This window comes from Chelonia mydas, chromosome 1 (assembly GCF_015237465.2).
Source record: "Chelonia mydas isolate rCheMyd1 chromosome 1, rCheMyd1.pri.v2, whole genome shotgun sequence".
NCBI classification, from domain to species: domain Eukaryota; kingdom Metazoa; phylum Chordata; order Testudines; family Cheloniidae; genus Chelonia; species Chelonia mydas.
In genome coordinates this window covers 173,443,594-173,587,772 of record NC_057849.1, presented here as the reverse complement: position 1 = coordinate 173,587,772, position 144,179 = coordinate 173,443,594, and the positions used below count along the sequence as shown (strand labels likewise).

Here is a 144,179-nt window from a genome sequence, read left to right as displayed (position 1 = left end):
ATTATGCAAGCCTATAATTAGTAGAGAGCTAAATAATAAACACTAATGAAGCCAGAACACTCTGAGAGGAAATAACAAAATAAATATTAAAACAGGGAACCAAATAAATACTCAGCCATCTGCATGCTGAAAAATATCATGAATTCAAAGAGTGATGTGCACAACTAGATACCTGAAAGATTACTTATCTCAGATTAGAAAAACTCCGAGTCCCTCTGACTGTGAAGAAATTCATTGTACAAACATTTCATGGTGAACAGGGCACTCCACAAAAGAAACAGCATCTGGGACAAATGTGGGCAAGAGCATTCCATGCACACAGATAGCCAGTTGTTTAAAATTAAAAGTCTAGTTTAGCTCACTGCCTTGCTATAATCTGAACATTTTAAATAGCGAGTGTCTGCGTAAGGCTACATCTACACTATGGACTTTACAGCGGCATAGCTGTCCTGCCACAGCTGTGCTGCTATAAGGTCTCCTGTGTAGCTGCTCTATGCCAGGGGGAGAGATCTCTCCCGCTGGCATAATTAAACCACCCCCAATGAGTGGCGATAGATAGGTCAGCGGGAGAAGCTCTTCCATCGCTATAGCCAGAGGTGAAAGTAAGCCGGTACGCCCCGGTACGGCGTACCGGTAAGAGCAGGTGCGCCATACCAGGACCAGCTTTCAGAGAGGGCAATTTAAAGCCCTGTGGTAGCGGTGGTGGGGCTCTGGCGGGGATTTAAAGGGCCCCGGAGCTCCAGCCGCTGCTACCCCCAAGGGGGCCCTTTAAATCCCCACCTGAGCCCTGCTGCCCGAGCCCTGGGGTAGCGGCGGTGGGGCTCCGGAGGGGATTTAAAGGGCCGAGGCGGTAGCGGCGGCTGGAGCCCCGAGCCCTTTAAATCCCCGCCTGAGCCTTGCTGCCCGAGCCCTGGGGTAGGGGTGGGGGGGCTCTGGCGGGGATTTAAAGAGCCCCGGAGCTCCAGCCACCGCTACTGCCCCGGCCCTTTAAGTCCCTGATGGAGCCCTGCTGCCAAAGCCCTGGGGTAGCGGCAGTGGGGCTCCAGCGGGCATTTAAAGGGCCGGGGCGGTAGCGGCGGCTGGAGCCCCAGGGCCCTTTAAATCCCCGATGGAGCCCAGCCACCGCTACCCCAGGGCTCAGGCAGCAGGGCTCAGGCGGGGATTTAAAAGGCTTGGGGCTCTGGCAGCCGCTACCACAGTGGAACCCCAGGCCCTTTAAAGCTCTGCCAGAGCCCAGAGCCCTGGGGTAGCGGTGGCAGCCGGGAGCCCCCAGGGCTCCTCAGTGATTTAAAGGGCCCGGGGCTCCGCTGTGGTAGCAGCAGCTGGAGCCCTGGGCCCTTTAAATCGCCCCCGAGCCTCGGGACTCCCAGCAGCCTCTGCAGCTGGTAGCTCGGGGGTGATTTAAAGGGCCCCGGGCTCCCAGCCGCCACTACCGCAGCTGGAGCCCTGGCCCTTTAAATCAAGATTTAAAGGGCCCGGGGATATAAGGCCCTGCCTCTTCTGGTTGAGGCCATGCCCCTTCTCAGGACTCCAGCGTACCGGTAAGTCCTCTAACTTACTTTCACCCCTGGCTATAGTGCTGTCCGCACTGGCACCTTTGTCAATGAAACTTATATCAGTCAAGAGGGTGTTATTTTCACACCCCTGGCCAACAAAAGTTTTGCCAACAAAAGTGCTAGTGTAGGCAAAGCCAAAGAGAGGGATCTGCAACTTACATTTGCCTTAGACGCACTTTGTTGAGTCTTGTTCACCATGGCATGCCTGTTTGCTAACACACATATACATGATAAATGTTTATCATGAACCTTTGATGAACCAATCTTCCACCCACTAATCTGTCATCCCCAGATTTTATTCTAACATTTCAAATCTCTGATTCAAAAACTATCATTTAAAAAATAAAAGTCACTTGTCACAGAAATGTTTCCTTCCTTTCCCTCAGATGTGGAATTCTCTTCTGCATTATTCCCATCAAGTTAAGGCCCCAGTCCTGCACCCAGTAAGGGAGATAGTTAAGGCAACTTTTTGCAATATATTTGGGAAACCATATTGTATTAAGCGCGTGAATGGTTTATGTACTAATGGGGGCCACTCCATAGGGTGGAGGATTATCACAGTTCTTCCAGGAAGTGAAAATAGTAAGAGATGATTAAGACAAATCATTCAGGTTATAACACCACCGGAGAGGTACTGCTTTCCAGGAAGGCATGCATATTCTGTTTCAAACTGGATTCTCCAGAGACCAACAGACAAAGAAAAGATTTTTGGATAAACAGCCCAAGCTTAAACTGACTCAAGACCTTTGTTCTGATTTGTGATGTAAAGACTGACATGAACTTGTAGCCGCAGAGAAAACCTAGTTGCAGAGTTTGAAGGATTGACGCCTAGCAGAGCCCTATGTTGGAGCTGGGAGTGAGCTCTGGTAAGCTTTTCCACACGTGTTGGTTCTTTTACTGATTTTATAGGACTTCTCTGTAATGTTTTACCTTAAGATTAAATGTGTTTGCTTAGCCACACCTGTGTAGTAATTTGTAACTGCTGGCAACACACTGTTCATAGCCTTTGGAGAGAAAGCAAAGCACAGGTGACAGCCTTTTAGACAGATTGGTTTCCTGGCGATATGACTGTGTAGATCAGGGAGCTCTGCAGCCTTAAAAACCCAGTCAGGAGGGAGTGAGACATAGATCTCTACCCAGGAGAGGTGACAACTGGGAACCAGAAACCTGTAAGTGGGTGTTTTCAAGGGACCATGGAGAGGGGAATACAGGTGCAGTTACCCTCCATCTGTGACAGGTAATGTCTACACTATCATTGGGAAAAGTGATTGCAGCACAACTGCAGTGAAGCCATGGCAGGCTGGGCTAGGCTTGCCAGCCCAGGACCCCTGGTACGGACTAGCTCATGCCTCCACCCATGCTCCCTCAGCTTTGCTGCTTTTGTTGCTTGAGTTAGCTTTGATCTAACTAGTTGAGTGTAGACATGGCCTAAGTCAATGGCAAAACTCCCATTGTTTTTCATGGTGCAGGATCAGGCCCTAGAATGGGTAATAGTCCTGGATCTGTCCGGTTTTAGATCCTGCACAGAAGACAGAAGTCTGACTTTTAAAAAGCACATGGGGGCGGGGGGGAGAGTGAACTTCTGTATGTCTGATCATTTAGTGAAAAATCCTTCACCAATTTCATCCAGTCCCAGCATGAGGGCCCTGAAGGGACTATTTTTGCTCTTGCAGCATTAGCTAGCCAAGCCACAGAGGGAATGCAAATTAACAAAACTGCAGTGATGGCATTAGCAATATTGACAATATGGAAGAAAACAAGGCAGAGGTAAACACGAACTTCCTTGGTTTTGAACACCAAATAAAAGGGGGCACTGAGAGCCCAGTCCTGAGAACTGCTGATCACCTTCTGGGTAGTGCTGTTGAGTGCCTTCAGCTCCCACTGATATTAACAGTGGGAGCCGACAGTGCTCAGTTCCACCCAGCACCTTGCAGGATCATGCCCTAAATGCTTGTGTTACCATAAATGGAAAAGAAATATTCTTTTCAATTTCAAGCATCTACATGGAACACTATTAAAAGGTATTGTCCAATGTCACCTTAAACATTGGAAACATTATGAAAAATTAGGGGTGCTTGGCATAAAAAGGTAGTCATTGTAAAGAGGAGTATATTGCTCCTTTATCTACATCAGTATGAAATACAGTAGTTTTAAAGGACTATTTGACTCTTCTCTCCCTCCTGAAAATATAAAGGGTAGACAAATTATGATAAAAATGTAATCAACTGAGAGATCTAAACAAATCAATAATGTATTTTTAAACACTTTGCATGCTGATATTCAACCTCCAATGGGTGAGTGATCAATATCCTACTGTGTATTGTTTAAGGCAGCATAAATGAAATGTTTCTTTGTGTTTATAACTACTTCTTGAAAAGATGCACATTTAATATCATAAATCATTATTTCTTTGCTATTAAAAAAAATCTTCAGTATAGTTACAGAAAAAGGCAAATGTGATACTATACAATATTAATCAGTATAAATTATGCATAACTCACTTTGAATTACCTATATAAGTTATTATTGTCCTCTTGTTTTTGGGAATAAAGGAATTATAACATTAGGAGCTATCATGCAAAGGTTAAAAACAGGCACCCATACAATCAATCTACAGGAAACCAGAAAAGTTTAGGTTAATTAAATGTCTGAGGAAAAGAGTCATATTAATTAGCAGGTTCACAGGATTCGTCACAGCTATATTTTAGAAATACCAAGTTTAATGCATTAATGCTGTAGGCAAAAACTGTCTTCATGTAAAGAATCACTCCAAGATTATCTTTTACAGTCTTGTATCCTTTTTCTAATAATATGTATGCTGTGAAGCACAGCTGCTTTCTGAAAATCTTTCATGAGCCAGAAATTACATATAATGTTTATGGTCTTGTAGATAAATGAGCTTTATTTTTATTTATTTTTGTAATGGATTGAGTTTTCCAAATGTCATTAACTTTGCTCTCTGGGTTTGTAAGTGTTTATAGATTTTTTTTTTTTTTTTTTCCCCCTCATTGGTTTTGGATTTGACTTTGATATTGACATAATCTTTCTTTCTGTGAATGTAGTAATGCTCCAAAGCCACACGTAGTCAGTGGGAGTCTTTCCATTGATTTAAATGGGCTTTGGATCAAGCCCTTAGTGTTTGTGAATGGTACTGTATATAACAACTTTAGAATGAAATTCTCTGGCTCTCCACAGAACAAGTATAGTATGGGGATTGTCAGCATTAGCTTCCTCAGACCCCACACTACCAAAGTTCTTCAGTTCTGACCTGGAAGGAGTATTTCAGTACATGGTGTAACATGTACAGTCTAGTTTCCATTCCCATTTGATCCTTGGCCTCTGGAAGGCTGCCAACAAGATTAGTACCTATTGGAATTTTTTTAATGGATACTTTTGACTGGGAAGACCACCAGACTCTTTTCACATAGGCTACTGAATGGCTGTGTGATGCCCAGCAACTCTTAATCACTAGTAACGTAGTACAAATTTGATCCAGTGATATACTTGGTATCTCTCAATTTATTACATTTATTAAAACTAAAATGCAGGTTTTCAAATGAAAAAGCATAATAGTGCCAGCAAGGAGCAATGGAGTCGGATTCAAAAGACCACACAAAGGATATTTTTAGTTACAGTATTCGGGCCAGATCCCCAGCTGATGTAAATTGGCATAGCTCTATTGTCTTTAATAGGACTATACAAAATTACACTGGCTGAAAATCTGGCCCTATGTGTTCATTATTATTTCTGTTCAAAATATGGTTCTAGTTTCACAAATGACTGTAAATATGCTATCATCTTTCTCACTCTTTGAGTGATTTCAAAGAAAGACCTAGGAATTTAGTGACTGAACAGTTTTCTGGCACTTTTTAGTCATTCAAAAAGAGAGTTTAAAAAATGGGAGCAACTAGCACAGTTTTTATTTACTTGTGTGCATAAAGAATCAAGGCTAGCCTCAGTACCCCTTACAATAGGTAACTGTACCCAGCAGGAGACTGAAGCTTTTATTGGGTCAGTATGTCAATCTGCGTTTACTGCCTCCAGTACAACCTAGTTCAGATGTCTGGTAATGGAAGGAAAAGGAGACAGATCTCAGTCAGGAGTCAAATTGTTTATGGAAAATATCCAGATTAGTTCATATTTGTCTCTTCAGTGATGCAGACCTGCCAGTATCTCACATGTTTCTGCCAGTGAGAGCATTGGGAATGGATTCCCACAGAAACATTCATAACACCCTTTAAACACAATATCTATGTAAAATGCCACAGACCCCCTAGAACCACAAGTACAAGTCTTGTACAAGGTTCACTCAGCTCTCTACACTTCTGAGGAAAATCATCTGGATAGTAAATTTACTATCAAGAGATTCTTTTAGATAAGAACTTAAAAACTGAAGTCTCATCTGCTCTGCTTATATAATAAAGACTGCATGCCACATTTCATAAGGGTAAGTGCTTGCCCTTGTATCCCAGCTAAAGACACAGAATGCTCCCCACTGATGAGCAGTATGCCATGGTAAGGTTAGCTGTCAGCCTTTACCCAAGAGTTGCCTAAAGGAAGGACTCTAGAGACTAGAGTCATACCTCTGACATAACTGAACTTGGCACAGGGACCAGTGTGAGGGAGGATTGGCAAAGCCTATATGCTTCTTCTGTATGCTGGGTTATTTGTTTCTCATCTGGAAACAACAACATGGGTTTGTGTAGCATGCTGAAGTCTGAGACACTAACTTTTGTGATGGTTTTGAGCATTAAGGTTCAAATTCTGCAAAAAAAACATACGTGCTGTACTGATTTGGGATGGATTATGCACATATTTAAGTACAGATACATGCTTAACCTTAAAAATGAGTCTAAATTCTATGGACTTTAAATACACAAGTGTGTTCCTGCATCTGAACCTATAAACTCAGTTAAATGGAGATGGGCTTCATCAAACCACAGGTCTGGATCCAACTTTTGAATCTTTTTAGGGATCAAAACCAAAATCTCAAATCTGAGAGTTATACTTCAGATCAACAGGCAAGCTTTAGGAGAGTTTGGGGTGCTCAGATCGGGCATTCCAATGTAAGCCATTCTGAGATAAGTTTGCAGCCTCAAACCTAGATCTGAATGAACCTATAGCCTACTCTACCATAGGAATTTCCTTCGACATAGCTACGTCTCTTGGGGGGATGAAAAATCCAAGTGACATAGCTGTACCAAACTAAGCCCTGGTGTAGACCAGCACAAGGTTAACAGAAGAATTCTTCCGTCGACCTATCTACCATCTCTTGGGGAGGTGGATTACTCCTGTTGGCATAGGTAGTGTCTACACTGAAGACCCACAGTGTTTTAAGTATAGACAAGCCCAAATCTGATGTCTCATACTTTCCTTGCTTACACTGGTTTTACATTAGTACAACTCCATTATCTTCAGTGGAGTTATTCCTGATTTACACAGGTTTAACTGAAATAAGAATAAGACTCCTGTGTTTTGGTTCACATACATCTGTTAACTTTTTTTGGCTGCCTGATTCTCTGCCAGCCAAACCCAGACATTCCCTCATGACTCGGACACACCTTCCCTAACTACACAACCCCATTATAAAAAATAATAATAATTCAACTGTCCCTATTAGACGGTCCTCCTAAGGCCACATGAAGCAGAAATTATGAACAGATGTATGGAATGTTTTCCTTCCAAAAAATTCAGTAATTCTGCAAGGTGAATTAGGGTACAGTATTAACAGACACCCCATCCAGTTATATTACTGCTCTGTGCAAAGTGAAAATATGTAAAATGGATTCATCCTAAACTAAATTCAGTAAATTCACATTAATGGTACCAAAACCTAAATGTGACAATGACCCGGTAACCAGTGCTATTCAACTCTAAAATCACTTCATCCTCACAGTCCCAATTTCATAATGCTCCCTGAATCACTTCTACCAGGAATTACATAATATTTGGACTACATTGTTTCAAAATCCTATAGAATCTAATTTACTAAAGATTTTTGGCTCTAAACAGAGTATATAGACTTAGTATTTAGTCTTTATTTACACCCTTCCTGGGATTTGACTTTATTGGTAACCTAACTAATGACACCACAACATAAATTTCCACCTAAGTTTTCTTCAACAAGCTTTTTTTCATCTATTTCCAGATCTTTTCCTGCAGGATCTTTTTGTCCAAGACTCTATTTCTCTCAGCTTCTGAGAGAGGTTCCAATCCCTCCATTTACATACTGGTTGGAGTTAAATGAATCATCATCCATAACTCCGCAATTACATCACACTACATACCACTTTGGACCTCTTATAGGAGTGAGTCCATCTCAAAGAATTTAAGAACCTCAAACATTTTGGGTCAGTTCCTCAGCTGGTATAAATTGGTTCCCACAGATGTCCAAGCAGCTATACAGATTTATATCAGCTGAGGATCTATCCCTTTTGAGTTCAGTTAAACTCAAGTCTTGGGAAAAGGTTTGGGTGATGGGCAGTTCTTACATCATAAGAATGAGCTTGCACTTCCCCAATACTGATAGCTGTTGATACAACTGTGGATAAATATTGTGCCAGTGTTTACTTTTGATGGAAGATGCTTAGACATCAGTGATGGGTGACCTTATAAAAACACAAATAGATAGGCAGAGAGATGGGATCCACAAAAAAGATTTAGGTGTTACAAGGCTAAGCATCACAATGCCTAGCTTTTAGGTGCCTGGAAAAATTATATGAACAATACTGTGATCCTCAAAGCATGAGTTAGGCACCTATGCTCTCTACACAATGCATGGGGAGAGATAGGCCTTAGAACACAATCAGCCAAAGCCGGCACACTAGGCAGACAGCCAGCTGCCTAACTTAGCCAATGGGAGATGCTCTCTTTATGACTCAGTGACTGTTCCATTGTGGATAAATACTTTAATAGTCCTGGGAGGGAGGAGGTGGGGGAGAGAGAGAGAATGACTGTAGTCCAGTGGCTAGGTCAACCAGCCAGGAGGTGGGAGATCATGGATCCAGTTCCCCTGCTCCCATCATTCTTTTATTATTTATCCACAGTGGAACAACTTCTGCAGGAGAGATTGAGGGAGCTCTACATCAGAATATCCCCATAGCCTCCTGTGCAAATATCCTCACCCTCTCACAAAGAAGGGTGAATTGAACCTACATCTCCCACATCTCAGGAGTGTGCTCTAACACTGGGCTAAAAGTTATAATATGGGCATCACCAACACCTTTTCTTCCAGCCAGATTTGAATGGGATCCGATCCAGTAGGTGTGCTCAAAGGCCACCTACCAGATCAGGCCCCACACACAAGTGAGGTGGATAAGCATCTATCCTCCCCTAGTTTGTGAATTGCCCCAGGGCATAGGCAGAAAATGGGTACCTGGGCATCGAGAGGGAGGCAGCAGCATGCATGCCCCAGAGTCTAAACCTTAGGCATCTAGGGAACTTTTACAACAGAAAGTTAGGCACTGAGTGAGTTTATGTCCATACAGTGAGGCAGCAGCTAAGCAGGAGTATCTTGGATCACAGTGGCACGACACACAGGGACTTAGGTGGCTACATTGTTTCATGGATTGCACCATGACTTGTTGAGGATCTCATTACTCACAAGTGGTGGAGCCATAAATACATTATATACGGGTCTTTCCAAACAAAAGGCAACAGCAACAAAAAAAATTTACAGCTATCTGCACCAGATCTCATCTGGTTTGTTTTTCATCCTAATTTTAGTTTTCTTGTGCATTCTCCCCTTTGCAGTACATTGGTTATTATAGGAAAGATTATGGGATGGCTATGGGTGAAACTTACTTGTAGACATACCGTCAATTTATACTACAGTACTGATAGTTCACAAATCATGGTACACATTTGAGTTTAATATGACAGTTTTCATGGCTACATATTTTATATGGAAACAGATTAATCTGATGAAAGTATAAGAAGAATACAGCACTGTGCGCTTACTCCTCTGGTAATGCTTTTTTAGCTCTTAACTCAGCTGAAACTAACCTATAGGCTCTCTGCAACATTAAGCTTTTATTGTGAGAACATCTCCCATAAAGGTGATCACCATTTAAACAGAGCAAGTACACTTTACACTTAAGACCAAGATGTATTATCAGATTCTGAAAAAAATCTTTGCCTTTCATTTTAGGGAGGGGGGCAGGAACTAACAGGTGAACTAAGCTATTTCCCTCACTCACCTTGTAGCCAATTTTAATCTTTTCTGTGTACAACAAAAAAAGTAAAAATGTTACAAAACTCTGACTAAACAAGCATAATTATCTCTTGCACTACTTGATCTTCAGTGGATGGGATTGTTTGCTTTGTATTTGATGTAGTCTCCTTTCCATGGTGATTTGTTAGTGGCACATGAAACCCCAATGAGAGAAATTATTTGAAGGCATGTTTTTCCTTGTTTTGTTTACAATTTATGTGAAAAGGCTGCCCTCTTCTGACAACAGTTTTAATTCTTCTAAAATTTATTAATTTTGTTAGTACCACTACAACCACTAACCTTTTCTCTTTCAACCTTTCTGTACAGCTTATTGGCAATATATGTGCAGACATTTTGCCTATGCACATATTCAAGACTTCACAAGAAACAGAGAAAAGATAAAGGTAATTAAGCAAGAGTGTGGCTAAGGTACTCTGAGTTGGAAATGAGAACAGTGAGTAATTTATATGTGACTATGCAGATCACAGAAACATAATTGGTCCAGTCAAATCATTAAACACAATATAATCACCAAGCCACCTTTCTGAGACATCACCTAAGTAGGCTCTGGAGAGTTGCCATTTTGGGATCAGGCAGGATATTAGTCTATTTACATATTTCCATCATGGTACTGGTACATGCTCCTCAAATGTACACTATTTTCTAGTTTTCAGATACACAGTACAAGCTAGACACCAGTTCCTGCAATTTAATTCCTCATATTGAGTCCACCTGCATGGAAGTCATGGCCTGATAGGATTCTAGGAGCTGAATTTGACTCTGAGACAGTCAGTGTTTTCTCTTTAAAGCATAAAGTTGCAGTTACTGGTTCTCTTACATCATATGTAAGTTTATACGTTGGATCCAATCACACATTCCTTACCCACATGAGCAATCCCACTGCAATCATTGGGACTACTTGTTAGTGAAGAGAGCAGCTATTGGCACTATAATTTCTTTTCTTTTAAAGAAGTGTATATCTCTATTTCAATATCTCCATAATTGTGAGGGCAATTGGTGTTCCTCTAAACGAGCTGCCATTTTACATATACTTATCAGAAGGCAGTCCAATCTGATAATATAGTTTAAAACACAGGAAGTGTGTCTCATTTTTTAAATGCATGAGATAGGCAGTAGACTTTCAAAGTTGTAAGTTATACTGTAATTTTAAAAAATTGGTTAATTTATCAGTGGTTTAACTCATGCATTTAAATGCTCACCTGCTTTTTTATGTCTGAACCTATGGCTATCAAAAAGATGTCTTATGTGATTGTTAATTATTCTGTCATAATTAACACCCCTCCTAAAAGTAACCTATGACCCTATTCTTAGAATACCTGGGCTGCAAGAGAAGAGATGTTTCTAAATGGGCTTACTTTTCCTTGAAAATCAAACCCCCTTCAGCCCTTTTTTTAACCTATCTAATTGCATTTGAATTTAGGCCCAATTCTACAAACTTTTACACATATGCTTAAATTTTACTCAGGTGAGTAGTCCATTGATAAGAACATAAGAATGGCCATACTGGGTCAGACCAATGGTCCATCCAGCCCAGTATTCTGTCGTCTGACAGTGGCCAAAGTCAGGTGCTTCAGAGGCAATGAAAAGAACAGGCAATTCTCAAGTGATCCATCGCCTGTCATCCACTCCCAGATTCTGCCTGTCAGAGGCTAGGGACACCTGGAGCATGGGGTTGCATCCCTGACCATCTTGGCTACTAGCCACTGAAGGACCTGTCCTCCATGAACTTATCTAATTTTTTGAACTCCGTTATATTTTTGGCCTTCACCACATCCCCTGGCAATGAGTGAGATAGTTCATGTGTGCAAAGTTACTCACACGTCTGTGAAAATTGTTCTTAACCTAGCATACTTCAAGACACTGTTAAATAATAGTGATATAACTATTAGAATATCTTCAGTATATTTAATCTTTCCTTTACTGACTCCATTCCCTAGTCAATTTAGAATGAGTTTCTCCCTATATTTTCATCATGATATTTTTTTGAAATGTTATAGTTAGGAGAAAACGTGGATTCAGCTAAATCAGATTATATTTGGATTAATTTCATTGAAATTAATTGACATCAGAAATTGAGTTGCAATAAACTGTCATTTATCAATTTTCTCCTCCTGTGAATTAGTAAGTGCTAAACATAAACACTGCATTAAACCTCCCAAACCACTTAGCATATGGCTAAAACACAATGTTAAGTACATTACTACAAGTAAGTGCTAATTAGGTCTCTTTGGCATTACTGCAATATATTGCCTAACTAAAGATTCTAAATTCACTCTTGGAACATATCTGTTTTCTGATGGTTAGACTCTTCCATTACTGTTAAAACACAACTATAAGCAAAATAATAGAAGTTATGTTTTAAGATCAAGTGAGTAAAAATATTTCATTACAATATTTCTAAATTTAATCTAATGTCTTTCAAGCACTCTGCAAAACTGGAGCTACACAATAACAGAAAAGGTAGCAGTTATACATAGGCATTCAGTGAGCATTACTGGCATGGGTACAACAGATTTGTAGACAGACAGCTGTGTATGTGCAGAGTTCTATACCTATTTCATACCACCTAGCAGTAAAATCTGGTAATTGTAGACACTATTCCTAATGCCACACAATTTCTCTGTAAGTATATTCAAAGCTTCATAGATTCCAAGACTCTGTGATCATCCAGTCTGACTTTCTGTATAACACAAGCCATAAGCAGACATTCCAATTTCTTCAAACCTGCATGCCAATCTCTTGTCCATTTCCATTAATAGACAAACACTTAAAGATTTGTAATAATAGTCACCTACAGAAGACACTGGAGATCAGAGAATTGCTTTAAACAGCAAATTTACATAAATTTGCACAAATATCAACTATTTTTCTGGTTTCCAAAAATAGAAGCATCACATAACAAAATAAATACAAATTATTTATTCAGTGAATATAATATTCCATAATTGCTGTATATTTAGTTTGTATATAATCTGTGTAGCATATTAAATTCACAGAGATAATTATGTCTTGTAATTTTTTATAATATTTTTCATATCATTTATATTACATGACAACTAACGTGCCATGATCAGCGCAGATAGTTATATTTAATTCAGAGTACTCCTGGAGTATTCTTGCTACTTACGACTAATGGCTAATAGATCATTGTATGTGTTCTGCCATCATACATTTGTTTTCAAAATTTGACTGAACTGGTTGTTGAACTTCACTCTGATACCCAAAGGAAGCAATGAAGATTATGATTCCGACTTCAGAAACTGAGCCTGTTTTGACTCATTTCCCTCCTCACTGCAGGCCTTCGTCCTAAGAAAGAATTAAACATGATATTGTCTACAGAAGAAAGCAAGTTAGCAGATGCTCTCTTTACTTGTCCCTCTCTTGGCATGGAATAGGCTTGAAGGTTGTTTCGATGTTTTCCAGAAGTACAAAATCATATCTGCACATCTGCAGCCTGCATAAATAGACAAGGAGAGAGAACACGCTCTCAGTATAAAATATTTTTCTATTTTTAATTCATGTTCAAAATACTGTAATATATGAATGATTAAGTTGGTGGCATTTACCACTTAAGAAAATATGCTCAGGACAAGAGGATAAGTCTTTTTGTCTCTGTTTAGTCCTTGTTCCTTGGGTAATAAGCTGGGTGGTGCTGTGGGGAAGGAGTAAGAATGTCCTGCCAGTCTGACCAATAAAGATAGGCGTTGTCATTCAGCCTGGGGTGGATTTAGTCTTCATTCAAACTGTCTTCTTGGAATGACTGGCTCTGGCACAGAATAGCCAATTCCTAGGAAACCATTAGGGTTGAATATTTTGTTCCCCTGCCCACAGAGGTACAAAGATATCTTTCTAGCTGGGGCTGGTTAGCAGATATGTGTGATGTAATCCTTCCTTACCATTCTCCTAAGGAAGGGATGTGGCTGTTATAAGTGAATGGAGCAATGCAAAACCAAGTCGTCCCATTTCCTCCTTTTTCTTGTTGCAATGGCTGCCTATTGGAGAAGGTTTTATGTAGATGGTGGTGGGTCAATTTGGCACATCAACATTAAGAAAAGTTAAAATTCTCACAATATTGTAGTACCAGATTCTGCCTTGCCCCAGCATGGGTATGCAATAGGGTAAGGAGGGCATAAAGAACCCTCTCGCTATGCAAGACCCACATAAGAGCCATGGAGGAGCACACAATGCCCCACAAAGGTAGGAAAGAGGCCATGTCCCTGCCCCTCATGCATGAGTAAGCAGAGCTGGATAGAAGGGGCTGGATGTGTGTGGGGTAAAACTATCCCACAAAGGAGTGTTACAGCAGCATATATATATACTGGTGCTCCCTTTGGGGCAGTGTGGCTATGCACTGCCCTCTAATTCACAGCTTTGCCTAAATGGCATAATTGATCCAGTCCCATAGTAGGATAGGTTTTAGGGGATGACATGGAGAAGAGAAAAAAATGGGAAAAGATGTACAGCCTCTTTGGTTATTTCATTATTTAAGTGGGGTTTCCAAGTCAGCTATAGCTCCACCCATCTGTGAGTAAAGGGACAGTGGTTTACCATATGTTGTACAGAACAGCAAGCTTGGGCCCTACTCAATAATCCCTAGGGAAGAAAAATGAATAGAGTTTATAGATATAGTGGTTCCCTCTGATTTTGCCTAACCTCCTATGAGCTGTGTTCTGCAGAATTTCACCCAGTAGTTTCTACATCAAAGCCATAACTTCTAGTTGAGCTAAAGCGCATCTTTTTAATAATGCTTTAATTTTCTGTGGAACAGGAGAGAAGCAATTCCTGCATATTACCGCTGGAGCCTTGAGCATTTATTCATCTACAGCTCCTCACAAGAGACCTTCAAAGAACTCATGGAACAGCTTCCAGGCCAAGCTGCAACAACAAATCATTATGTACATCTATATCAAGGTTTACTTTGTACACCTCTACCCCGATATAAAGTGGTCCTCTGGAGCCAAAAAATCTTACCGCGTTATAGGTGGAACCACGTTATATCAAACTTGCTATGGAGGGCTGGGTAGCAAAGGCTGTGCCTCCCCAAACAGCCTGGCCCCACCCCCTATCCGACCCCCACCTACTTCCCGCCCCCTGACCCATCCAACCCCCCCTGTCCCCTGACCGCCCCACGAGACCCTCTGCCTCTTATCCAAACCCCAGCACAGCCCCCTTACACCCCGCTCAGAGCAGCGTGTCAGAGCCAGACATGCTGCCGCCATAGGCACCAACTCCATGGGTGCTCCGGGGCTGGAGCACCCAGGGAGAAAAATTGGTGGGTGCAGAGCACCCACCAGCAGCTCCCCGACCCAGCTCACCTCTGCTCCAGCTCCGCCTCCTCCCCCGAGTGCTCCGTTGCCATTCTGCTTCTCCCCCTCCCTCTCTCCCTCCAAGGCTTGCCGCAAATCAGCTGTTTGGCGCGGCAAGCCTGGGAGGGAGCAGGGAGAAGCAGAGCAGCGGTGCGCTTAGGGGAGGAGGCGGAGCTGAGCTGGTGAGCGGTTCCTTTGCCTTCCCCCCACCCCGCCCCCCCGTTACTTGCTGCAGACCTCCACACACACATACCCCCCGCCCCAGCTCACCACTGCTCCACCTCCTCCCCTGAGCTTGCTGCTGCTCCGCTTCTCCTCCCTCCCAGGCTTGCGCAAGCCTGGGAGGGAGGGGGGAAGAGGGGAAATGCTTTACCACATTATCTCCAAATTTGCATTCTATCAGATCGCATTATATTGGGGTAGACGTGTATATACCTTGTAATTATATAGTGCTGTAATTTTAATGTACCTGAAGATAGTAGGTACCAGCACAGAGTAGTACAATACTGGAACAAATGCTGAATTAAGAGAGAAATGTGTGAATATAGGCATTTCTTCCAATGTGACCTGCCATTCCATCAGTGGAATTTTTACCTCATAAAGATGTATTTCTTATCCATGGGAGAGAAAACAGTACACAGACAACACTGCAAGCTTCATTTTGGAGTTTGATCTCTTCACCAGAGAGATCAGGTGAAGAGTCCTGAAAATTGGGTGTGGCCCCAGGGGACACCCATGTCCATACACCATCTGTGTGGATCATGTGGTAGCCCAGGTGAGAACTGTCCCATCTATGATATATCCCGGACTACAACTGTCTCCTATTAGCATAGCGCCATAGGTCTCCCTCCCTGCACCTGTGCCCTTTTCTTAATCTAATCTTTTGCTGTATGAACATTTCAGACCTTTCTGATTATGGCATATTTATGTAATTGTAATTATGTCTAACTACATGAAGTGAATATGTGTAGTCACTCTAATTAGAGGTATTTATGGAATTACCATGAGCAATTATGTAATTACAGCAAATAAAGGCATCATAAAATCTGTATTAAAATTATTTTGAAATTTCAGACTCAGACTTTAAGGCCAGAAGGGACTGTCGTGATCTTCTAGTCTGACCTGAACATTGCAGAACACAGAACCTTGCCCATCCACTCCTGTAATAGACTCATAAACTCTGGCTGAGTTATTGAAATCCTCAAAGCATGATTTAAAGACTTCAAGTTACAGAGAATCCACCATTTACTCTAGTTTAATCCTGCAAGTGAACCTTGCCCCATGCTGCAGTGGAAGGCAAAAAACCCCCAGGGCCTCTGCCAATCTGACCCAGGGGAAAATTCCTTCCCAAGCCCAAATAGGACAATCAGTTAGACCCTGACCATGTCAGCAAACCCACCAGCCAGATACCTGGGAAAGAAGTCACTGCAGTAACTCAGAGCCCTCTCCATCCAGTGTCCCATCTCTGGACATATTTGCTACAAGCAGTTGCAGATGGGCAACATGCCATTGTAGGCAGTCTTGTCATGCCATCTCCTCCATAAATGTATCAACACCAGTTAGATTTTTGCCCCCACTGCTCCCCTTGGAAGGCTGTTCCAGAACTTTACTGCTCTGATGGTTAAAATCCTTCATCCAATTTCAAGCCTAAACTTGTTGATGGCCACTTTATATCCATTTGTTCTTCTGTTCACATTGGTGCATAGCTTAAATAACTCCTCTCCCTCCCTGCTATTTATCCATCTGATGTATTTATAGAAAGCAATCATATATCCTCTCAGTCTTTGTTTGGTTAAACTAACAAAGTCACGCTCCTTGAGTCTCCTCCCATAAAGTAGGTTTTCCATTCCTCTGATCATCCTCGTTGCCCTTCTCTGCATCTGTTCCAGTGTGAATTAATATTTCTTAAACATGGGAGACCAGAACTGCACACAGTATTCCAGATGAGGTCTCACCAGTTCCTTGTATAATGGTAATAACTTCCTTACCTCTACTGGACATACTTCACCTGATGCAGCATACAATTGAATTGGCTTTTTTTCATGGCCACATCGCACTGGCAGCTCATAGTCATCCTGTGATTGACCCAAACACCCAGGTCTTTCTCCTCGTCTGTGGCTTCTAACTGATACACCCCAGCTTATAGCGAAAATTCTTGTTAGTCCCCAATTGCATGACTTTGCACTATTAAATTTCATCCCATTTCTATTACTCTAGTTTTCAATGTCATTCAGATCTTCTATGATATTCCATTCTTCCTCTGTACTGGCAATACCTCCAACTTTGTGCTACCTGCAAATTTTATTAGCACACTCCCAATTTTTGTGCCAAGGTCATGAACGAATAATAAGGTTGATTCCAAGATCAGTCCCTAAGGAATGTCCCTACTAACCTTCCTCCTGCCTGACAGTTCACCTTTCAATATGACACAGTGTAGTCTCCCCTTTAACCAGTTCCTTATCCACCTTTCAATTCTCATATTAATCCCCATCTTCTCCAATTTAACTAATAATTTCCCCAGTGTGGAAGTTATTGAAATCCAAGTAAATAAGATCTACTGCATTTTCTTTGTCTTAAAAAAAATCAGTTGTCTTCTCAAAGAAAGAGCTCAGGTTGGCCTAGCGAGATCTACCTTCTGTAAAACCATGTTGTATTTTATCCCAATTACTTCTACGTCCTTAACTAGTCTCACTTTCAAAATTTGTTCTAAGACCTTGCATACAACTGAGGTCAAACTAACTAGCCTGTAGTTTCCTGGATCACTTTTTTCCCCCTTTCTTAAAAATAGGTAGTATATTAGCAATTCTCCAATCATAGGTATAACCCCCAAGTTTATGGATTCATTAAAAATCTTTGCTATTGGCTTTGCAATATCATGTGCCATTGCTTTAATATTCTAGGATATAAATTATCTGGGGTCCTGCAATTTGGTTCCATTGAGCTGTTTGAGTTTGACTTCCACCTTGGATGTGGTAATTTCTACTTCCGTACCCTCATTTCCATTAGCCACTCTGCTAAACTTCTGATTACCCTTATTGAAAACTGAGGCAAAATACTTGTTTAGGTGTTGGGCCATTCCTAGATTATCTTAGCACTACCACTTCTTTCCTTGTTTTCTTTTTATTTATATGGCTAACGAACCTTTTACTCTTAGTTTTAATTTCCTTTGCAAGGTCCAGCTCTGCTTGGCTTTTGACAGGTCTCACTTTTACCCTACACTTAGTGACCTCCAAAAGATAGCTTTCCTTGCTAATCCATCCGATGCTCCACTTCTTGTAGGCTTTCTGCTTTTTCTAAATAACCAGTCTGAGATGCTTGCTTATCTGGTTTGGTCTTCAACCCTTCCCTATGAATATTTTTCCCTTCCTTGGGATGTAGGCTTCAGATACGTTCAGTCAAAGTTGCAGAAACTAATTCCAAGCATCCTTCATATTCAGATCCTTGGTTTCTTCAGTCTAGTCCACTTCCCTAACTAATTCCCTTATTTTTAAAAAAAGTTTGCCCTTCTGAAATCAAGGACCCTCGTTTCAGACCTATTTTTCTTTATCCTTCTATTTAGTTTAAATGGAATTAGCTCATGATCTCTCAAACTAAGGTTCTCCTCTATAACCAGTTATTCAATGAGGTCTGGCTACTTACCAATACTAAATCTAAAATGGCATCACCTCTTTTTGGTTCAGTGACTATTTGGTGAAGAAATCTGTCAGCTATCACATCCAGGCATACATGGGCCCTACCATTATTAGTAGAATTTATCCTCCAATCTATATCTGGGAAATTAAAGTCTCCCATAATCACACAATTCCCAGTAGTATTTATTTCATTAAAAATATTAAATAGGTCTCTATCCATACCCAAGTTGTATTCTGGGGGTCTGTAGCATACCCCAAGCACTATCCCAGTGGGACCTCTTTCTTCCCCAACATGATTTTGACCCAAACAGACTGCATTTTATCCATTCCATCACTTCTAATTTCTTTAGTCTACCTCATCATTAATATATAATGCTACTCCATCACCTTTACCTTTATTTCTGTCTTTCCTGACCTGCACATACCCTTCAATATCTGTGTTCCAGTCAAGACAACAATTCCATCATGTTTCTGTTATCCGTATAATACCTAGTTTCACATCCTGCACCAGTATTTCTAGTTCCTTCATTTTGTTACTCAGATACCTTGCACTGGTGTACAAACATCTTAGTAGTTTCTGCTTGGTTTCACCCAGCTTCCTTGTCTGATTAGGTACAATAATTCTACTGCCAGTAATACCAATGACACTATCTTTCCTCTTGATGTCCATTCTCTTACCATCTGTCATTCTTTTCTCCATTGCTCTATCCTCTTACTTGATTTTTCCTCCTACTCAATATTAGAATCAGGCATTGAGATTACATGAATATCTCCTAACCATCTTCCCCAGATTCCCAGTTTAAAGCTCTTTGAATCATTTGTGCCAGCCTCCATCCCAGAATTCTATTTCCATCCCTACTCAGGTGGAATCCATCCCATGAGAACAGTCCTCTGTTTGTGAATGCCTCCTAGTGGTTGAACATCCCAAAGTCCTCCTTATAGCACCACTGCCTGCATCATCTGTTGATCATCATAATCTTGTCTCACCTCAGTTCTTCTCTTCTAGGGACAAGCAGAACCCCACTGACAATTATCTGAACCTTCATTTATTTAAGCATCTTCCCCAACCTGGCACAGTCTCCCTTGATGCGTTCCAGCAAGAAGCTAGCAGTATCATTTTGTCCTTCACATGTGAACATCAGTGGATTCTTTCCTGCTCCCAATAGGATCCTCTCCAGCCTCAGGCCCACATGCTGTACCTTAACTCCTGGCAGACAGTACACTCTTCTGTTCTCTGGATCAGCTCTGGTGACAGGCCTGTCCATTTTTGGAAGAGAGTCCACAATCACATAGACCTGCTTCTTTCTTGTGATGGTGCAGTGCACCAGCCTTCCTCCTCCTGTTCTTTCTGTCTTTTGTTCTCACTTGCAATCTTATGCGAGTTATTCTCTATCCTTCTGGGTCTCCAAACTGGCTATCTCCACTGTCTCTTCCCCTCTTCCTGTATGACTAGCCCCTCTTCTCTTCTTCCTTACCCTCCTACCTTCTGTTACTGCCTGCTGCACCCCTTCATTTCCCAATTCAGCAAACCTGTTCCTCTGCTCTATTTCACCTTCAGCAGCAGGTGTTCTCCTCTGCCTGGTTCTGATAGTCAGAAGCTTCCACTGACCACTTTCCTCATCCAGCAGTCTACCCCAACAGTTCTCCAGTCCATCTTACATCTATAAGTCTTGAGTTTTCCCTTCAGCCTTCTCTCGCCTTCCCTCTATCATGTGCTCAAATCACCTTCGAAGCTCAACCATAGTTTCTACCTGCATCTCCAAACCTCGACTCTTCTCTTCCGTCAACCCTATCAGGCAGCACTTCATACAAAGCACCTTTCAGGTGCTCACTCCAGGATAATGTACATCTCACAGGCTCCACATCCAGTCATTTTAATTGTCTCTTCCATTCCTTAGGTCACTACCACTGCTGCCTCTGTCACTGTGATAGCCATCACACCTAAGCCCCTGTCAAGGGGAAAAAACACTCCACAAATTAAAACAACAACCACACTCATTCCCACAAACTCCCCTTACAAACTCTCACCCAAACTCCCCTGTTTTCAGCTCTGTTTGCTGGCTATTGTGCTGCAGCTTCTGCACTGCTGACTGATTGCCTTAATAAGCCCAATAATCAGTGCTCCCCTGTGGGCTAAGGCTCTGCTTCTCTTACAGCACACTGCCTCCTGTCAGTCTCTGCAAACAGCAAACAAACCAGCAAGCAAACAAGCTCTCAAGAACTCACTCATGGCTTCTAAGGAACAGGGACTTGCTTCCCTTCCCTTCCAACAGCTCTCCCCTCAAACTCCTCTGTTTTCAACTCTGATTGCTGGTTCCTGTGTCCCTGGCTGGCTGCTTGGCTGCCATTATAGCCCGCCTAATCACGGCTCTACTGTGATCCAAGACTCTGCTTCTCTCACAGCACACTGCCCCCTACCAGCCTCTGCAACCTGAAAACAGAAAAGAAATCAGCAAAGAAGCCCCAAGCTATCTCTGAAGAACTCATTCACCCACTGTCCCTAAGGAACAGGGGCTTGCCTCCCTTCTCCTTCAACAGAGCTCAATTCAGACTCTCTCGTTTTCAGCTGTTTGCTGGCTCCTGTACTGCTCCTCCGTTTGGTTTGTTTTTTTGTTGTTTTGTTTACGTTGTACTTAAAAACACAACATATTTTTGGAGGGTGGGGAAGGAGATGATATAATTCTTTCACCGCCAAGCTATATGCATCTGAAAACAGCACAGTATTGGATCCTAACATTAAAATAATGGACCATGTGCAACTCATAGTAAAATTAATGGGAGTTCCAAGCATGAACAAGAACATAAGAATGGCCATACTGGGTCAGACCAATCACCCATTTAGCTAGTATTTCTGTCTTCCGATAGTGGCCAGTTCAGGGGCCAGAATGAATGGGAATGAAAGGAATGGGCAATCTGTCCAATGATCCCTCTCCTGTCATCCAGCCCCAGCTTCTGGCAGTCCACAAATAAGAACACAAGGCAAGACTGAGATTGGGCAGTCTATTTATGGCCTGCCTACTCTACCAGATTAAGCAATAATTTTAAAAAAAATACTTGGATGCTGATAAACCTTATGAAATGGTTCTTGTTTTATGATTGTTGGATAGAAAAGTATTTACAACATTAATTTAGGTCTTAGAGTCTCTCTCACTGTAAATGCTTTTAAGTAAAATCATTCTAGCTCAGGGGTGGGCAAACTACGGCCCGCGGGCCGGATACGGCCCCTTGGGTCTTTGGATCCGGCCCGCTGGATTGCCATCCCCGTGGCGCCGCGGGCACCGCGCTGCTCCGGGAAGCGGCCGGCACCACGTTCCTGCGGCCCAGGGCGCAGGGGAGGCAGAAGGCTCTGCGGGCTGCTCTTTCCTGTGGGTACCTCCCCCGAAGTTCCCATTGGCCAGGAACGGGGAACCACGGCCAATGGGAGCTTCGCGGGTGGTACCCACAGGCAAGAGCAGCCCGCGGAGCCCTCTGCCTCCCCTCCCCCAGGGGCCGCAGGGACGTGGTACTGGCAGCTTCCTGGTGCGGCGTGGGGCCGGGGCCAGGGCAGGCAGGCAGGCAGGCAGGAAGGGAGCCTGCTCTGGCCCTGGTGCGTGCCGCTGCCACCCCGGAGCCGCTCCAGGTAAGCGGCGCCAGACTGGAGCCCGCACCCTGAACCCTTCCATCACCCCAACCCCCTGCTGCACTCCACATCCTTCCTGCACCCCAACCCCCTGCTGCACCCCTCCTGTACCCCAACCCCCTGCGCTGAGCCCCCTGCCGCACCGCACCCCTCCTGCTCCCAAACCCCCTTCCCTGAGCCCCCTCAAACACCCCACACCCCTCCTCTGCCCCAACCCCTTGCCCGGAACCCCTTCCTGCACCCCACACTCCCTCCCGCAACCCAATCCCCTGCCCCAGCCCTACGTTCATGGCCCTGCAAGCAATTTCCCCCACCCAGATGTGGCCCTTGGGCCAAAAAGTTTGCCCACCCCTATTCTAGCTCTATTGAGAGTAGAGTCCCTACATACGTCATCATACGAATTAGGGCTGGTCTACACCGTTTTTGTACGGATTTAATTATTTCAGTTAGGTGGTTTTTTTACCAAAATAGTTCTATCAGTACAATCTCATGTGTGGATACAGTTAGTTATGCTGCTATAAGGGTGCCTCATACCTGTGTAGTTTATCCCCTAAATTTATGGGAGTACGCTGTACCAGTATAAGCACCTTTCTACCAATATAACTATGTCCACTTTAGAGAGTTGTACACCTTTAGCTATACTGGTTTCAAACAGGTATAGCTGAAGTGGTACAAAAGCTTTGTAGACAGTTCTTTAGAAACAGAGCCACTGGAAATCCATAAAGAAAATAAGAATTATTTTGCCCATCCCCCCTCTCTCCTCCTCCTCAAAATCTCACTAAATGAAATCTTAATTGGAAATTTCATGGGACAGCCAGCACCTCAAAACATTTTTTCTTGTCTATTTCTTTGCTTACATGCTTCACATTTTGTCTTGCTACCTGTGCACAGGAAATGACTCTCATCTTTAATACCCATTATTCTTTTTATACGGTGCAAGATATTGTTTGACATATTTTATTTCCCCGAAGCTGATGATGAAATAGAAAGTTGCGTTATTTGATATAGTCATGGTACTAGTTTGTTGTAGGAGGCAGCATAGTTTAGTACTGAAAAAATTGTCTAGCAGTCGGAATTCTGAGTTCTAGGGTAAAATTTTCGAAAGTGCCTAAATGACTTAGGAGCCTAAGCCTTGTAGCCTTGTCTACATTGCAAATTACTGAGTGGCAAGGCAAGGTATCAATCTATATTGCACCATTTTGCTGCATAGTAACATTCCATGTGGCCCCTGCTACAGTGCATTAAAAATCCCAGATTACATCTCATTTCTCAGTATACTCTGTCCCTAGAAGAGCATCGAGGATATTCTGCTTTGGGAGGCTGGAGGGCCCTGGTGCACCTAGAGGCTGCAAGCCCACTGACATATTCTTTTAAGGAGTGCAGCTTACAACTCCTCACACAGGCAGTCAGCTCTACTGGGGATAAAGAGTGGCTTGGCCCTCTGTGCATACCATGCATCTTCAGAATACTAGCAATTCTGGTCCCCACTAGAGCCTCCATATGCTGTTGTGATACCACACCAGGCTCTAAAAGCCCCAGAGCCAGCCATGGGAGAATTCCCCCAGCACACTAATTGGGTTACGCTGCCACAAACTGCCCCACAAGATCCACTCTGTGGGCATGCTAGGGGCTGGAGAAGGGCCATAGTGCTGTGTCTTAGAGTGGTTCAGGACAGCAGCGCTACCCGCAGGCAGCATAGGTATGCTGTTACACCCAGGGTTCAGCCCTCAGAGCAGCACAGAATTGGGAGGGTACAAAGGGGGCTTAAAGCTATCTTTGTCCCTACTTTTCGTGGGCTGCAAGGTTTGTTTTGTGCCTATAAGGGTATGTCTATGCTGCAATTAGACAACCATGCTGGCCCAGACCAGCTACTAGGGCTCATGGGACTCAAGCCAAGGTGTTGTTTAATTGCGGTGTATATGTATGGGGTTGGGCTGCAGCCCGAGCTTTGGAATCCTCCCACCTCCCAGGGTCCTAGAGCTTGGGCACACCACAATTAAACAGCCCCTTAGCCTGAGCTCCACGAGCCCAAATCAACTGGCACAGGCCAACCACAGGTGTCTAATTGCAGTGTAGACATACCCTGTGAGGCACAGAACAAAAACAGCACAGCGTAATTTGCCATGGGATTCCAAGTAAATTAGCAAGGTTCTGACTTCTTAGCTGTATGTTATTTAGGACTGTTATTAATTCATAATAGTCTACTTTTGTCAGTGACTCATAATTCCAATGGTATATATTTTCCATTCAGTACTCATTCTGTTAGAGTCAGAACTCATATTAGATTTTATTTGAAATTCTGCCTTTGCTGCACTTGGCATTTGTGTGCAGAATACATTAAAATGCAAAAATGTTGCTACATTAAATGCAGGATAAATTGTGAAGTAAAATCCTCCTACCAACATTGTAGTGAATGGTTTGTTCTCACAAGATGGAAAGGCAAAGTTTAAATGTTATGGTGTCTGTACAGTTATCTGTGGAGCTTTTAAGAATGGCTACTGGGATACTGTCAACTTTATGAACTGATTAATACATTAATAGTTAAAGGAGCTTAGGAAATGACATTTAAGCATTAAAACTGAAATCATACATACTTATCAGTGTCAGTAAGCATAGCATACATGTTTTGCTCTTGTACTGTAGAATCCTAACAGGGGCAAACCCTATTTGCTTACTCACACATGGAGATACATTGAAATCAACAGGTTTGTTCTGTATGTGCATGTGAGAAAATCTATATACAGAACTGCTGAGGATAGAAAAATGCTGAAATAATGTTTTAAAATGTCTGTTACAGAAAAGGGTTGAATCTTGCAAACTTTAGAGATGCAGGTCATACTCACTCACCGGAGTGGTCCCTCTGAACTAATTGTGACTGCTTGCATAAGGATGGCAGTATCCTGCCAAAGTAAGCAGCATGTACACAGAACTTGCATATACAATGGATGTATGCTTAACACATGGAGTGTGTACTTAATATTTATGCACAAATCAACTGTTTCACAGGATGAATTATGTCTTAGACAAGGATATAATTTGTTGTGACAACAATATGCTTGTATTTAGGACTATGCATTATACACAAATTTCCACAAGCAGCCCAATAAATATTTTTCCAGAAACACCTCAAACAATCTAATCTTCAAGTATCCTTTTTATCAACCGTCCACTTACCTTGCTGGATTTGTAATAGATCTTAGCCTCATTCGGAGAATCCTGAGCTTATATTTTGGGCCAATTAGAGTCCTTGTAGAATAAGTCAAGGAAATTCTTGATATTTTGTCAAAATCCTCATAAAATCCAACAAAGATACTGGCTTGTCTATACTGCTGAAATGTAGTAGCTTCACTAGAGAGAAAGTATAATACATTGTTGTCTGAGTCAGATCCACTGTTATTAAAAAAATAATCTTGGTAAGATGTCTTGAGTTGTGGTTAAGTTCAGAACTGGGAGGCTGGAGATCTGAATCCAGATTCCCTGGTACATGTATCTACTTTACACCACATTACATGTGTAAACTGGCTCTTACCCTGCTGTAACTGACCAGGGACCACCACCCCAGTGTAAGGAGGATTCTCCTGTGGGACAGAGCTAGCATAGGGATCAGAAAAAGAGGTATGGCCAGAGGAGATATGACCGAGATGTCACTGTCCCATGCTGATCCCTGGCTGAGTTATCAGTTATCAGTGAGTCAGTTTTCATTGGTGTACATTAGAGCATCCCTTAGGCTGCTTTAACCTAGTCCATGGTCATCAGCCCTGCACAGAGGTGCAATAGGATCTTTAAACCACCTTTTAATATGCACACACCCTTAATACTCTATGCACTGTGCAGAGCAGCCAAAGCCAGAATCTGGCCCCTAGATTTTATTCTGCCTCTGCTAAAGACTTCTGCAAGACATTTGGCAACTCTTTTAGGGACGAAATTTCAAAACCAGGTATGTGCAATTACACTTGCAATAAAACATATCCCATGGTGTACCTACTTTGTATAGACAACTTCTACAGCTGAGCATACAAACTGTAAAATTACATACACAAAATGGCTAATTACATGTCTCACTTGCCATTAGGTGTACAATTACAAATTTATGTATGTTATCATGGCAATTGTGCACACAAATTAGGTACATATTAGTATGCACATTTTTGTGTAAGCTCTGTGATTCTGAACAGCAGGATCATAATTTCTGTGCTTCTGTTTCCTCCCCTTCAAAATGGAGAATATAATAATTATTTACCTACCTTGAGAGTTTAAAGTAATTAATGTTTATAAAGTTCATTGCAATTTTTGGATGAGAAAACACTATATAAGTTTCAGACATAAGATATGTAAATATAAGTCACTTATATAGGACATAATTCTGAGCTCACACTAGCTTTTCCACTGAATGCATCCGATGAAGTGAGCTGTAGCTCACGAAAGCTTATGCTCAAATAAATTTGTTAGTCTCTAAGGTACCACAAGTACTCCTTTTCTTTTTACTAGTTTTATGAGTGTCACTCCACTGACTTCAACAACATTACTCCCAGTTTACACCTATGTAGATAGCAGGAGAAAAAAGCCTATATACACATATTACATGAAAATGTCTTCAGGTTCTAACAAATCTATGAAAGCCCAGACAAATCTGAGTTGCTGATGCCTTAATTCAGCACTGTTGTTGCATGTATAATGGTAAATACTCTTTAAGAACATTTTTTACTTTCAATAATAAACAGCTTGCTATTGAACTGACTGCTACAAACAGTTTGCTCAGAAACTTTTTAATGTAACTGGTAAGCAGTCACTGCCTCAATGTGTTAATTCACCATTCTGGGACTATTTTGACTCTATATGATAGTGGCATCCATTTTTATTTTAGATCTGTCAGTGAAAGGGACCACGATAAGTTTCTAGACATAGTATGGCTTTTCATTTTTATCTGAAAGCAGAACAAACCTCAAATGATCCTCTACTACATAAGACTGCCCTATATTTACCCAACTCAGCACTTACATTAACAGAACTCTTAATGGTTTTCTTCTTCTTCTTTTTTAAATCTATCCCAGTAGATTCTGCTGCAAGGTAAGGCAACTTTAGATAAATAAAAGATACAAAACCTGTTGAGTAAAACATAACTTACCTATTCATTTTTGATTCTGTTGTGTTTCCAGCATTGTCTGTTATTTTAATTCTAATGAAACCTCTCCTAATGCTTTTGTTCCAAGTAATAAGATCCACAAAGTAGTAATACACTGCAGAATAGAAACAGAAAATAATAAGATTCAAAGATTGAACTCAACATCATGAATATAATTCATGTTCTCTCCCTATTAAAAATACTCATTGGATGAGGATGATGACTCATTATCTCTCTCTGGGTTACTAGTTCAAATCAGAGCTAGAGGCTATTAATTAAAGTAGTTTCCATATGATGGCTATTCGGAGTTATGTGAATAGAGCCAGTGGCTTCCCCCAGTTCTTAGAAGGAAATGGTCCTGTCACTGGACTAGTCACCTCCTAAGCACCCCCTCGTGCCCAGAGGTTGTTTTCCATCTCTGTTTCTCTTTCCCCTCTTCTGAACCCCTTATGAACTTTACCCAGTCTTTTTTGTGGCTAATCCCACCCTACCTTTGGGGCCTGTTTACTAACAAAAACAGTCCAACAACAGTCTTCAAAACCCCACGAATAAAACCATTCACCACTACCCAAAAGTTCATACTCTGTTCTGGCTCTTTTACCATATTTGGAGCTCTTCCTCTACCTCAGTCTGTTTCCTCATCAGTCTGCCACTTGCAGTCTTTCCTACTAGGAGCTCAGCCTTCTAGCTTTGACTTCCTTCTCCTGCCAGCGTCTCTCCTGCAAGCGTCTGAGGGAGATAGCAGCATATATACTGCTGTCCTACTGAGAGCTCCTCTGGGTCTGTGGTGAGACAGGGGCGCCCTGCCCCACTCTATACCACAGGGCTCCTGATTCCAGACCCTTAGTGTCCTGGGTTTTCCCCATCCAACTACTAACATCCTGGGACTCCTTCCTCTCTCTTCTGGCTTTGACCACTACCTGCTCCTTTTCTAGTTCCAGTGTCCCTGCAACAGGGTTTTCTGGCCTCCTCTAGGCCTAAAGGGCCAGGATACCTCATTACAGATGCACATCACAAAACAACCAGCACTACTGGTATTAAGAGTTTGATCCTGTATTCCATTGCTCAGCCAAAACTCTATTCACTTCAGTGGGAGCTCTGCCTGACAAAGGAATGAGAGGTCAGATTCTAACTGCCATCTTTGTTGGCAGCCTCCAGAGAGAGTGAATGAGAATGTTGTAAAGCAACCATGTCACCTCTGGAAGTAAAACTTCCAGAAAATAGTTGAGGTATATTGCCAGAATGTTGGAGGAAATTGGACTGCATTGTTGCTGCCAATGCAGTACCTGTTGTGTGGATCATCAGAGGAAAAGAAACTACTTGGGGCTGTTATACTTTTTTTAAGCACTAAATTCAATTAAAACTGTTTTGTTTATTTTGTTTTTGTAATATTCTTTGCTCAAAAAACAAGTCTCACTTTATATAAATGTTTTAAGTTTGTTTTCCCTATGTGTGTCTCAGGTTTTTAGTTTGATTGATCTCTTTTGTTTATTTTGTAGTCTCTCTTGTTTCTTTGTTTCCTCAGTAACCCGTTTCCTTTTCAAATTCCTAGGGATTACCATAGGCTTCACTCAGTAATTACTCTGCTCTCCTGACCGATTTATTGGTCTAATTTCTCTGTTGGTTCTTGCTTATTAGTACTTTACTGTGCCCAGTTGTGTCAGGGCTTCTTGTTCCGCTACATGTGTTTTGCTTATTACTGTATATGTACTATATAGCCATGTTTCCTTCCTTTCCCACCTAAGCAAGTTCTATCACCCAGCCTCTCCTCTCTAACTAACTAGCCTAGCTCTCTGGCTCCCCTTTCCCTCCTGACAGTCCATCTTTCCCCATTATCCAGTGCAGCCGCATTTCTTTCTCTTTCCTGTTCAGCTCACCCATTGTTTATTATTCTGGCCAGATCATCCCTCTCCTTTCCCCATTCTATATACTGACACTTAACTGATGGTTTAGATTCTTTTTATTACAGTATTTTACAAGTCATATAATAACAATGTTCAAAAATTTAATCAAGAACATGTCATCTTTTCTGGATCAGTTAATAATCAGTGACAAGTTTGGTAAGTGTAAAAAAGTAATGCATGGTCAGTCACTTACTGCAGAACGGTTCTTGGCCTGAGGTATCAAAATAAGCCTTTGTCTCCTGAGGGTCTTTTTGGATTAAATAGTTTTTCCATTTATCAGCAAAATAACCTGAAATCCAAATTTTATAAATTCAACCTTACATTACTAAGCAAAATAGCAACAAATACAAAAGAGAAAATTACTGAAGGTTATACATTTTATCTTAATTTTTCAGTGCATTAACTGGGAAAGAAAACTGATTTGGAAAACATAGAAATCATCCAACCAGTCCAACAGACAATATATATCCTTTCAGTCTTCAGTAGGCCACTTAACATACTTCTCCTGCTATACTAAGATCATAAGAATTGTCATTCTGGATTAAAGCAGGGGACCATCTTGTCTAGTATCTTATTCCAAAAGTGGCCATTACCAACTACTTCAGAGGAAGATGTAAGAAACCTCCTACTGAACAATTAAGGAAAAGTTCCATAGGTAAAGTTTCTTCCTGTTCTTCCCATAAATTATCAATTAGCTTATCACTGAATTATGAGGGTTGATATGCTTCCTAAGAATGTTGGGTTTTTTATCCTGTGTAATGTATTTGTGGATATTTTATTTTATAAATGTTTAATCCACTCTGAATCCTACTAAACTCTTGGACTCAATGTAAAAAGTATTTCCATTTTACCCATTTTTTAAATTTTTTGCCAGTTAGTCTCATTGATTGTCTCCTTATTCTTGTGCTATGAAAGAGGGTACACGGGCATTCCTGATTTAACTTCTTTACCATTCATTATTTTGTATATTTCCATCATGCCCCTCTTATTCATCTCCTCTCTAAATGAAACTGTCCCAATCTTTTCAATCTCTCCCTAACCTTAAATTTCTACATGATTCTAATTATTTTTGTTGCCTGCCTCTGTTTTGGACTAGAAAGCCCAGGGAAGACAGTTTATATGGATTTAACCCCTGCAATGAATTTAGAGGCCTTTAAAAAAGCAGTCATAGCATTAAAACTTTAGATTATTTTTAGATGCTAGGTAGTTCTGCAAGCAACCCCCTTCCACAGATCCTATCAATGTCTCCTGTAATATTTACAGCAGGCTGCAATATGGAGACAGTCTAAGATACCAGAGAAACAGCTATTTTCAATGAAGAGACTGCTATGAAAAAGTCACCAATACATTATTTGGCCCTTCCAACTGAAAAAACAGACACCACCATGTAACTCTTACCCAGTACTGGACAAGGCATTGGTTGAAAAGCTTCACAGTTGGCACATTTTCCATTCTTATAATCCAAGTATGAATCACAAGGGTATGTTGTTATGTTGCAACTCCCTCTCAGGGATGACAGGAACAATAAAACAGATCTCTGATGGTCACATTTAACAAACTGAGATCCTTTAATTAAAAAAGAAAAATTAAATATGCAAGGAATATACACTGAATGATCTATTCCTAAAGAGAAACAATATTAAACACACAACAAAATAATCCCATTTCAGTTCTTTCTAATGACTACATTATTCCCTACTGCTCAGGGTTTTGCCTTTTTTTAATCAGTCAGAGGGAGAAGATTGACTTATGGTTTATTTGGCTACTAGCTTTCAAAGGTGAGGAATGGATTTATACCTATCCAAAAATAAAAGATGAGGAATTAAGGAGGAGCTAGAGTATACAGTTGCTGAACAAGGGGCCAGTGTACATAGAAAAAGTATTGTAGAGAGCCCTCTTGCAAAATTTACAGAGTTATTGGGATTAAACATGGGCCCAAGTCAAAATGGGACAAATTGTCCCTCCCATGGGAGGGAGCTCAGGGAGAAAGACCTTCTGGGAGCATCTCCTCATCAAGATTTCCCCCATGCTGTTCTTCTGGGGGGCTGTAGGGAGCCAGGGTGGCTTCCCTCCGAAGCAGAGGGTAAAGAACCACCCTCTCAGCCTGAGTGGGCGGGGCCAGACCAAGCTTACGCCAATCCCCGGAAGGGGAGGGATGGGACAGGAAGTACAAAGGGTGGAGCCCTTTGTCCAGTGAGGAGAGCACCAGGGAGGGAGACAGACACAGGCTGCTCCCTCCAGACCCTGCTGCCTACCCAGGGGAGGCCCGGGGCCAGGAGGAACCTGACCGGGAGGAAGGCCTGTGGCGACCAGGACTGCCAGCCGCTGAGTACCCGGAGGACCTGGAGGGGCCCGGCTGTAACCCGGGCCAGCGTGAGCCCGACACAGAGGCGGAGCTGGAGCTGCCAGCAGCTGAATACCCGGACGAGCTGGAGGGACCAGAGAGGCCCGCTTGAGAGACCGGGTAGGAAGTAGCCCAGGGGCAGAACTGCACCGTGGGGTGGGTGTGTTTGGTCTGCGGGCGAGGACGGCCCCGCTGACCCAGCGGCAGGACCTTCGCCTCCCGCCACTGTCAGGGCCCTGGGCTGGAACGCAGTGGAGGTGGGTGGGGCTGCGTTCCCCTACCCCGGCCAACCTGCCTTGGGTAGCAGAATCGCATGCTACAAACCCGTACCAGTGCTCCCCTGCCTGAGGGGCGCGCTGCAGACTCCGGCCAGCACACCTTTTCCGCTAATTCCCCAGCGCCCGAAAGGTGTGACTAAGGCCTGCCCATGGGACCCTAGCTCTCCATCGCCACCTAGCGGCTCGGTGGACCGACTGAAACTTGTCACAGGGGCAAAATTTCTCTCTCCCCAAAAACTAGGCTGTAGGACTTTTCCATAACACTGCAGATGCCTGGGAATCCTAAGGGATTCTCAAGCATCCAGGCCCATCCACACAGGGCCCATCACAGCAGTTCTGGCCCCTTGTGGTTCCACATGGCCCTTGGCAGTGGGGCTCTGCTGTAGCCATTCTACCAGGAACTCTTCCTGGTCACAGCTGCCCAACAGACATCCCTCTTAACGGGGGGTCCCCACTGCAGAAGGAGTCTGTGGAAAGGCAATACAGCTGCAGCCTGTAATACTATATCACCTTTTCAATGTAAACTCTCTGAGAGAAGGATGTTGTACAACTGCTGGACCCCCAGCCTCTCATTCCTCCTCTGGCATGACTACATACACATATACAAAGATAGCAAGCATCTTACACACACGTATAAATGGTAAGTAATAAGATACAGCAGGTATTTTGGTCTGAGAAGCCTCTTCTATCTGCTCACAGAGAGCTTTTTCGTCAAACTCTAGGTAGCAGTGTGCATGGACTAATTCTTATTAATCCAATAGCAGAGTGGGAAAGAAAAAGAATACACTGGGCTCAGCCATCCGAACAGTTCTATACATGCAAACCCCCCTGAGTTCAGTTTTGCCTTACCAAACCTTAGTTGAGTAACTGTATACATCTTCTGCCATGCTCTTTTCTGAATTAAGATGAACATATCTTTATTTACCACTAAACAGTGTTTCTGGACAGCCAGGCTGATCTTCTCCTCCATTTGGATAGAAATCGATATTTCCTAAAGGTTTCCTGTAGCCGAAAACTAAAGTAAAAACATCTGAGGTAATAAAGTACATCAATGGATTTTTCAAATTATAATTTATAATTGCACAATAATGTTTAATAAGGCTTAAAGGTAAATAAAAGTTTCCGGAGCTTATTTTCCTATTGTTCTGTACATACCACTCCTATTGAGATAAACTGAATATGTTCTGCAAAACCAAGGAGGAGTCCTTGTGGCACCTTAGAGACTAACAAATTTATTTGGGCATAAGCTTTTGTGGTTATTTAGTAGTGTTATTTAAAGCTCATGACCAAATAAATTTGTTAGTCTCTAAGGTGCCACAAGGACTCCTCCTTGGTTTTGCTGATACAGACTAACACGGCTACCCCTCTGAATATTTTCCTTTTTTCTAGTTGCACTCTTTTTTTCCTTCTAATCATGTTATTTTCTCTAAAAACAAAAGTAATGATATGCAAAAATCAGTGGGCTATATTCTAATCAGATATTTGCACAGTACTCCTGTGATAAATTAAAGAGGGGGTAGCTCCCTTTTATGGACATCCATCCAGCCAGTTAGCTATAAAATCCTTGTTAGTAGCTGTTCTCTACTTGCTTTACCTGTAAAGAGTTAAAAAAAAGTCCATAGGTAAAAGGAAGGGAGTGGGCACCTGACCAAAATAGCCAATGGGAAGGCTAGAACTTCTTAAAATTGGGAAAAAATTTCCCCTTTGTCTGTCTGTGGTTGTTCTCTGAAGAGAGGGGACAGAGCAGAGACAGGGCTGGAGCTATGCTGTAAAAAGCTGTGGGCCAGGTATAAAAATCACCAGATCATACCTAAAAACTACTCATTTGAAACCCCAGATATGTAAGTAGATCAGAAAATGTCCAGGAAGATGTGATTAGGTTTATCTCTTTTATTTCTTTATGGCTTGTGGACTCTTTTGTGCTAACCCCAGGTGCTTTTATTTTGCTTGTAACCTTTAAACTGGACCTCAAAAGAGCTATCTTGATGCTTAATCCTTCTAATTGTTTTTTTTTTTTATCTAGCAAAAAGCCTAAATTCCAAGTGTATTTTCTTTCTTTTTTGTTTTTAATAAAATTTACCTTTTTTTAAAGAACAGGATTGGATTTTTGTGTCCTAATAGGTTTGTGCATATGTTGTTTAATTAGTTGGTGGCAATGGCTGATTTCCTTTGTTTTCTTTCTCATCTCTTCCCTGGAGGGGAGGGGGGGCGAAAGGGCTTGAGAGTACTCCACAGGAAGGAATTCCCAAGTGCTCCTTCCTGGGTTCCAAAAAGGGTTTTTTTTGCAGTTGGGTGGTAGCAGCATCTACCCATCCAAGATCAGAGAGAAGCTGTAACCTTGAGAGTTTAACACAAGCCCGGAGTGGTCAGTATTAATTTTTAGAATCCTTGCGGGCCCCCATCTTCTGCACTCGAAGTACCAGACTGGGGAATCAGCCTTGACAACTCCCATTGACACCAATGAGATTGCCATGCATGGAATAAAAGAAGACTAGAGCCCTATGTTTACGTAGTGTTGTGGCTGAGATTTAATTGCACAAAGGTCAGGAAATTCAGAGCTCTGGTTCGCCTCAGCAATTAAAATTCTGCACCCATGTTAGTTTAATTAGGGTTTTTCATTCTATGCTCACAACACTGAGCCCTGAGACAAACTAGCAGACTACAATACAATGTGGCAGAATGGAAAGGAACTGCTTTCCAGTCTTCCTATCCCCCCAAAGACTCTCACTGATTTTAGTGGGCTTTGGATTAGATCCATATACTTAAACATACATATATACAGTAAAACCGCAGAGTTATGAACACCAGAGTTCTGAACTGCCTGGTCAACCACACACTTCATTTGAAATTGAAAGTACACAATCAGGCAGCGGCAGAGTCAAAAAAAAAAAAAGTAAATACAGTTAAAAGTAAACTACTAAAAATATAAAGGGAAAGTCGGTTTTCTTCCGCATAGTAAGGTTTCGAAGCTGTATTAACTCAATGTTCAGTTATAAACTTCTGAAAGAACAACCATAACATTTTCTTCAGATTTACAAACATTTCAGAGTTACGAACAACCTCCATTCCTGAGGTGTTCATAACGCTAAGGTTCTACTATACTTATTCATTTTACTGCATATGAGCTTTGTTTACAACATCAAGGTGTTTTAAAGATTAATGTTTTAATATGCCTTAATATGTAAGTCAATACATTAATGTTAACTGTTAATATTATTATTGAGAGACCTTATTGTGATACATATGACCAAAGCACAGAGATGCAAGATTTTCTGTGCTTTTAAAAATCATCAGAACTAATTATTCTTTGGCAGAATTATGGTGCTGTGGGAATCCTAACTGACTTTCTTGATTTTTGTATAATGAAAATCTTGATTTCAGCATTACACTAATGTGGTTCTGCTCAGGATTCTCAATAATGACTCTAAATCCATCCTCAGTTAAAGTCCATCCTCCACAGAAGTCAAAGGGAGTGGTAGTTGCCTATCTGACAGAAGAATTTGGCCCTGTGGTATTAAAGTGTTCACAATTCTCGTATGTGTATGGACATGATGTGAGTATTGTACAAATTATCTTAATGCTTAACTAAGAGAACCTACAAAGAACACAGTGTGAATTGACCCATTACATTTACACATATTTTGATATCCTGGGGAGACTGCATGAATTCTTCTTCCTTCAAAGTGCATTTACTGGAACAATATAGACAAAATTACTGGAAAATAGTCTACTTCTCAGTGTCCCATGAACAAAAGGAGAGTTGTGTGGGAGGGAATCAGCTTGCCTACACCTTTGTTGATTTTTTAAATTAAAAAAGTCCTGATACTAATTAGTTTTGGATCTAGAGCTGAAACCCTTAGGTTGCTCAAAATAGTCCAATTGATGACAATCGAACCCTTCATATAAGAACAGAAGGATTGGGCCCTTCATCTCTAAATATCATTGGTAAAAGGCCATATTCCATTTTCAGTTTGAACAGGCACATAGGGACTTATTTAATGCCACTGAAGTCAATGGAAAGACTCCCATTGAGTACAATGGGATCAGACCCTTAGATAGCAACAACTCAGAACTGCTCCTGTTTATCAGTATGAACCAGAGCAACATTACTTAGATGCTCCTAATTGACTTTCTCCCCTCCTCTTTCCTACTCCTGCATTCCAGGTTGTATATTTGCTCCTAAACTCGAACAGGAAAGTATAAGCTATGTCATTACCATCCATATCAGTATGAATGACATCAACAAACTGTGCATCTGTATGATCCAATCTCTCACTTGGTGGTTTTCCACTGAATAAAGGGCCAGCTGGGTCAAGACCTGAAAGAAAAGAAGGATCATGTGGGCATTATTTTTCTATGGCTCTATTTCAATAATTTTTTAATCTGATTTTTTCTCAAATGTGGCCACCATGGCTGCATGCGGCCACCAGAGGCTTTTTGTGTGGCCACAGCCTCCTGGGTGGTGATGCGGGGGTGGGAGGGAGCAGTGTTAATCTACAAATATCACTTTTCATAGAAACAGACTTACTTGCTGGAAAGTCTAAAAAATAAGGCAATCAAAAAAACAAAAGAAACAACAACAACAAAAGACAAGAATATGCAAAGTACATTATTTGTTTCTATTCTCTTTGGGTCCAGTAAAGAATAAGACAACTGTACATTATTATTACTGAGTATGCAATAAAAACTTACATAAATAAATTACAATGATTTGGATGTGTATATGTCCATATTTATCTGTTTTTCCTTAAGTTAATTAAATATTTTAGGAAAAATTGTCAGAGTGGCCACCAGCAAGACATGGTGTGTTGGATCATATTGAAGTTCTGTATTAAAATCACAAATGAATTTGATTCCCCATAGTTTAAATTCCAGGGTATTACTAATTAAGAGGTCTCTTGGTTTTTGGTACTGTTTCTCTCCCTCTGTGTGAAACTTGCAAGCTGCTAATTGCGTTAGTACATTCTAAGAGAGAGTCTGTTCTCAAAGCAATTCACACAGAGAGAGACTCAAAGCAATACTCTGTAACAACAGAAACAGCACCCAGAGACACCCCGCCCTTTTGTTGTATTAACAATTGTGATTAAAATAGAGATAGAGGATGTATGTGGATGGATGCTTGGTGTGGATAATAACTGAATGATCAGGGAGGTGCCAGCCTAAGAATCCAGTGTCCATCGGCTGAAGAAGGCGTCAAGTAAATATAACCAGAGGGCCCCCCGGAGGGCAGACTGGAATCCACCCAACAGCCTCAAGAATGGGAGAACCAAAGAACAAGATAACATCTAGCAGCACGAAGCCGTCAGGAATGTGCTATCTGCTGATTGATTCAGCAACAGCATGATGAAGCAATTCCCATAGACTGGCATAGGAAGGAATTCCTATAAAAATGGACTCTAGAAAGTGAGAACTTTGAATCTCCAGTTCTGCCACTACACTTCAGGAGCATTGGATGCGCATCTGACACGGACTCGGCTCCACTCTCGTGTACAGGCTACCTGGCCAGTACTCTGTCACGAGCAACTTCTAGGCTGGTAACTATAACTCCTATGCAGAACTGGTATGAATGAATGAATATATATATATAGTTAAGTAAGGAATAAGTAACAATACAACAGTGTGAGTTTTATATATATTTCTTTTTATTATTATATTTACAATAAATGTGGCATTTTGCCTTGTCCCTTTAATAAGATCCTGCTGGTTTTTATTTTATTGGTATAACAGGTGGTATAACAGGCTGCACTCTGAGACCTCAAAAAATTTCTTGTGAGATCCCGCCAACACCCATGTTTGAATAGATGCCTTGACAATCTACTTTAACACATAGTTCACGCACAAAGACTCATCCCTTTCTGGCTTTGTCTATATTAATAAATTAACAATGCAGTTCAAGCCTTCACTCCAGACTTAGTATCTCCTAGGGTTCCTACTACAGGGCTGCTCGGTCCACATCCTAGATTCTCTCCACCCAAAGAGCCACTTTTATCTAGGGGAGTAACAAGCCACCAACACCAGTGGTTCTCAAACTAGGGCCGCTGCTTGTTCAGGGAAAGTCCCTGGCGGGCTGGGCCGGTTTGTTTACCTGCCGCGTCCGCAGGTTCAGCCGATCGCGGCTCCCACTGGCCGCGGTTCGCCGCTCCAGGCCAATGGGGACTGCGGGAAACTGCGCGAGCCGAGGGATGTGCTGGCCGCCCTTCCCGCAGCCCCCATTGGACTGGAGCGGCAAACCGCAGCCAGTGGGAGCCGCGATCAGCCGAACCTGCAGATGCGACAGGTAAACAAACCGGTCCGGCCTGCCAGCAGCTTTCCCTGAACAAGTGGAGGTCCTAGTCTGAGAACCACTGACCTACACCATGGTTCTGAGTCAGTAGAACCACTTTATTCTTTCCCAGCAGAAACAATGTCCGCTAAGCGAGTGGGGTATTTCAGGCAAAAAATTCCAGACAGTGACACCAAAAGCACATGGTATAACATTTGCAGTGGTCCTGGTTCCAAACAAGCCATGCCCCATTTATAGGTTTGTATTGAAATTATCTGAAATTTGTGGTTAAACAGTTTTAGCGCAAAACCAGGTGAAACTGGTCAGGTTTTGACTGAGTTTTCATTTGAAATTTAGTATTTGTGAATCTGAAATTCAGAGAATGACAGGTGTGAACACCCAAGGATCAAAATAGAAGAAGCTAGTTTCTTGAAACTTGGTGAATTAAATGGCTTAGCTTTGTTCATCTCTGCCACAAATCCCTCAAATGTAGGGTATCCATGCTGTATTTTTATGCACCCATATTTCACTGATATTAACATGCATCCAAACCTCCCACTAAAGTCAACAGGAATTCTGAAATACATACAATGCTTGATCAGGCCCTAAGGCCTAAAATTAGGTTCGTAAATCCATATTTAAACTCCTCTAAAGCAAGTGGCCTGATCTGCGAGGATGCTAGGCACTTGCAACTCCCATTTAGGATTCTAACTTTAGTACAATAGGTTTGAACATTTTGGTCACAATTTTTTTTTCCCCAAAGTGACTTAAATCCTAGGCTGAATTTTTGTAGTGGATTAAAAAAAAATTTAATATATTTCTAAATGCTGTTTATGCTACTGTTATATTTGGTCAAATTAATCTCTGGATTTACATCAAGGATGCATTTGATCCATTGTCTTACTAAATAATTTAATCGTGACCTATGTGTTGATTTTTCAACGCCGGCACCCATATGGTGTGCAGCTAACTCAGACAATGATGGAAGATAAACTAGAATGGGGGTAGCAGTCTTACCTGTAATTCTTCCAAGTTTACCATTATACATCTCTCCAACAAATCCAGCTATATGAGCCCCAAGGCTAACTCCAATCATATAAATAGAGTCAAGAGAAGCTCCAACTGCCTGTCAGTTAAAAAAAAAAAAAAAAGAAAAAAAAGGCGTGATTATGGGTTATATAAATGTTAACCATAAGGTTTACAATATGGTTAGCTGAATAGACTTCAGTAAACTAAGTTTTACTATTTACTTTTCCTTAAAACTTTAGGGGGGGTTTCTGACTTTTAAAAATGATGGATTTTAAGTTTTTATTAACTAGTTATACTGTACAGTAGTTATAAAAATGTATGAAGGAGGCTGGTAACCTTTCTTCCAGGCTATCTCATTGATTTATTTTTGAAGAAGAGACAGAGTGTTATCAGATTCTCTAGAAAGATGAACTCCTAAAACCATCAGCTAAAAGCAACCCTGATCCCATCCCAATACAATTAAAAAAATACTACTAAGAAGCTCGGATATCACATGGCCAGTTCAGCAAGGCTACATCTGCAGGAACCCCTGAGAGGAGGCAGTGCTTACCACACGCAGTCGGTGACTTAAAAAAAAAAAAAAGCTATTCCAGGACTCAGAGGCAATACCAGCAGATCTAGAGCCTGCAAGGCCATGGGATTGAGAACTTCTCTCAATCAGTCCTAGAGGTACGATATATTATTCCTGGTCTGGAGGTGAATTAACAACTAAATGGCTGCATAACAATCATTTTGTCAGTATGACGTTTGGAGTCCTGGGCCTTAACATCTTTACCCCTTTTTTTACCCCCCTTGTGAACATTTTACTGTAACACAAGTTGTAGCAGAACAAGATCTGCTCAGTGCATGTGGTGCAGCCACTGTTCCACTAGGTAGCCTACTTGCTTCCTGGTTTCAGAGTGGTAGCCATGTTAGTCTGTATCAGCAAAAAGAACGAGGAGTACTTATGGCACCTTAGAGACAAACAAATTTATTTGAGCGTTAGCTTTCGTGGGCTAAACCCCACTTCATTGGAAGCAGGAGCCTGCATCAGGGATCTGGGATTATGCAATATGTAGTCCTGTCTACCCCAGTATGGGACTGTGCCTACATTCTTATAATTATTTTAGTCTTATGTCAGTTTTCCACCATATTTTTGTAAATTAGCTAGTGCAACCCAATCAGCATTGGCTGATCCCAGAGGCCATGCTATGGTGTGCCATATCTTCTGTCCTCTCTTCTTACCACAACCCACTTTCTTTCTCTGTTAACATTTGTGCAGATATTTTCTTGTTACAGAATCTTCAAACTTTCTGAGAATGCTGAGGATGGGAAGTGATGAGGATGGAAGAATTTCAGACAATAAAATTGATAATTGAATAAATGAGACTTTAAATTATTTTGGTCCATTTCATTAAGGACTGATCCAAAACCTAGTGAAAAACATACTTTCCACCAACTTTGTGGGCTCTGGCTCAGACTTTTATTCATCAACAATTGTTTTAGCTGCTCCTGTTAGCACTGGGAGGTATATAAAATATTTTGTACAATGGAGAACTGTTTTTTAACTGCCTTGTATCAATGATTTCTGATAAACATTCCATATAAGTAATATTCATAAGTGGGCTTTCTTTGAACCTCATTTAGTACGTAAAGGAGTACCTGATGCAACAATTTTTAGCAATGTAATGGTCTCGAGTTTTGCATATCCTTCACATGACCTTTCTCCTCTGAGCTAGCAGCTCTTTGCTTAATGCAGCTGAAACTCCTTGCTGACAAAGTGATTCAAATATAATCTCAGTTCTATTGAAATAAAGTGCCCAAACGCCTTTTGACGTCAGTGGGAGCAGATGTGAGAACAAAGATATGTGAGTGATGCAGTGATAACTTCATGCAGTCACTAATGTAAGCATTTTGGCACAGACATTTCAAAGTATGGTATTTATTGTGTTCTTTCTGAGACCACTATATTTTGAACACTTTTTTTTTTACTACCCAAAGCTATGCTATTTTAAATAATTCACCTCCAGGGTAAATGTCTGCCTTACCAACATCTGGTCAATATATTTCTTCAAGATTTCTGCAACTCGTCTGCTGTTGTGGACAGCATTAGGATAAATTATAGTTGTAGCACCCCTGTTCCAATCTACTATGATGAGGTTAACGTCCTCTAAAGACAGCAGAAGTTCTTTTATGTCGTTCAGCCATATTGGCGTAGAGCCTGTTAGTCTGAAGCCATGGACTATAAAGACAGTTTTCTTGGTCACATCCAGATATGTAGATGCTGTTGTATTATATTCACTGAGACTCTCGGAACAGTTTTGGTTTGTCCTTGTGTACAATAGCAGTTTCACTTTTAGATCTGTCCCAGCTAAAGCATTGTGTATGCTAAGATCTGTGAACTCTTCACATTTTTGTTCTGTATCTGAAAAATATAAAAATGTTAGACAATTTTTTGATCAGTTAGACTCTGTAAAAGGCCATTCGTCTACACTCTTTCTTTCTCTAATTGTCCACAAAGGGTGAAGTACTTCCATTTATTCTAGCATTTTGAATAACTTATTTCCTCCCCAACAAACACAAACTAGTTGGTTTAGCACCTTCACTTTGTCCTCAGCTTTGTTGGGTTCACTGAACTCATCTAAAGCCTACGCTTATTCCAACTCTGTGACACAAACCTGGGGCCAGATCCCCAACTATCGTAAATCAACACAGCTACATGGACTTCAAAGCTGATTTATCCAACTGAAGGTTAGGCCCCCAATATTTTTACAAACCTTCCTCGGTTTTTCCTGTCATATGCCTCTTTATATAAAACAAAGTATAAAAATACAAACTGTCAATTTATTTTGGAAAGTTGAAGTAGGAAGAGGAATAGTAACTACTCTGTTCCTCAATGGTAGTTTTTCATGTAAGCTTATTTAAACTAAGTTTTCAGTTTACTGAGGATTCTATAAATAGGCAAAAAAATAAATGGGAATCTGGCAGAGATTGGAGGAAGTGGTTGCAGCTCTTTCACATTTCTCTGGAACCAAGTGGCATTACAGAGAAAGTGGACATGGTTAAATCACCCACACAGCTACACATGGCAGGTCCAGAGGCCCTGGATATCCACAGTGCATTGCGGTGGAAGCATGAAGAGGATTACAAACTAGCTGACAAAGGTTTGTTTTTTTTTTAAATCAAGAATACTATGATCCACATAAGAACATCACTTGAAAAGGTCCTTTATATTGTTTTAATTAAGAAACCAACTGACAGGTGAGATCGCTGAACATTATGTTCCAAATCTACATAACCAAGATAAATCATGTGAATTTCAACTATTAACAGACGGAATAATTAGAGGTCACATTATTTGTGGAATCATTGATAACCAGGCCAAAGCAAGGTTACTGCAAGAAATAGACTTGACGTTGCAAAGAATAGTGCATATATGCAGGGTTAGTGAAAACCAAAATAAGGTGACAGAGCAGGATACAAAAAGTCCTGAGTCTTCCTGCTCTATCATCTGGAAAGGCACAATATTTCTCCTGCTCATTCATTCAGTCACCTCATTAGAAATTATTGTAACCATAATTATTACATATTTGGAATTCCTGACTTTTAAAATTCAGTACCAATTTTTTTCTGAATAAAAGTGTTAAATGTTTTATTTTAGTTTTAAGTAATTTGCAGTTATTATTTAACAGGTTACATCTTTGTGAACTAATATGACTCACTAAATCAGATAACTAATAAAAGAAGATACGTCTGGCTACAATCTTTCATAGACTTGTATACAGTGAATCTTAGTAAAGTGAGGAACTCTGAAATTCAAGAACAGTTCAGATTCAGATGCAATTAATTTGATCTTTATACTAACAACATCAAAAGGTCCTATTTCAATGTCTTACATTGGCAAGATCCTGAAAAGTTATCATCTGTCAAATTTAATTTCTGGTTTTCAAATCATGTCAATGTTAGGTAAGGTGAGAAAACTAAAACAGAAATTCTCTCTCACACATGCCACTCACACACCCACAACTACATGTTGGAGACAGTTTCAGTAAAAAAAAATATATTACTTAGACATCTAATTGCATTTTAAATATTCAGATTCACAGCTAAACTGTACAACATTTTTCCTCAGTGTACTATGAAACAGCTGTTCTTCCTCTAGAAAATCCAAAATGGATATCACTATCTTACAATTAGATAAGATTATTATTATTATTATTACCATGTATTTCTCAAACCTGTGTAGTGAATTACACTGAGATACGTTAAATATTGAAATGTTCCTTGATATTAATGGGACTATTTTGATTTCTACACATGAAGCTCAATTCTCTCACTTACATCAGTGTAAATCAGGAATAAGTCCATTCAAGTCAAGGACATGAAACCAATGTAAGTGAGATCAGATTCAGATCAATGGAAACACAAAAGCCTATCCTGTTGGAGATATCAAAGATGAGTGAAACCTATTAGCTGAAAAGTATGCTACTTATGAGTTAAACGTATCTCAGATGTTTACTTTCAAGTATGAAATGAGTACAAAAGGTGTTCACTGAAAAGTAAATAGAGGAAAAAGGACAATGCATCTGTTTTGTACACTTCTGCATACTTTATATTGTGGAATAGATGAAAACTCAAATGGATTTGAAATGTTTAGAAATAATTTGAGACCGTTCAGCAGTAAATCATTAAGCAAACCGGAAGCTTTGCAAATCTGATTTCACACATTTTTGAGGCAACATTTATTGGTTTCAGGTTTCAGAGTGGTAGCCATGTTAGTCTGTATCACCAAAAACAATGGGGAGTCCTTGTGGCACCTTAGAGATTAACAAATTTATTTGGGCATAAGCTTTCGTGGGGTAAAACCCATTTCATCAGATGCATGGAGTGAAAAATACAGTAAGCGGTATATATATACAGCACATGAAAAGATGGGAGTTGCATTACCAAGTGGGGGGTCAGTGCTAACGAGGCCAATTCAATTCAGGTGGAAGTGGCCTATTCTCAACAGTTGACAACAAGGAGTGAATATCAAGAAAGGGAAAATTACTTTTGTAGTGCTAATGAGGGCAATGCAACGTATAACTAACAGTTGTATAACTAACATGTTTGTATAACTAACATTGCTTTTTATACACCCTCATGAGAATATTCAAATATGCTCTTTTGTCAGATGCAAAAATTATAAATATCAGCTGGGCAGTTGTATTTATTCCAGTAAATATATATCATTTCACCCTTTTCCGTTTAAATTTGTAAAATTTCTTTTATATTTGTCTTCACTTAGTGGCTTTTGAGGCTAGGACAGAGAGAACCAACAAAAACACACATTTTGATTGGAAGGGCTTTAATAAACAAATTACAGTGTACATAAAAATAACTAATTCATACATTTGTAAAATATACTTTGAAATTCTTTATACCTAGTAAATTAATGCTGAATAATTTCAGATTATGCTTAAAACTATTTATTTTACAGTTCTCATACACTTCCACAATACAAAGTGCACATACTTCTGTTTGTGTACAAAAATGCAGAAGGAGATAAAGTATCATGTTTTTTCTTTATTTACCTTAACTGAAAACCTTTGTCCTACTTTCAAATCAGTCAAGTTCACCTGACTAATTGTTTGTTACATTAATCATGATTCAGAAGGTTTAATCTACATGTCATTTTGCAGTTAGAAAAGTTAGTCTGCTTTGCCTGGAAAAAGTCAAGAGGAACTTTTAGTGGCTCTCTTACCTGATCTCACCCAGCACGTCAAAAGGATGAATAGAAACAGCTTCAACATATGGAAATGGTGAAAAGCAACACGTAACATCCACAACTGAATGGAGAAGATTTTAGTATTTCCTTATAGTGTGCTAGCTTTCACTCTGATCTGACAATTAAACGTCACCGATAAAACAGGTGTGGTGAAGAGAAGGAAGTTACTTTGCAAAGGGCAAAAACCAATGTTTAAGCTTTTGCAATGCATGACTCCTCCTATTTACTCACTTAAATTGGTGATGCATATTCCGTTCCTTCAGAGTTATTTTTGTGTTTTTTTCTAATCATCAGTTGCCTTTCTTTCTCTCTCCTTGGGAACTACTGGGTCTATACCTTGTGAGTAGTTGATGTGGTACGTTACTGGTGGCTCTGCCAGATATGTGGAATTTAGGGAGGAGTGGAAGTAATTGTACATTACTTTGCTTGCCCTCTCTGCTCAGATGAAATGCCAAGGAAGACAGACTATGTGGTTGTTTTTGATCGTCTGTTATACATCTGGTGGTCTGCAGAGTGTGGAAATAGAAGATGCTGAGATGGGCAAAAGCAACTTGCAGCAAAAACACATTTTGGCTATAAAATTGTTCCTCTGTAAGGACTAGAAAGAAAGCCATTGCATTCCTAGGGATTGATTTGACTTTGTGATTTTCCTAAGGATTCTCCCTCTAATCTTAACCCACATAGGGAGTGGGGAATATTTTATAGAGGACAGAACTGGTAGTCAGAACTCTTGACTTGTATTTCTGATTCCGTCACTGGTTTGCTGTGTTATTGAGAGTAGGGTGACCAGACAGCAAGTGTGAAAAATTGGGATGGGGTGCGGGATAATAGGAGCCTATATAAAACAAAGCCCCAAATGTCGGGACGGTCCCTATAAAATCGGGGCATCTGGTCACCCTAATTGAGAGTCACTCATATCACTTAACTTCAATGTCTGCCAGCTTCCCCATGTGTAAAATAGAATAATACCTACACCTTCACAGGGGTGTTGTGAGACTTAGTCAATTATGACCTCATTACCCTTCCCAGTTGGAAAACCCACAGGAGTAGAAAAAGGCAGAGTAAATCTGAGTGATGTTTTCCTTGCAAAGATTCCTTCACAATTGTTCCATTGGATAGGAGATATGATTTTGTGATGTTCTTTCCAGAACAACATATGGGGCCCATTCCTCATGGACTAGCGAGAGACCAAGAGTATCTGGGCTGGCTTTGTGTTCCTCTACTGTGTTGGGGGTGTTTTGAGTCCGAGGCCAGCAGTATCATGTGGTGGAGATACTCTGGACCGTGTTGCCCAACAGCAAGAGTCAGTAACTGCTTGCAGCTGTATTGCCCGATGGTGAGTCAGTAGATAGGGTAGGAAAACCCAGGCCCTCCCTACTCCAGCGGGTTCCAGCCGAGGGCCCAGTGAAACAATATGTCAAAGTATGCAGCCTAGGGGGGTGGGTGTCTGCTCCCTGGGCCACTTCCTACCCTGGCATCAGTTCTTTTGCTGGCATGACTGGGTCGTTGCTGAGCTCCCCTTGGAGACCTCTTTGGGGCCCGACTGATTTTTGAATGTTATAATTCTTGACGTCTGAGAACCAGTCGGAAAACACTTCAATCTCTTTGGTCACTCGATTACAGACCTAAAAGTGGCACGTCTTCAACAAAAAAACTTCAAAAACAGACTCCAAGTAGAGACTGCTGAATTGGAATTAATTTGCAAACTGGATACAATTAACTTAGGCTTGAATAAAGACTGGGAGTGGATGGATCATTACACAATGTAAAACTATTTCCCCATGTTTCCCCCCGCCCGCTCCCCCGCGCCCACTGTTCCTCAGATGTTCTTGTCAACCACTGGAAATGGCCCACCTTGATTATCACGACAAAAGGTCTCCTGCTGGTAATAGCTCACCTTAAGTGACCACTCTCATTACAGTGTGTATGATAACACCCACTGTTTCACGTTCTCTGTGTATATAAATCTGCCCACTATATTTTCCACTGAATGCATCCAATGAAGTGAGCTGTAGCTCACGAAAGCTTATGCTCAAATAAATTGGTTAGTGTCTAATGTGCCACAAGTCCTCCTTTTCTTTTTGTAATATCTAGTTGAGCCACATGATGGCAAGTTGAGCACAGACTTTGTTTATCATTTTCAGGGGGTGCTTACACCCTGAGAGGTCCCACTGGGAGCACGGGGCTGCAGTACCAAGGCCACCAAGTAAAACACAACTAATGCAACTTGGTGACAAGCGTATTCAAAAGTAACAAGTCTCTGGGCACCACTTGCTTCCTTTCGTGGAGCTGAGCCTGCGATTTCCCCACGGGGACCCCTTCTGCATCAGGAAGAAGGGGGAGGGGGGTGGTCTCAGGCTGCCTGTGGGCACAAACGATTGCCAGTTTGGGTGGCTGCCTTCCTAGAAGAGGACACACAACGCGACCTGGTCTCCAGCACAACCCTAGCGGCCTCTTGGCCACGCTGGGCCCAGGCTGCAGCGCTGCTTGGGGACTGCGCACGGCAGGGCTGAGGGCACCGCCAGGCCCCTGGGCCGGGACCTTTGCGCAGGCGCTGAGCTGGCGCCGGCACGCGGGGCGGTTGCCCTTGAGGCGAGATGGGGGAGAGGCTGTGACGGTGGTTCCAGTTGTTTCCCCGCCCCCTCAGGAGGCGGTGTTGGAAACTGCGAAGCTCCGCCCCCTCGCGCGCTGCGCGCACGAGGGTTGCTAGGACGCCGAGCCCGAAAACGCAACCTTCTGGCGGCCGCCAGGCGCGGCACTCGTCTCCTAGCAACTGCAGTAAAGCACCCCCGCTTGCCTGTCGTGCTACTGAGGCGGGTGGCCGGTGCTTTACGGACGGTCGTGCGTGTTCACTCCGTCTTCCCCCCGCCCCGTGCCAACGCTGATGGAGTGTTGGTATTGACTGACTGACGCCCTGCTGGGCCGCCATGTCCGCGCCGGGGCGGGCGGGGGAGCCGGACCGGACCCTGTTCGTAGGGAACCTGGAGAGCCGCGTGCGGGAGGAGATTCTCTACGAGCTCTTCCTGCAGGTGCCGGCCGGGGGCGTGGCCTGGCAAGGGGGCGGGCAAGTGGAATGAGTGGGCAGGTGGGGGCGGGGCCTGGGAAGGGGGTGGGGTCAAAGAGGTGGAATGAGCGGTGGGACTTGGTAGGAGCAAGGCCTGTGGAAGGTGGGGGATGGCCCGGGGGCGGGGGCGGGGTCTGTGGAAGGTGGGGGCGGGGCTTGGTAGGAGCGAGGCCTGTGGAATGCGGGGCCTGGGCGGATCCAGGAAGGTAGAATGTGAGATCATGGCCCCAGGGGCGGGGGCCTGTGGAAGGTGGGGGATGGCCCGGGGGCGGGGTGTGTGGAAGGTGGGGGCGGGGCTTGGTAGGAGCGAGGCGGGTGGAATGTGGGGGCCTGGTCCAGGGGCGGGGCCTATCCTGGGGAGGTGGGCTTGGTGGAATGGAAGGGCTCCTGGCTGGGGGCAGGTTGGGGTGGCTCTGTGATGGGGGGTGGGGGGCTGCAGTCAGTACCGGAGCTGCCCCTCGTGTTGCCTGGCGTTGCCGGGCTCCCACCAGCGTCCAGCGGAGCAGGCTGAAGAAGTCACTCCTGCCTGTACAGGGTCCGTGTCCTGTTCTGTCCCCCAGGCTGGGGTTGAGGGTGCTGGCTCCCTTAGCTCTCCACCCTGTGTCCATGAGGAGGGTGGCCAAGCTGTCCCGTTCTCTAGTCTGGTATTCTCAACCTCCAACGTTCAAAAATTGTAAATCTGGCCCCCAAATCATGTGACTTTAATAAACTTTTGGTTTTTTTATTTGCATTCTGGGTTTTGATTCATTTGGGTCATGTTTTCCAGCATTTCTCTGTACCAGAAAAGGTTAGAAAGGTACAAAACCACAAAAGGTTAAGAGAAAGCTAAGATTCTCATGTAATCACCTGCCTTCAGAAACTGGGGCATTAAGAAGACCTACTATTGCAAGACACATTGAATTTGTAAGAGTTGGTAACAGTAGTCCTTTGGTTGTTTCTGGGTCCTTGGACACACTTAAGCTACCCCGATTTGTAGGAACTAGTACAGGGAGGAGAGGCATGTGATCCATTCCCAGTGAAAAGCATGATATCTAAGTTTTCTCTCTCAAATGTTTTTGGTGCTTGTGTATGCAAATTCCTGCCGGTTACCTTTTAAATGTTGAGGTAGGGATCAGTTTCTGCTATCTGTGTGTGAGTGCGTGCACGTGTGTGTAGTGTTCACATCAGAAATTCACTGTCATCAGGGTTCCCCTCACTGACAATAAACAAAGGCCAATTATAGAAGAAAGCATCAAGGCCTAGACTTTTTCTTACTTTAGGAGGTTCAACCCTTTGTTATTGCCTCTGCCACTTCATAATCCTTGAATTAGCTTTTTCCAGAGATGGGGGCGAAAAAAAGCATCCATCTCATCTCCCCTTAGCAGCCATTCTGGTTCTCGCTCCCTACATTTAAACCATGTTGTACTACTCATGCTCCCTGGTGAGACAGTCCATCATGCTGTCCCAGTGAAATAAAAATAGGATGACACTCCCAACATGCAGTCCTTCACCCTGAAATGAATCTTGTATATGAGCTACCCTGATCAGCTGATCCTGGCTAACTGTGTATACCTATTAGCTGTAGTTTCCGTCATACACCTCCTTAGGAGTCCAAGCAGGTCTTTCCTTCTTCCTTATTCTCCTTTCTTCCCCCATACATGCTCCTTTACTCTTATTTTTATTGTGGCTGGATGTGCTCCACAGAAGTGCTGTCCTCCCCTCTCTCATGGAGACTGTAGAATTCAGTATGGTAGCACCTCAGAATCCAAAAACACTCCTAAGGCTTTAGTTCCTAAACCTTTTTTCCTGTATCATAGTGTTTTCTCTTACCACATTAAATAGAAAGAACAGCTATAAAATTGATTCTCTTTTCGTTTTTATAACTATTCGTTTATGTAACTTTGCTCAGCACAAAATTATTTTTTATTTATAAACAGGAAGATCTACGTATAAAAGACTGATCATCAGAGCACATGGTTTGTTACTACTAGTTCTTGAAGAACCAGATCATCTGCATTAGACAAATCCTGAGCAGCAGAATGGATACCTGTAGGAAACTTGCAGATTAGGAAAAAAAATTGCTTCGAGATTCAAACAACTCTGGAAAAAATAAAGCAGAGTTGAAAAAGTTGGTGGATGATTTGCCATTACTTTGAAATGTGCCTTCCTTTAAAAACCAAATACTTCAAGATGTTTGATCATGCAAGATCACCTTTCTGAAGACTCCCTGCACAGGATAGCGTGAGCTGAATCTTCTGCCTATCTTGATCATCATTCTGCAGCGATAGAATTAGAAAAAAAAATGGTACATTATTTTTGTTCCTTCATATTTACCTTCATCTTTTGTATTCTCCATTTTCTTCTGAAAAAAAAATCATCTTTTTTACTTTATTTTCAGAAAGAAATGTGTGCAGTCATCTTATTTAATCTAGTCCCAATTCATAGATAGCTGGCAACAATGCCTTGCTATCAGATTACATTAATCCAGAATCCCTAATGTCCTTAATGAGGATCCTTAATGTCTTCAGTGTGATAATATGGAGTGGATAACATGGCTGTCAGCTCAGCACCATGAATCAAAAGGATCAGTTCCCTAGACAGACAAATTCTGATTTTGCGTTTTGCTAACGATCATCTAAAATGTTGAGTAGTACATTAAGTAGAAATACCGAAAACCGAAGATTGATTTTATTTTCCTTTCTGCTCTAGTGTTCTCCATTTAACCTGTGCATATACGTGGCAATATAAGCCTCTGGCAGTTTGTGCAGGAACAGCAGGTTAACGATTGCTGAAAAGCCAGGCACACAGCATGCTACCTGGCCTAAAGTAGTACATGATTTTGATGGGTTTTTTGGCTCTTATCTGAAACTTCATTTCATCATCAGTACTTCCCAACAAGCAAGCCACTCATTTAAGACCAAAAGTCTAGTGGCTGTACAACAATAATTTGGACATCCAGTTAGTTGCTTCATGACCCCACCTAGTGAACTGAACAGAAATTTTACCAATCCAAGACAGCAGTGGAGTTACGTATGTGTCCCTGCTACAAATGAGCCAACTGTAGTGTGACCACTCTTAAGCATTCCTGGTTTGTGGTAGGAGGGCTCCTCTTGCCATTTCCTCTCATTCTGCCAAATTATATTTTAGAAGTGAAGCATATCTGAGGAGGAAATGCTGATTCAGTGACTAAAATACTAGTTCATTCTTCTCTTTTGTACTGAAGGCCAATTGTCTTGGATGCTGTATTATGAAAACTACTACTTATTTGAAGTTCAATAATCAGCATTTCTTGAAGCATGATCACTTTGAACTTGGTTCTTCTAAAAAAAATGCTTACCCACTACTGAAAAAATGGCACAGAGGTGGATCCCTTCTCTATGGAGACATGTGGGCCTCATGCTTAATAAGCTACAGTGTATCCCTAATGGTTGTCAGTGTCCCTGGTTTTTCTTTGTTACATATTTGTGATGACAGGTAGGCAATGTTCGAGTGAAAACTGATTTTTTTTGTATTGTTTTAATTACAGATAACAGTGGAGCCACATACCCAAGTTTGCTATTCCTACCACAGTTTTTTTTTTTTTTTTAAGTAGCTGATCGAAACTGAATAATGCTACTTGTTACCTGAACTTATGCAAGCTCCAACATAGATGGGTACCTAGTTATATGTAGCTGGTATTACTCACTATTTGAATTGCACTAGCAGCACCCAAATGTTTCTATCTGGATTGTGCAAGCTGGTGTTTCTGCCACAGTAGTAGAAGATAGTTTCTGCCACAAATAATTTATAATTTAAAAAGATAAAGAGAGAAAGTGTGAGTGGGGTGATCAGGACCAGTGATAAGCACACATCAATTAGATGTTCTGTTACCTTCAAACAGGTGCACAGCTGACCTTTACTTGCAAGAGCCCCAGGTCTGGAGCTGTATGGATGCAGTCAGTAAAAAATGATGTGCATAGTCGGAATGATGTAGGGAATCTTAAATAGCACATGCTTGCATTTTGTTTAGGTCTGACCATTACTAAATATTCATGAATGAAATAAAAATTCAAAACAGAATTAAAAGCTAATCTCTACTAAGGATTTATGAGAAAATAATTTAAGTTTCTTGCAGGCTGGACCATTAACCAATGTGACAATATGTAAAGACAAAGAAGGAAAACCCAAGTCTTTTGGATTTGTCTGCTTTAAGCACACAGAATCAGTGCCTTATGCTATAGCTCTGCTGAATGGAATCCGTTTATATGGAAGACCAATTAAAGTACAGTATCGATTTGGTAGGTTTAGTAATTCCCAAACTATTGAATTAACAACTTTAGTTTTCCTTTAATGTGAAATTCTGGCTCTGCTCTGTCATTGTAGAATGGATTTAGTAGCTGTGTGACATGCAAATTCTTGATTTGCTGTAGTCTTTTTGAGAAGTGGGTTACAAGTGAACAAAGCACAATCTGTTCTCTTAGGAAGAAATTGTCCATATTCATATAGCAAGAGATAAAATATTTGTGTTTTTAAGTTTAATAAGAAAGGAAAGCCAGGGATTCAGAACATAACTTGTAAGGTATCAGAGAGGACAACAAGATGGCAAAAAATTCTGATCACACCAATGTAAATCTGGAGACAGTAGAGTCACCCTGCATTTGCACCAGTGTAACTGAAAGCAGAACTTGGCTGAGAATGTTTACAGTAGAGTATTTAATCATGTTTGCATGCCAAGTTTTTTTCTGAGGCAAAAAAGGGATGTGTGGACTGCTTGCATGTGCTTGTTTTTACTTTTTTTTTTTTAAGATGGAAAATAATGTGATTAAAAGGGTACTGTCAAATTGGGTTCAAATTTTAATTCTGTGTTTAAGAAAATAAAACTCAAACTTTTGTAAAACTTGTGACTAGTAGATTCCACTAACATGTCTGAAAAGAATTTCAGTTTAAACATTTAGAAAACAAATATTGAAGTATTAGCCTGGTCATCCTGTTGACACTACAGCATATACTGTTCCTTACCATTAGTGAAGTTGCACCATTGGTGTGTTACAGCTATGAAGTTTGCTAATGTAGATACAGTCTTTGCTGGTCATTTAATCATACAGAATATAAAAGTATTTTACACAGTAAAATCATTTATTACTTAATTCTGTCAGATACAATTCACTGTGAATGGAAAGTCAGTCTATCATAAATGGTAGAAAATAAACTCAACATTCAAATTGACAAATTTAATAATTTGAAGGAAGAATGCAGTAGGATACATAGGTAGGTGCTTTCAAAATAGAAAATGATAATTTCCTTTTAATATCACAGTGAAATATAACTATATACGTGATATATAATTATAATGTGTTATTAATTTTCTTTATATCTCAATAATGGCCTGCCAGACTAACCAACAACAAAAGTGTGCTGAAGTACTGTACTAGATGTACTAAGTGTGATTTCTCCTTCCTACACTCTTCCCATATTTTTTCATCGGTGCATGGGTACTTGGATTGGTCCCAATGAAGTTTGCCATTGACTTCTGTGAGATCAGGATTTGATCTCCATATCCCCTCAGTCTCAGTCCGAGAACTACCCCAATGATGAGTTAAGAATGACATTTCAGATTGTACTTTTTTAAGGTGAAAAGAACACTTTCCAGCAGTTTATTTCCAAAATTAATCAATCCATTAAAATTTGTTACAGAGAATGTCCTGCATATGTTATATTTCTTTCTAGAAAACTCAAAATCTGTCACTGAGTCATCTTCTGAGTGAGTCACCAAAAAGAAACAACCAACACAGTCCACTTTAAGAGCAGAATGTCCAGGCTCTTTAGTACTACAGTAAAACTATTCTGAAAGCTGTGGTGAAGTTGACTGTAAATTAAACAAAATATTTGTTTAGCCCCACAAAGAGCACAGGAAAGAGAAAATAAACATTTGGCAAAAAGAAAGTGAAATACTAGTTAGAGAAATCTAATTTTCAAGCTCTTGTACTAAGAGTATTTACAAAAAGTGAAGAGAAGAAAAAGTGAATCTTACTTGTTGAAAGTGTGTCCCTTTAAGTCAAATCCTTAATATTATTTAAACATTTTGGGATTATGTAAATATACTATGGTAATAATTTATGTTGTGTACTAAATAAAAGCTATAGGATTTCTAGTCTGTTGAAACTAATGGGATAAAAAAATTTTACATTCAAAATAGGAGTCCTGGATCAAAAGAGTTCTGTTGGCATAGGTTAACATTTTCAAAAAGTGCCTGAATGCTTTAGGAGCTTAAGTCCCATTGACTTTCAATGAGATTTAGGCTTCTAAGTGCCTACATCTCTTTTGAAAAGGGACTTAGGCTCCTGAGTCTCTTAGCCACTTTTGAAAAACTTACCCATGAGTTAAGAAAATACCTTCTACAACAAAGTGGGCCAGGTTCTGCTTTCAGTTAAACCACTGTTAAATCAGAAGTAACTCCACTGTAATAAGTGGGGTCACATGAATATTCAGCTAATGTTTTCATGCGGTCACAATCAGGCTCTGGAACTTTAACCTGCTGTAGAATGGTGTCTTACATCTACAAGTGCTTTGCTATAAAAAAAAATATACCCAACTTTGTGTCTCCCACAACTGATTTAGGACAGTTTCTTTATTTTTAACCAGTTAAGGTAATAGTCTTCATATGAAACAGAATAAATGTTACCATTTTTATTTTGTTTACAGGGAGTTCCTATTCACCAGAGTTAAACAGCCCTAGTCAAGGTTCTGAGAACTGGGTTGACATATATTCACCAACATATAGGTAATGGAGAACATCTGTAAAAATATCATTGCAAAGTGTTCAAGATATTGCATTATTTTAATTAAAATTTTATTTAACACTTAATTGAAATCTGCCTAGTGGGATAATACAATCAGTGGGTGAGAAGAAGGAGTTGAAATAGCTTTCACCAAAAAAAAAAACCCCACATGTATTTTTAAAGTACTGAGGGCCCAATCCTACTTACATTGTAGTATGTGGAAACAGCAGTAGGCCTTTATAGAAGTAAAGCAAGAGACACTTTAATACCCAGGATCATTTTATAAGTATTTCAAGGAAACAAATACCTAATAGAGTAAATTTCACCCTGTAAAATGATGGTCATAATATATTATTTTTGGCCCCACACATACAGTATATGTTGCTGTGCCTGGAATTGATGGTACATGGAATTCTCAGTCTCTCTGATTCTGTGCCAGACCCTGAATGGTTCTACAGTAGAATCTCAGAGTTACGTATACCAGAGTTACGAACTGACCAGTCAACCACACATCTCATTTGGAACTGGAAGTATGCAATCAGGCAGCATCAGAAACAACAACAAATACAGTACAGTACTGTGTTAAACGTAAACTACTAAAAAAAAAAAAAAAGAAAACCATTTTTATTCTGCATAGTAAAGTTGTATTAAGTCAATGTTCAGTTGTAAACTTTTGAAAGAACAACCATAATGTTTTGTTCTGAGTTACAAACATTTCAAAGTTACAAAGAGCCTCCATTCCAAGGTGTTTGTTAACTCTGAGGTTCTACTGTATTATATTAGGGGTGGGGGCCTTTTGGTATGAAACATCTGGTATTTTAAAAGTTGTAATCCATACTAGAATCTGAGATCAGCATGTATATACCACATATATAAACAGTTGTAGTGTATTTTGACTCCATTCCTGCTAGCTAGTCAAGCTGTTGGGGACCATGTTACCTCTGCGTAGTCGCAGGTCAGCAAGCTTGGTTTTTAGACCACTGTGGTTGGGCCTGGATCCTATTACTTTAAACATTTGGGTGTTTAGAATGGATACTATGTCAATCCAAAATAACCAGACAGAATGAATTTTACATGCCTTGTTTCTTTCACAAGAAAGTATAAATGTAAAATTATTTCAGAGCATTTTTTTTCCCCACAAAAAAAACCTCTAGAACAGAGGTGGGCAAACTATGGCCCGCGGGTCACATCTGGCCCACGGGACCATGCTGGCCCGGGAGGCTAGTCCCTGGACCCTCCCATGCTGTTCCCACAGCCATGCCGCCTCGTGGACAGCAGGGCTGCAAGCTCCTGCCGCTCTGAGCGGCATGCTAAGGGGGCGGCGCGCGCGGGGTGGTGGGAGGATTGGGTAGGGAGTCCTGGGGGGCAGTCAGGGGACTGGGAGCAGGGGGCGGTTGGATGGGGTGGAAGTTCTGGGGTGGTCTGGGGTCGGGGAACAGGGGGGTTGGATAGGGCGTGGGAGTCCCAGGGGACCTGTCGGGGCAGGGGTGTGGATAGGGGTTGGGGCAGTCAGGGGACAGGGAGCAGGGGGTGTTGGATAAGGGGTGGGATCCCGAGGGGGGCAGTTTGGGGCAGGGATCCCAGGAGGGGGCAGTCAGGGGGCAGGAAGTGGGAGGAGGTGAATAGGGGGCAGCGGCACCCTGATGTGGCCCTCGGGCCAAAAAGTTTGTCCATCCCTGCTCTAGAACTACATTTTTTTAGAAAAAAAGCAATCAGTGATAATGGAAATAATTTTAAAACCCCATCAGGTTTGTGTACATGTACAAATGACATAAGAATATAAAAACATAAATCATCATAGTGGAGCTTACCTCTGAAAACGCAGCCTAGATATTCAACACTTTTGTTTAAAACTCTGGCAGAACTGTTAAGGGAAATTAAGCTCTCAGGGCTTGATCCAATGTCCTTTAGAGTCTATGTAAGTCTTTCCATGGACTTCAGTTGACTTTTGAGAACAGGCCTTCAGGAACAGTTCTTTGCTGAATCCTCTCTTCTAGTTCCTTTAGTTGACACAATTTTGTCATGGAGCTTCAGCTCTTAAAAGCTGAATAAACTTCTGTTTTAACATATCATCCATCCAGTCGGCTGCATGTGATATCCCCAAAATTCAGATAATTGATTTTTTTTTAAAAAAGGAATCTTTGATAAGAGTCATCACGTATTTATGATTGTTTTCACAGGAATCAAGAGCCTTATGGCAGTCCTCCATTTCCCATTACTCCTTTTCCAATGAACAATAGTTTATCTCAGGAATATTCAGTCTTTCAAAAGATGGTAAGTTTTCTTAAATGTTACAAATATGGTTAATAGTTGATCCTTCCATTAAAGCAAAATGACTTGTGTGAAATGAAAGACAACAGAATTCATGTATTAAAGAGTATAGTTTCTGAATTTCTAGTCACCATTTCCAAATAACAGAGGTATGTCTGGATAGTAGTTACCAATTCTTAGCATACCAGGGAGTATAGAAATCGGATATTTTGTTTTCTGACATGGTGCTTGTGTAACACATTAAAATGGAAGCCTGATCAGAATTTGAGTGTCTGGCTACCAGTCCAAAATTTTAATCCTGCTCTGACATTGGCTCTCTCAAATTGATGGAGCCCCATTCTTCTGAAAAATAAGGTTGCTTATTTTGCTGCCTGGATATGGATTTTAGTGCCCAACTTTAGGCAGCAAACATTGTGGGCTGGATTCTATGTTGCCCTGTGGTCCAATTAGGCTGCCAATATTAAAGACAGTGGATCTGCTAAACTAGGGAATACTTCTCCTGTCTCACCTGGAGAAGCACTAGATGTGCTGAAAGTATAGCTAGGAGAGTGTGGCTGAAACATCACTGCAGTCCAGCTGTCACAACTGCCCCAGGCATAAACTGGAGACGCCTTGGAGATGCCCTAACTTAGTCAAAGGCCAAAGTTAGAATTTGGGAAGGCACAAAGATGACATAAAACCACTTTTCTGCCCCAAGCCCTTTCCCCCAGCATGTGCGTGCGTGCGCGCGCACACACACACACACACAATTTGTATTGCCATCCCTGTTCCTGCTTATCTAGAACAGAGAATCTGACGCATTGGGTCTAACATTTGCTTTAATTTTCCTGTCTGTAAAATGGAGATATTAAAGTATCCTACAAAGGTATAGAACTACTTAATATTTTTGTAGCTCTTTGAAGATGGAAAAGCATGATATAAGGTAATAACTTATAGTTGTAAAATGGTGCTAACATTTTCATTATAGATGCAGTGATGCATGCAAAATTAAGATTTGTCTTGTTAGAACTTAGTCTAATATGCAGGGCTATCAATTTATTGCAGTTAACTCAAGCAATTAACACAAAACAAATTAACTAGATAAAAAGTAGTCACGATTAATCACAGTTTTAATCATACTGTTAAACAGTAGAATACCAATTTAAATTTATTATAAATGGTTTTGGATATTTTTCTACATTTTCAAATATACTGATTTCGTTTACAACACAGAATTGAAAGGGTATGGTGCTCACTATATATTATTTTTTATGACAAAATTTGCACTGTAAAAAAGAAAAATAGTATTTTTCAGTTCATCTCATACAAGTACTATAGTTTAATCTCTTTATCATGAAAGTGCAACTTACAAATATAGAATTTTTTTTACATAACTGCATGCAAAACCAACATAAGGTAAAACTGTAGAGCCTACAAGTCCACTCAGTCCTACTTGTTCAGCCAATCGCTAAGACAAACAAGTTTGTTTACATTTATGGGAGATAATGCTGCCTGCTTCTTATTTACAATGTCACCTAAAAGTAAGACCAGGCATTTACATGGCATTGTTGTAGCCAGTGTTGCAAGGTATTTACGTGCCAGATATGCTAAACATTAGTATGCCCCTTCGTGCAATCTACAAGTTGAAGCATGGTCTTTTTTTAATCTTTTTTACAGTGAAAATATATGTAATCAAAACTAATAATATAACGTGAACACTGTGCACTTTGTATTCTGTGTAGTAATTGAAATCAATATATTTGAAAATGTAGAAAAACAAATATTTATAATAAATTTAAATTGGTATTCTGTTGTTTAACAGTGCAATTAAAACTGATTAATTGTAACTTTTTTTAATCTCTCAATTAATTGTGATTTTTTTAGTCCTTTGACAGCCCTACTAATAACTGAGTTTTTGTTTTTTCAGATGAACCATTTTTTAACACAGCAGTATGCTGTTTACAGTCCAATGGAACAGCAGCTTCCTTACTATCAGATGACTCCACCACCATCTTCAGTTTTGCCCATGCCACCCTATATGAATCCTGTTGAGGATTTTAAAGCTGGGCAAAGCTCTTTTGAGTGGGTTCCTCCACAGCTGAGCGACTGTGAATCATACCTGGCTAATGAAAATGCTTGTAAAAGAAAAAGAGAGCAGCAAACTAGTGATAGTGACAGTAGCATGGAAAATGACAGAAAAAAACAAAGAGAACATGGCCAAAAATACCGGAAGTGTAAAGTCAAGAAAAAAAGGCACTAATACTGTGTGACTGAGTTCAGTTTTTTTTTAATTGCACTTTTATTTGTTCTTTTTATTTGAGAGTGAGCATCTCTCTCATTTTTGCACTTTACAAAAATGGATTCACAAGATTCATGACTATTATTTTTGAAATGTAGTATGTATAAAGTATCCTGACATTGCAGTTAACATATTTGGAGGAAGAAATCCTTCTAAAAAAGGTATAGGAAAAGTATTGTAAAAGTTGAACTTTTCCTAATAAAGGACAAAAGCACTTTTGTTTCCCTTATTTTTTCATGAAGCAATGACATCTGTTATTCCACTAATACATGAAGTTTTCAACTTTAGTCAGCCAAGAGTATTACAGATGTGAGTTGGAGTAAGAACTCTGTAGGGTAGCTTTACAAGAATTGTTCAAGCTGAGCAGTATTAAAGATTCAGGATTTCATACCCTAGCTCTGTTTTGGACTAAGGCAGGGATCAGACAAGTATAAATGATCAGCACATCCCTCGGTCCATGCCACTTCCCGCAGCCCCCTTTGGCCTGGAATGGCAACCGCGGCCAGTGGGAGCTGCAATCAGTCAAACCTGCAGACACTGCAGGTAAACAAACGGTCCCGGCCCGCGAGCGGATTTCCCTGATGGGCCGCGTGTCAAAGGTTGCCGATCCCTGGGCTAAAGTATCAAAAACGGTAACAGATTTTTTCAGGTGTCAGAATCTTCTTTGATTTAATTTTCCTACCAAGGGTATATTTTCAGCTGGGCTAAGATCTGGCCTTCCATAGTTATTGGTACTGTTAAGACTTGCGAAATAATTTGGGGTGGAAATCTGAGTCATTTCACTTGTAGCTATGTGATTTGTGCCCATGATTACTCATATGTACTAATAATTAAGATTATATGCACATTTTGTGGGTGTGATTTGCACCCACAAAAAGGATGTCACCCTTCCATAAATTTATCTTTCTGTATATTATTTGCTTGCGTTAAAATCAGGAATGCAAGCTTTGTGTCAGTGGGTCAAAAGGTCACCTACATGTTGTTATTGCCTCTGTGAGTAGCTTTTAATCTTTTACTGGAATACTAATTTCTAACCCAACAGCAAGACAAGTGAATTACTATAGCAATTGTATGAAAAGAAGACAACTATTCCACTATCTAACAAAGGGAAAACATCACTGTCACAAAACTGTGAAAAATCAAAATAATGCAAGAAATAATTTTCCTGTTTTTCACTGCCTTGCTTATATTTGCAACAGAGTATAACTCATTACAGTAACAAACAGAAATGTACAGTGCTGTGGTTTTGTACAAGAAAAGGGCAACAGAAATAATACTATAATCCTATTGAGTGGAAAGGATGACTTTGTTTTGAAATTTTTCTATTACAAAAAGTTTAGGCTCAATGTAGGCTGTTAATATTTCTATTACTATTAGTTTTTTTTATCTTCTCTTTTTAATTGACCCAGTTCATTTAGATGTAAATATCACTTTGGATTGTTTGTGAGGCAAATAGTGCAACATTTTATTAATGCAAAGAAACCATTTTCAAATTGATTAGAATTGATTATTTCTAGTACCCAAATTGAATGAGATGGAAACAGTAAACAGCATAGATGAAGAGAAAATTGAGAGTTGTAAATATTTCTGTTTTATCATGTATCACCGGTAAGTAAACTTGTTTTTTTAAGGATGCTACCTGTAACCTGCCAATGTCCATTTAACTAGAACTACCAGGTATGCTACTGCCAGACAAGATAGACCCAATGGAAAATTAATACAACTGTTCTGGGTCCTTGAGCTGTGTATGCTACACAATCTGCATTTAGGATTGTTAGAATTAATGAAGTAGGAAAAGAATTCTGTTTGAGTCAGTGCATTATATGTATTGTAAAGCACAACATTTCCATTACATCTTATTTAGTATACACATAAGGAAAACATTGCGTCCAGCACAAAACACTGTGTGCAAAGTATAACTTCACCTATCTTGGTTAAGTGGAGAGAACATTACTTAAGATTAAACAGTTCTGTCTTGAGTCATAATTCATAGACTGGAAAAATTCCTACTCCAAAAATTGTCTTGCTTTACATTTAAGTTTACTCAATTATGTTTCTCATCAACACAATTACTAAAAATCTAGGAAGTCACTAGTTAAGGAAACATGAACCATCTATGCATATTTATAGGTATAGGGGCCTGATTTTCATTTATACTAAGACCTGTTTACATAACTCTGGGAATGTTACTGGACCTTAAAGGGAGTGTAAATGTAACTTACACCCACTTTGGTCTTTCTGCATTGTCAGGATGGGATAAAAGGGCCTTAGTGTAACTGAGAATCATGCCCATAAATCTTTACATTTTCAAACTTTTAAAAGTGGAATGGGACAGGAGAGTGGGGGGGCATAGAAGGATGGGTCTAAAGGGAGATCCAATGAGGTAGGGGAACATGCAGGGGATTAAGGGCAGAGCTTGGAGCTGGAGTAGGGCACGACTTGGATCAGATTCCAGTTATCCATATCTGTGAAGATTCCAGTTATCCATATCTGTGAAGACCAAAATCGTGGACAGCTTTATTTTATTTTCAGGTGGTTCCAAAAATGGAATTGCAATCAGCTAATGCATTGGGCCTGGGTAACTTCAGTCTCCTGAGACTGCAGTACTACCAGCTAGTGACCATTATTACTCAGCTTGTTCATTTGTGTGCAAGCTAGCATGCTGTTATTGTTACTTGTTTGCAGAGAGCCAATAGCATGCAAACATTTTGAAGAGCTTTATGAGATAAAACTATTCTCAAGTCTCATAAGGCCAACTTTGTCCCTACCTTCAGCCCCTCGGGTTTTAAACCACATACTGCTCATAAGATCAGAAAGTTGGGCCCAAGTTCTCGGTATCGAAGACCTTTCTGTCATTTTAGAGCAGCCTATGCTCTGTGACAGGTGACAGCAGGTAGCAGTTAAGTAAAGGGTTCCAGCATGGAGGAATACCTTATTATTTATTTTAGTGTCGAGCCTAATAGCTACAGTTATGGATTAGGATCCCATTGTGCTAGGTGTTGTACAAACAGAACAAAAGATGGTCCTTTACCCAAAGAGCCTACAATCTAAGTATAAGACAAGAGAATACACATGGGGGAGTCCAGACGGGGAGTACAAGGAGAAAATATTGCACAGCATGACCAGCAGTGGTCTCAGCGCTCCAACATTGTCAAGTTTTTTGTAGCAAAGGAGAGCTCTAGGGAGGAATCGGAAGGGGGACAATGAGGTTGGTTTGCCGATGTTTATGGGGAGCTTCTCCTAAGCACAAGGGGCAGCATGAGAGAAAGCACAAAGGTACATGTTAGAAAATTTAACAAGTGAGCAGCATAGGCTGGCATCATGGGCTGACTGGAGGTGTGATTGTCATCTTGATAGTGAATGAGAGATGATAGGGTGGGGAAAGTGAAGACAAGCAGCTTGTTTGATGTGATACAAAAGGGGGAGCCAGTGGAGGGATTCAAAGAGAGGGGTGACATGATCAAAGTGACAGGCTAGGAAAATGATCTTTGCAGCAGCAGTCTGAATGGACATGAGTAGGGCAAGTTGTATTTGTCAAGGCCAGTGAAAATGCACCAGTGATCAAGACGGGAGATGATGAAAGCTTGAACAAGTGATTTAGCTGTGTGGATGGATAGGAAAGGTAATATCTCAGATGTTTTACCTGTGGCAGGGGTGTGAGGATCTAGAGCGAGGTCCGAGTTGAAAATGATACCCAGGTTACAGGTCTGAGTAACTGACAGGATGGTGGTGTTGGCTACAGTAATTGAGAACGAAGATCGGGGGAAGGCTTGACAGAAAAAGTAATACTCTGTTTCAGCTATGCTGAGCTTGAGCTGAACACTAAGCATCCCCAAGGAGATATGAGAGACAAGCTGAGATTTTAGTTTGGATAGAAGAAGACAGCCTGGAGTAGAGAGGTAGATCTGTTAGTTTTCAGCATGCTGCTGGTAGTGGAATTTGTTTGCTGATTAGATTACCCAAAGATAAGGTATAGCGAAGAGAAGGGGACCAAAGAGCGTCCCTGGTGAATCTCTCCCTGCCCCCAAAAGATTTGAAGGGAGAATGGGGAGGATCCTCCAAAGCACACGCTGAAGGAGCCATTAGAGGTATTACAGGCGTACTTCTGACACCCTTCCCAACCTTGAGTAGTAAGTCCCTTACTGTGCAAGGAGTCCCAGTGAAACTGGGGATTAAGATACTAGTCCACACAAAAAAGCAGGGGGTCAGAATCAGGCCCTGGGAAAGCCTGAAGGGCGAACATGAGCAGGAGGAAACCCTGCCCTGGCGGTGAGCTGCGACCCCGGCCCCAGCCTAACCTGTGTCCCACAGTGTCCAATAGAAAACCCTTCTCTTTAACGCAACCGGAGAGCCCTGCTCTTCGAGCCGGGACCGCTACCTCGAAAAGCCTCAAGGGGGGATGTTAGCCCCTAACCCCTGCCTGTGCTCGCCCCCGCGCAGTCAGCCAGCACGCGGCTCTGGGTAGGGGCACCCGCTGCTAACGCGCAGCGCTCCCATTCCCTCCAAGGGGCCGGACCCCGGACCAGGCGGGGGTTGCTTTCCACCCCCTTGACCCGACCCTGCCGTCGCTTGCGGGCAAAGTGCGGCGACGGCCTTGCGCCTGGGCTGGGGCCAAGACGCGGAGGTGGGTGGTGCCTACGGGCCAGCTCCTCCCAGGCTCCCCGAGCTGCCTTCGGCACTGGGTGCCCCTTGGCTGTCACTCAGCCAAGCCCTGCGGCTGCTGCTACCGCCCTGCCCCGCATCCAGAGCCACCCCGAGCGGCTGCGGAGCCCCTGACGGCAGGCGCCCCGCGGGGCTGCAGGACGCGCTCGGATCATGCCGGCCGCCCTGCGCGGGCGAGGGGGCGGCTCCTACGAGCTCCTCCCTCCGCTCAGCCAGAAGGTAACCCGGCCCCGCTGGGTTGGCGAGGGGTCCCGGCCGCAGCCGCCGGGCGCGACTGGAGGGGCGGTTCCGTGGAGAGCCGGGCTGGGGACTGAGCCCCGCTCTGCCCGTGCAGCCCGGCAGGGATGGGGCGTGGCGGCAGGCAGCGGACAGGGGCGCTTGTGCTGGGGCCGCCTGGCCGGTGCTGGGCCCCCTGCGGTCGCTCCCCTGCCAGGCGTGTACAGCGCACAGACCCGCCGCTCCCGCTACCTGCACCAGGTCTGTGCCTGGCCCAGGCTAAAGTCACCTAATGGCTGGCTTGGTGGGGCTCGGTCCAGCGGTTTCCCCGGAGCAGTTCCATGCGATCACTGCTGGGGGCAGGATCCCGGGCTCCTTGGTCCCCTTGTTTTTTAATGGAAACCTGGTCGTTATATGAGGCAAAACCAGGGAGGGGCAGTGCGCGGAAGTAAAAAGGTCCTAATCAAGAGTTAAAGGATTTGGGGGGAGGAAGGTGATTGCGGGATAGGAACAATCTTCTGAGGGCTCTTTAAAATGTGGCGTTAGGTAAATATACCGTCTTGGAAATAGGGGTTAGGACTGTGTCAGGTCCCAGTGAGTCTCACATCCCCTTTCTTCTGGCCGTTGTTTATCCGAGGTATCTTGCACATCTTGCTCCCTTCACTCGGATAACTCCAAGTGAGTCTCACATCACCTTTCTTTGGGAGGCCTTGTAACATCCCTCCCCGGTTTACACCCTGCCCCCTAAAAAAAAAAACATGCTAGGAACCTTGCACTTCCTGCTTCCTCCACTTTGGTAAATCTTTCCTGCTATCACTCTTTTTAGGATTCTCCCTGTCCTATGCATTTTCTTTCCTCTCCTTTACATTCTCTTTTGTGCCTCCCTCAGGCTAGTATTAGAAGAAGTAAAATTTCATGAACAGACTGTAAACTGATTTCAGAGTAAGAGAAACCAACAAGAGGACGCTTCGTTTCTGTGCTTATCTTTCCCTTCCCATTCCTTTTCTGTGTTGTCTGTATAATTGTAAGCCTTTTCGGCAGAGATGGTCTCTCACTACATATTTGAACAGTGCCTAACACAATGGGACCTGAGTTGATATTTTAATATGAAAAAAAAAAAAAAAAACCCAGCAGTTTATGCTCTTAGATTAGAATTACAGTATCAGGGCCTGAGTGGTACACATGTAAAAGGATTTGCAGGCTGTAATTTGGATCAAAGTGAGAGACTGGTGTGAAATTAATGCATGTGTTATGGCCTAAAAAACATATTATAATACATTAAAATAATTTAAATTAAATTAAAAAAATAAGCAATACCTGTTGGCTGCCAAATTGTAAAGAAAACCAAACCACTGGCATGATGTAAGTCACTGGATAAGCACCTGCAACCAGAGTTTGTGAAGCTAACCAGCTTTTGACAGCAGTTGCTTTTTTTTTTTTTCGGGGGCAAAGAGTACATTTTCCTTATTTCACTTTAATCAACCTGTTAAGTTCAATGACTAGTTCACTTAAAAAGTTAAGAAACCAACTGGGAAAATGGAAGGCCTGTTTTCCTCTTCCAGTCTTTGAATAAAAACTAAATGCATGAGGATGAGATCTAGTGGTTCTAAAATCTGGAAGGATATGGTCAGTTCAATTCACTGACTACAGATACTACTTTGATTGTTTAAGAAATCATTTAGTTTTAAATGGCAAGCATGTTTTGATAAACTGTGATAAACTTTTTTCTTATTTATTCAGCACAGTTAAGGTAATTTTATTTAACAACTGAAACATTTTAAATGGTGTTTTTGTGCATTTCTGATTAAATTTGAATTTCCAGCTTGACACAAGGCACATACGGAAAAAAAATTAAACATCATCCAGTAAAAAAAAAAAAAAGGCATCACTCACCAGTTTATCAAATAATAAATGAAATATTTAAGAATCTAAATAAAAATAAATTAAATTATATAATTGCTCAGATAAATGTGTATAGATATAGTGTGTCCTCCTGGTTAACAAAAAGAAGCTCCAAATTTAGTGTAAAGGCTATATTTAGTTGCAAATCAACATGTTTTAATGGTTAATGAGAAGCAATCTTTCTTTAGGAAAATAACTAAAAAATACAAATGCAAAACAAGATTAAAATCAGTTATTTAAATGAAGATTTCTTTCTTGCTGATTTAAATTATGATTAAAATCTATGATTTAAGTCAATCTACCTTGATGATGACACTGTATCATTAGTGTTATGGTAACATCTGCACTCAAAATATGTCCTGTATCCTTAGTAAAAAGTGCTGTTGCCTCTGGATAAAATATTTTTAGAAATTTTCAATTGAGCAATGATTTTCTTGATTGGACTGCAACTTTGGAGACTCAGTCAACCCCATTAAGGGTCTGTATGTACTACAAATTAAAAATTAGCAAAGAAACATTTTCTTAATCATCAACATCATCATCAGAAAGTGCCTTCACTTCAGATTTCCCTCTGCTCATTCTCCAAATTGGAAAATTTCCCTAATTTTAAAAATTCAAAACAAGTAATAGGACTTAAAAGGTATCTTGTTGCTCAGTCACCATATCACTTGGCTCATTGAAGAGCACCTCCATGAGCTAGGAATGGGAAACCAGTCTATGTAACAAGATGGTAAAGCTGTATAATAAAACTGAACAAAAATCAGATTTTTTTAATAACTAGTAGTGAAAGTAATACCAAATATTATTATAACTGCAAAAATAGTGATTCCCATTGTTTTGAGGCTTTAATACAGTGAAAAATACTAAAATAGGAAAATGTGCTTCTAAAAGCAGAAAGATTGGCAGGGGAACTCTGGAACAGGTGTAATATCTAAAAGTACTTTTAGATTGATTAGATTTCAGATTAATGCTTTTAAATAGGGTCAGTGTCAGAAAGTGAAAATGTGAGTGACTAGTCTGAGACAGTGCTGTAAACTTGTCCTGACATACACCCTTTGAATTAATGGGGAGGCAAGGGATGAACATCCATTCACAGATTTTAATCATAATTTAAATCAGCAAGAAAGAAATCTTCATTTAAGTAACTGATTTTAATCTTGTTTTGCATTTGTATTTTTTAGTTATTTTCCTAAAGAAAGGTTGCTTCTCATTGGTTGGTAACCATTAAAACATGTTGATTTGCAACTAAATATAGCCTTTACACTAAATTTGGAGCTTCTTTTTGTTCACCAGGAGGACACACTATATCTGTACACATTTACCTGAGCAATTATATAATTTAATTTCTTTCTAGTTAGATTCTTAAATATTTCATTTATTATTTGATAAACTGGTGAGTGATGCCTTTTTTTTACTAGATGATGTTTAATTTATTTTCCCCTGATAGTTCAGTTGGCCAAATAGTAAGGCAACAATTTTTAGTTTTAGAAATTTTAAGGTAGTTTTACTTATGTTAGGCCTGATTCACTGTTGCTGTAGTTGTTTACATCAGTGCAAAGTGGGTAAAAAACCACTACCAGATCAATGTAAAATGGTAGCATTTTACATCCACTTTCCACTGGAGATGAGTTGTGCCCCTTGAATCAAGTAGCCTTAAACCTCTCTCTCATTCCATGTGTCTTCTGTGTTAAAGAGAGGAGGGAGATAGGTGTTGCACTTGATCATGACGAGCAGATAATCATAGCAATAAATTCTAGTATTTAGGTCTAGGTTTTCTGTGTTACCTAGAAAATATAGGTTATGTCACTGGAATATTAAATATGAAGAAAATTTATTTTTAGTTACAACTTTGTGTACTGGACTTGGAGTTTATTATCTGAGATATATAAATTTAACTCACATTAACATTGATCCAGGGGAGAATGGATCTCCTAATGCTTAAGTTTCTAAGGAAAAATGTGAAGTACAGATTCATTTTCCTCTGCCCTTCAAATAACATGAATTGTGTTTGGTTTATTTTTATTAATAGAAATGCAGTCCTGAAGAAAATGCTTCCTTCTTCAGTAAGATAACATATTCCTGGTATAGCAGGTGAGAATTAAAGTTATTTATTAGTGCTTATGCTCAGTTGGTTTAGGCACAAGTCATACATGCATTCCATCCCTTTGTGCAACCTTGCATTTTAATCCAGAATGAGTGTGCTATTAAAACGGTGTTCTAAAGCCACAGTTTGCAATTCCTACAAGTCACTTCGTAACAGTTACTTCCTAATGTACTGGTCCTGTAGTTCTAGGCACATATTAATGTTTTAGGTTGCCTGATTCTTACTAATAACAAACAGATAATGTTTAGCACTTTAATTAACAATTATAAAGTGCTCTAAGTCAGTGGGAGCTATGCACAAGATCCCCTTTATTAGAAAATACACATGTATGTTTCCCAGTGTTGTGTGTGGTAATACAATTACCAGAGTAAATATTTTGGTGTGACCTACAGAAAATTAGTCAAGTAACCCTGTTAATCAGTTATGACTAATTTCCTGTGTATTCTTCTTTAATGTATGTTCTCTCCTTCCCTCCAAGTCATGTGTCATTCTAAACAAGTGATTAAAAAAACCCTCTCCATACGAAGGTATGCTATACCTAAGGAGAACGGAAAGCTCAGCTACTTCAGGTTGGACTGCCTATTGTCATTTAACATTCTGTAGGATATTTCAAGCAATTTCACATTTTGTCTCCTGACCATTACTCATTATTAGCACTTCTTCTACATCACGTGCTTAGTCTGGAAATACTGTCGGTCAAAATAAACAGTGAGGCACGTAAGTGTATAGTGTAAGCCTATAGTCCTGAGAGAGAAAAATATTAAAAATATTATTAAAGTCAGTTTACAAGTAACAGCTGTTTTTTGCTTTGTTCTACATTACTATTGTAATATTCTTAAACTTTAGTATCTGATTCTTTTTGCTTAGCCTAATTTCAAGCTTTCACATTATATGGTGAAAACCTAACTCCATTAAAGTTAGAGTTTTGTCATTGATTTCAGTGGACCCAGGATTTAATCCATGGTCTTGAATACAGTAGTGTTGCAAGTTAAAGTTTCCAGTTCTCACACAATTTGCATAAAATTTAGAACTCATCACTTTTATTACAGACATTAACTTATGAATATTAAGTTCACAACTTTCTTCAAAAATAGAAAGGTTCAAATTTTGTTTAAGGTTTTGATTTTCTTGTCTGTCTGTGCAAAACTTGGTGATGGAAAAGGTTATCCATGTGCTCTGTATACACGCATATATGCTATAATCTCCTTGAGGAAGCTCCTTAGGATTTCTGTAACATAAATACTGCACAACTTGTTGCAATCAATATTATTTAAACTTAAGTGTCCTTATTGGAGAGCTCTAAAAGACTTATTTAAAATGTTGTTTTATTAGATAACGTTCTAAATAAATCGTGTATTACTCTCCAGTAAAGTGTAGTTGCAGCCTTCTTGGTCCCAGGATATTAGAGAGACAAGGTGGGCATAGATGACTTGTGCCTCCCCATACTGGTGGGGCACAATCTAAAGGGGAGGACACATGACCGCCCACATGTCTCCTCTGCCCAGTGACTTCCCACCCTGCGCCCAGTCCAGGGCTGACACCGTCTCCCTTACACCAGGTTATCTTTTCTCCCTACATCTCCCCACCAGCATATTCAGCTGCTCTCTCTGGCAGCCAGGTGGGGAGTGGGATGGAGCCATTTTTGCCAGAGAGAGCCTGGCTGGGAGGCAGTGGCAGCCTACACCCTGCCCTGACTCCGCTGCCAGGGACAGGAGCCGAACATGCCGGGAGGTACAGGGGGGGTTCTGGCTCACTCGGCCCCTGTCCCTGGCATCAGGGCCTGGGTGGGGGGCAGCCCGCTGTCACCCCAGCTGCCAGGGACCATCCAAGCAAGCTGGAGCCCCCTCTCCACCCCTGGCATGTTTCCAGCTCACTTGGCCCTGCTCCTGCTGAAGCCCCAAGCCCCGGCAGGTGTGCCCTATGGGGCTGAAGCCCCAACATCCCTCTCCTCACTGGGCAGAAGCCCCTACGCCACCACCCTGCTGCAAAGAAGAGGTCCAGAGCTTCCCCTTTCCCCCCTCCCCTTCCTCGCCCCCCCGCCTCCTCCCCCTGGGCCTGGTAGGTGGAGAATGGGATGGGGGGGTGTGGAGGTCTCCGAGAGCCGCACTTTAACTGTAAAAGAACCGCATGCGGCTCGTGAGCCACAGTTGGGCCACCCCGTAATAAGCCATAAATCCAGCGTGTCTGATCAGTCCATTATTTTTTGTGCCTAGCAGAGTAATGAAGCTCCCAGGCTCATCTTTTGAAAGTGTTGTGGAGCTTTCCTTTAAGGATGGGAACTGAGAGGTCAGATATCGCTTTGTGAAAAGTGTTCATCCAGAGGTGGTGATTTTGTCTTTTATCATTTTCCTGTGTTAGTTCATTTGAGAGTGTAGTGATTGTCTGGTTTCACCCACATAGTTGTTGTTGGGGCATTTAGTGCACTGGATGAGGTACACTGCATGTTGTGATAGGGATGTGAAGGATCCCGGGATCTTGAAAGGGGTGTTGTGGGGGGTGTTGATCATTGTAGCAGTGGAGCTATGTCTGTAGGTTTTGCATCTGCTGTTCTGGCAACATCTGGTGCTGCTTTGAGTTGGTGTGTCCTGGTCTGTGGGGAGTTTGCTTTTGATGATGAGCTTGGAGAGGTTGGGGGTTTATCTGAAAGCCAGAAGTGGGGGCTTTCAGGAAAGATTTCTTTCAGGATGGGATCCCCATCAAGTATGGGTTGTAGTTGTTTGATGATAGACTATCTGGGTTCCAGTGTGGGGTGATATGTGATGACTAGGGGTGTGTAATCCGAGGGGGTTTTATTTCTGTATTGAAGCAGGTTCTTTCAGGGTATTTGGGTGGCCTGTTCCATGATGCGATCTACTTCTCTGGTGCAGTGTCCTTGTTTGGCAGAGGCGATTTTAAGTGTGTTAAATGTATATCAGTAACTTTCTCCTGTGAGCATATTCTGTGGTGTCTGAGTGCCTAGCTGTAGATAACAGATTTATTGGTGTGTTTGGGGTGATTACTGGATCTATGAGGGTGGGTGTGATGGTCTGTGGGTTTCTTTTATATGATTATCTGAATGGTTCCATTGTTTAAGATGGTGTTCAGGAAGTTGATTCTAGTGTGAGAGTGTTCCAGAGAGTGTGGAAAGCTATAAGGGAGTTTAAGCTGTTTGTCTGTATCTGTTCCACCTTGCAATTTTGCTGTGATGCTAGGAGTTCCTTTCCCAGACCTGAAGAAGAGCTCTGTGTGGCTCAAAAGCTTGTCTCTGACTAACAGAAGTTGGTCCAATAAAAGATATTGCCTCGCCCACCTTGTCTCTCCAGTAAAGGACACTTAGGGATTAAGTAATATGAGGCTTCTGCAGTCTGAACTGGGAAATCTCAAACTGATTATTATATAACTAACTCATAACATTTCATCATGCTTCCAGAATGAGATTAAGGCAATCTGGGGCTTTAGGCACAACCCACATTGGGCCTTTCAGTGGACTCCTCTGTCTTTTGGGGGAGCACCAGGATTCAGAATTGAGACCAATGGGGCAGTTCACTGCTTGTAGAGGTATTGTTTCAGGTTCTCTCCTGAGTCAGACAGGTACCATTATACTCAGGTCACATTTTAAAATTTTCTTTGAATCCCTGAGGTCTAGAAACTTTTTTTTTTTTTTTTTTTGCAAAATGAATGGTGAAATTCTGATCTTACTACCTGACTCCAGGGGTTGGGACTCTAAGCAATGACTCATGTATGCCTTAATCTTGCCATGTTGGGACCCTGGTAGACCTATGCAGTGACATCTGGTTGTTTCATATCTGTTGCTTTCCAAACTTTTGGAACTTTCTTAAAAAATTAATTGACTTTGACATCAGCATTAATTTTTGCAGATTTGGTTGCTCTGCTCCCTCCCAAAACCTACAGGTTCCTTTCATTGTTCTTGTGGGGGGATTCCTGTGGGTTCAGAGTGATTATGACCATTATTTACACCCATTTCAGCTCTTCTGTTTCTAACAGCAAAGGGTATAATATGGCCCCAAATTTAAACAAATCAAGATCTATTATAAGCTTATTGTAGACTTATACTAAAACCCAATTTCTGTTTGTCCCTGTGTACCCTGGTTAAGGATGAGTCACCGCAGGGTGGAATCCTTTTATAAAGAAAAACAGACTCCAATGTGAAACTGCAGAACTGGAATTAATTTGCAAACTGGACACCATCAAATTAGGCCTGAATAAAGACTAGCAGTGGTTGGGTCATTACAAAACCTAATTTTCCCCTGTACTAATTTCCCCCTACTGTTACTCACACCTTCTTGTCAACTGTTTGAAATGGGCCACTCTCATTACCACTACAAAAGTGATTTTTCCTCCCTTGGTATCTTACTGTTAATGGAATTGTCTCGTTAGACTGACCTCCCACTTGGTAAGGCAACTCCCATACTTTCATGTGCTGTGTATTTATACCTGCTATTGTATTTTCCACTCTGTGCATCTGATGAAGTGGGTTCTAGCCCACAAAAGCTTATACCCAAATAAATTTGTTAGTCTCTAAGGTGCCACAAGGACTCCGCGTTGTATTTTCTGTGTAGATTATCATAATAAGTGGACAGTCACTAACCAGATTTGCTGTTGAAATAAGTAGAAATTTTTATGCTCCTTAACTTCATAACTACAGGTGATTGCTGAAGTGCAGGTTTTCCTCATTGAGGGTGTTCAGGTCTGGGGATTTTGGATTGGGCCCTTGTCTACTATAACTATAGTTTCAGTATAGTCAAGTTGACTGTAGGTGGGTTCCACAATTTTGCCTTTTATATTATACATTATTTATTATTGTGAATGTAGAGCTCATTTATAAGTATTATATTATGTGTATAAAGCTTCTCAGTTAGGATTCCTGTTTGATTTGGCTGCTTTGTGTTTCTTGTAATAGTTCACTTGTTAAAGTATGTATTTTCCTTTCAGAATAATAACTTTAGGCTACAAGAAACCATTGGAAAGAGAGGACCTGTTTGAACTGAATGAAAGTGACTCTCCATATACTGTATGTCCCAACTTTGAAAAGCATTGGAGGAAGGAACTCTTAAAGGCAACAAAAGGATTAAAGGTAACGGTGATAGCAATAAATAACATCACTAACCCTTACCTTTTTCTAAATTTATATTAGGCATCCTGAAAAATCCTTGTCAAAACTTAATTAAATTCTTGCAATGATTTATATCAGATATCTTCACAGCACCCCATAGATTTCCATATAGTCTGCCCTCCCTTGATGGGTGCACTAGTTCAGAATGCCAGACAAAAGTGCTTCAGTGTATGTGTTTAGCTCCCATTAGCCATGGTAATGAGTCTTGCTCTAAGCCAGTGGTTTTCAACCTGTGGTCTGCGGGTCCCTGGAGGTCCGCAGACTGTGTCAAAGGGGTCCGTGAAAGATGACTATGAAAATAAAATGTTTCAGCTCCCAGAAAAGGCATTCTGTTGTTCTGATCAATCAAAAGTATGTGAATACCCCCACCAACAGATCAAAGCCCAGAAGTGGTGTCGTTACCATATATGCCCACAGTTCAGCGCCCTTTCTCAAGCTGCATTAACTGCCGTGCTGAGCACATGCAACATTTATAGTTGAACTCTGTTCAATCAATTTTCAGTCTGACTTCTATGGTAAGGGTCCGTGGACTACAGCTTGAATTTCCAAAGGGGTCCACACCTCCATTTGAAATTTAGGGGTCCACAAATGAAAAAAGGTTGACAATCGCTGCTCTAAGCAAAAAGCAATTGTCTAAGGTTCTGGCAACACTTGTGCACCATTGCAAGCACTGGTATGTGTAGATGCCCGGTGTATTACAACCATAAGTAAGATTCTGCAGTGTAGAGCAGGCTCCAGTGTAATGTTTTAATGAAATTTCCTGGGGGGTTGTTTTATGGTAGGTGTTTGTGGGTTTTTTGTTTATTTTTGAAGTTTCACATTATGGATTTATACTGCAGGAATGCCATAACCTTAGGAAGTCTATATGAAGAGCCTCTGTCCTGAGAGTCTTAGGAGCATACAGTGCTCACCATTCCCAATAAGGCAGACAAACTTTTCTTGATGGCCAGTCAAGATCAGATCATCAGGGGACTCTGGCTTCTGCATGATATGGTCGGCAGGGTGTTGAGGTCTGGCAGCTCTGATCTTGGGGCTGTGCCCCAGTGTTATGTTCCAAAAGGCTTCAGACCTTACAGGGCCATTTCTTTTCTGGATGCAACGTTTCTAACCCCAGCTGATTTGTGGAAAGTATCTCTCTGCCTTCACCCCCTCACTCTTGTAATACCCAAGAAGGGTAGGTTTGTTTTTGCTCAGACTTTATAAGAATATTCATTTTTGATTAGAGACTTAACTTGGAAAATTTCAGTGTGCCAGGTTAAGATTTAGAAAGCTATTTAGCAACTGACATCACACCATTAGAATAGAAATTCTTAGGCAACCTTAAATATAACAAAAAGAAAAGGAGTACTTGTGGCACCTTAGAGACAAATAAATTTATTTGAGCATAAGCTTTCGTGAGCTACAGCTCACTTCATCGGAATGCATCCGATGAAGTGAGTTGTAGCTCACGAAAGCTTACGCTCAAATAAATTTTGTTTGTGTCTCAGGTGCCACAAGTACTCCTTTTCTTTTTGCGAATACAGACTAACACGGCTGCTACTCTGAAACCTGTTAAATATAGCAGTTGCTACAATTCCCACTGGAAAGCAAAAAGATACACTGAAAAGCCACTTACTTATCTAGATCTATATACAGTACAAAAGGCTTTCTCCAACACGTCTAACAGATTTTTGGACGTTCCAACTATCATTTTTTGAGGAAGACTTTTTCTGTTGATGGCCTACCCATGGTAATAAATTGCCTTTTTGTGATACTGAAGGATGATTGCAGAACCCTTATTCCCCCTTTCGTAAAGGATTACTAGATAGTCTAAATTCTTTCTGCACAGAAATATTTCTATCCCTCCCCCTCACTGAGTTGGAAGAAGTATGCTCCACAGCACTATAGGTGTGCCCATTGCTGTAGCTTGACACTCTTTGTTGACACTCTGCATTTTTGTGTTAAAATCTTTGTCTTTATTGTTTGTGTCTCTTTTTTGTAAATTGACAGGCTCCTTGTGACAAAGGGGTGATATCAGAGAAAGCAAGTTTCCAGAAACCATCTCTGCTTTACCCTCTATGGCAAACGTTTAGATTTTTATTGATTAAAGTTGCCATTCTGAAAGTTGCAGCTGATATTCTGGCCTTCATGAGTCCACAGATAATGAAGTAAGTTTTTTTTTTTTTTTTTTTTAAATGTACTCCATTTTGTGTTCAGGACAGCAATAATAATAAAGCTAAACAATTCCCAATATCAAGAAATTTAGTTCTGCTAACACAACTTTTCAGTGGCTAGGTTTATTAGAGCAAAGGTCTCTGTAACTTAAAATTATCCACATATTACATATTTTTATAAGATTTTTGAGGGATTAACAAACTTCCTCTAAGGATGTTTTAATGCCAGTTTGTGACCAACATAAACAAAAGATACTTCCGATATTTACAGACTGAGAAGTTAGGTCATTAAGAAATGAGTCTCTGACTGAATTCCACTCAGCCCATGTCCTAGCAGATTGCACGCAGCCGTTCACATGAAGTTATTGAAATGCAAATATTGATAGTCACCATTTGACAGTTCTAGTTTGAATTTGTAATTTTCTTCATGCATATTTTCTTAAATATTTGGCTGATTGTTTATTACATCTGTAGAACTAAATAGCATTCTATCAATACTACCAATTAGGGAGCTCCTTCCTGCCTTGCATTGATATAATATCGTAGTACAGGAGCTAATAAGGCAAAAAAAATGTGGATTAGTTATGAATTATGAACCCTATTGATAGCAGAGATGCATTTCTCTCTTTGCAGTGTTACATGGCTGAATATGATGTTGCTATTGATATTGAAATATCAGATGTTGTTACTATATTAAAGAAAACAATGAAATATTTAAAAGTGTATGTGTTGGGGGGAAGCTTGAGTTACAAAAGCTAAAAAAAAAATAAAAAATCACGGTGCAAATTATCCCTTTCCACACAACGGGGGAAGGAAGAAAGTAAGGAAATACAAATACACTCAAAGTGGTTCATCTACTGAGAGTTGGGGCAAATGTTTCCCTTTCCTAGAAACACAAGGTAGAAACCACCAGAAAAGAGAGTGGCTCATGGAGTTATCCAAATTTTCCCCCTGAGCTCAGGGCTGTCAACCTGTATCTCTGAAGCATTATTGTATTACAGAAAACTAGTACATGTCTTATTAAAAAATGCAGAGGATTGTGGGGAGGAAGAGGAAATGAAGGAAACCTTTTAGTCACCAAAGTATGTTTTAAAAATGTACATCCGGTACGTAGCAGCTTCGCGCATCATGTGTCAAAAGGAGGCTCATGAGTCTTTCCTCAAACAAATCAGATGTCAAGAATTAGAGCATTCAAAAACCAGTTGGAGAACACTTCAGTCTCTCTGGTCACTCGATTACAGACCTAAAAATGGCAATTCTTCAACAAAAAAACTTCAAAAACAGACTCCAATGAGAGACTGCTGAATTGGAATTAATTTGCGAACTGGATACAATTAACTTAGGTTTGAATAAAGACTGGGAGTGGATGGATCATTACACAAAGTAAAACTATTTCCCCATGTTTATTCCACACCGCACACCGCTGTTCCTCAGACGTTCTTGTCCACTACTGGAAATGGCCCACCTTGATTATCACTCCAAAAGGTTACCACCACCACCACCACCCCCCCCCCCCCCCCGCTGACAAGAGCTCACCTTACCTGATCACTCTCATTACAGTGTGTATGGTAACACCCTTTGTTTCATATTCTCTGTGTATATTAATCTCCCCACTGTATTTTCCACTGCATGCATCCAATGAAGTGAGCTGTAGCTCACGAAAGTTTATGCTCAAATAAATTTGTTAGTCTCTAAGGTGCCACAAGTACTCCTTTTCTTTTTGAGGATACAGACTAACATGGCTGCTACTCTGAAACCTGTCATAAGGTCTTGACTCTGAAGTAGATTTCAGGTCAGCTGTGTAAACAGCCCCTATATGACTTAATCAGAGCAGATACAATTACTCCATAAACAGTACTTTACTTCTTCGCATGATTAACTGTAAGTGCTCCCTAATAATGTATTTGCTCAAGCTAAGGAATCATATTTTTAAAATTTCATAATTCAGGTTATATACCAAGTTGTGGTATGAAGTCATTGGTAACTTTTTTTTAAAAAATGCTTGAAGTGAAAATGCTGTGACCATCATAGAACTGCTATGTAATGATCTAAGAATACGGAGATGTAGCAATTTTATGAATGCTGTATGTGACCTGGGCAGTGAGGTAAAGTTACTGTGTAACTAGTATGGATTTATTTGAATTTCCTTAAATGTCAGAATTGATTTAACTTACATTGGAGGTAGTGGAATGTTTATTATATGCTTAAAATGTTAAAATTCAGCATGGTCTGTGCATGAAGGCAACACAATGGCTGTCCAGACAAGAACGTCCAGGCACTTGAAAGACAATGAGGCAAAATGTTACCCTCAATGATCCTGTGTCCTATTTACAACAAACTGCAAACCAGTTACAAAGTCCTTCTCTGGAGAGGAAGTGAGGGTTAATTGTCAGGTGCTGCCCAAGGGGAGAGAGGCTGACAGTGACAGAGACTTTGAGGAGGAATCTGAAAGAGTTGGATCTTTCCCCATATCCATGGAGTGCTAAGCTTTAGGGACAGACAGGCAAGAGTGTAGACTGGCTTTTTTTTTTTTTTTTTTTTTTTTTATGATTACATTTCAGAGAAAAAATCTATTGTTCTAATAAATAATACTCCACTTTAAAAAAGCTGTCTGGTTGCAACTGTCATTATTCTTGGAAGGAACAGAATTGTAGGGTCTGGACATACGTCAGACCTGCTGAGTCAGTCTAGGGTGGCCATGTGTCTGGCTTTCGACCAGAAAGTCTGGTAGAAAAGGGAACCTGACAGTGTCTGGTCACATCTACTGACTGGACAGCCAAAGTCCAGTTATTGCAGGAGGGGGAGGTGGGGTGTCACTGGGTCATTGCCCGCGCCAGCCCTTACTCAGCTGGGGCGGCCCCCTATCTGCATCAGGCAGCTGCAGCTCCCAGCCCTGGCTTCACAGGCAAGTCCCTCCTGACCTGGGTGGCGGGGAGTGGGGGTGAAAAGCATCGAGTGACTGGGGGAGGGGGAAAAGAGGAGTGGGGGTGGGACATCAGGGGAAAAGGTGGGGCAGGGCTTTGGGGGGAAGAGGCGGGGTGAGGGAGGTTCTGACACTCCTGCTGGAGTGTTCAGTTTTTAAATATTACCAAGGTGGCAATCCTAAGGTAATCATGGTTGATACACAAGGGACTGCAGCACAGTGCCTGGTCTGAGAGTGGGAGAATTGTGTGATTCATCCTAAGAGGCAGGCAACTGCTAGGGACTTGAGAGGGAGTGTATTTAGAGGAGGATCAGAGGGGCAGTTAGCCCAGGAACTGTGACAAATGCAAAGCCCATCTGTGCAATCTGTGTTTAAGAATTTCAAAATTTAGAATCTGAATCAAGAACTAAAAACAAATGAAATGCAGAGCTAATTGAAGGCTGATTCTCAGACTAACTCAAAAGGTACATATTAAGTGTTAGCTTAAATTCAGAGTCAAAACTCTGAATTTCCAGGCTTTTGTTGCTTAGATGTAGATTTTTCTCGTTTGCTGGAGCAGCTTGAACAAAAAAGAAAAACCTACGTCTCAGCCACAAAAGCGTGGAAGTTCAGTGAAATTATAATAACTACAATTCAGGTTTAATTGAAGATTGAAAATGACTCTGCCAAGGGAGAGGAGGAAGTGATTTTTATCAATAAAGGGAAGGTGGTTAACATGGTTGTTCACCTGGTTGGTTGTCAGAGAATTTATGAACATAAGTGATTAGTGTTAACCTTTAGACTGTTGCAGCTTTCACCCTCAGCTATGGAACAATTTTTGCTAAAAATAAACCTCGCTGAGACCTACATCTGCAATTGTCTGAAGGAAATGTTAGAATGACACTGTCAACTACTCTACATTGTTTATTACACTCACTTGTTAGTAGTAGTCTATTTTCAGGCTAGTAACAAAACTTAATTTTAACTTCTGATATTTTTTTTTACCCTTTTCATTTGGCAAATACTGATTTTTTTTATTCTTTATTTCTAACAAAAAATGATAGACGTTTTTTAACCACCCTGTATTTGTGCTTCATTACCAGTGAAATCAGCAGCAACGTCCCCCTCTGTGGCATTTGAGAATTGTTTCAAAGGTAGCAAAGTAGCACACAGATGAATACTCTCTCTTGCCCCCCCTCCCCACATTTTGAATATCTTGGTTCTCCACTGTCTTGCACGTTTTAGACTCATTTTGGCCTGTGCAAAGTGGATGTAATAACTACACAGATTGTAGCTGTATCCGTTTTACCGAACCCGTTTGCCAGATGCATATTGTTGATTAATGCACATATTTTAAAACTTTGTATTCCTTCATTTGCAGGGAAATGATAACTTTGTATGAAAATCACTCTGATTTACGCTGGAAGGGATACGGCTATGCCATTGCTCTTCTTGTCGTGGTAGTCTTGCAGACACTTGTCCATCAGTTATACCAGCGTTTCAATATGCTCACCTCTGTCAAAATTAAGACTGCTGCTGTTGGCCTGATATACAGAAAGGTAACTGCTTCTTCTAACATTACCTGCTAATCTCCAAAAAGGGCAAATGTCTCCCTTTTTGAAAGACAAAAGAAGTGCTACAAAAACAAAGATGTTGTAGATTGATGAAAATATTAATAAAGGTGCCTGAACTATAACTGTAGCACTAGCAACAGCTGAAGTTAAAGTTGCATGTTTCCATTCTAAGAGTCTCATCTTACAACTAAATGGGGGAAGCTCTGCATCAGTGCAGAATCCGTGGAGATATAGGGGTCTGCCAGGGTAGGGCAAGTTGCGGGATTGGGAGCTACCCCCTTTTTCACTTGCTTACTGTTCTCTGAAACTCACTTTTTTTTTTTTTTTAAACCGGAAAGTTTCCAGCCTTGGTCTGTGTGTAAAGGCGGAGGGCTGTGCATATATGTGTGTGTGTAAGTTTGAACAAAAATGATTCATCCATTTTTGAGCAAAAAGAAGGCTGAATTCCCCTCCCTCCCTAGCCTTTTTAAAAAATAAAAACTACTTACGCAACCTTTCCTTGAATTGCTCTAGCATTGAAGTGGTGGGAGCAGAAAGTTGAAATTTTGGCCAGGAAATCTCCTCTCTAGGGGAGAAAAGTTGAGATCTTCAGCATTTCAGTGAAAATTGGATTTGATTTGGCACAGCAGTGCTACTCTGAAAGTTGCAGTATGCACAATAGTTTAGGAACTGTTGTGTTTTTTTAAAAGTAACTTTCACCTGATGTTTTAGATGAACTCTGTAAATGTGTGCATAGCTAATACATGTAGTAGGCCCTGTCTCATTCAGCGCAAGGAAGCTTAGGTGCTAATAAAGCTCAAGAACTTTTCTGGAGGGAGAGAAGATATCTCTATAGCTGGTCTATGTGGAGTTTGTGAGCTACAAAGTATTTACTGTACTGTACTGCACAGCAAATGAGGCAAAGATGCTTTCTTTTTTACCCCATCTTTTAAATTTACTGTGTAATGAATGAGGCAGGACTGTGCATGGGTTGCTACGCAGTGCATCTTATACTTACTGTGCACAATCTGAAGGATGCAAGGGCTGAAGCAATTCACTGTATCTATTTAATGTGTCCAAAAGACAACCTCCTCTTTCAGGAGACTCAAACTAGCCTCAAACATTAGGTGAGATTCCGTGCTGCACCCCTAAGACAGCCTGTAACTGTCTTCCTTGGTTCCTGCACTGGGGGGTATTCTCTCTTGGCCTCATATAGGGCTTGTAAAACCCCTTTACCCCACTCTGGCCCCTTTAGCTCATATGCGGGGGCCAAAGCGGTGCTGGGAATCTCACCCATTGAGTGCAATTTAGCTGTTACTTTATTATGCCTAAGACAGGTCTTTGAAAACACCTTTAAAATAAAGTACATATTTAAGAAAGGTAGTTCATTTTGTAACCGTACACGTTGGTTTCTTGCTATTGTTGCAGGCTTTAAGCTTAGCTAATTCTTCACGGAGAAAATATACAACTGGTGACATTGTTAACTTGATGTCAGCAGATGCTCAACAACTTATGGAACTGACTGTAAACCTCAACCTTCTATGGTCAGCACCTTTTCAGATCCTGATGGCTATAGTCTTTCTCTGGCAAGAACTGGGCCCATCAGTGCTAGCAGGTGTTGCAGTGCTCGTTTTGGTTATACCTATAAATGCTTTTGTTGCTGCAAAAGTGAAACGGCTGAGGGTAAGAAATCTAAATGTAAATGCTGGAAACAGTTGTGGTGTTACAATGAAGAGCTGATTTTTAAAGAAGAATGTAAAACTAATGTAGGCACAAAATAACCAGATTCCTTTGTTGGAGGGGGAGCTTTTGGTATATCATCTATCAATATTTAGATCACTAAACTTTATCTATAAACAAAAAACAATAAACCGAAGAGATTTTGTGTATCTGTAGAAGTGTTATAGGCCATAATCCTACAAACACTTATGCATGTGCTTAACTTTATACACAAGTCATCCTGTTCAACTCACTGCAAATTTCTGGCAATAGTTAGGATTTCTGGTTTTAGGACAAAACTGACTAAAATACCAACAAAATAGTAAGGTGTGTTTTCAGGGGCTTATTATTAAATAAAATGGAAGTCAAAAATCCAAAGGCCCAAATCCTACAACTGCTGCACCCATGTGGAGTACTAAATAGCGTGATCAGATGTCCCGATTTTATAGGGATAGTCCCAATATTCAGGGCTTTGTCTTATGTAGGCACCTATTTCCCCCCACCCTTTTCCCTGATTTTTCACACTTGCTATCTAGTCCCCGAAGCAGATATTGAGTCAGCAACTGATTTGGGCCTATATCTTTTCCCTGTTCACAGTTTTCGTTTGGGGGTGAAGAAGGAAAAGAAAATAGGACAGGTAGCCCATACGTTTTTGGGTGTTAATCCCCAGGGAGCATAGGATGTTGACATAGGTGTTACATGGCTTCCCTTCTGTCAGTAAAGAGCAGGTCTTAAAAAAAAAAAAATCATATGCCTAAAGATAAACACCACAAACCAGACACTCTGCTTACAGTGTGAAATACTGACCAGAAGAGTTAGTCACAGAAGTGAGTGTGCCAGTAATTCAATACATTTAAATTAATAATACACATTTGATTTAGGCCCTAAATCTAGGTTTAATTAACAAAAAAGCTTTTACAAACCTTTCCATGATTGCTATAATTAATTTAAGTGGGGATTGGGAAGTGGAATAAGTGACCTTCCTCAGCAGAGATGAAATGATCTGGCCATGATCTGTAGTAAAAGGTGCAGGAGGTAATTCTGGGGAAAGATATCTTTGTGAGGATCCTCTCAGAGATTTCACTTTCATGCTCTGACTCACACCATCCCATTGAAGTGTGTGTGTGTGTGGGGGGGCAGATTAGCCCCCCAATACTCAGAAAAGGCTGCACGACCCACTCTGAAACCTGCCTCCACAACCCCTCTCTCTGGCTTCCTGATACCGCAGCTCCATTGGCACCCTTTTATCATGGACTTCCCTTGGCCACAGCTGCCCATGATCCACAGAAAGAATAAAAACAGCCCAAACTATTATCTTTTACAAGGAAACTTTACAGGGCTATAAGGGAAGCTATTTGTATTCCCCAGCATACCCTGTTTCTAGCTGCTTATGCAGTGAGGGCCATGGACCTGTGGAGAGGTCTGGTCTATGTGTCTGTGAAAACAGTGCCACAGAAGCAGCTGACCTCCACCAGGAGGAAGGGGAGGGCAGATTTTTACACAGAAGTTCCCCTCACCATACAGATCTTGTCAGTGATGTGAAGGGAGAAGGAGAAAAGTGAGGGCGAGTGCAGTGATCTTGGCCACTGTTTGCAACCCAAAGTGTTCTGCCTAAGTATCCTAATAACCAGAGTGTGAAAGATGCTAAGTGAAACTGACTAGCATGTTTTCATTGTGCAAATTGAGTGAAATGCACAAATTAAATCTAGCATAAGTAGTAAGAAGAGAGGATTTTTTTAAAAATTCAGTTTTTAGTCATCAAAGATGTTGTCAGTAACAGAGGAAAGGAATTTCTTTTTCAAAATATGCTCTTTAACCTAAGTATTCCTTCACATCTCACAAATCAGACTGGGCCAAATTCTGTTTGCTTTTGTCACAGAAATAGTTTCAGCAGTTTTTTGTCACAGAAATAGTTTCTGCAGGGACTACTTACATGTGGTAGGTGAGCAGGATTTGACTCCTTGTGAGTGACTATTAAAGTAAAATCAATTTGCAAATGGTTACTACTCCATGGAAAAATATAATGAATAATCTATTCAAGACTTTAAGGAATCAACATCACAATTTTTTTTATAAATCATAATTTAGATGTTTAAGCATTTTTAAGATTAATCTATTTTGTAATTCTAGAACACTGAGAACTGAAACTCTAATTAGGAAGCTTTTAATTAGAATCTAAGAAATGCAGTTATTACTGTAATCATGCTGCAGGAAGTATTACAAAAAAATCAAGATGATATTTTTTAAAGAAAAAGTGCTATTAGAGAGGACATACCAGTCCTTTTATCATATGATGATAAAATGATATACATGTCAGATACCAAATGTGAAGTACATTTGATAATGTAACGTGTACAGTACAAGAATTTTTTTCCAAGAGAGTCAATAATAGAGTACAGAGTAACAGCTGTGTTAGTCTGTATTCGCAAAAAGAAAAGGAGTACTTGTGGCACCTTAGAGACTAACCAATTTATTTGAGTATAAGCTTTCGTGAGCTACAGCTCACTTCATCGGATGCATACTGTGGAAAGTGTAGAAGATCTTTTTATACACACAAAGCATGAAAAATACCTCCCCCCACCCCACTCTCCTGCTGGTAATAGCTTATCTAAAGTGATCACTCTCCTTACAATGTGTGTGATAATCAAGGTGGGCCATTTCCAGCACAAATCCAGGGAGACTGCTGAAATTCAGAGAGACTGCTGAATTGGAATTCATTTGCAAATTGGATACAATTAACTTAGGCTTGAATAGAGACTGGGAGTGGCTAAGTCATTATGCAAGGTAACCTATTTCCCCTTGTTTTTTCCTACCCCTCCCCCCCCCTCCCCCCAGAGGTTCTTGTTAAACCCTGGATTTGTGCTGGAAATGGCCCACCTTGATTATCATACACATTGTAAGGAGAGTGGTCACTTTAGATAAGCTATTACCAGCAGGAAAGTGGGGTGGGGGGAGGTATTTTTTCATGCTTTGTGTGTATAAAAAGATCTTCTACACTTTCCACAGTATGCATCCGATGAAGTGAGCTGTAGCTCACGAAAGCTTATACTCAAATAAATTGGTTAGTCTCTAAGGTGCCACAAGTACTCCTTTTCTTTTTGCGAATAATGGAGTAGTAGCTGTGTTCACTGTCTGAAGTACACAAAGTATGTTTGAATCTCTGATATTTTTTAAAAAATTGTAGGCATTGCTCTCTCTTTTTTAAACTAGAAAAGCCAAATGAAGAATACAGATCAACGAGTGAAACTACTAAATGAAATCTTGCATGGAATAAAGGTAATACCAGTAGCTAATGAGTTTCATTGCTCTCCCTAATAAAGATGAACGACTATGTTATTCAGAAAACTAGGGTTTTGTCACTGAACCTTTCGACTGATAATGTAGGAAAGAAGAATTTAGGGGAAAATATATTCTGTTATATAACTACTTAAAGTGGATTTTTAAAGCATTATTAAAATAAGAGATGTGATTATAAAATATAGATTACCCATGATATTTTGATCATGTTCTCTTGTTTTATTTTTTAATCAGCACAGATAGTTTGTCATTAGATGGTTGGAAATCTTCACTAAACTTCACTTTTCTTGAAGAACAAAATTGAGTTTTTCAAATTTGTTCTTGTTTCTGAAAATCTATTTGTCATTTATGCTTCTTCAATATTTAAATATTGAAGTAGCCAGTACTTCAAATTATTCACAGTTCATTCTGCATTTTTCTGAAGTTTTGTGTATTTCTAACCACAGACATTGGTGCTGCTATAAAATGTATATAATACTTTCTTTAAGATGTTGCTTCTTGGTTGCAAGTAAGATAGAAAATATTTTCATCATGAAAGTGCTAGTATGATGGATTGGTAGCTATTTGCCAATACAAAGCTTGAAACCTCTCCTTCCTTGGGCATTTTGTGTTCTTTTCATTCATAATACCACCTTATATAGTATCTTTCATGTAGATGGATCCTAAGAGTTTCTTTCCAGATTCTATGGGCACACTTGCTCCAATTAAACTACTCACATAGCTAAAGGGTTAGGCCCTATTTGTATATGTAATTCTTCTGTCTGGTGTTCTGGACAATAGTAAAGGATGTTTTCAGGTGTCCTTAGGAGTTCCTTTGGCCACACTTTAAATTTACTTCCTTATCAGATAACAGTATTGTCTGGACACACCACCTGGAGATGATCAGTCTTACATGCTGTGCACCAGAAAAATGAAATAAGTGTGTAGCTTACCAAGCTGATTTTTTCCCACATCAGAAAGTGATAGAAGAGGGTTACAATGAAGTCAGATGGTGGCACCTCTGTGAATAAATTTAATAAACTAAAATGTACATGGGGTGAATGCTGATAGTAGTAACCTGGAATAATAAGTAATCCACCAAAACAGGAGCACAGTGAAATGTATAGAGCTCAAGGTGACTACACTATAGCATTCTTCATAACAAATCTCATTTTGGGTTATATTGGGTCTTGCTGGGACAATATTTCATTTGTAGAAGCTATCCACTGGAAAATGCAAGTGTTGGATATTTACAGTTTTGTATTGTTCAACATTTGCAGATACATTTTTGGAATTTAAACTCATTTTAACAATCACTGCTGTTGATTTACTAAGATGTAATTTTCTGTTTATTTGTATTTAGATTCTTAAACTTTATGCATGGGAACCTTCATATCAGAAGAAGGTCGTGGAAATACGAGAACATGAAATAGATGTTCTGAAGTCATCTGGGTACCTGACAACTTTCTCCATGCTAACTTTAACCTGTATTCCTTTTATGGTGCGTTACTTAACAATATCCATTTTTGTAGCTAGCTATCACTCTCACCAGAGTATCTGAGAGCCTCACAACCATTAATGAATTTATCACCACAATATCTCTGTGAGGTCGAGAAGTATTATTATAATACCCATTTTACATAGGGGAATTGAGGCATAGAGAGATTGTGACTTTTCCAAGGTCATACAGGAAATCTATGGCAGAGCCAGGAATGAAATCCAGATCTCTTCAGTCCAGTCCAGTGTCTTAATCCAAAGACCCTCCTTCTGTAACGTAAACAGTCACACATTCTTTTTTTAATAGCGTTGATTCTTGTTGATATCCCCATTAAGCATCTAAGACAAGTTTTTGCTTTTTTTCCATGCTCAGATTTTTAAAAGGAAACAAGATTGGGGTGGAGGTGGGGAAAGAGGTACACATTCTGGTTCTTCCGAGAAGAATAACTTTCTGTGGGTGAAAAAAGAGACCTTACATAGGAGTGAGTTAGAGACAACTTAAGCCTGGCTGTGCTGGATAATATACTTGAGAAGGACAGAAGCTAAATTCCCTCCGACACACTCCTTGAAGTTGATAGCATCTGTTAGAGGTTCCCCCATCAAACTCCCTACATATCAAATAAAGCTTCTCGCAGTTATTCACAAAAGTCACAATCTGTTTAGTACGCTTCCACACCTACTGATAGCATAGCTATATTCAGAAGTCAGATAGGAATTTTTCTTTTCCCTCCTCTGAAGCCACATAACTAGGGCCCTACCAAATTCACAGTCCATTTTGGTCAATTTCACAGTGATAGGGTTTTAAAAAATGTACATTTAATAATTTCAGCTATTTAAGTCTGAAATTTCAGTGTTGTAATTGTAGGGGTCCTCACCCAAAAAAGGAGTTGTGGGAGGGACGGGTTCCGCAAGATTATTGTAGGGGTTATTGCCACCCTTACGTCTGCACTGTCTTCAGAGCTGGGCGGCCGGAGAGCAGCGGCTCTTGGCCAGATGCCCAGCTCTGAAAGCAGAGCCACTGCCAGTAGCAGCACAGAAGTAAGGATGACATAGTACAACACTTTTACTTCTGCACTGCTGCCTGCAGAGCTGGGACCTCAATCAGCAGCCGCCACTCTCTGGCTGCCCAGCTCTGAAGGCAGCAGTGCAGAAGTAAGGGTGGCATGGTATGGTTTTGTCACCCTTACTTCTGCGCTGCTGCTGGCAGGGCGCTGCCTTCAGAGCTGGGCACCTGGTAAACAGCCGCTGCTCTCGAGCCACCCAGCTCTGAAGGCAGTGCAGACATAAGGGTGGCAATACCACAAACTCCTAAAATAACCTTATGACACCCACTCCGTTTTGAGTCAGGACCATCAATTTGAGAAACTCTGGTGTCCCATGTGAAATCTGTATCGTATACGGTAAAAACACACAAAAGACCAGATTTCACAGGGGGAGACTAGATTTCATGGTCCGCGACACATTTTTCATGGCCATGAATTTGGTAAGGCTCTACATATAACAAGCGATTGCTATAGTAAAGTATCAAAAACAACATAAGTGAACACATTTATTTCTGCAGCACACCTGATCTTCTGAGCTAACGCCTACATCTGCTGGAAAATTGGGGGACCAAGTGTTAGTAGATTGAATTCATAACTGGCAGTCAGAAACTCATGGGTTAATTCCAGTTTACTGTATGGATATAGGCCAATCTTTTAACTCTTCTGTGCTAGTTTTTTCATTTGTAAAAGTGGGATACTGATGTTTATTTGTGTACTATAAATCACAACCATGTTATGATGCATGATTTGTAAAGTACTAAATAATAATTGCAGAAGTGCAACTGTTACTGCATAATACATTTGTGCATTTACCTCAGTAACATATTTCATCCCTTCCTAAATTCCTGCAGAAGAAAGAAAATGATACAATTTAATTATATAAGTAAACACTGTTGAAAAATCATGTGGTCATATGGTGACCAGCTCTGTTATCATTATGCCTTTCTGCTTTTTAAAGTTTGGAAGATAGTTTGGAAGATGCTTTTAATCCTTGTTTTTAGCAACCTCCTCTCTCTTCCCTTCCCTTCCTCTCTGCCACTCCCCTCCCTGCCACTGAACTGTAAGGTTCTGAATTTTAAGAAATTAAAACTGTACAAAAAAGAATAACAAGACTTCTAGCCAACTTCATCTCAACTCCGTTTCAGTGGAGTTACACTAGGAATGCATTTGGCCCTTCAGACTTAATCACTTCAATAAACAGGAGAAATTATGGGCCAGATCCTCATCTGGGATAAGTCCTGTTTTGGCAAACTAAAGTAGAGAAGTTTCAGAGTAGCAGCTGTGTTAGTCTGTATCCACAAAAAGAAAAGGAGGACTTGTGGCACCTTAGAGACTAACAAATTTATTTGAGCATAAGCTTTCATGAGCTACAGCTACAGCTCATAAAAGCTTATGCTCAAATAAATTTGTTAGTCGCTAAGGTGTCAAAAGTCCTCCTTTTTTTTAAAAGTAGAGAAGTATCTTTTTCTCCTTTTTATCATCTTTAACAAAACATAAGCCTTTAAAATATATCCATTCTGTGTGAAATGCCTAGGTTAGTTAACTTGATTTTCAGAGCACCCGTGTAAAACGTACATGTCCAAATTCTTTGTTGCTTTATATTTGGCTGCAGCTTCATTGACTTCAGTGGCTTTGTCCATTTACAGCTGCTGAGAATTTGACCTTTATTAGAATGTCACATGTTTTTAGGAATAGTAAAACCTAGGTAATCCTTCATGACCTTCTAGTAAGGCTGAAACTAGAGCTGGTTGGGAATTTGTCGACTTAAATCTTTTTCTTCAGAAAATGCCGATTCATTGAAACAAAACCTGTTCATGGGAGAGGGACAGTTTTGACACTTCTTGTGGAAAAAAATTGAAAAAATTTCAGAGTTGCTAGTTTCCCATTTTGACATTTTTGAAACAAAAAAGTCCTTTTCTTTAGTTCAAAATGACTTTTTTCATTTTGAAATGCAAGCTAATTATAGTAAATAAAATTTAAAAATGAAAATCGTCAAAATTGACACACAGTGTTTCATGTGCGCTGAATGGAATGTTTCCTCACACTGTCAGTCCATAAATATGTGAGATGGACTTTTTGTCCCAATTCAGGACCAAAAATCTATTTCCTGCCCTGTTCTAACGGAAACACCTTCATTTGTTTATGTCAATAGGCATGCAATTGCTTGTTAAAATGACAGTGCCAATATACTGTGGAAAACAAGCAGACAGTGGGGATACAAGTGCCAATCAACAAATGGAGACTATTGAGACCTTCAGTAGACTGAAATCCAATGGGAATATTATGTGTGTACAAACTTAAGTATGAAATGGAATTTTATACCACAAGATATAAGAGCTTGTATTTAGTCTAAAGACAGAAGTATGTTCGTTTTAATTCATGAATAGTAGCACAGTTTGTGTTTCAGTTTGCAGTAAGCTGTAGTCAACATTCAGCTCTTAATTGCTACCATCATATTTTTGTAGCGGGAATCATTGAAAAGTAAAACTAAGCAGGATGAGAAAAGTAATGGAAAAATAATCACCCCCTCCCCTCCCTTTTTTTTTTTAAAGGTCTCATTGGCTACGTTTGGAGTGTATTTTCTGCTGGATCAAGAGAATGTCCTAACTGCAACTAAAGTTTTTACATCTATCTCTTTGTTTAATATTTTGCGACTGCCTTTGTTTGATTTGCCAACAGTGATCTCTGCCGTAGCCCAGGTAAAATCTAAATCAAATGCAAATAGGTGTCAAAAAAGGATGACATTTATGGCCCTTTATTAATCTCCGGGGTGTCATGTGGTTTAATCTATTTTAAGATTAAGGTTAAGCCACCTGATTATTTCTAGTTTTATTTTGTTGAAATTTTCATGTCTTTGAGGGGTGGGAGAGGTACTGGTATTGGAGGGGGTTTCAGAGTATATTATCTTTTGAAGTATGTTAACATATTATAAGGAATGACCAGCAGGTGGCATGAGTACAGTTCCTATTTCTACTTGTGCTCTATCTACTGTTTCTATATGTAGTTCAGTTTCTTGTAAAGAAAGTAGCAAGGCCATTGTCAGCAGATGCCCTCTCCATCCTGCTGTCAGACATGGGCAACAAACTATGCTGAATCAGAACTCGACCCTTCCTGGGGTTTGGTTTTATTAACCCAGAAATTAGCAGTAGTATAACAAAATTGAGCTAAGTCTCCCCAAGCTTGGCTGTTGCCTTAGGACTGCTCAGTTTATATGCTAAATGTTCCCTCTCTCTTCCTGAGAGCTAATCCACAAACAACCTGTCTCAGACTTTGTCTCCACTGACACACAGGTGTTTTTTAAACAGCAAGATAACTAACGAGCGTGGAAACAAGTCACTCATAGTGTTTGCCACAAGGTAGCTAGCAGATCAGCATTGTACCCCAACCTGTGGTTGACTTTGCTTCATTTACCTTAAATAAAACTAAAGTGCATTGTCTCCGCTATGTTTTTCCAGTAGAATAATAGCTAAAGCACCCTTTTTTTGTCAGTGAAGACATAACCTTCATGAGTCAGCAGAGCCTACTTCCCACTGGGACACGAGCATCCATGCTGTCTAACAGGGTGTGGTGTTTCAAGTGAATACTGCTGTCCGCCTAAATCAGTGGTCTCCAAACTTTTCAGGGTTGCGCCCCTCCTTGACCCTGTCCGTGCCCCCTCCAGAGCTGGGGCTGGGAGTGGGGCTGCAGCTTGGGAGGGGGCACATAGACAGGGGTAAGAGGTCCGAGGCTGGGGCCGCAGCTGAGATGGGGCTGGGGCTGGGAATGGAGCCCTGGCTGGGGTCCAAGGCTGGGGAGAGGGCTGGAGCTGCAGCCGGGAGCTGAGGCTGGGCATGGGGCCAAGGCTCGGAGTGGGCCTGGAGCAGATATGGGGGCATAGCGGAGCTGGGTGGCTCTCCCGCTCTGCTCCCTGTGGGGGCTCGCCCAGGTCCCACACTGCCTCCTGGAATGTTCCTCTGTGCCTCCCTACAGGGTGCGCCCCACAGTTTCAGGACCACTGGTCTAAAACTTCAGCTACCTTTATGAATGTACATAAGGAAAACATTTTCTGTTTAGTGCCAAGAACTTCATTGCCCATCTCAGAATAAACTAATAGACATGCTTGTTTCTTGGTGTAATCTAGAATATATGAAGTATTGCTTAAAAACCCAAATAGCATAAAAGTTTGTGCATTCTACAGACAAAGGTTTCTCTGGGTCGTTTAGAGGATTTTCTGTATTCTGAAGACCTTGACCCTCAAGACATCAACACAAACTACAGTGGAAGTAAGCAGGGTTTTGTTGTTTCTGTTGTTGTTATTCAATGTCTGCAGAAACAAACTGATTAACCAGCAATATCAACTGAGGGGCTGCCTCTGTAACTTATTGTTGATTTCTCTTTATTGCAACAGATCATGCTGTGGGATTTATTGGTGCTTCTTTCCGATGGGAGAAGACTGGACCTTCAATCTTAAATAAGTAAGAATCAAGGTTTGTGAAGTAGGTTTGTGAAGTAACTTTGAACAAGAATCTGTACAGGCATCACATTCTGCTGGGCAGAGTTTACTTATATCATGACATAACAGTCCGCCTAGTGCAAGGTGCAGCACGTTGTGATGTCCCAGAACAGCGAGGTGGGAGACTGACTCCCCAGACCACAGTATCCCTCCGGATCTCCCCACTACTCAGGGAATGGATTAAACCCGTAACAGCGCATGCTTCCTGAGGTGCTGGCACTGCTATGTGACCAGAGCCGTCTTCTCCTACCGCATTGCTACTCATGATGCAGGTAGCCAGAACAGAGACATGAAGGCACAAGATGGCCCAGTACCGCTGCACAAGCTGGACCACTGAGCCCCCTGAAAGCATTTGTGAAAATAGCTACAAATCAAACAGGGTGTTTTTGTTTTCCTTTTGGAACTTACATGGTCTCTTACTGTTGTTAATCTTGTACTGTGTGGTGGCTTCCTACTGCATTGTTGCCCTGATTCTGCAATTGATAGCGTATGGTGAATTTTAACACGCAGAGAGACACTACAGTCTCCTTAAGTCCATAGCTTTTCAGGGTTCTAGAGTATGCTCTAGTCACAGGTATCCAAACTGAAATATTCACCTCCCCAGTCACAGTGGAGTAGGCTGTATTTTTGCCGTTTAGTGTCCACTAAAGAGGATTCTACTCTGTACACAGTACAGTGTTTATAGAGGATTACTGTTGTTTGTCTTCCTAAATGTTTCCAGTTTGAACATGAAGATCCCGGAAGGCTCTTTAGTTGCTGTGGTGGGGCAGGTTGGATCTGGAAAGTCATCTCTCCTTTCTGCTATTCTTGGAGAAATGAACAAGTTTGAAGGAACAGTCCAGAGAAAAGTAAAGTTGATTTTGTTTCTTGTATCCACAGTTATACTATTACAATATGACTGTTTTATAGAAGATGGTTTATTTGTGAATATAATAAAATATATTGACAATGGAAGCATTTCTTCTAGTATACTGACCATTGGATTCTTTGAAAAAATGGCTTGGTGGCATTCATGTTACTTGTCAAGTTAAGTGATTCGCAGTCACCTACACTAAAACTAATATGATTTAGTTTTCATTTTTAGTTAACCTATAATTATTTATTGCAAAAATCCTTAGGATTAAGGTCATGCATCAAGCCTACACATCCTACAGTGGCTGGTTTAGAAGAGTGGTACAACCATAACTCATTTGGAGCAGTGATATAGTTTTGCAGGAGACAGTCAGCCCTTTCACAATGGCTTACACATAGAAAGGAGAGAAAACATTTAAATGGGGGAAAGTGAGTTGTGGACAGAGATGGAAGGAAGTTCATTCTGCCCCTCTCAATGATAACAGCTCCCTTGGCATAAACTCTTTCTGTGGTTGAACAGAGTGAGGAAATTGTCCAAGTGCCCATCACAATAGAATAGAATTTAAAGAGGCTTATATTAGGCTAAAACAGCTAAGCAGAAAGATAACCTCTCAACATAGCCCACATTAATAATAATACTTATCATACCAAACACTGTAAATAGATTAACCAATCACCATAATACTGATAAATACAGAGTTGTCAAGTAACTCCTGAGTTTGAGTCACTTTGGAGTAAGATTAGAATTTGTTAGTCCCTTTCTTCCATTCCTATGTAAATCCGCTAGACCATATTGCCTTTCACTAATGTTTAAATAAAGAGGGGTCTGAAGTCTCTTGCTAATTTACAGCAAGCGAATCAATTTAGTTCATTTTAGTGGAAATAAAAAACAACAACAACAAAAGTGAGGGGGGGCCTCTTTGGGACAGGGAACTATATAGAGCAGGGATTGGCAGCTTTTGGCACGTGCCCATCAGGGAAATCCGCTGGCTGCCCAGGACGGTTTGTTTACCTGCAGCGTCCGCAGGTTTGGCCTATCGCAGCTCCCACTGACTGCGGTTCGCCATTCCAGGCCAATGGGGGCTGCAGGAAGTGGCGTGGGCTGAGGGATGTGGGGGCTGCTGCTTCCCGCAGCCCCCTTTAGCCTGGAACGGCGAACCGCTGCCAGTGGGAGCTGCAATCGGCCGAACCTGCAGATATGGCAGGTAAACAAACCAGCCTGGCCCGTCAGCGGATTTCCCTGATGAGCCGCGTGCCAAAGGTTGCCGATTCCTGATATAGAGTAAGCTACTGAAGAGTTAGTATGGATTCATTGGCTGGAGGATGATGTCAATGAATCTCATCATATTTCTTAATAAAATTAATAGATGTTCATAGATTTATGCATTTAAGTCAGAAGGATCCACTCTGATCATGTAGTCAGGAGCTCTTAAAATCATCACTCCTGTCCCATAAAACCATGTTAGTTTCTAGTGTTGACATTTTTATCTAGCTGGATCATCAGTGGTACATAAAGGCAGTGTGTAACTAACCACAGGAGTTTCCAGAATTAAGCAGTACTTCACCTTGTTATTCTAATTGAGCAATGCTTCAAAACTGGCTTTACATTAAAAACTGCAAATTAAACCAAAATATAATCTTCCTATATTTGCCATGTACTAACTACGTGGTCCAGTTTTGCTACCTTTAGGTGCACTGAGTAATACCTTAGTATGCAAGAAGTCCTATTGCTCTCAATGAGGCTACTCAATGAGTAAGATTTTACTCAATGCGTGTAAGGGTGACAGAGTATAGTGTGCACATGCCCTCATAACATGCACAGTATTTCAGCCAGTAGCTTCAACAGCTTGGTTTGGAACATTTGACTTTTTAGAATTCTAACAGTTTGACTATGCTAATGTTTTAGAAGTAATAACCAATGACTTTACTTTGAAATATAATTTGAACAGCAGATGTTCTTAAAATGCTATCTTACCACATGTAGAACTGTCCAAATGAGAGTGTTGTCTTTTCTCTTTATTTAGGGTTCAGTGGCTTATGTTTCCCAGCAGGCCTGGATGCAGAATTCCATTTTGCAAGAAAATATTCTCTTTGGCTCAGATCTGAACAGGCCATATTATGAGAGGGTTTTGGAAGCCTGCGCTCTACTACCAGATTTGGAGCAGTTACCAAATAGGGATCAAACGGAGATTGGAGAAAGAGTGAGAACTTGAAAAATCACATGCAGTCACTCAGCTGAGCTGTAGTTCACAATGTCTTCCAAATGCATTTAGTTTGCTAAGGCTATGTCTACACTACATTTCCTTCAGCAAAATTTATGTCACTTAGTGGTGTGAATATTCCACTCTCCTGAGTGACATAAATTACGCCAGCATAAGCACTAGTGTGCGCAGCGCTATGGCGGCAGGAGAGCTTCTCCTGCCAACATAACTACTGCCACATGTTGAGGGTGGATTAATTGTGTTGACGGAGAGCTCTCTCCCCTCAGCATAGAGAGACTACATGAGAGATCTTACAGCTGTGCCGCTGCAACCTCTCTAGTGTAGACGTAGTTTAATTGACATTAAACATGAAAAATACTAGAAAGGCCTAACTCTGCCCCAAATGAAATCAGTGGGAACAGAGTTAGGCCAATGCTGGTTGCTTCTGAAAACCCCCCTCCCTTGTCCATAATATTACTCTCCCCTCTCTACCCCTTTTCCCAGCTCGTGCGCAAACACGCGGATACTTCGCCTATCACAAATCACTCTTGTTTTTTCAAAGGTTACGTATGTTTGTCACAAAGGAGATGTACTGTATAAAATACATCCATATCCTTTTCTAGTCCTAAGCTTGGGAGTTTGCTAGAGCTCCTGTATAGAAGTTAGTGAGAGAACTAGAATGGAAAAGTTTAATTGTAAACTCTTTCAATTAAAGCTAAGTGGACATTTGTAAAACTCTAAGGGGATTTATAGCCACTTCCAAAGAGTTCCTCTTTTGAAGTAAAGCTGTGTCCCTACTTTCATGCTCTATGGTTGACTTACAACAGCAGTTTTAAGCTGTAAACAATTACTTTTAACCCTATAACCTTCAAGAAGAATGGAAAATAAATTATATACATATATTAAAACTACCACAAATATGTTTCATATGTGGTATCTCCTCTTGAAGTGATTTACACAGTCTATTTTCACTTAGTGGTATAGTGTAACTGATAGGAGCTAGACATGCTGCTTGAGAATGATAGTACCTTCCATCCGATGATGTGAGCTGTAGCTCACGAAAGCTTATGCTCAAATAAATATGTTAGTCTCTAAGGTGCCACAAGTACTCCTTTTCTTTTTTAGTAAATCATGTGTATCTCTTTTGACTGGTTTGATCTAATATTGCTTTTATTTTCCTAGGGAGTGAATATAAGTGTGGGGCAGAAGCAGAGAGTGAGTCTGGCTAGAGCTGTTTACAGCAATGCTGACCTATATCTTCTGGATGACCCCTTGTCTGCTGTAGATGTACATGTTGGAAAGCATCTTTTTGAGAAGTTGATTGGGCCCTCAGGGCTCTTAAAAAACAAGGTAAATAAATCAGTCTTCACATAGTACAACAGGCAAATTGAAAATCTTCAATCGTGTCTGAGTGGACTTGTTATATATGGTAAAAAGAGGGAGCACCTTGTTAAATAAGAAGCCCTGCTGATTATTCTATTTGAATCATATCAAGCAGTCTTATGAACACAGACACAATTAACACTTAACCTGGACTGACCTGGAAGTCTGAAAGGGTACAACTACGCTGCAATAAAAAACCTGTGGCACCGAGTTTCAGAATCCAGGGCAACTGACTCAGGCTTGCGGGCCTCAGGGCTAAAAAGCACAGTGTAGAAGTTTGGGCTGGGGCTGGAGCCCAGGCTCTGAGCCCCATCTTTCTTGTGTGGTTTCAGAGCTTGGCCTCCAGCCTGAGCCCGAATGTCTTCACTGCAGTTTTTAGCCCCGTGAGCCCGAGTCAGCTGACCGGCCAAAGAGGGTCTTTTATTGCAGTACAGATGTACCCATATAGTCTCAGAGAGTCATATAATATTTGGGCTTCCAACTTGGCCCTTGCTCGTTAGCTGACAGAGATTTTAAGAGTGCCATGGATTCTATCTGTGAGGAGGGAGGAAGGGCCTTGTGGTCACCATTGATCCTTCACCTGGCTGAAAGGGGGGCCGAAGGTTCACAGGTTCTAAGGCCAGAAGGACCCACTGCGATCATCTAGTTATCCTGCATCAGACACAGGCCATAGAACTTCCCCAAAATTCCTATTTGAATTACAACATATCTTTTAAAAAAACTGCTCATGATGGAGAATCCACCACAACTCTTGGGAAGTTGTTCCCGTGGTTAGTTATACCCCCACCTGTCCCCATTAAAAACTGCACCTTATTTCCAGTTTGAATTTGTTTAGATTCAACTTCCAAATGTACTTGATAGGAAGTTGCAGCCAATGTTAGTGGCAAAAAGGTTTTCTGGTGACCAAAGGAATCCCTGAGGAAGAGTGGGCAGGGGATGGAGTTTTCTCATCTAAAATTTGTTAAAGATTCAAATATCTTGGTGAAAAGTAACTTTCCTCAATATTACTGATTTATGCAGATTATTTACTGCTAGCTAGTGCCTATGGAATTCATGGATTGGTGGAAGTGGAGATGTTCCTCTTTTTACTTCCCTCTTAACCTCCTCTTCTTCATCTGCTTTATTGGTAATAAACACCTGAAAAAGGAGGTTCCAGTACTGAAAACACTAGTAGTGACAGATGCCTAAACAAGATGAACAGGACTGCTATCAACATAGATATGGTACTAGGTTGTATTTAGAGGGACTCTTACCAAGAAACTTGAGCTTTCATGATCTTCTGTTATCATTAAAAATGAGCACTTCGCTAATTCTAAAGTATTTTTATTTGTAAGGCTGATACAACATGCCTTAAGAACCATGTGTGCAACAGCAATATAATAATGTGTACTTTGATCATTACTTAGTTTATTGTAATATGTAACAATGGTAACAATTTCTTCAAATCTATTTGGTTGCTTTAAAGAAGCAGCTAGATAAATTCCTAAGACAATTCCATATGCAACTCTCCTTTTTTAAAAACTCCCTTGTACTGTTAGTACACAGTTCATTTTCATATGGTAAAAAATAAAACGTTTTGTGTTTTTCAGACGCGTATTTTAGTGACCCATAACCTGACACTCCTGCCTCAGACAGACGTTATAATTGTAATGGAAGATGGCAGGATAGCGCACATGGGGACCTACCAAGAGCTGCTCTCAGAAAGAGCTAACTTTGCTGAGCTCCTTCAAGTCTTCAGTGCAGAAAATAAAAGTGAAGAAACACCTCAAATGAAAAGTGAGCACATATAGTATTTTTTAATATACCATGTTTTCCGAAAACCTAGTTTTACCTTTCTACATCGATTGCTAAGAAAATATTTTTCCTTTAGGGGATTGAATAGCACAAGGATTTGGTAAAAGAAGCCTTTCACCTTTCTATCACTTGTTTGAATTCAGGCAGGTCTAGATACTGAGATTCCAAGTTATAAACTGGAATAAAATTCAGGCATTATTGGAATAGTAAGTCATTGACTTCAGGCACCTAAAGGCCCTCCTGTGACCAGGCCCTGTGTGAATATAAGTAATTCCTGGAACAGGAAACTGCCACATAGTTTCATGATTTTTCTGCTTATGCTTTTTTGTCCTGTTAACTCCTAATTGACTTTAGTCAAAGATTCATTTTGGTGTATCTGACACTTCAATAATTCTGACTTTTATAGTCATTTTTAGTTATTACAGTAATACCTGCTGGTACATCACCAATCTACATGGTGTTACATTAGAAACTCCCCTCCATTTCCATAAGTTTGTGGAACATGTTATGGAGAAGTATGGCATAGGAATTGTCAACCTGAGAGCATTTCTCTTCCTCTCACAAATATACAAAGAAAGTGTCCTGCACTTTTCAGAGGGGTGTTTAGGCTTAACATTTTATCTAGCTGACAGCTCTTTCGGTGTTGCTGGGAAACATTTCACGTGGAAAGTTTCTGAATTTATTGTTTGTTTGGTTTTTTTAATGTATTGCTCTAGTGCTGAGAAACAAACAATTCCTTCTTTTGTATCTCCTATTTCTGTATAGTAGTAAAAGATTTAAGGGTGGCAATATTGCAATAGAAAAGCCTCAAAAACAGACTCCAACGAGAAACTCCTGAGCTTGCATTAATATGCAAACTAGGTACCGTTAACTTGGGTTTGAATAGAGACTGGGAGTGGCTGGGTCATTACACATATTGAATCTATTTCCCCATGTTAAGTATCCTCACACCTTCTTGTCAACTGTCTAAATGGGCCATCTTGATTATCACTACAAAAGTTTTTTTCTCCTGCTGATAATAGCTCATCTTAATTAATTAGCTTCTCACCGTTTGTATGGCAACTTCCACCTTCTCTGTATGTGTATATATATATATCTATATATATATCTTCTTACTATATGTTCCATTCTATGCATCCGATGAAGTGGGCTGTAGCCCACGAAAGCTTATGCTAACACGGCTGCTACTCTGAAACTAGTTAAACAATGTATTCTCAGATTGCAAATGATGCTGCTACTGTGTAAATTGACATGTTTTTTGGTTAGCAAGGCCTCTATGGGTAATCATATATTTATGAAAAATAGTGGGATGGAAGCAAATCAATTTTTGCATAATGAAATAGGCCAGATTCAACAGAGAGATTATTGCCAAACTTCAAAGGGGACACTCTTGACAACTGTAAGTAAAGATAATTAACACACAAACTTTAAAAAACAGCTACTATATATTACAGAGATAGAATATACAAATAGATATACAGACATATTAATTTCATATATATATTACATCTGTCTGTGTGTGTGTGTATATATGTGTGTATAGTGTGTGTGTGTGTGTGTGTGTATATATATATATACACACACACACACACCTAGAGGTTTGCCAAGTAGGCAGGCCTCACTTTACCAGTTCCCACTAACTGTTGCGGTCTTGGTGTCAGTCTGTTTCCCTCTAACTGTGTCTCCCCCTGCTTGAAGGAATGTGTCGTTTTCCATCTAGTTCAGTCATATGTTCCCAAGTTTGACCCTTTTTGACAAACTAGTTCAGTTGACTTAGTGGGGGGCAGGAGGTAGGACATCAAAGTGAATGGCTCTTGCATCGTCTCTTAAGTGTTGGTAGAAAGGTAACTTTCTAATGCCATTGTTCTGCTTCCTGCTTGTTTTCCCTGCAGCCTGCTTGTGAATGATATGTGATCTGCTGTTATATTTCATTAATATTGTATGGTCTGTTAGATTGTTATGTCATTTTCTGTCATGATTACAAGGGGTCAACGGCGCATATGCAGGAAAATGGACAATAGCTTCAGATAGTCCCATACAGTGATACTTAAAGGACAATGCAGGTGTTATTTGCTTTCAGATTTTACCTCTGGCCATGCTGAGTTGAACAGACCAGTTAGCAGCCTCAGGACAGGGGATCCACCCAACTTTGGCGTGGATAAAAGGACAGTCCCTGAAGAACTGAGGGGAGAGGCAATCTGCCAGGGACCAGACTGAATCCTAGTCCTCAGAGGTTAGGGTGTCTGGGTTAAGATAGTCCTGCTTATGCCTTTAGGTAAAATAGATATATGTGTAGACCATCTGTTGTGTTAAAACCCCATTTCTCTGTTTATGCTTTGTTCCTACTATTGGGATTAAACAATACTTCTGTTTTGAAAAGGCTATTCGGAGTCACTGTATTCACCTACTGGTCACAGGGATCCTGAAGTGCACAGGGCTTGTAGGCAGTTGAACACAGCTGGGTCTGCTGAGTAACTAGGGTTAGTACACAGGGGTGTTGCACCCTGGGAACCTATTCTGAAAGTGGAAGAATTGCAGGATTGCATTCTTTGAGACGTGAAGGTACGGGTCTGTCACCTGAAAAGGTTCACTCAGGCTAAAGAGGGGGTCAAAAGTGCAGCTGGCCCTGAACTCTGATACTGCTATTAATCTAAACCAACATATTCATACAGTAAACATCCCAATAACCAGGTCAGTATACAGTATTCATACATAGTTATAGAGCAGCCCCACTTCCACTTCACCTGCATTCTCTCCTTTTTATTTCTCCCTTCTTAATTATTGCAGCTGTCTGAACAAACTATAAAGACTCGAAAAAAGTATTTTCCATTTTTTCACTATAGTGTCTTCTTTAAAGAGAGAGAGTCAAAAAGGCAATACTCTGCCTCAAAAAGAGCTCCAGGGGCAGAAGAACAGGTAAGTACTGAAAGCAAGTAGTACACAGCCAGGATCCGATTTGGGGAGGGTAATTGATGTGATACCAGAACTAGTCCAGCCTTAGGGAGTGCATAGTGCAAGATTTGGGTGCAAATCTGGGCTAGGGGAGGGGCTGCTTGCATCATCTCCACTCCATCTGTTCATAAACAACATAAGAATATGGCTTTGTTTTTTCTTTGCACTCATGCTGCTCTCTCACATTGGTTTGGTTTGCTTTTTTGTGTACATCAGACTGCCTCTATATTCTGTTTGATAGCTGAGTAAATTCCTAGGGGTGGATATCTATTTGCAAGTTCGTAAAGCACTGTGTGCACTTAGGACCCTGCATCAATCGTGGTTATTGGATCTGGATACGCTAACATTTTAATGATAAAAAGGAAGGGCTAGGAAATACACTGTGGCATTTTCAAGGAAGAGGAATTCACAGACCTTTAAGTTCACTGTTTTTTGTTCAAGATTAATTCTGTGTATGTGTTTTTCTTGATGTTTAACTTCATATTTATGATTAAAATGCATTTAAAATTGTTATTTTTAGTTCTTCCTTTGAACAAACCAAAGCATTCTCAATGAAGAAAGAAAATGTTGCTACTGGCAGTGTAAGCATTAGCTAAATTACCTTTGTAGTTTTCTATATACATGTAATGTATTAAAGTAATTATAGGCAGGGCTGGTAGCGCCACCGATTAAGATTTCCTGACATTGCCCATTATAAGACCCAGTTTTCAGTTTTTGATAGCTTTGCCAAACATTAACCATTTGGGCTGAAATTTTTCATGCTAGGTGCCTGCCTCAAGGTGAATATTTTTGGAAAAATTCAGCCAAATAGTTCAGCTGTTTCTGAGCTCAGCGCTAGAGAAAAACATGTTTTGCCTGTGTTAAAAATAATTCTGGTGACCCCTTCTTTGAAAAGTTCTAATGCCTCCATGTTTTGGAGCCGGGGCTTGAAATTTGGCAAGAGGGTGGCCATTGTGTCAGGGATTTGCTTTTTGCGATCACTGTGAAAATCTGCCCATATTTGGTCAAGTTATAAGCCTCTGAAAATCATGTTAAGTAGTCTGGAAAATCAGGTCTGAGATGTCTCAAATTAGGCACAGAAAATGATTGGATGCTTTTGAGCTGAATCTTACTGTGCCTCAGCTTTCAGTCTGTAAAATGGAGATGATGCCCTTAGTGTCATCAAAATTAATTAATAAATATTTGTGTAGTACTCAGATACTGTAGTGACGAGCATTATAGGAAAGACCATGAGAAAAATTCATAATTCTGTATTCAGAGCAGGGTTTGAATAGCATGAAGTAAATAAGGTCAACAGCACATATTGTTTAGTGAAGCGAAAACAAATAATGAATAATTGCTTATTAAGTGAGCATCATCGATCCTGTGCACCTGAATGAGACTAGGGTCCTATTGAAAAGAGTAGTATGTGATCATGTAATTAATTATTGTACTGTAATTCATTTGAAGAAAGGGGGCAAGTTGTAGGTGCTTAAGCAACCTTAATTCTGGCATTTCCTAACATTTTTAGGCTTGAGTTTGTAATCTTAATGTTCTTTTTAATGTTGTGTGTAGCATATATTAAAAGTATCCCACCCTGTACAGCTGACAAATTTGTATTATAAGGGGGAAAATTATTTCTGGGGAAAATAGATTTTTGGAGATCCAAAATATGACTGCATGTGATTAAATTATTAGATTTCATTATTTATATGAATGTCTGAAGAAATTAGTATATTCAGTTCATTTACTGTAATTTGTCTTTCACGGTGACATTTTTTAGTAACTCCTGTGCTTTTCTTGTATTTAGATGTCAATGTCAGTTATTTTGAAATACCTGCAAGCATTTGGATGGCTATGGGTGTGGCTAACCCTAGCAGCTTACCTGGGACAAAATGCAGTAGCCGTAGGACAAAATCTGTGGCTTAGCACCTGGTCAGCAGAAGAAGAAAAAAATAAGGATCACACAGAGTGGAAACACTTAAGAAACAACAAACTGGGTATCTATGGGCTTTTGGGATTCATACAAGGTAAGCCTAAGCATAGAAGACTTTATTTTCTCTGTATTTGCAAAGCTTAGTTGCCTGGGGTTCTTTTACATTCTGTTAAATCTGTAATGGAGACTGGAGATTGGGGTAATACAAAGACAAACTATATTGGTCATTCTGTAATCAGAGGTGTGTATAGCAGCAGAATAGAATCACTTCACATTTGGTCGAGGGGAGTGGCAGGGAGAAAGGATCAAGCTAGGGAGCTGTAAAGTGAAGGAATTATTGAAAAGGCAGATTAGACTAATTTGTAAAATGGCTGTCCTTGGAACTAAGTCAATGTTGTATGAACAAGTGCACATTTTAGCTAATGAGGTGTTACTATTTTTTGTGGGGTTAGATGTCAGTGTCCATGTCACAGCTAGTGTTAACAGGAATCACACGCACTTGCTAATGGTAGGCTAGACTTGCTTATGAAGGGGTAAGATGTGAATAGATGCGTACGTAAAACAAAACTTTATAGTGGGCCTACCAGGCTGAAGTGTAATCCGTTTAGAAGAGGAAAAAAACCACCAGTCATTGTTTTATTTATTTATGTATTCATTCATTCTTAAGGTCTTCTGGTCTGCTATGGTGCATATGTGCTTACTCGGGGATCCCTCTGTGCTTCTCGGACATTGCATAATCACATGTTAGCCAACGTGCTGCACCTTCCCCTCCAGTACTTTGAAACTAATCCAGTAGGTCAGATCATCAATAGATTCACAAAGGTAAAGGAAAAACATGTCCACATTTTTTAGAAAATGTACTGCAAAGAACTACAACTTTAATGCCATCTAATGCTTTTAAAAATCAAAGAATAATACCAGATGCTAGACATCAGTTTCAGTATAGAAAGAAGCCTATGCAAATGCCATAGAATACTTTCCTGCAAAAACCACCAGTAGCTATGATCAACTGAAGCCCTTTAATATTGTTATTGTCCATGGTCACTAGGCGTGCATACCTCAGAGCACAGTCCTGCAAACTAGAGGTGTTAAGCTGAGTTGAGCTCAGTCTGGTTGTGACAGGTTACCCCCTTAGTATGCCATTTGATGTGCTGAGATACCACTGAGTCCGCCTGTTTTGCTAGCTTCGGCGCCCCTTTTACCTGTCTTGCTGAGCCAGGCTATTAAGTCTCCTCCAGCGCACACACAGGCAGGGCCACACCCAACTGCAGAATGAAACAGACACTCAGATCAGTTCTGGGAAGGCTCATCTTAAGGGACTTGCCCCAGCACTCAGGTGTCCACCTCCCTTGGAGTGCAGACCCAAAGGTAAATTTTGAAATCCTCCTCCTCCCTCTGTGGAGGAAGGTATGCACAGCCTCTTATCCTCCCCCCCCCAGTTATGAATTGCATAAACTGGGTTATATTATAAATGAGAAATAAGTTTATTAACTACAGAAGGTGGATTTTAAGTGAATATAAGAGATAACAGACAGAACAAAGCAGATTATTAAGAAAATAAAACAAAACACACAAGCTAAGCTTGTTTCACTAAAGAAATTGGTTACAAAGAGTAATTTCTCACCCTAGATATTGTTATAGGCAGATTAGAGAAAGTCTTGAAAGGTAGCTACACTGGTCTGCAGCTTGAGACTTCAGATATTATTACCCACAAGCTAGATGCCCTTCCAGCTTGGGCTTAACCCTTCTCCCCCAAGTTTAGTTCTTGCTTCCAGGCATGTTTCAGTGTCTCTCTGGGTGCGGAGGCAGAGAAGAAACATGATGATGTCACTCCCCTGTCTTATATAGCTCTTGTGTATGGCGGGAACCCTTTGTCTCCAAGTGGAAGAACGCTGGCATTACAAGGGGTGGGTCCAGTACCAGGTGACTCAGACTCATGTCTCTGCAGGGCTGTGGCAACCATTACTCATAGGCTGTCTGGAGCATCCACAGGAAGACTAAGCTCTTTCACAGTTCATTGTCTCTGCTAATGGCCCATTAGCCCTGTCTGGCTTTTCCATTGTTGTACCTGAAGGGCTGGTTGGGGGTGACACCCAAAGTAACACATTTTGAAATACAGATACATAGTTAATATTCCTAACTTCAGATACAGAAATGATACTGGCATACAAATTGGATAATCACATTCAGTAAATCATAACCTTTCCAATTATATCTTACATGCGCCATCTGGCATAAAGTATATCTCAGTTATGTCATTCATATCATAAGCATATTTTCATAAAGAATATGAAGTGAAATGTCCCACTGATATTAAAAGATTATAATATTTATATCTTGCTAATGCATTGCTACTTGATATAAAAGATTACAGACAAACTATGTTGAATGAACACTAAGGTGTGAAATTCAAGCTCTCAAAGTTAGGATCCCCCACCCCCACCCAATACCTCTTTCAATGCACAGAATGGACAGTGCTCAGGGAATGACCTTTCTTAACTTTTGAGTGCATGACTTTGCAACCTTAACATTTGTAATTTTTATTTTTTGTATATAACATCTTACATTTTTTTAAAAACAAAAGAATTCTATTTCATATAACTATAATGCTGCCCGCTCCTCTCATAAACATAGTTTGAACCCACAAGCTTCAGCACTGCCCATATACATCTGCTACTTGAGCTAAAGGATGATGTGCAATTACTGGTAGGCTGCTATCTTCTGTGGACTGGACCCAAGGAGGATGCATATTGCACTGAAACAGACATCATAACCATGTACTTAGATTTGGTAGCTTCTTTCTGAGAGGCAGTGTGGCTAAGTAAATGAGACTTGGATCTGCCTTTTGAGAATCAGGGTTTTGCTCCCAGCTTTTATAACCTCTCAGTGGGTTATGAGGCCTTGATTAATAATACAGATTATAAAAGGAACAGAAATAACAGGAGTGAATAGAAAAGTTGAGAGTTGAATTCGTGGTTTCTGGTTCCCAGTCTCGTATGCCTTCTCTTGCCTAATAGTATTTTGAGAGGGGAGAGCAGCAATAGCTGCCACTATGAATTTCTGTGGCAGTTCAGTTTAGCGCGTTAAGCTTTAGAGTATACTTACCAACTATGGAACAGTCTGATATTTTAGCAACAAGCCTCTAACAACATCTACTGAACAAAGTTCAGATGGGAAAACGTGAGTAATTCTATCTATTTGTAGTAATAGACAGACTATAATATGTTAAATTAGTCTGTCGTATGTCAGTATGTCACCAGAACTTTTCCCCCAACAATTTTTGCTGCAGTAAAAGGATTTGGGTTGTTGGAGTTCAGAGTCTAAGGACAGTTTCTTGAGAAATGTCTACAGTTTTAGTAAGGAGACATTAAAACTAATTTTTGTGTGTAATATCACAGGACATGTTTATCATTGATCTACGCTTCCATTACTACTTACGGACCTGGTTAAACTGTACACTAGATGTTATTGGAACCATTCTGGTAATCATGTCTGCTTCACCTCTCTTCATACTGGTAGTTATTCCCCTTGGATACCTGTATTTTATTATCCAAGTAAGTTGCTTAAACTTTTACAATAAGAGATATGTATTTTCCATGTGTGTGTGTGAGAGAGAGAGAGACTAAAACAAAATCATCATTAAGCATTGTTTAAAACAGTTGGGTGTAAATTTCAAATCTTGCCTGAAAAGCCAAAGTAGAAACCTAAGAAACTTATATTTTAGTATTCTGCCACCCAAATCTTCGCCTCCCTGCCCACACACACACTTTTTAAAGCTGACTCCTAAAAATATCCTCCGGCTTCTCTCAAGTATACAGAGTAGTCAAATACATTTTGACTGTTTCCTACAGTAATGCCCAGGGTGGATTTGATTTAAATCACTAGTCAGGAAGACTCGATTTAATCATGGATGTCTACATAAAAGTGCATTCTTGTTGGTTGTTACAACCTTAATACATATTCTTCACAACTCAGAGATAGATGAGACCCAAACTGGGTCTCTTTTATGGCCTGCTGCCATTATAGGTTTTCCCTCTAGTAAGAGAATGGTATAGTAGATCTCAAATCAATGAAGGGTCTATTCCGCCCCCAACAATCTTCTATTCATTGATCTTTATGAAACTTTGCACTTTTAGAGAGAGGTAAGGGACTAACTCTGTGTACACAAATTTGCAGAGGGACAATAGGGTTGAGGTCTGTTATTTCTCACATCTATATATTATTTATTTATTTTAAAACATTTTTGCTGTTAACAAGCATGTTATCTCTGGAGACACAAATACACAGTTTGAGAAATGCAAAACTAAGCATCTCTGATGGTATCTTCTAGACTTAGCCCTGAGTCCCATTGGGTAGATAGAAAGATTAACCTAAATAAACTATACAGAAGCCCCTGGAACCCATAAGATTGGGTCCCTAATCCATGAACTATTGGAACTCATTTACAAAACTTTTCTTAAACATTGCATGAATATATTGTCTCATACTATAGAATTAGAATTTATAATCCCTGTTCCATGATGAGATATCTTTGAGCTATCATGTATCTTAATTAAAACTATCTTTAGATGGGTTTTTTCCTCAAAAAGCATTTTCAAGAAAAACCAATTTAAATAAAAAAAAAAAACACGATTTTTTTTAAAAATCCTTGATTTTTATCCACCATGGTAATGCCTGTATTTTTCAGTGACTTCCATTCTTTCCTGCCCATCTTTTTTTTCTCTTGTAAGATATTATATTGTAGTCCCTCTAAGAAAACCAATAAAATTGTATGACAAAAAATGGGCATGTGATATGGAAAGACAGAGAGTCAAAGCAAAAACTGAAGTAGGGTGTGTGCTACCCTGGGACAACACATGCAGATATTTGTAGGGCCTAGCTTGCTTCAAGAAAATACATAGCACAGATATGAATTATAGCATTGAGGAACAGGAACTTAGAGAAATCCCTTAACTAAATTTCAACTGTCGTTTTAATGTGTCAGAAAAACTGTCCTTTGAAACATCGGCTTCCCTATCTCCGCTCCAGGCTCTGTTGATGTCAGACATGTTCATAATGTAGCATAATGTATATGCTAATAGATATAAATGAGGGAGCAGAGAGGCGATCAAGATTTGAGAATATACATAATTATACTGATAAAACTTAAGGTGGGGCCTTCATTTGAACATAAGTCAGGAAATTCCAATGTAAAACTTAGTTCACCTCTTTAGAGGGTGAATGTTGGAACAGGAGTGATGGCAATTTTGGAAATGACTCTACTCTTACTGCTAGCGCTAGCCCTCCCAGTAGTTTACATGCCTGGTTATTACAATAAGGCACAGACATTGTCCACCCCTATGAATTAAAGAGAAATTTTCGAAAAGTTTTGTGCTAAAATTGTTTGACTTTTTTTATTATGATATGAAAATAATCCACAAATTGTACTTGAAGTTTCAAAGCTGTGTGAAACTTTTTTTCCAACCCTTATAGTAACTTAGAATCTGCCTCTTTTGTATGTGTTATTTCCTTAGCGATACTACATAGCTAGTTCACGACAAATCCGACGATTAGCTGGGGCATCACATTCTCCTGTGATCTCCCACTTCAGTGAAACTCTCTTAGGACTTTCTACAATCCGAGCATTTGGACACCAAGAAAGATTCATTAGACAAAACAAAGAGGTGGTGAATGAGAACTTGGTTTGCTTTTACAACAATGTTATCTCAAACAGGTACTGTATTAACTATCTAGAATTTATAGAAGTTATGCACAGTGGGCCAAATCCTGATCCTGTTTAGATCAGTGGCTAAAATAATAAGCTTTGATGGGAGCAGGCTCGTTAAGAGATTAAAATAATCCTAAAATGTGTGTAAGCACTGTAACTTGTTCACCACTCTTAGTGCTGGCTTCCTGGTTTGTATCTAAGCAATAGGGTATGTCATCATCTGTGTGCAAGAATCCAGTTAATTTATAGGAGATAGATATGCCTGCTCTGAGATGAGAATATTCTACAACAATGAAGTCTACTAACAGCTGCTGGAAGAGGAGAATTATAAACTGACTTACTTATGGAGTTGCTGTCTATTTATGTGGATTGGGGAGAAGTCTGGCCTAGCTGACAGAGCACTGGACTGTTCCAGCTCTGCCACTGGCCTATTGGGTAATCTTGGGCAAGTCACTTACCTGCTCTGTGCCTCAGTTTCCCCATCTGTAAAATGGAGATAATGATACTTACCTTCTTTGTGAAGCATGTTGATGAAAGGTGCTATAAGAGATAATTGTTGATATTTTACTGTATCAGTGTTCCATAATAAAATTTCTTTAGATAAGTCCTTTTTTTTTTTTTTTTTCCCCTGGCTACATTGACTACAGGTGGTTGGCTGTCAGGCTTGAGTTTTTAGGAAACCTGATGGTTTTCTTTGCTGCCTTGTTTGCAGTGCTGGCTGGAAATACAGTTAATTCCTCTACAGTGGGTTTATCCATATCATATGCACTGAATGTAAGTGATGGTATAGTTTTGATGCTTCTACAATATTTCATATGGAAGGCAAGAATGATTGGGGTAAAATTTAGTAGACCAAATTCTGCACAGTTACATCTGTGCAATTTTTAATCTCATGGATGTAACTGAGCAGAATGTACTCTCACTACTATGTGTTTTTCTTTGAATTTACACTAATTGTGGAAGTTTATGTATTATTAACAATTCAAATATTGATAGGTTTAAATGCAACAACAAAATATTGGAATATTGAAACAATTGTAAATGTTAAACTTACTACACTGCATGGCTTACTTTTAGTATTTTGCTAGCTTGGAGAAGGGAAGTAGTCTAGTCAATTGCACTCATGTTTTCAGATGCGTACTTTCTAGTTCTGGTGCACTAGCATAATGCTGAAGTATTTAGGTTGCCATCATTGCAAGGAGGAGGTTGGTTTAAAAATGAGTTTTGTATTGGTATTGAAGTATTTAATGGAAACATTTCTACTGGCCTATTTTATTAAAAAAGAAAAAAAAAGTAGCATAGTTGGGACCACATTTGACAAGCATGTCTCTTTTAATAAGGAGGGCTAGACCTATGTTGATTAATGGCTAGAGAGACAATAAACCCTAATGATTTAAAGAGTTTTAAAAACCCACGCATCCACAATATCTTGATAGTTTGGTCCTGTCACCTGTGTACTTTCCCGCTCTCTCTCACTCATCCTGTGGTCTAAAATTAGAATGTGTGTTCTTTGGGGTAAAGTACCATAGACATATATCACTATACCCATGAAGATGATACTGGCTACCGCAAGACTTTATACCTGCTAAGATCTGAATTCAGTGTTCTGTGATTTCCCTGCAACAGATTGCATCAGCACAGGAAAGGGTACGTCATTTCTTGTATGCTTTAACACCAAAACACAGGCATCTTAACTGGAGGATCACAGCTCTGAACTCAGGTCTTTGCAGATAGGTGTATTACAAACTAGCTTTCAATAATGTTAATATTTTTTATTTGTACTTTTAATCTTATACACATTTGGTTAAATGTGGGCTCTCAGTATAGCTGATTTTTTGTGTTTTGTTTTGTTTTGTTTTGTTTTTTGTTAAGAAGCCTTTAGGTTCATCATTAAATATTCCTACCTCAGAACAATAATTTAACCTAGGATGGCTAGTTTATTAACCCATTGTGTCACTGACCAGTTTTGTTAAAGTTTAATTTCTAGTTCTGATATATAATGTACAATGTCTTAGAACAGTTTAAAATAGACCAATTTTGTACTGCTGTAACTGAGCAGCCATCACATGGCAACTGTGAGAATTGACATATAAAATTAGTGTCCACTGCATTAACTTGCCAATACTGGACTAGGTAGCACTAGTACTTGCAAAAATAGCTTCTCAGTGCTTAAGGATAGAAGTGATTTGGCAGACACTCTGGACCCGATCCCTAGGTGCACTGCAGCTGCCTTTGTCACGCTGCTAAGATACTTGTGTAAGCGGCTCAGGGAGGATTGTCCCAGTGTAAAGGGAATACTGCAACAATATTCATACAACACAGGCTCATAAACCTACACTTCCCCTTTCTGCCAGGGTAACACAGAAGGGGAGCTTGGTTACTGGGGAAAAGGTGATAGCCAGGGTGCCCTGTACCCTACACTGATCCTGACCTAGTTTTTCTAACACAGCAAATGGTGGAAGAAGTGCTCGGAGTAGCACTGGGATAAATGCAGTGAAAGTGGAAGCTTAAAGCCAGCTTTGCATACCAACTCCTGACTTGTGCTCTGCATCTTCTGGAACTATCTAAGCAGCTGATATTGTGTTTTGATGCTGTTTCTTACTATCCATAATACATTTCTGAAATATATTATGCTGTTTACGAAGGCCAAACAATTTTAATACATTCTGTGAAATGAATCATAGAAATGTAGGGTTGAAGGGGGCCTCAAGAAGTCATTAAGTCAAGCCCACTATGCTGTGGCAGGACCAGGTAAACCTAGACCATCTCATGAATATATCTTATCTTTTTCAGATAACTCAAAGTCTGAATTTTTGGGTGCGTAAAGCATGTGAAATTGAAACTAATGGAGTTTCCATTGAAAGAGTTTGTGAATATGAAAAAATGGACAAAGAGGTGAGCATTTTAGAAGACTGAATATAAACTTAGTATTTGGATACTATTTCATATATATGTATAAGCTAGTGGCTAACTGATAAAAAGAAAATAAATTGAATGACTAATACAAATGGCGTCTTATAATTAATAATATATGTACATTCTCAAAGTGTGATACATTCATGAGCTAATGTATTTGACTTTCTCTTCATACTAATGGTCAGAACAGTTTTGTATTTTTAATGTTGACCAGTAAGTTTCTTGACATCAGACTTTGTGGTAGCTATTGTAGTTAGAAACAAATACATAAAATAAATCTTAAATCTCTAAGTCTCATCATGAACTACTATCTGAATTTGTCTGTGGGTATATCTATACTACAATCACGGAGTGTGATGACAGCTCAGGTAGATGAACCTGAGACAGTTTAGCTAGCTAGCTTGGCTACTGGAGCAGTGAAGTCACAGCAGCATGGACTTCAGTGCAGGGTAGTTGCCAGAGTAATTACCCAGGAGAGTTTGTACAGCCCATGAAGAAGCCATGCTGTCATGGCTTCACTGCTAATCCAGCTCTTTGGGTATGTCTACATGAGTTGCAATCACACCCCATGATTGAAATTCAGAAATATACAATGGTGCAACGATACATGGTATGTTCCATTCACTACAGAGCATGAGATATCTGCCATCATCAAAACCTTTGCTACTAGGCTGATACAAAAGTTGCAAGGTAGGAGTGGATATTTGATGAATTGCTGTAACTAGAGTAACAGTTGCCCATCACAATTCTAGGCTGGAGTGTTCCCCTCTGCTTCCATGAGAGGAGAACAAACCTGCTGAGATATAAGAAGGGCTGGCTTCACAGAATGTCCCTCTCCTCTCTGCTGTCGAAGCTCCTCTATGGTGGTTTCAATGGTTTGGGCTCCAGACTTCCAAGAGCCAGGGCAGCCATTCTCAAATACTGCTACTTCCCATAGTGGGCCAAATAAGCCGAAGTGATTCCTGACCTTAACTAGCATGGGTTCACTCCTGATATAGTCTGAACAGTGTGTCCTATGCATTTTTTTCAAAGTAAGTGGCATTGCAGACATGAATAAAGTTGTTAGAAAGGTGCAGGCTGTACTTGCTGAGAATAGTGAATGTATTACAAAGTATTAATAGCCAGGGCCTTGGAAGCCTGAGTCTCTTTCAAAACTCAGGCCTGTGAGTTGGTAGAATAATCAAGGTTGCTCTCTAAATGAGTATGTGCAATCTTTGTCTGAGTCTGGTTACTGAGGAGGATCATGCAATGCCTCTGCATTTGGTGAAGTATTTTTAATTAAAAATCCTGATGTCCAAGAAGTTGTCTGACTTCTCCGTGCATTGGACTGAGTCTGAGTCATTATCATGTGTTTATACTTGTATTTTTAAAACTATAAATGGGTTGCATAAAGTATTTTAAGTGGCTTGTAAAAATGTAAAACAGTGCACTAAAACAATGTTAATTTAATTTCAGGCCCCCTGGATAATGTCTAAAAGGCCCCCGATGGGATGGCCCAGTAAAGGGATAATAGAGTTCATTAATTACCAAGCTCGGTATAGAACAGGTCTTGATTTGGCCCTACAGGATGTCTCCTTCCGAACGCACAGTAAAGAGAAGGTATTGTACATAATATGAAATAATCAAAAATAGTTTAATTGGCCCCTTAACTTTCTACAGTCAATAGATTTCATGTATAAAAGCATAACTGAAGGAGTCCAAATTAGGATAATTCTTACTGGGTATGTAAATAATAAGCTATTAGAATTCGTGAAACTATTTTCTAAATGGTTGCGCAGCCAATGGGAAAAGTATATTTTAATCTAAGTTTTATTAATAGCAACATTAGATACTAGGGGACAGATGCTCATATGGTGTAAATTGATGTAGCTCAACTGACTTGAATAGGACTCCACTAATTTACAGAAGCCGAAGATCTGGACCAAGGTTTTTAAATGACAGACTTTAGTTTCAAGTTATAGTGTAGCTTGATTAGTAATGCCAATTAGAAACCAATCCTGTCAAGTGTTGAGTGCCTCACACGAAACTTATGCAGCCAGTTTTTTGGTAAAATGACTTTTAATAATCTTTTGCTCTCCATTTTAGGCGCATGAAAACAAATGTTTTCCAGCCATTTATTTTTCTTTTTTGTCTTTTATGTATGGTAAATTATTACTTATGTTTTTAATGAGGGCAGTATTAACACAGATCCTTTTATTTCTTGTTTGAGCACCAACCATAGTTAGGTTAGTCTATCTCCAGAAACAGTATGAACAAAGTCATGGGCCAAAGGAACTACTCGTGTGGTGAGCCAGTGGATCGCAATCTGGCCCTAAATTTCTGTGCTGCTGCAGTGCCAGCAGATGGGAATGTTAGCTTTTGAGTGGGTACCACAAAACACTTCTTTGGGAATTCCCTCCTACCCCAGAGAAAACTGGATAGTCAGGATCCTGATGATGATTCCCAACCAAAGCGTGAGAGAGTTAAGGAAAATCTGAGGTGGGACCTAAACCACTGGGCTATGGACAAAGGGACAGTGTTCTTTTATAACTCATGATATCTATCTACAGTGTTTAAAGTCACTAAAAAGAAATTGAAGGCATTATTTTACTAAACTTTCCATTATTAGTTTTTCTTTTAAAGCTAATATCTTGTTCCAGGTTGGAATTGTAGGAAGAACAGGAGCGGGTAAATCAACACTCACAAATTGCTTGTTTAGAATTATAGAGAGAGACGGAGGCAAAATAATTATAGATGGAATTGATATATCAACTATTGGACTACATGATCTACGTGGCAATCTTAACATTATTCCACAGGTAAAATCTGTTTCCGAATAGACACTTGTCTTTCATTCAAACATTAGCTATTGCATATCTGTGAAGAAATACTAAATCCCAAAGGCTGAAACTGTAACTATAAGAAAGGCCCCATTTTGTACCAATTCACCAGAGGAAAGATAAATCAGGATATTATTACTGGAATTATGGCTAATATTGAAAACTCCAAAGTTACTCATTAACAGGTATACCCCAAGAAAAGAGAGCTTTGGATGTAATCAAATAATAATAATGGTCATATTGCAAAATCAAAAGTAGCCTTATAGTAGGTGATTTCAATTGAATATTAAATCCCTGTCATGTAAAAGCACAAAACCAGATTCTTAAGAGGTTTAAGTTCCTAAAGATGCAGATAGACACATACTGGGATTTTCATTAGCACTTACCTGCTTTTGCCTGTCTGCCTCTTTAGGTGCCTAAATATCTTTAAAAAAACTGGCCCACAGTAACTACGGATATATTTATAGAAAGCTAGTAGATTTTTTTAAAAAACAAACAATGTTCTTTGCTAACTGTACACATTCTTCTTTTTTAATACATATTTTTGAATATGTATTTTCATTTACCAAAGACATAGACTAGACCACTCTCTCCCTCCCCTTTAGGCTTTGTGGTGTTAAAAAATTTGAGCATAGCTAGTTTTGCCTTTTCACTCAGATTTCAAATATTATAGTTTGCCTTTTAAAAAGTATTATTTCTAGAATACCTTCATTAAAATCCTAACATTCCTGTGAGTGTTTGTTGAAAAACATTGTTTTGTTTTTTAAGATTTGTGATGCGACTGCTTAGGCATTTTATATTATTTCTTAGGACCCCGTCTTGTTCTCTGGGACCCTTCAATCTAACTTGGATCCCTTTGGAAAATATTCTGATCATGAGCTGTGGGAGGCAGTGGAGTTGTGTGACTTAAAGAATTTTGTCCAGTCACTCCCAAAGAAACTCCTTCATGAGATTTCAGAAGGTGGTGAAAACCTCAGGTATAAAATTTTTAATATCTACTGGCTAGGGAGCTCTTCTGGTGTGCTAACTTGATTTTCCTTCAATACATTCTACGTGACAGTATTCTAATATTTTTCCATGTCACAAAAGTGACTCCCTCATTCTAAATAGAATTACTCTTGTAAAGCAATTTGTGGTCACTTAGCTAAATAGTAACTGGGTGAAATTTTATGGCCATGTTACACAAGAGGTCAGACCAGATGATCTGATGGTGTCTTCTGGCCTTAAAATCTATTATAGGTGTTTGAGAAATGAGCAAATAGTCCAAGGCAGGGAAAGGACTGCCACAAACAGAATCATTGAAATCAGAGAGAAAAGTAACAATATAAAAAGTAAGAAGAAAAAGAAAGGGAACAAAATATAACCAAGAGAACACTATCGTTTGCGCTATATTATATCTTCTATTATTTGCTTAGTGTAGTTAAGTAGCTGTTTAGTTTCTCTTTACAGTGCCTTGTTATTTCAGAGATATGCCAAGGAAGGTGACACTTTTTATAGGATAGAAAATTTCTGAGTGTAAGAGTCAGGCCATTGCAGTCTGCTAAAAATCTGAGAAATTTATATAAATGCTTGATAAGCTTTTAGCAGCAGAGTGGCAATCCAAAATTTAAAAAAGCAGAGCAGAAATGGAAAGTTAGTTAATAAATTGGACTGCATCTGCATCCAATGCATATGAAAAAAATGGGACATGCCACTTCCAAAGATAGCATAAAAGAGTTTTTAAAGCTCTCATCCTGAACCAACTCCCACCCTTGTAAAATACATAATTTAATAATCATCTGATGTGTATCAGTCTCTTTCAAACTTATCCCATGTCCAAATTAGGACATGAATATAATACTGGGTATTAAGTTAACGTGGAAACTGGATGCAAATATGCATCCATCTGGAAAATGGAACCAGGGATGTGCTCTAAAATAGATTGTAAGCATCTGGTTTTGCTAACAATTGAAAAATTATCCTACTCATTGCTTTCTCTCTACAAAATAACCTGATCAAGGTATTATCTAGCATTTATTGTGGGTGGGAACACAGCATTGCTTTCGCAAAGTTATTGAAATGACACCGTTTTCAAATGTGTTTAACAGTGTTGGGCAGAGGCAGCTTGTCTGTCTTGCCCGGGCTTTGCTACGGAAGACAAAAATTCTGATCTTAGATGAGGCAACAGCCTCTGTTGACATGGAAACCGATAACCTAGTGCAGTCCACCATCCGGAGGGAGTTTCACAACTGCACAGTATTAACTGTAGCCCACAGGTTGCATACTATCATGGATTCTGAAAGGTAAGTTTCAATATTGTTTTAAAAAACATGTGGTTTCATTTAGACATTGTCAAAGCTGATCTGGCTTGACACTTTCCTCATATAATCTATGGTACGATGAAATACATATATATTTATATTAGCAGTCGTTACTGACAGTAAACAGACTGATATTTGTGCTACAGTGTTTCTCCTATTCTAATTACTGAATTAATTTTTAACTCCATTTTATCCCAGTTGCAAACACAAGTTACTAGCAAGTCCATTTAATTTACCAGAGTAAGTTGATTGCACTCTAGAACTTAAGGTGACAAGGCAAAGTTTCATTTTCTAAAAACTTTTTTTGTGCAGGAGTTCACAGCTTCATGAATCTCTGAGTTATTTACTGCAAAGAGATTTTCCCATATTAAAGGAAATCTACCTAATCCACACCTTCATAGGGCTGGAAAGTATGGCTGAAAAAAATAGCTCAATTTTCCTCATCACCTTTTTGTTTCTGCATTGCAGAGTGCTTGTTCTGGGCTCTGGAAGAATTATAGAATTTGATACCCCACATAATTTATTACTTCAGCAAGGAGTTTTTTCGAAAATGGTCTCTGAGGCTGGGATAACACAAGATACAAATAATTCATGAACTTATTTTTGTGAAGACAAGAATGCTGGTTATTCTGAACTCCGAATGCAGGAAATGCTCCAGGGATGTGTGGTTAATTGTATCCTTGACATTATAAAATGATCACAAGTTTAGGGGAATTGGGTAGTTTTAACACTACAAACTTCTTACATGTGGTAGGATAAAAGCTGATGGTTGCTACTGATATGATCTGTATTGCACACTCTTCAACCTTCTTTAAAATATTTTATATACTTTTTCACTAGAACTACAAAATAATAAAGCTATGCTTTTCATAGCATACAGTGACTTTTGCTTTAATAAATGATCTGGAGACTACTTAAATGCTTGTGAGCCACACTACTTAACGCTCCAGAACCTTCAGCACTTATTTTGGTTGAATCAGTTTGTATGTTTTAAATTATTTAGAAAATAATGCTGATTTAACCAGTATCCTCTGTTATAAATAATGAGCTAGTGAAAATTCATTTGAGAATTGTCATTTTATGAACATAAGGGGTTCAGTGCTGACTTCAATCTGTACATGAATATTTTTAAAATTCTTTAGGGGTATATTTGGTAGATATTTTTAAATGGCCTTTGAAAACGCTAAAATAAATGACAAGTTAAACGATTAGTACTTATTTTTGTCCACCTAACTGAGCATTCTCAAGTCAAATTGTGACAGAATTCTTAAAAGGAAAATCCCTCTGGGAAATCTTCATTTTATATTTAAAGCACATTTGTACAAGCTATTCTTGTGCTAGTAGTGGCAATAGAACCCTCTTTTCATATTTAATGGGAATGCTGACAATGCATATTCTTCTGTATATAAAGGACTGTAAGTTATGGTTCTAATTTGGTGCCTTGTTTTGTGGTTAAACTGGGTGAAAAGATACAGGGAAGAGAAGAAAGTTTCCATAAGAATATACAATGCGTACTAAAGAATACCCAAGAAAAAAATGAAATGGTGTTTTGCACTAATTCAAACATTCATGGAGCAGATACAGTTCTGCTTTGAGAAGTCATTTTACTTCCCCCATAAGAACCTATGCACGCATTTGAGGTATCTAAGCTGTGGAAGCAGGTTACCTGTATCTTATTATGTACCATCTCCTACATGCCTTATTCTCTTGAGAGGCACACAGGTGGAGCTAGAGCATGTTGGTGTTCACTAGTCCAACACCAAACTAGCTTCTATCCAAAACTGTACTCTTTAAGGTCTATAGTACCACCCGAGGAACAACTTTTACAGAGTTCCTTGATTTTTCTCCTGGGCCTGATTAGGCGTTGGGCCCCAGCCCAGCTTCATTACTATAGCATAAATGCTGTAGGAGGTCAAGTAGGCACTGAACACTCTGCCTCCTGGTAGTCAAATTGAGGTGGGCACCCTGTCACAGCAGCCGTACAAGGAATAGCAGAGGAGAGTGATCAGTACTTCCCATTGGAGATCCACCAGTAGAGCAGCCATTCTGGTCAAGTTGGCAGAGTCATCAGCTTCATTGTTTTGGTGGTAGCTTGGGCCTCTCCCAGGAAAAAAGGGTAAGTGAAGGACCCAGGCATTACCTGCTACTTTTAATTTATCTCAAAGGTACAATATTGTCCCTGACAATAATAGACAGCTGTATATAATACAGTTCCCTAAAATATACTAATACACTAGAGCTTGCACCAAACTATTAGATAGGATAGAGTAGCTATGGTGAAGCTAAATTAATTTTGGCAGAGATTAGACTTCATGCTGAAGCCTTTGCCTTCTCTATGAGGTGAACGATTCTGCTTTTAAAATAGATTTTTTTTGTGACATTGTCAACTGACTATAATCTCAGAATTAAGCTTCTTCAAAAGATCTATGTTGTGCACCAGCCTTCTGTTTTACGTATGAACAATCAGGCTATTTGTATGTAAAACATCATTGATGGTGTTGACATAATTCAATCCAGCTGCTTCTACAAGCTGTAGGCCCAATTCACTGCTGGCACAAAAGGGTGCACCTTCATTCACCTGAATTTAGTCCTGAGTTCTATTAAGACAACTACCAGAATCTGGCCTATTTGGTATTTAGAAACTTGAATGAAACCAGGGAGGGAAGAGGCCTTTAGTTCCTTTCTTGGTAGTGCCTTTTTAAAAAATAAAAATAAACATACAAACTTCTGTTTAAACACAGGTGTTCATAATTGCCCACTTCTGCAGCACACACTTGCATTTAACTTCTCAGGGAAGTTAATATTAACACAAGGCAATTGTTTCTATAGAATTTATCTTCCTTCTAAAGAAGCTACATACTTAAATGAACCAGGTGGAAAGAATTATTTTTAAACTCAAGTGATGCTAGTTTGCAAGAGCATGTTCAGAGATGTTTGATCAAACAATAAGATGGAAAATATTGCAGTGAGAAATAATGAAGTCTGGAAGTGATGTACAAGTACCATTCTTCTCTAAAGCTAAGGACTTAGGGACGAAGTGGAACATTACCTATTTTCTCAGGGTTACTAAGAGGTGTACAGCCACTACAAGGTACAAGGTTTATTTCCCTTGAAAATATCATGTCAGTGTTAACATTCCTTAAAGACAGACTGAACAATTTTGAAAAAAAAAAAGTTTGTCCTTTTTGTCTTTTGTAGCAATAAATCACAAGTAAGAGATGTTGCTTAACAAGACCCCAGGGAGCAGAGGACAGAAAAAGGTAGTCCATTGCTGGAGGAAGGCAATGTAGTAGAAAAACTATCACGTGTGAGTCTCATAACAATAAGATACCCCCCACCCTAATATTTATTTTAGAAAAGACCTTGACTGAGGAAGGGGAAGGATATGATGCTGTAGCTGGCACTCTCTCCTGTAGAGAGAGAGCCAGCCATCATTGATACAAGGTAAGGTCAGCTGTGCTGAAAGGGAACTGCCCTCTGTCTGGAATGCCCTGCAGTGTGTCTTTTCTGAAGGACATTTAATATTTTTGCTTTCCTTCCTCTCCCTTATGCTGAACAAGAGCAGAGTATTTACCATGGGCAGGCTTCTCTCTGATGGTCACCAAATGCTGATGGAGGGCTTTGACAAAGAGAAAAGCTTACCTTGAGGCTAAGGGACTGGAGTTAGAAGTTATATGTTTTAGTGCTTGCTCTACCAAACTTTTCATTAGTAAGTTTGAGAAACTCAGTTTCTCTCTGTGTCTTCATTTCCTCATCTGTGAGATGAGAATACTCTGTCTTACAAGATGAGTGACTACATTCATGTGTCTCAGAAATGCTCATATGCTACCACAGAAGAGCCAAACACATCAGATTCTCCTAGTTTGGGACATCAGTTGCATTTATGAAAAGGGGTTAATGAGACTAACTTAAGAGTGATAACTGTCTCATTATGTCAGGTTTCAGAGTAGCAGCCATGTTAGTCTGTATCCACAAAAAGAAAAAGGAGGACTTGTGGCACCTTAGAGACTAACAAATTTATTTGAGCATAAGCTTTCGTGAGCTACAGCTCACTTCATCCCATGTAGCTCATGAAAGCTTATGCTCAAATAAATTTGTTAGTCTCTAAGGTGCCACAAGTCCTCCTTTTTCTTTTTGTCTCATTATGTATTACCTAACATCTATGGTTAAGCATCTCTGCCTCCAACCTGTCAGGCTTTTTGTGTTGTACTGCCCCACCCTCCCACAAAACAATCTTGGCTCCAGCGCAGATAGACTATGAATCATTTCAGTGTAAGTGCTGCAATGCACAGCAGCAATAGATGGTTACTGCTTAGAGAAAAGGAACACTTGCATTTTCTATAGGAAGTGGAGCTGCAAACAACATTCAGCCAACTACCAGCACTGAACCTTGTCCAGACTATTTCCATGTGTACCCACAGCTTTGTTTAATAATAATAATAAAAAAAAAACTGGTGCAAACTATTCATTTCTCATTGGCCTGTGAAAATGTGGCAACAAGCATTATATGCAATTGATACCATGTAAAAACCTGGATCTTTAATGATATATACACTGTTAATTTTGGTTTTAAACCCCGTTTACTTCTGCCAAATTATTGAAATCTGTAACTTAAAGGGCCATTTTGTTTTGGTAATAGGACAAGGTAACCTCCATCGTGTGTCAGATTCTTGTTCCTTGGTACCAAGAAAAGGTGGGAAATCACAGAGGCGGGAAACTAGGTTTGCCCAGCAACAGCTCCCTATAAAAGTGTGTGAGGGGAGGAGCTAGGCACACACTTGGTCTCTGGAGCTTTCAAGTGGTCAGAGGTTCAAGTGTCCAGCTCTCTCGCACTGCACTACCATCTTGGCAGTAGCTATTGGCCTGCAATAGCTATTTACTAATAGGTTTGGGTTTGTTTATGCTTTTATTTGGGAAAGCAGACTGGCATACACGGACCTAGTCCGAGTAGTTAGTTCAGTCTTACACACACAGACACAAAGCGGGATAGGGTGGGAGTTAAGATAGGGATACATACATACCTGTCCATTCCATTTGCTGTCCACGGTCAGAGTTCATCAGTCCATCGCTGGCTTCGGTCGTCTGGATCCTGCCACCTTCCACGTAAACAAACATCTATCTATATCATTAAGTGTATGACTGTGTGTAAGTGGTATCTCAAGTCTCCAGAGTTGTTAATCCATTCCCCTGTCCTCCCTTCCTCTTCCCTTAGTTAAATAAACTGTTACTTGCTTTTATATTTGGTGTGTGTGTAGTTTTTGATATTCAGCTCTGATAGATGGGCTTAACGGGGGGACCCAGCAGGAGGTTACTGTGAGGCTTCCCAAAATCTTACGTTCAGATTGGCCTTTAGACATCAAAATCCTTACAACACCTTTATTCTAACCCTAAAGTTTTATTCTTTGCATTATTAAATGTCCATCAGTCCATCGATAGTTTAGCAGAAAGAAAAGTCCTATTCACTTTAAAAAAAAAAAAAAAACAACCCTCCCCCACAATGTTGGATATGTATTTTAATTCTATGCCTTAGTTGCCGCCCTAATACAAGCCATTCAAAGGGAACTTTTAAATACTGATTAGAGTAGCTATACAATTTCATACACATTCAATTGGTCATCCAAAAGTCTGCTTTTCTCAATTGTCACTCAGTGATGCATTTGCAGTGCCATGGTGTCAATAAGACTCCAGATCAGGCATTCTCAACCTCCCCCTCCAACATGCTTGTCGTAGGGCAGAGGTATAAAACCTTTGGGTGCCCTGCTAAAGAGCCAGCTTCCCCCTGCTTCCCTGTAGGGTGGCTGGGTGTATGGGCCAGGATCCTTAGCAGGGAGCCCAGCTGCAGGCCCTACTGAGGGCAGGCTCAGTGCGATCTGCTGAGCCTAGTGGAACCAGCTGGGTTGATGACTGGGAAGGCTTATAAACCCAGGGAAGAGCTCAGGAAGGAGGCGAGCCAGGCAGGAAGATAGGAGGGTTGAGGCTCTGTCTTTGCTGGCTGACACAAGCCTCAAAGGCCAGAGGACCCCGTGAGAGGTCGGAGCGAGGACAGGTGTTGGGGTAACTGGGACTGTACAGCCACTGTAAATAAAAGAACACGGATGGAGCACCTGCCAAAGACATCTGAGACCCTTTCTTTGGCCAGCCCAAGCACAGGATGCAGCGACAAGGGGAAGGAAACTTGTGCTACCCTGTGACAAGTGGGGGCTTGTCCGGGATTCTTCCTAGCCACCGATACCAGTGGCTGCTCGTATGGAGGAGACCCTGAAATGGCTGGTTACTACAGTGCAGGAGCTGCAGCAGACGGAAAGGCAGGCCCTGATGGCGTGGCAGGGTGACAAAAAACGGGCCCTCCAAGAGTTCATCAAGGAGCAGTCGGTGGCCCAACAGCAGATCCTCCAGCGGGTGGTGAGTCCGGCGAATGGGGACAGAACCAAGACAGCAGGGTGGGGGCTCTGTAAGATGGGCCCCATACACCTTTCTGGGGACATTTGAATGGGTGGCTATGGCAGCAGGCTCGGAGAGTTCGAGTTGGGCCTTGCCGCAAGCCCAGTACCTGGGAGGTGAAGCCCTTGTGCCGTTTATGGCTTTGGGAGAGACCCAAGCCAAAGACTATGCGACTGTGAAGGCTGCTATCTTGGACAGGGTTGGACTCTCAACCGAGAAGTACCGGCAGCAGTTTTGGACATCCTGCTGGATGGAGAGCCTAAGGCCCAGGGCATTTGCCCAGAAGTTGACTGACTGGGCCACTAGGTAGCTGAGGCCCACAGCCTAGACAGAAGAGATAATGATCCTGGATCAATTTCTCCAGGAGCTCCCGGACCCAGTACGCATTTGGGTCCGACGACATCAGCTGGCCTACGTAGTGGATGCAGTCTGGCTGACAGAAGAGTACATTGAAGTGGAGGCACCCAGAAGGGTTGTGAAGCCCATTAGGGGAGCAGGACCTGGACAGAGTCCACCCGAACCTGCACCCAAGAGCAGGGCGGACCCTGGCCCACCTGCAGCTGTGAATTGACCTGTTGGCAGAGCGGGTGCCCTGGCCATAAAAAACAGGACTGCCCTCAATGGAGTGTGGGCTGGTGGACTTTTGCGGGTGGACCAGGGAGTGGGAGGGACCAGGAAATCAGCCCTTAAACACAATTCCCGTGGGGAAGAAGCCCCGAAAGGGTTTGGTGGACTCCGCCTCCACCCGCTCACTGGTGCGTAAGGGTCGGCTGAAGACATGCTGGATGGTTCCGGGGATAAAGGTAGTCCTTCTGTGTGTCTATGGGGACACCCGGAGCTACCAGATAGCCCGAGTTCCCCTGGAGGTCCAGGGACGTTTCTGGTGGCAGCAGGTAGGGGTAGTGGAGAGGTTACCCTACCCAGTCCTGCTGGGAAGCGATTAGCGACTCCCTTCTTGCAAGACAGGAAGTCAGAAGGGAAATCCTGAGGAAGTGGGGGGGAGAACCTGATTAAGGAGAAGGGAGATGGGGGGCTGGTAGACCCCCAAAAGTAGCAAGAACTCCTAGACAGCAGTGGGAAGAAACCACCAAATGTTGGTTTTGTGGTAACGAAGGACCCCCTCCCCACCCGCCCGGGAAGGGGGGCCAAGAGTGCAGCCCTCGTGAGCCCAAGAAAGACAAGGCACTTGGGGCCTTGGAGCTGACCCTGGAGTCAAGGTACCTAAGCACCCAACCATGCTAGAGAGAGAGGGCCGGGGCGGGGAGGGCAAGGGAACACTCAGACTGTGGACTTTGTTGGGCTAAGGGCCGTGTGCGGGAGACCTGCCCCTACTGTAGAGACGGGGGGAGCACCTAAAGAACCCCAGGGAGGACCCGCAGGAACCCACAGCCATGGTAAATGAACCCCCTTTGAAGGGCCAATATGTCCGGCTGAGAAGAGGCCAGGGCTGGTTGAGCCTGGTGGCTCATTAAACGGGGGAGGTGTGTTGAAGGGCAGAGGTATAAAACCTTTGAGTGCTCTGCTAAAGAGCCAGCTTCCCCCTGCTTTCCTGGAGAGTGGCTGGGTGTATGGGCCAGGACCCTTAGCAGGGAGCCCAGCTGCAGGCCCTACTGAGGGCAGGCTCAGTGCCATCTGCTGAGCCTTGTGGAACCAGCTGGGTTGATGACTGGAAAGGCTTATAAACCCAGGGAAGAGCTCAGGAAGGTGGTGAGCCAGGCAGGAAGATAGGAGGGCTGAAGCTTTGTCTTTGCTGGCTGACACAAGCCTCAAAGGCCAGAGGACCCACTGAGGGGTTGGAGCGAGGACAGGTGTTGGGGGAATTGGGACTGTACAGCCACTGTAAATAAAAGAACACAGGTGTAGCACCTGCCAAAGACATCTGAGACCCTTTCTTTAGCTAGCCAAAGCCCCCAGCACAGCAACAAGGGGAAGGAAACTTGTGCCGCCCTGTGACAATGCGATAAAAACTCCATGGCCCAAATGTGGCACAACAACTGTTTTTCTGCATATAAAAGCCAGGGCCAGTGTTAAGAGGTAGCAAGCCGGACAATTGCCTGGAGCCCTACAGCACAGGGAGCAGCGCAAAGCTAAGTTGCTCAGGCTTCAGCTTCAGCCCCAGGTGGTAGGGCTCAGGGCCCTGCAATATTCCTTGCAGTCGTGCCTGGCAAAACTTTGGCATTCTGCCCAGGGCTCTAGTGAGTCTAATGGCTGCCATAGGTGGCTGACCCTCTGGAACCTGCTCACAGCTACTGGACCCCTGGTTGAGAACCACTGTTCCAGAGGACAAATACTCCTGCAGTTAATATTGAGAAGGTTAAATATTTTTACTAAGAGGCCACATCCAGCAAAGTTAGATTTCATTTTCTAGAAACCTCATTGGACAATGCCTGTGGAATGCCCAAATCTGCACCATACAGAATTTCTACAGCATGTTTCTAGTGACCTTATTTGTCACTACTGATTTAATAAAAAGGGTTACAACAATTCTAGATAAATCAAGTTGTTTACAGCTGCTCCTTCACTTTCCTAGCCCATATTACCACCTTTTGTAGGTCACTAGTGCACTTCCTTCTCCCTGCCCTTAGTTCTGCCTTATTTCTAACAGCAATGCTTCAGAGCAAAAGGAAGTCCCAGGGAAAGAGAAACAAAAGTTTGTCAGACCTTATGCAGTTACTTTTATTTAAGAACATATTTTAAAAGGCTGTATATGAATATCTCTGAAGGATGACATTTTCCCCAAATGCAGATGATATACATGTCAACCTGTAAACTGACAAGATTTTAAAATATTGAAGAGGCATCACCATTTCCAAGACTGCACTCCCTTGAACCTCAGCTACATAAACTCTTCTAAGGAAAGTTAGGTGGTATAGGGCTAAAGCTACAGGCAACAAGATTTAAATAGGAGGACTAGTCATAAAAACAGAACTCCAATCTTCAAACAGTGGCATTTAGTTAAATGAAGGACCTTGATAGTAAGTTGTGCACTAGGGAAAATATACAAAGTACAATATTTTGTTTTGTTTGAAATTCAGTGGTTTGTGCCAAAATACAGTACCAAAAATTAGCATTTTAAGACCAATTGTAATTCTAACACCCTTAAAAAAAAAAAAAGCTATGAATAAGACTTACAGCAGGGTAAGCCCTAATTCTTGCAGAGATTTCTGCATCTATGCAAAGTAAACATAGAAGTATTTGCACAAGGGTCTGAAATAGCATCTGCATATTATTTGAGAGAATTGTACTGCATACTGATATTTGTCCATTATTTCTTTGAAGGGACTTCAACTTTAAGTTTGTCATTCGTATTAAAAAAAAAAAAAAAAAAAGAAAAGGTAGTTTCAAGAATTACATACCCACCCCTGCTAATTTTTGTAATTGTACAACCACTTATTAAAATATTTCCCCCTCTTATTGCATCAGGACCCATATAAACACAGGGCAGGAGGGCCCTTGAGAACAAAGAATTTCTGCTATTTTTCTTTCTCCATACAGAAAGCTTCTTGGTTTTCCTTGGGTTACAGGTCAAAAGCTACCAGCAGTATCATCTGAGATACTTTAAACTATTTTAAAGTGGCCTTGTCTCTGAGTTTGTAAAAAACATTGTTTTGATGGAATGGGTCTGCCCTACTAAGTGCAAGCCTATTACTGAAAAGTCTCAAAATGTAGCAGATAACTGTTCATTTTAAATATTTTGCTATTAAATCTCACATTTAAAATACAACTCATTTCAGATTTGTTAAGCAAATTTTGCTTAGTTATCTAGTTAGGTGATAATACCCTCTTCACTGACTAAGGATAAAACAACATATATAAAAAGGAGTTCATTTGGCTATTCAGCATTTCAATTTATCCCTTCAAAAAGAGCACAATTAGACAAGTTTCTTTAAAACCTTCCTCCAACAGTTGAGACTGTAGGAGTCAACTTCTGTTCCTTGTGTTTATTAACCCGCCAGTAGTCAAAACAATTATCAAAAGCAAAAGGCTGCAATATTACTACATTTACATCCCAGTTCCTGTGCTACTTGTATGGTTTTTCTTTACCAGACTACACCTCACAATTATCACTCCATGTTCAATTCACAGAGTGGGGGCAAGCATCAGGAACCTGAAAACATGTAGACACCAACATGATAGGCACCAGGTAAAAATAGTTGGGATTCATTTTATTTTTAGGGAGAAAGTTAATAAAAAGAAGCTGTAGCAATTCTCTTAGTTGAGTACCAATGCATTTCATGGTAGGGATGTACTGGTTGAAGAACTTGAATGGGACCCTTCCAGAGCCTAATGTGCTTTTTTCATTTAATATAAAATTGGCTTTATAAAACCTTTTGGCTGCACGGCAGGAACTACAGTAATGATGGTATTATCAGGTGCCTGCCCCCTGGAGAAACATCAGAGGGACCACAGCAGCCTCTCTAGCTGATGACAAACTGAATCATAGGAATCTGTTAGGAAAATGCATTTTAAAGCAGACACCAGCGTAACAGCATGAAACAGCTAAAAAAATTCTTAATTTTTTTTGACCGCAGTAAGTCTACATTAAAAAGATGACAAATCCACAAATAGTTTAAGCAATAACACTGTGCTGTTATAAACAGCAGCACAAGAATCTTAAGTGAAGTGGACAAATAGACAGTATTCAAAACAGGAAAATTGCATTTAGAAAGGTGCTTTGAAGTGCTCAACTGAATCAGTTTAATAAATAAATTTAAGCTGAACATTATTTGAGCTGTCTGCATTAATACTGCTACACCTCATCTCACAGTACATACGATCTCCACCACAGGTTCAAGCTCATGATTACATTCCACTTTCAAGTTTTCAGGGTCTGCTAATAAAATTTAGCAAGAAAATGTGTGCATTTTATTGGCAGTAGCAGGTTTTCACAACTATCAACTCAGGTTTTCATCCCACATCCAGACAACAAACCAATGGGGCAGAGGTGGGTTGTGTGCGTCCATTATTTTTGAATTGCTAGTACCTTTAAAACATGATAGAGTCAGCACACAATAAATGGTCTAGCAACATTTAAATGGAACAGAATTAAAAAGGTAGATATTACATGGCTAAGACTAGGTTTCACTGTTTGTTGGGTAAGTCTATGCACGGTCATGAGTAGATTTTTGAAACAGTGAATAATGGAATGTGACAAGAACAATGAAGTTCAGTTGAAGTTAGTTTTTCGTAAATGCCTATTAGGAATTTCTACAGCACTGACTTGGAGGGGCCAGGACCCTCCAACAATCCCAGCTTGGATAGCTACACCCATTACCACTGCCAAATCAGGATCTACAGAGGTGTTGGGTTCCTTTCCAAAGAACTCTTGAATAACTCTGCGTATCCGGGGAATACGTGTGGAGCCTCCTACTAATACAATCTCATCCACTTCTGTCTTGGGTAGATGTCCTTCCTTCAACACCTGCTCAATGGGCACAAGGATCTTCTGAAAAAGGTCCTCATTCAACATCTCAAATAGTTTTCTTGAGATTTGTGTTTCAAAGACAACTTTCACAGTGTGGCTCTGTGTTTGTGAAAGGTCATCCCTTAAAAGGTTTATCATACCGTCTTCCATTTGTGAAGATTTGGCTGCAATTACATTATTTTTTTTTATCTGTTCTCTTTCTGAAACAGCTTTTAGGTCCTTCCTTTCTGGCATAGTAAGAGAGACTCTGACAGGAGAAGACTTGTGTAGAGTTAAATTTAACTTGACTGCTTCCACAGCCTGCCTAAGTCGATGTATTTCTTCCTTTCTGGAGGGCACCGAGCCATACATTCGATAGATTTGGTCATACAAGTACTGCAGCAATCGCTGATTAAAGTCCTGTCCTCCAAGTTTGTTGTTACCTAAGACATAAAAAATATATCAGGTCATACACAGTATTTCAGAAGGCACAAAGATGCCCTTTATGTCATGTGCAGGACATTCTCATGGGACTGGGAAAAAGAAACGTTCACAATTATAGTCCCAACAGTCAATGGCACAATCAGAAGTATAATCACTTGGGGATATTTTGTTTGTAATGTGATTCACAAAACAAGACAAGAATGTTCTCAGGTTCTGTTTCAATATGCATAAATGAAAAAGCAAGGGGTTGGGGATTTTAGAGGAAGTATCTTTTTTTAAAAAAAAAAAAAGGTCCATGAGAACACTAGGAAGGGGTTTGGTTTGAAGAATGTAAAATTTGAAATGGAAAATATTTGCAGCCTGCTGCAATACTATGCAAATCAATCTTTTCCATATTCCCAACTCACACTTCAAGTCTTAGTTACTGTCTACATCTCTGCCCATATTAGACATTTTCACTAATAGCAGCAAGATGAAACTCATGAAGGATTACTGCCTCAACTCCTGGAGCTGAACTTTGTTAAGGACTTATTGTATTTTAGAGCCTTCATATTAAAATCATATACTAAGGGACATTAATGTGCACCGATAAAGGCTACTTTTGAGCCATAAGGTATCTATTCTGTCAAGTTCTTCCTGTGGAAACGCTGATTCCCAGTAGGAGTTATTTCAGCTCTTGATCAGTGAGCTTCAAGCTCTGGTAACGGACCCATCCTATACTAGGCTTTATAGGTATGTGGTGGAATAGTGCACTCATCCCAATTTCCCTCCTAATGTGTTAGTTCCACCTTAACCATCCTTCCAACAGTTTTCAAATACCCATGCCTGCTCTTCATAAGATTGGCCTCTTGAGTTTTCCAATGGAATGGGCAATACCCATAAATATTCAGTCCATCTTTTTATTTCAACTGAAAAAAGGAGTTCATACTGTTCAACAGAACCATGTTGAAATGGCTGACTGCATTTATTACTCTTTTGCTTTCACTAGACAGCGCAGCAGATGTCAAAGCCCATTGAGTCGGGAATATCAACAATAGTACTCAGCCTCAGATCTGTCTGAATCCAGGTCATATGCAAGCAATTGTGTATTCACTACATAGGTTTACAAAGCATTGCTGCCAGAATTCTTTGCCAAGTGATGAATCAGTTTGGCATATTTGTGTTACAAAACCTGTTTCTGGGTTGACTGTGTGTGAGCTCTCCACCCCTTAATGTCTGAACTACAGCGTAGCACAAAAGGGGACTGTTCTAAGGCACCCTTCAATAATATGGCAAATCCCCTTGACTCAGACAGATGGAGGTAGTAGAACTGTTCCATGAAGGAGGAGTGCTGGGCAGAGACGGGCTCCATCTTACTAAGAGAGGGAAGAGCATCTTTGCGAGCAGGCTGGCTAACCTAGTGAGGAGGGCTTTAAACTAGGTTCACCGGGGGAAGGAGACCAAAGCCCTGAGGTAAGTGGGGAAGGGGGATACCGGGAGGAAACACAGGCAGGAACGTCTGTGAGGGGCGGGCTCCTGCCTCATACTGAGAGGGAGGGGCGATCAGCTGGTTATCTCAAGTGCTTATATACAAATGCACAAAGCCTTGGAAACAAGCAGGGTGAACTGGAGGTCCTGGTGATGTCAAGGAATTATGACATGACTGGAATAACAGACTTGGTGGGATAACTCACATGACTGGAGTACTGTCATGGATGGTTATAAACTGTTCAGGAAGGACAGGCAGGGCAGAAAAGGTGGTGGAGTAGCACTGTATGTAAGGGAGCAGTATGACTGCTCAGAGATCCGGTACGAAACTGCAGAAAAACCTGAGTGTCTATGGATTAAGTTTAGAAGTGTGAGCAACAAGAGTGACGTAGTGGTGGGAGTCTGCTATAGACCACCGGACCAGGGGGATGAGGCTTTCTTCCGGCAACTCGTGGAAGCTACTAGATCGCACGCCCTGGTTCTCATGGGTGACTTGAATTTTCCTGATATTTGCTGGGAGAATAATACAGCGGTGCATAGACAATCCAGGAAGATTTGGGAAAGCGTAGGGGACAATTTCCTGGTGCAAGTGCTAGACGAGCCAACTAGGGGGGGAGCTTTTCTTGACCTGCTGCTCACAAACAGGGAAGAATTAGTGGGGGAAGCAAAAGTGGACGGGAATCTGGGAGGCAGTGACCATGAGTTGGTTGAGTTCAGGATCCTGACGCAGGGAAGAAAGGTAAGCAGCAGGATACGGACCCTGGACTTCAGGAAAGCAGACTTCGACTCCCTCAGGGAGCGGATGGGTAGGATCCCTTGGGGGACTAACATGAAGGGGAAAGGAGTCCAGGAGAGCTGGCTGTATTTCAAGGAATCCCTGTTGAGGTTACAGGGACAAACCATCCCAATGAGTCGAAAGAATAGTAAATATGGCAGGCGACCGGCTTGGCTTAACGGTGAAATCCTAGCGGATCTTAAACATAAAAAAGAAGCTTACAAGAAGTGGAAGGTTGGACATATGACCAGGGAAGAGTATAAAAATATTGCTCGGGCATGTAGGAATGAAATCAGGAGGGCCAAATCGCACCTGGAGCTGCAGCTAGCAAGAGATGTCAAGAGTAACAAGAAGGGTTTCTTCAGGTATGTTGGCAACAAGAAGAAAGCCAAGGAAAGTCTGGGCCCCTTACTGAATGAGGGAGGCAACCTAGTGACAGAGGATGTGGAAAAAGCTAATGTACTCAATGCTCTTTTTGCCTCTGTCTTCACTAACAAGGACAGCTCCCAGACTGCTGCGCTGGGCATCACAACATGGGGAGCAGATGGCCAGCCCTCTGTGGAGAAAGAGGTGGTTAGGGACTATTTAGAAAAGCTGGACATGCACAAGTCCATGGGGCCGGACGAGATGCATCCAAGAGTGCTAAAGGAATTGGCGGATGTGATTGCAGAGCCATTGGCCATTATCTTTGAAAACTCGTGGCGAACGGGGGAAGTCCCAGATGACTGGAAAAAGGCTAATGTAGTACCAATCTTTAAAAAAGGCAAGAAGGAGGATCCTGGGAACTACAGGCCAGTCAGCCTCACCTCAGTCCCTGGAAAAATCATGGAGCAGGTCCTCAAGGAATCAATCCTGAAGCACTTACATGAGAGGAAAGTGATCAGGAACAGTCAGCATGGATTCACCAAGGGTAGATCATGCCTGACTAATCTAATAGCCTTCTATGATGAGATTACTGATTCTGTGGATGAAGGGAAAGCAGTGGATGTATTGTTTTTTGACTTTAGCAAAGCTTTTGACACGGTCTCACACAGTATTCTTGTCAGCAAGTTAAAGAAGTATGGGCTGGATGAATGCACTATAAGGTGGGTAGAAAGTTGGCTAGATTGTCGGGCTCAACGGGTAGTGATCAATGGCTCCATGTCTAGTTGGCAGCCGGTGTCAAGTGGAGTGCCCCAGGGGTCGGTTCTGGGGCCGGTTTTGTTCAATATCTTCATAAATGATCTGGAGGATGGTGTGGATTGCACTCTCAGCAAATTTGCGGATGATACTAAACTGGGAGGAGTGGTAGATACGCTGGAGGGCAGGGATAGGATTCAGAGGGACCTAGACAAATTGGAGGATTGGGCTAAAAGAAACCTGATGCGGTTCAATAAGGATAAGTGCAGGGTCCTGCACTTAGGACGGAAGAACCCAATGCACAGCTACAGACTAGGGACCGAATGGCTAGGCAGCAGTTCTGCGGAAAAGGACCTAGGGGTTACAGTGGACGAGAAGCTGGATATGAGTCAGCAGTGTGCCCTTGTTGCCAAGAAGGCCAATGGCATTTTGGGATGTATAAGTAGGGGCATAGCGAGCAGATCGAGGGACGTGATCGTTCCCCTCTATTTGACATTGGTGAGGCCTCATCTGGAGTACTGTGTCCAGTTTTGGGCCCCACACTACAAGAAGGACGTGGATAAATTGGAGAGAGTCCAGCGAAGGGCAACAAAAATGATTAGGGGTCTGGAACACATGACTGATGAGGAGAGGCTGAGGGAACTGGGATTGTTTAGTCTGCAGAAGAGAAGACTGAGGGGGGATTTGATAGCTGCTTTCAACTACCTGAGAGGTGGTTCCAGAGAGGATGGTTCTAGACTATTCTCAGTGGTAGAAGAGGACAGGACAAGGAGTAATGGTCTCAAGTTGCAGTGGGGGAGGTTTAGGTTGGATATTAGGAAAAGCTTTTTCACTAGGAGGGTGGTGAAACACTGGAATGCGTTACCTAGGGAGGTGGTAGAATCTCCTTCCTTGGAAGTTTTTAAGGTCAGGCTTGACAAAGCCTTGGCTGGGATGATTTGACTGGGGATTGGTCCTGCTTTGAGCAGGGGGTTGGACTAGATGACCTCCTGAGGTCCCTTCCAACCCTGATATTCTATGATTCTATGAATGCTTTGAAACGCCACTAGCTCCAGGCACAGTAATTGTAAACGCACAAATGCTCAGGTTACCTGTGCACAAATGTGACAATGACAGAAAACTAGACCACAGCTTCTTATGTTAAAATCAGCCAAAGAATGGAAGAATTTCTCTTAATTAAAATCAGTTGCAAACCTAATTTTAGAATTATGGAGAGTAGAAATAACATTCAGGGGACCAGTAAGCCACCTAAAGTTCTAAGGTATGTCAATCTCAGCACGTCAATTTAGCATCCCTTTACAGGTGATTTTTTTACATGTATCCACTGAAATTATATAGAACTAGTTTTTAATTTAAGAAAAACCAACATGTTCTATTGAAGTATAGGGTGACTTATCCTTACCTGCCATCGCTCGTGTCAGAAACATCCCTCCTTGTTTATTCAATAATGAGACGTCCAAAGTTCCTCCACCCAAATCCACTACCAGAACATTAAACACATCAACTTTATGGAGACCATAAGCCATAGCTGCAGCAGTAGGTTCATTAATTACCCGTAATATCTCCAACCCTGAAAAAGCAAAACAAGTTAACATTTTCTCCACACAACTGATAAGTGGAATCTATTGTACTACACAGAGTTATTAGTAACCCAGCCCAGTTGCCAGCAAAAAGCTGGCATTGTCCAACCATTGCCAATGAGTGGAAGGCAGGTTTGAAAGGCTGCAGCCAGGGAAGGAAGCACTGAGCTACACCTCCCCTCCTCACTGCAGCCCTGCAAACCTCCTGCAGGCAGGGTAGCAGTAGAGAAAGGGGCTGCAGTGCAAAAGTTGGGGCTTTCTATCTGGGGCCAAAGAGCTGCACAGGACCTCTTCTCTCTGCTCTCCAAGGCTCAGCATCTCCCAGCGTTTCTTCCCCTGGGTACAGTTCCCTGGAAGGACACAATCCAGAAAGGACAGGGAGAGATGCTGCGTAGTGCCAGCATCCTGGCTACAGCTCTCCCTCTCTGCTGCTGCCCTGCCCATCGCATCCTCTCCCAGGCCACAGCCCCTTACCTCCTGTCCACAGGCAGGTTTGCAGTGCTGCAGCCAGGAAAGGAACGTCAATGGGACGTGATTTGGTTAGTAGCAACATTTTGTTGGGAACCAAAGCTGTTATATCTGGGTTGCTATTAAGTGGAATCTACTGTATGTTTAAACAGAAATTCTATGAAAATATTCCATTAAATAGTGTCAATTTTTGTTCAGATTGAAGTAAAATATAAGATGTTTGGGAGAAGTTCACAGGGAATTCTACATCTGCCACAGCTTTCATTTTTTTGTTTTTAAGATTAAGAATGATATTCCAAGTTTAATTTACTTTTAGAGCAGTCTGTCAGAATGAAAACTGATTGAACAGTTACCTCAGTGTGCTTTCTCAGAGGAGGTGAGGTGAGGTGGGATGGTTTGTTATCTTGTTTTTATTTGAGTCTGATTTATTCCCATGAAGTTTCCTGTATAATTTTCTCTAATTGAAAATTTCCAAAAAACCTATTTCTTTTAGTGATACTTGGGCACATTGCTATCTGTACTTGCATTAGCCAACAGCACTTCAGATCATTTGAGAGTTCCCTGCTGTTCTTGGTGATTGCCACTGATTCTCTGTTGCTATTCTACATTTCACAAACAACTTAGTGTAGATGAGTAAACCTCAGGGTAATTCAAAGAGTAGAGGGGAAAATACCAGAAAGAAAGATGCATCACCTGCAAGGTTAGCTGCCTTAATAGTATAGTTCCGTTGCCTTTCATCAAACTCTGCTGGCACTGAAATGACAGCATTAGAAACTGGCATGCCAAGGTACTCCTCTGCCATCCTCTTTAATTTCAATAGCAGTTGAGAGCCAATATACTCAGGTGAGACATTATATGTTTCATTGGTTGTCACTGAAAATTCAGCTGCTCCATTGTTGCTGAAAATCTGGGGGGGGGAGAGAGAGAGACAGCAAACCCCACAAGTGTGAAACACAGCCCATCTTTCATTAAACAAAATGCTTTTGTGAAACTGTACCTGGATATGTAGAATACCTGCTTACTCCAGAATCTACTATGAGGGGTGGCTTTGCCAGCCTAAAACATTCTATCTGAACCAGTTTTCTTTACCTTCCATTATGAATGATATATGACATGAAGGCATTCAAGTTGCCAGAAAATGTGCCTACAGTACTTTGATCTATTTGGGCAAAATAGACGAGTGAGTCAAAATCCAGAAGCTGGGTCACACAATATCAGAATTAATAATCCTACACAACACCACATCTAAGGAATGAAAACAGTTCTTTTGAGGCAAACCCTAGGTCTACTCTACTGATAAAGCAGAAATTATACAGGACGTCTCAGGAGACACGCATGTATATAGGTACTTATCCAGTCCACATCAAAGCAGTTGCTGTACCACTGAAGATTTATTTTATGCAGACTCCCTGCCCCCACTATTAGCAGAGACAAGAGAATGATTTCCGATGCCTCACTTAGTACCCATTGTTAAGTATTTTATTGTGCTAGCTTCACCATTATTGAAAGACAGGTTTGTAGAACTGCTACTTTCAGGTCCATTTATAATTATAAATGAACTGCATAAAAAAAGACAAACAATGAAAAGGAGTACTTGTGGCACCTTAGAGACTAACAAATGTATTTGAGCATAAGCTTTCGTGAGCTACAGCTCACTTGATCAGATGCATTCAGTGGAAAATTATAGTGGGGAGATTTATATACACAGAGAACATGAAACAATGGGTGTTACCATACACACTGTAACCAGAGTGATCACTTAAATTGGTTAGTCTCTAAGGTGCCACAAGTACTCCTTTTCTTTTTGCGAATACAGACTAACATGGCTGCTATTACCAGCAGGAGAGCTGGGGGGCAGGGACGGGACCTTTTGTAGTGATAATCAAGGTGGGCCATTTCCAGCAGTTGACAAGAATGTCTGAGGAACAGTGGGGGAATAAACAGTGGGGGAATAAACATGGGGAAATAGTTTTACTTTGTGTAATGACCCATCCACTCCCAGTCTTTATTCAAACCTAAGTTAATTGTATCCAGTTTGCAAATTAATTCCAGTTCAGCATTCTCTCCTTGGAGTCCGTTTTTGAAGTTTTTGTGTGGAAGAATTGCAACTTTTAGGTCTGTAATCGAGTGACCAAAGAGATGGGAGTGTTCTCCAACTGGTTTTTGAATGTTATAATTCTTGACGTCTGATTTGTGTCCATTTATTCTTTTACGTAGAGACTGTCCAGTTTGACCAATGTACATGGGAGGGGCATTGCTGGTACATATCACATTGGTAGATGTGCAGGTGAACGAGCCTCTGATAGTGTGGCTGATGTGATTAGGCCCTATGATGGTGTCCCCTGAATAGATATGTGGACATAGCTGGCAACGGGCTCTGTTGCAAGGCTAGGTTCCTGGGTTAGTGGTTCTGTTGTGTGGTGTGTGGTTGCTGGTAAGTATTTGCTTCAGGTTGGGGGGCTGTCTGTAAGCAAGGACTGGCCTGTCTCCCAAGATCTGTGAGAGTGATGGGTCGTCCTTCAGGATAGGTTATAGATCTTTGATGATGCGTTGGAGAGGTTTTAGTTGGGAGCTGAAGGTGATGGCTAGTGGCGTTCTGTTATTTTCTTTGTTGGGCCTGTGCTGTAATAGGTGACTTCTGGGAACTCTTCTGGCTCTATCAATCTGTTTCTTCACTTCAGCAGGTGTAAGAATGCTTGAGGGTAGTTGGGAAATTGTAAGTGTAAAAGACTAGCTATCCATAATCATGAAAAAAATACATTGAGAACTATGAAAGCTGTGTATTACATAATGTTTACAATTCAATTGATGTTTACTGAAAAACACTATTTTGGTTTACATCTTATACATTATCAGCAGATAAGGTCCTACTCTGTGCGTTGTGACAAAACAAGGCTAATACTCAAGTAACTACAGGAGGGGGGAAAGGATTAGTACCGTAGAAACTCTCTACCTGTAGTGCATTTCTTGTTGTATAAACTAGAATTAATAAAAATAAATGTATTCAATAGAGAGGGAGGCTCCATTTCAGAGAGAAGATTCTTGCATGTTTCAGTACCCTCCTGCTCAGAACAGAAGAGGGTCATGTATGTACTGTATCCACAAACCATCACATCTAGTAAATTCAAATTTGGCGTTTGCCAACATAGCAACTCCCATTGCCAAATACTCTTCTCTCAGATTTTTCCTTCTGCTGTGAAACCAGTTGTTTTGCTCAAGTTCCATCCCACTTCTCTCTGCCTCAAACTCATATGCCTCAAAACAGTCCAGTATCATAGGTATAAAAATAACATAGGTATAATAGACAAATGCAAAGTTAATCAAGAACAAATACTTGTACAATATATGTTATTATTTTATCTTTATTTTAAATTTTTGCAATTTCTATGTTTGGATCCCACCAGCACAAAGACCATATTTTGTTCCTGAAATGCTACATTCAGGGTTCTGCATCCTGATGATCAACCTGCCAGACAAAGGCAATTGGATCTGCTCCCTCTGAACACCATATATATAAAACTGTAGTTTGGATAGAATTGGTAAAGATTGCTATCTGTTTACCTTAAATGGATATCTGCTACTTTCATTTTTCAGCTCTTCTGGAGTGAAGATTTTCCCTATGAATCTTTTGGCATCATATACCGTGTTCTGTGGATTAGAATCTGCTAGTTCTAGGCCATCATATCCCACGTACACATCTGTGTCTGTGAATGACACTATGCTTGGTATGCTGTTATGCCCACTTTCATCTGAAATAACTTTCACCTGCCCTGTGCCAGGAAGGAACACGCCAACAGAGCAGTAAGTGGTGCCAAGGTCAATCCCAATCACTTTTGGTGTAGGCATAGGTAGATACTGTTGTGCCAAGTAGCCAGCCAACAAAAGGGCCAAGACAGCTGAACCTGTGAGAGCGATAAAAAGACAGTATCAGAGCATCCATCCAAACAAATCTGGAAGTTCTTCATAGCTATAATACTAGTTGTGACAGTGGTAAATTGAGTGCCAGCTCTGGCCAAGACCATAAGAACTGACAAACTCGTAGCTGGAAGCCAAACCAGCTCACCTGTATGTTAGTTTTGTTCAAAACAGGTATTAGTATTATAATATATTTAGTGTTTAGACTATGAAATGCTTGTAAATTGCTGCATGTATTAATCTCACTTGTAGTATCTGTATTCCATTCTATAGGGAAATACACAAGTTTTACTTTATAACCTTGAAAATGTTTGCTCTGAATTTGTGAACCCAGGCACGGGAATTGTGTGTCTCTTCCCCCCGCTGTACATTAAGAAAACCTATCAAGATTAAACAGGCCATTAAGAAACATCACAATACAAAGGACTGGTGAATGGCCCTATCCCACCTCGGAAATGCTACATGCAAGGGAGCTTCTCAAATGGACTGCAGGGCCAAATGTAAAAGATAAAATAAGGTTACAAGAAAATTTTTCATTTCTTTTCTGTTTGAACTCTCACTGGGTCAGAGACACTTAACTAAAGCAGAGACCTCCAGGGCCCTGAAACTGAATTGACAGATTACTATCCCTGTCATCTTTAGCAACCATATATGGTATGCTTGCTTGCTTGGTAGCACCTGTAAATAACTTTCTTATTTCTTTTTCCTAGGTAATAAGCCTTTAGATAGTTTATTATGGGACTGGCTACAGGTGTTGTCTTTAGTGTAAGATCAAAGGGTAGATAATGAGGGGTAGCTGACCGGTCTCTTGGGACTGGAAGCAACCTGAATATTTGGTGATTTTTATGTAAGTGACCATTTATCACTAAATCCAGCTTGCGTGGATGGCAAAATAGACTGGAGAGCCCAAGGGGATGGTCTGACACTCCACAGTAAGACTAGTACAGTGGCCCAGGAATTCATATTTGTTACTGAGTTGATGAAATCTAATTATAGAACATGCCACCAGTTTGGGGTGTCTGCCCTGTTTTTGACAGTCTGCCCTGAAGTAACACTCACGGCCATGAATCACGCAGCCAGCATGATATTACTCTGTTGTGTATAAATCCCTCCACTGATTCCACTCAGTATATATCTTAGTATATATTTACTCTGATGTAAAATTAGAGTGTTGTGAAACTGCTTTGTGCTTAGTCTCATTTCCTCAGAAGTCAGCAGCAAGCTTGCATCTGGCAATTCAGGCAAATTACTAGCCACTGATGTGTAACAGACAAGGACATAAGATTTGTGAAAGTTTAAAGAAAGGAATGGTAAATCAAAAAAACAAAATAATGTTGCAAAGTGATTTACAAATAATAAGATACATGATAAGAGAAGAGACCCAATATGCGAGCTGGGTAGGGTCAAGGCCTGGTCTCAAATGCAAGAACAAGAAATGTATGTTGTATAAATTGCACAAAGTGGAATCAGTGGAGGGATTTAAAGAGAGGAGCAATAAGGTAGGATCAATGGGCAAAGATGGTGTTAACATGTGTTTCTGACAGATAGGAAAGGAATTGTGTGTTTGTTTATTTTTCCAGTTATGCTTCTTTTCTATGTTTGAATGATTTTGGTGTGATGTTCTGTATAAGACCTGTACCAAATGGATATGTCACAAACAGAAATGATTCAGGCGTAAGTATCCGGAAAAGCCAATTTGAGAAGATAAGCTTCATGCCTAGACTTGAAAATATTGACAGTTTATGGCAGATATGTTCAAATTCAGTGTCCCACATCTCTGACATGTCACAGGCAAAAGCACAAGACAAAACAGTCTTTGAGAACCTTTTGAAGTTGAAGCCATACTGCTGTAACCAAATGTAGGTCATGACCAGGAATACATACAAATCCCTGTGAATTGACTGGCCAGAGTTACATGAAGATTTACATATGAAAATAAAGCTCAGCGCTAGTACCAGATCAGAAATAAGGAAGAGCTTTTAGCAAAATAAATAAAATACAATTAGAACAACAGACTTTTGTACCAGTCAGCACTCTGACGGCAGGATTGGGCAAGAATTAAGACTACGGACATGTCTACACAGAACTGTTTCTGACTTACCCACTTGGGTTAAACTAAACAGGAACAAGCCATCCTTTTTCCAAAATGAGAGTCCACACATGAAGGCAATCAGAAACAGCTACTGTGCTTTAAATTTACACCCTAGCTAAGGGGTGGGCAAACTTTTTGGCCCAAGGGCCACATCGGAGTTGCGAAACAGCATGGAGGGCCGTGTAAGGAAGGCTGTCCCTCCCCAAACAGCCTGGCCCCCGCCCCCTATCCACCCCCTCAGAATCCCCGATCCATCCAACCCCCCCGCTCCTTGTCCCCTGACCCTTGGGGATCCCACCCCCTATCCAACCCCCCCTGTTCCTTGTCTCCTGACCGCCCCCTCCCAGGACTCCCCGCCCCCATCCAACCCTCCCTGTCTCCTGACCGCCCCCAAACCTGCACCCCATCCAACTGCTCCCTGTCCCCTGACTGTCCCCCAGGACCTCCTGCCCCTTATCCAACTCTCCCTTCCCCCTGTTCCCTTACCATACCGCTCAGAGCGGCAGGACAGGCTTATTGGAAAGCCTGGGAGGGCACAAGCCGTGCTGCCCAGCAATAGCGGTGGGCCAGAGCAGTGCCTGCTCAGCAGCGCAGCTGCAGGGGAGGGGGGACAACAGGGGAGGGGCCGGGGACTAGCCTCCCCATCCGGGAGCTCAAAGGCCAGGCCGGATGTGGCCCACGGGCTGTATTTGCCCACCTCTGCCCTAGCTTAATCCATGTGAACTGTCAAAGGCAGACAAACCCTGAGTGTTACTATTAACCCCATAACGTGCCATCTTCAGGATCTATTGACCATTAAGGCACTAAGACTGGGCCCTCCACATGGATCCCCAGGAAGGAGATCAGCAACAAACCTGTGACAGATGGAAAAGGTTATCATAAGAACGGCCGTACTGGGTCAGAACAAAGGTCCATCTAGCCCAGTATCTTGTCTTCCGACAGTGGCCAATGCTAGGTGCCCCAGAGGGAATGAACAGAACAGGTAATCATCAACCACTCCTGGCTTCTGGCAAACAGAGGCCAGGGACAGCATCCCTGCCCATAGCCATTGATGAACCTATCCTCCATTAATTTACTTAGTTCTTTTTTTAACCCTGTTATAGTCTTGGCCTTCACAACATCCTCTGGCAAGGAGTTCCACAGGTTGACTGTACGTTGTGTGAAAAAATACTTCCTTTTGTTTGTTTTACACCTGCTGTCTACCAATTTCCTTTGGTGGCCTCTAGTTCGTGTGTTATGAGAAGTAGTAAATAATATTTCCTTATTTACTTTCTCCACACCAGTCAGTGTTTTATAGACCTCTATCATATCTCCCCCTTATGTCGTCTCTCTTCCAACCTGAAAAGTCCCAGTCATATTAATCTCTCCTCCTATGACAGCTGTTCCATGCACCTAATCATTTTTGTTGCCCTTTTCTGAACCTTTTCCAATTTATCTTTTTCGAGATGGGGGACATCCCTATTTACCGCTCTCCATCACCTCTGCTGCTCCTTTGTGCACGTTACTACATAGGGCCCGCTGCTGCCCTATAAGCTCCCCCCCGCCCCACCCCTGGCCGCAGGCGAGGGGCTGGCAGAGCAGCTCAGCCTCCAGCCTCCCTGCCGCGAAGGCCCCCCGAGGCCGCCCACTGGGGCCAAGGGGGAGCCGAGAGCGGGGACCCGCAGCGAACCTCCCCCGGGGGCACAGCGGCCCATCCCCGAGCCCGGGGGCCCGGACTCTTCCCCCCGCCCCCGAGACCGACGGGGCCGCCCCCGCCTCCGCCCAGGGCTGGCACAGACCCCCCGGCCCCGGCCCCGCTCACTCACCCAGCATCGTCATCTCGCCGGCCATTGCCCCAGCGCTCGGGCCCGCCCGCTCCAAGCTGCCGCTTCTCCGCCCGGCTTCCGCACCCGGGGCCGTTTGCTGACGCTCCCTCTCTGCCAGGGAGAGGTTTGGAAACCCCCGCTCCGCCCGCGCGGCCCCCTGGGAGGTGGAGTCCGCTCGCCGCCCCCTGCCCAGCGCCGCTGCAGGGCCGCAGACTCCATAGAAACGACAACTCCCAGCAGCCGTCGCGAGAGCGACGGTGCGCCCCGCCTTAAACGTCATCAAAAAAACATCCTCCGCGTCCTAGTGCGCATGCGCGCAATGAGAGGGCGCTGTTCCGGCACGTGGCTCGCAGTGTCTGCTGGGGCGGGTAGTCTCATTCATTCTATCCGGGCACTGCGAGCAATTCTCTCTTGTGGCCACCCGCGCTGCGAGGCATGGGTCAGGCCCCAACGTCATCAGATTGGTTATAAAACGGGGGGAGGGCGGGTAATAAAATGGTGGGTTTTTTTGGTTTATTGCTTGCCTGGTTTTCAAACATTGTTGGGCACAATAACCAAAACCCAGAAGGATGCTCCAGGTAAAACCTGAACAGGTGGCAACCCTACGTGGAGATCACGTTTTCCAGTTTGTGTCCCCACCATGAGGGCTAAACGTTTAGGAAAGCTGAGAATAGAAATTCATATACTTCTGTGTTTCCAGGACCTAGGGCATGAAGAAAAAACACCAAATATGGCTAATCTGTGATAAATATTACAAGTTGCCAGGGAGCAGACTGAGCCTCTTCAAGCACCATTTCCAGAGTCTTAATTCCCCTCTTGCCGCCCACACTATTGCCAACTTCCAAGGATTCATAAATCAGGCCTCAAAAAAAATCACAAAATTGGCTTAAAACTATTGAAATGAAACCAGAGTTTTGTTGTTTTTTAAATAAAATTTGTGAGCTTTTTATTTGCCTTTATGTTTCTGAGCTTTTAGGGTTCACTCAGGTCATGGCAGCCAAACATCTCATGGCAACCAGAATGGCCAGAAATTTACTTTTTCAGAATGAAAGCAAAGATTCTCACCATCACTTGACTTCACTAGCTGGGGCTTTAAGATAACCAAATACTGCAAGACTTGTGATCAAAAGCACAAGAGTTAGCAAGTCTTCCCGCACTTCTAGCGAGGCAGGTGATCAGTTCTGTTGTTTAGGTTTGGCCCACTATAGGGCTTCAAATCCTGATGGTAAATTCAGGGCTTCTGAAGGCCTCAGGGAGAGTTGGGCCCCTGCTCATTATCTCACACATATCTCGTTTCACAAGGTCCAGAACCCCTCAAGGCCTTCTAAGGAAAACAGCAGAAACTGTTTTCGTAAGATTGCCTAGCACTTTCATACACATTTTTGTTACCTTTCTTCAAAGTGCTCTCATGTCTCATTGCAATGTTAAAAACATTCTTTAATATTTTTACACAATCATATACACACAGCTCCACTCCTTTGTGCATTTGTAACTTGTGGGAGGGGTGACTTCTGGGGAAAGTCATCCACAAGGAGCGAAAAGACATTAGTGCAAGGAGTGAAAATTCTTCCCAGGACTTTGCAAATAAGCCTGCTAGCACTTTCTGCGGGACCGACTGTAGTCATTATTCCTAGAAATCACACACCACTGGCCCTGTTTAGCTTTTTCTATATATAATATTATGCAATGCAAAATAAAACTAGTTAGTTAAAATCAAATCCAATTTTGAGTAATTAAGTAAATAGTTTAACAAGTAATTAAGTAAATAGTTTAACAAGAAGCAAAATCAAATCCAATTTTGCTTCTTGTTAAACTAT

The 144,179-nt window shown here is 41.0% G+C and overlaps 4 protein-coding genes across 8 annotated transcripts; 2 read left to right on the top strand and 2 right to left on the bottom strand.

Annotated features, from left to right (window-relative positions):
* Positions 1-11,541: 11,541 nt before the first annotated feature.
* On the bottom strand, positions 11,542-45,185 carry LIPI (lipase I). The gene is made up of 10 exons (XM_043538355.1): positions 45,008-45,185; positions 41,313-41,689; positions 39,274-39,382; positions 36,211-36,312; positions 32,920-33,009; positions 30,771-30,938; positions 29,566-29,661; positions 27,472-27,583; positions 25,521-25,694; positions 11,542-13,243 (listed from the first exon to the last, which is right to left on the bottom strand). The coding sequence occupies exons 1-10, from the start codon at positions 45,084-45,086 to the stop codon at positions 13,156-13,158; spliced, it is 1,395 nt and encodes a 464-aa protein (XP_043394290.1). The 5' UTR covers positions 45,087-45,185; the 3' UTR covers positions 11,542-13,155.
* Positions 45,186-47,832: 2,647 nt separating this feature from the next.
* RBM11 (RNA binding motif protein 11) lies at positions 47,833-59,595 on the top strand. 2 transcript variants are annotated; one of them, XM_037905924.2, is made up of 5 exons: positions 47,833-48,060; positions 52,189-52,351; positions 54,756-54,834; positions 57,013-57,106; positions 59,010-59,595. In XM_037905924.2, exons 1-5 carry the CDS (start codon positions 47,959-47,961, stop codon positions 59,340-59,342), a joined length of 771 nt encoding a protein of 256 aa, XP_037761852.1. In that variant the 5' UTR covers positions 47,833-47,958; the 3' UTR covers positions 59,343-59,595. The 2 variants fall into 2 exon arrangements, with proteins under 2 accessions (XP_037761852.1, XP_043394289.1); XM_043538354.1 differs by lacking the exon at positions 47,833-48,060 and adding an exon at positions 48,516-50,379.
* Positions 59,596-64,040: 4,445 nt separating this feature from the next.
* LOC102935239 (multidrug resistance-associated protein 1) lies at positions 64,041-118,066 on the top strand. 4 transcript variants are annotated; one of them, XM_027825214.3, is made up of 28 exons: positions 64,041-64,262; positions 68,191-68,252; positions 73,198-73,339; positions 75,368-75,525; positions 79,815-79,992; positions 81,415-81,669; positions 84,916-84,981; positions 86,345-86,482; positions 90,074-90,220; positions 91,699-91,783; positions 91,909-91,975; positions 92,735-92,861; positions 94,890-95,066; positions 96,249-96,416; positions 98,039-98,225; positions 101,087-101,159; positions 101,716-101,776; positions 102,985-103,204; positions 103,778-103,932; positions 106,509-106,664; positions 108,624-108,823; positions 109,465-109,591; positions 111,611-111,712; positions 113,189-113,332; positions 114,373-114,531; positions 115,363-115,529; positions 116,640-116,834; positions 117,321-118,066. In XM_027825214.3, the coding sequence occupies exons 1-28, from the start codon at positions 64,197-64,199 to the stop codon at positions 117,445-117,447; spliced, it is 3,909 nt and encodes a 1,302-aa protein (XP_027681015.2). In that variant the 5' UTR covers positions 64,041-64,196; the 3' UTR covers positions 117,448-118,066. The 4 variants fall into 4 exon arrangements, 3 of the variants coding, with proteins under 3 accessions (XP_027681015.2, XP_027681017.2, XP_043394288.1); XM_027825216.3 differs by lacking the exon at positions 81,415-81,669 and having other exon boundaries at positions 64,044-64,262; XM_043538353.1 differs by lacking the exon at positions 81,415-81,669 and having other exon boundaries at positions 64,059-64,520.
* Positions 118,067-125,944: 7,878 nt separating this feature from the next.
* HSPA13 (heat shock protein family A (Hsp70) member 13) lies at positions 125,945-142,713 on the bottom strand. Its single transcript, XM_037905895.2, has 5 exons — positions 142,363-142,713; positions 138,112-138,452; positions 135,244-135,457; positions 133,905-134,072; positions 125,945-129,140 (listed from the first exon to the last, which is right to left on the bottom strand). The coding sequence occupies exons 1-5, from the start codon at positions 142,640-142,642 to the stop codon at positions 128,461-128,463; spliced, it is 1,683 nt and encodes a 560-aa protein (XP_037761823.2). The 5' UTR covers positions 142,643-142,713; the 3' UTR covers positions 125,945-128,460.
* Positions 142,714-144,179: the final 1,466 nt, after the last annotated feature.

Excerpts from the sequence above, each read along its gene's own strand:
- LIPI (XM_043538355.1), bottom strand. The coding sequence starts at position 45,086 with ATGTTACGTGTTGCTTTTCACCATTTCCATATGTTGAAGCTGTTTCTA. Across the intron at positions 41,690-45,007 it reads GACGTGCTGGGTGAGATCAG|ATACAGAACAAAAATGTGAA; the intron begins GTAAGAGAGCCA and ends TATATTTTTCAG. Across the intron at positions 25,695-27,471 it reads ACAGAATCAAAAATGAATAG|TGAAGCTACTACATTTCAGC; the intron begins GTAAGTTATGTT and ends CTTTCTCTCTAG.
- RBM11 (XM_037905924.2), top strand. The coding sequence starts at position 47,959 with ATGTCCGCGCCGGGGCGGGCGGGGGAGCCGGACCGGACCCTGTTCGTA. Across the intron at positions 52,352-54,755 it reads TAAAGTACAGTATCGATTTG|GGAGTTCCTATTCACCAGAG; the intron begins GTAGGTTTAGTA and ends TTTTGTTTACAG. Across the intron at positions 54,835-57,012 it reads ATATATTCACCAACATATAG|GAATCAAGAGCCTTATGGCA; the intron begins GTAATGGAGAAC and ends TTGTTTTCACAG.
- LOC102935239 (XM_043538353.1), top strand. The coding sequence starts at position 64,197 with ATGCCGGCCGCCCTGCGCGGGCGAGGGGGCGGCTCCTACGAGCTCCTC. Across the intron at positions 68,253-73,197 it reads ACATATTCCTGGTATAGCAG|AATAATAACTTTAGGCTACA; the intron begins GTGAGAATTAAA and ends TTTTCCTTTCAG. Across the intron at positions 90,221-91,698 it reads TGATCTCTGCCGTAGCCCAG|ACAAAGGTTTCTCTGGGTCG; the intron begins GTAAAATCTAAA and ends TGCATTCTACAG.
- HSPA13 (XM_037905895.2), bottom strand. The coding sequence starts at position 142,642 with ATGACGTTTAAGGCGGGGCGCACCGTCGCTCTCGCGACGGCTGCTGGG. Across the intron at positions 138,453-142,362 it reads CGGCGAGATGACGATGCTGG|GTTCAGCTGTCTTGGCCCTT; the intron begins GTGAGTGAGCGG and ends TCGCTCTCACAG. Across the intron at positions 129,141-133,904 it reads TCTGACACGAGCGATGGCAG|GTAACAACAAACTTGGAGGA; the intron begins GTAAGGATAAGT and ends TTTATGTCTTAG.